Source organism: Castor canadensis, chromosome 4 (assembly GCF_047511655.1).
Source record: "Castor canadensis chromosome 4, mCasCan1.hap1v2, whole genome shotgun sequence".
Classification (NCBI taxonomy): Eukaryota; Metazoa; Chordata; class Mammalia; order Rodentia; family Castoridae; genus Castor; species Castor canadensis.
In genome coordinates this window covers 150,812,489-150,923,196 of record NC_133389.1, presented here as the reverse complement: position 1 = coordinate 150,923,196, position 110,708 = coordinate 150,812,489, and the positions used below count along the sequence as shown (strand labels likewise).

The following is a 110,708-nucleotide window of genomic DNA, read 5'->3' as shown; positions in this document are numbered from 1 at the left end:
ATTTTTTTAAACTACCCAGATCCTACAATACCCCTTTGGAAGGTATCAGATAGTTTAGGACTGTTGAAACAGCTCCTTAGTTCATTTTTTTTTTTTTTCTTTTTGGTGCTGGTACTGGGGTTTGAACTCAGGGCCTCACACTTGCAAGCCAAGCACTCTTCCACCTGAGCCACTGTGCCAACCTTTTTTGTGTTGGGTATTTTCGAGATAAGGTCTTGTGAACAATTTGCCTAGGGCTGGCTTTGAACCTCCTGATCTCTGCCTCCTGAGTAGCTAGGATTACAGGTGTGAGCCACTGGCGCCCGGCCTAGTCTTTGTATTACATCACATTAGTTTTTATGGTTCTGGGAACCTTGAAAGTTGAGCATGGAAATTAAACTAACAAGCTCCCAAATTTTGATTTATTTACTTTTTGGTTTAGAAAAACCAAAATGACACTGGTTTGGAAAACTGGATAAAATTTATATTCCAACAGTTTCTTTTACACAAGAAAAAAGAGACCAGAGAGGTGAGAAAAGGCCTAATTTAATTTGATACAGGCTCTGTTATTATAGTGGCTAAAAAAAGTTTGTCCTTAATTATTCACGTAATGTTATTTACACTCAGCTGGTCAAAGTTAAAACAAAGTTTTTATATATTCTCCCTGTGACAAAATTGCCTACTAGTTACATTAAATCAATAGATTGTATTTGCTGTAGGAGATGGAACTCACTCATTTAAATTTAATTATGTTGATGAAATTCACCACTGTATAAATTGTGCAGGTTCTTCTGACATAGAGAAAAACTGCAGACCTCTGTGTATGATTTTTTCCCTTGTTACCTGCATGTCAGCATTTAACTTAAAAAATATGTATTCCGTGACTCTTATACAATGAATAGCAAGCATATGTAAAAAATACAATTAGTAAGGAAGCCAGGATAATAAAGCAAGTTCAAGAAACTGAAAGTTGGAGTAAAATTGCAGACTTAGGAAAAATAAAACCCCAAACAACAAAACTGATTAATGGGAGGTCTTTAGGTCATTGGGTATGTGTCCTTGAAGGGGATTGTGGGACTCCAGTCCCTTCCTCGCCCCCTTTTGCTTGAGGTGAGTGGTTTTGCTTCAACATGCACTACCGTAATGTGCTGCCTCAGCACAGGCCTAAAGCAAATGGGGCCAACTGATCATGGGGAGCCTCCAAAATGGTAAGCCAAAATAAGCTTGTTTTCTTTATAAGATGATTATGTAAGGTATTTGGTTGTAGTTGTGGAAAGCTAACATACAGTGGTTACTATCAAGATGTCTATAGTCATGCCAAGCTGGAGCCTTACACCAGTTGAGTCTGTCACTCTACATCACTCTGACATTGCCTCTCCTGCCTCCCTCTTCCACAGTTAACGATTCTTGTGATTACACTGGGCCCCCTCAAATAATCCAGAACAATCTTTTTATTTTAAGGACAACTGATTAGCAAACCTAATTACATTTGCATCCTTAATTCCTCTTTGCCATATAACTTAACATTCATAGGTTCTTGGGATTAGGATGTAGATGGTTTTGTGGGGGTGGGGGGGACATCATTCTGCCTACTGTACAACCTAATTTTTCAGAGTCTGGGCCTTAATGAATAATAGATACAGAAAGGGACATCTTGCTAGGTCAATTCTATTCATACAGTTTCCAGGGGTGATGGATATTGTCTTTTCTGTGTTGTTCAATACGGTACCACTAGCTGCATGTGGCTGTTTTGTACTTAAAATGACAATGTGGTTAGGAGAGCTAGGGATGTAGCTCTGTGGTAGATAGCTTGCTTAGCATGTGTAAGGCCTTGTGTTCAATCATCAATGCCACAAAAAAAAAAAGTGACTAGGGCAACCTGGGTACTGAATTTCTTAATTAAAATTTAAGTCTGGCACTAATGGCTCATGCCTGTAATCCTAGCTACTTGGGAAGCTGAGATCAGGAGGACCATAGTTTGAGGCCAATCTGGGCAAATAGTTTGCAAGACCCCATCTCCAAAATAACTAGAGTAATTTGGACTGGAGGTGTAGCTCAAGCTGTAGAGGACCTGCTTTGCAAATTTAAATTTAAATAGCACATGTGCCTAGTGGTTGCCAAAAGGACATACTATGTAATGGGCTTATTAGACAGTGCTTAAATAGAACATTGAAAAGCCTTATTGCCAAGTTTTAGAAATTTTTTCTTAACACAAGTAAAATAAATGGCAGCTCTAGCATATTTAAATCTAATAACAGTGTGAAGCCTGGTCTCTTTGTCAGAGATGTATCACTTTTTTTTTTAATTAAAAAGAAATCTTCCCTGGCTCAAGTGCAGGTTGTCAAAGAGCACTTTCCTTGGCTCTCCTTTAATCAAACATGTCTTAGTTTGAGGTGAACCCTGTAGAAAAAAATGAGTAGAACACACTCCCTGTGGGTCTCAGTCTAGAAAGGAAGAATACACATGTAGGTAAATGGATGATTTGCTAGAGGAACCAGGTAGTATGGGGCATAAAGAAGAGAAGGTCACTTTCACCCAAAGACCGTATCTGTTAGCCCCAGCAAGGTTTATGGTATAGTGTATTGGATGTGTCCCTCAAATTCATGTCTCCCTGGAACCTCAGAATGTGATCTTACTTGGCAATATGGTTTTTGCAGATATTAATTAAAATGAGGTCATACTAGACTAGGGTGGACCCTAAATCCAATGACTGGTGTTTTTATGAGAAAGCAGAGGTAGAAGGCCCCATGTGGACAGAGATTAGAGTGATACATTGACAAGCCAAGGAATGCCAGGAGCCACTGGAAGAGGCAAGAAAGGATTCTTCCCATGGCCTGCTGACAGCTTGCTATCAGACTTCCAGCCTCTAGAGCTATGAGGGAATGAATGCTGAAGCCACCCCACCTGTGGTCATTTGTTACAGCAGCCAGCTGTAAGAAAGGAATATAAGCTCACAGAATTGAGGGTCATGCTGAAGAACCAAGTCTTGAGATGCACAGAAACTGGGAAGCTCTGAGGATCTCAGCAGCAGGAACTGTGGACTCTTCTTTTAACCAATGGTTTTTTTTTTTCTTTTATTATTCATATGTGCATACAAAGCTTGGTTCATTTCTCCCCCCTGCCCCCACCCCCTCCCTTACCACCCACTCCACCCCCTCCCTCTCCCCCCTACCCCCTCAATACCCAGCAGAAACTATTTTGCCCTTATCTCTAATTTTGTTGTAGAGAGAGTATAAGCAATAATAGGAAGGAACAAGGGTTTTTGCTGGTTGAGATAAGGATAGCTATACAGGGCATTGACTCACATTGATTTCCTGTGCGTGGGTATTACCTTCTAGGTTAATTCTTTTTGATCTAACCTTTTCTCTAGTTCCTGGCCTCCTTTTCCTATTGGCCTCAGTTGCTTTTAAGGTATCTGCTTTACTTTCTCTGCGTTGAGGGCAACAAATGCTAGCTAGTTTTTTAGGTGTCTTACCTATCCTCACCCCTCCCTTGTGTGCTCTCGCTTTTGTCATGTGCTCATAGTCCAATCCCCTTGTTGTGTTTGCCCTTGATCTAATGTCCACATATGAGGGAGAACATACGATTTTTGGTCTTTTGGGCCAGGCTAACCTCACTCAGAATGATGTTCTCCAATTCCATCCATTTACCAGCGAATGATAACATTTCGTTCTTCTTCATGGCTGCATAAAATTCCATTGTGTATAGATACCACATTTTCTTAATCCATTCGTCTGTGCTGGGGCATCTTGGCTGTTTCCATAACTTGGCTATTGTGAATAGTGCCACAATAAACATGGATGTGCAGGTGCCTCTGGAGTAACAGTCTTTTGGGTATATCCCCAAGAGTGGTATTGCTGGATCAAATGGTAGATCGATGTCCAGCTTTTTAAGTAGCCTCCAGATTTTTTTCCAGAGTGTTAACCAATGGTCTTTTAACCTTTTGTATCTGTATCAAGAGCCTAACTCTCAGGAGAGAGGCTGTGACCTGCCTGTCCTGTTCCTACCCCAGTAGGCTGACTGCAACTTGTAGAGTGGAGGGTGGATGGTTTCACAAATGAAAATATACTATTCTCTTTTGGGGAAAGGACTCGCCTTGGAGTGGCCATCATCATAGTGGCCACCATTTGTGTAGATGACTGCTACACAGATGACAAAAAAAACCCAGTGCCTTTTGGAAGAAGAAACTGTCCAGTTGACTGCTACTCTTTTACCCCGTGGCAGTGGGTAGTTACAGAACATTGAGAAAGATATCCTGGCAGCTATGTGCAGAGTTTTAGAGCAAGATCAGCTAGCCAGCCACGGACATCATGAAAATGTATAGTTAGAGGGAGCACAGGAGAACTTGTCCTGCTGTGGTTGCTCATGAAGGATAGAATGCTATTGTTACATAATTAGAGATAGCTTAACAATGATTTCGAGGTAATCATTTTGTGTGTTTCCAACTATTACTGCCTGATTTTTTTTTTATTCCTTTTGACAACTTAAGAGTTGGAAAGCATGTCTTTTGCTATTTGTCTACCCAATTATATAAGGCAGATTAGATGTTAATGTTTACTGTTCTGGAGTAGAGCTAGGAGCAGACTGGTTTATGCCAGAGAGAACCCAGGCTTAAAAAGACAATAGTACAAATATCTCCCATGCTTCCAGGATCCAGGGGCAGAGGAATCGGAAGACCCAGAGAGCCTATGATGAACATGAAGAATCTCAGCTCCCCCTTGCCTGTAATCCTAGCTACTTGGGAGGCTGAGATCAGGAGAATTGTGGTTCATGGCTAACCCTAGGCAAACAGTTTGTGAGAGCCCCATCTCCAAAATAACCAGAGTAAATTGGACTGAAGGTACAGCTCAAACAGTTGAGCATCTGCTTTGCAAGCATGAAGCCCTGAGTTCAGATACCAATAACACCAAAAAAAAAAAAAAAAGAAGAAGAAGAATCACAGTTTCTTACTAATGCAGGCACAGACTTCCATCAATGGTAGGAAGGAGGAGTAAAAGTGTCTAGACAGAGAAAAGGGGAACAGTAAATGAAGCAACAGGCAGGAACTAGGTACTTGTTATATTGCCTTAGATTTTTCCCTCAGATGGTGACATGTAGCCATGTGTCTCATGTATTTCTAGGGTCAACTGAGAGTAGCTCTAATCTTGTTCAATGTGTGTGTGTATTCTGAGACCAACTATTCCTGATGGGAAAAAAAAGTAAAAAGTAGCTAATGAAAGTGATTACACTGCATGTGTGAGAATTAGATGAATGCAGGTGGTATATGTCTTAAGTCAGTTTGGGCTGTTATAACAAAAATTCCATATACTGGGTGACTTATACTCAACAGAAATTTATTGCTCACAGTTCTGGAGGTTTGCCAAGTCCAAGATCAAGGCACCAGCAAATCTGTTATGTAGTGAAGGTTCCTTTTTTGGTTAATAAATGGTGCCATCTTGCTGTGTCCTCACATAGTGGAAAGGCTAGCCAGCTCTTTGGGGTCTCTTTTATAAAGGCACCAATCCCATTCATGAAGGCTCCATTCTCATGACCCAGTCGTCTCCCAAGAACCCCCATCTCTTACTAGCAACATCTTGGGGAGAGTTTAGGTTTTAAGACATGGATTTTGGGAGGACACAAACACTAAAGCCACAGCAGTATGAGAATAAGTCTTTGCTTCACTTTTTTGTACTTTTGAACTATGCCAATGTATTACTTATTTTTTAAAATTTAGTAAGTTTCACCTTTTAACAATACTTATCCAATCCATAGAATTGGTTTCAAATATGGGGCTTCAAATAAAACTTTTTTTAAAAAGTATTTTATTAGACTATTATAGAAGTACATTTTATTTATATATGAAAATAACACAATGAAACCCACCAAAAACTTAAAAAGGAGGGGGGAGGAGAGAGGGTGGTAAAGAAAGAGTAGTATAGGTGGGATGAATTTGATCAAAGTACATTATATATGTTGTAAATATCACAATGAACCCTTCATATGATTAATTTATGCTAATAAAATTATAAAGAAGAAAGTATTTTATTAATATTCATGCCATCCAGATTTTAATACAAGTCACAGGATTAATTTATATTCAAACCCCTCTTTTTTTTTTTTTTTTTCCTGGAAGTACTGGGGTTTAAACTCAGGGCCTCATGCTCTACCACTTGAGTCACTCTGCCGGCCCTTTTTTTTGTTGGGTATTTTTTTAGATAGGGTCTCACAAATTGTTTGCCCATGGCTGGCTTTGAACCACTATCCTCCTGATCTCTGCCTCCTGAGTAGCTGGGATTACAGTCATGAGCCACCAGCACCCGGCCAAGATCCATCTGTTCTTAACTTAGCAGATTTCACCCATGACAAAAAAAAAATTCCTAATAACAACCCTTAGCCCTAGTAGACCAAATGTTTTTTGGGAACAAAAAGACCCCAATACTTATTATTTAAAATGCTAAAAACAAATTCTTCACTTTTTTTTGCTACACTTTGGATTGAGTTCAGGGCCTCCTACCTGCTAAGCAAGTGCACTGCCACTTGAGCCACACCCCTTAATTCCTCACATTTTTATTAGATTGTACAGTTAAGCATTTTTATTTTCAAATGAACTTTAAAAATGTTTTTATTACTTTTAACTTATTTCACCCCAGCCACTCCCACTAAGCTTTTTTGTGCATCCATCTTGCATAATTTTCATCCTGCCTCTGACCCTTCTGTCTCCTTTCTCTTTGTGCTCCTGTCCTAATTCCTCCTTTGGGCTCCTGTGGGCCTAGGGGTACCTCTAAAGCCAGCAAATGGGCTTGGGGACAGCTGTGTCCTAGTCCCTTCAGGCCGTATTTATGGCCTTGAGTGCCCTGCAGCCTCCACCAGGCTCTACTGCCTGCCTCTTTGTGCACTTCCATTCACCCCACACGCAGCACTCAGCTCTCCTCACCTTCATTCCACTTCAGATGCCCCTGCAGGCCATGGCTGGGTGATTCTGATCAGGTGAATTCTGGCAAGTAGAATGTCAGTTTCCCCCTGACCTTCTGGTCAAATGAGACCTAACTTAAATACTGGTTTCTCCTTTCTCTGTAGGTCCCTGAAACTCAAATTAATGGAACTTGGTGGATTATTTTTTTATTTAGTGCTGGGGGTTGAATTCAGGACACTGAGCATGTTAGGCAAATCCTCTACCACTGAGCCACACCTCCAACCTCTCTGCATGTTTTAAACACAATGTAGGAGTGATTACAATTTATGATTCACTTGCTCTGTTGACCATCTTTAGTGTAAGGAAAACTAAGCCATGCAGTATTTCTGAAACTCTGATAGCAATCAAATTAGATCTTTTTTCTTGAGAACTCAAAAATATAAAAGCAAAGCATTTTGGCTGAAGAAATGTTTTACACTATTTTTTCCTTCCCCAAGAAATGCTGACTAGTTGAATAGTCAATTTAGAAGAGGGAAATGCTACTCCTTTGATGTCAAATGCACCTATACAGACCTATTGCCCATCCGTGGTAAGAACATAAACTTGCAGCACTCTCGCAGTATTGCTGCTCTGTGGCTAGAGAATCCCCTTCCCAGGAAAAGTCTTCATATGTTTATCTCCTGAGAAAGTCTTTCATTTAATGATTGTAACATACGTGACCCCATGCAGTTAAATTGGATGGACACAGAAAGGGAAAATTTCCTTTTGTCACAAAATTCACATGATCTTTTCAAAACAAATCAGCATTAAAGTTGCTTGCTTTGGATAGTGCAGTGCTTGTCTGGTGGTGCCTAAGCTGAGGAGTCTAAGTAAATAATTTGTAAATAATGATTCACCTTGCTAATCTAATTAGACTTGAGTAAGTTTCTAATAATGTCTTTCCCTCCCAACAGTTTGGAGTCCAGTTAGGATTAACAAGCCATCTTTTCATTTGCAAAATTGAAATATCTAGAAAAAAGAAAAGAGAATGGTTATAAATGAAGCTAGGCAGGTACTCTTAACACTTGCACCATGTCTCCAGTCTTCACAATGAATTTATATCTTAATTTTGTTTTGATTTCACATCAGGAACAAAATTCTGACACACAGAAATAGTGGTAAATGGTAAAATGGCAAGAGATTTTGTTTTTCATTTTTCCTATCTCTCCTCTCCTCCCCTCCCTTACCCTTCCCTTCCTTCTCCTCCCCTCCTTTTCTCTCCTTTCCTCACTCTTTTTTGTGGTCCTGGGGATTAAGCCTAGGGCCTTATGTTTAGGCAAGTGCTCTTTCCCTGGACTACATCCAACCCTATATTTTCTAAATTTGTCTTAAAATGTTAGGAATTCCTAATTTTAAAGATTACACAAAAACTTGACAACCTAGTTCATTCATTGGTGGTCTCTCTAAAAATTCGGTCTTTAGTATAGCATATGCACATGCATGTGTGTGTGTGCGTGTGTGTTCTTGTTTTATGTAGAAATTAGAGTGGATGTGTTATCATATCACATTTAACTTTGATACTTACAAAGCGAAAGAGAGATAGAAAGAATGATTAAAGAGACTAGGTAATTCTACCCTGTATTCCTTAGGTGCGTTTTAAAATTCCTATTTCATAAAAATGTAAGACATAATTTTAAGTATCGCCTACTTTGATTTTTGTTGTTATAAAGAAACAAATGTTCATTTATTTATTCTGATTTAGTAAAATTATCAATGCAAGTTATTCTCATGACAAAATATAGCAGAATTGAACATATATGTATTAATACTTGTGGGTTGTTTTAGATACTTAGCTGGAAAATTAGATAACAGTGAAAAAACTTTATTTTTTCTCTGAATTTATGATGTAGTTCTCTCTTCCAGAATGACTTCAGCTTTCTGTTGACTATTGAAAACTAAAGCATTAGTTTAATTTTCTAATAATGACAACATGTTTCCTCTTATCAGGGAATTTCTGTGGCTACTGTACAAAGCCTCCACTGCTCTGAATTTTGTTTTAGGCAGTGGCACAAAGCTGAAGCATTTGAACTCAGCGAATACAAATAGATAACTCTTCTAAATAGCGCTATTCGATTATAAATGCAGAAACCAATAGATGTCAGTTGGGTGGTGTCATTTAAGTTGCAAGTGATTCTCAAGCAAATTAGAGAATAGAATGTTTAAGATATCTTACTCTACCATATTATTTTTTATTCTAAAATAAAAACAAAAATTGCAATGTTGCCTACAATACCTTGACTTTCCACAGTTATTATCCAAAGCCATGCACATTTAGTATCAAATGCTTGAAATATTAGATAAAATGTATTGATTTGAACATTTTGTGTAATTCTAGGGTTCGATGGAACAGTTTGAAAACCACTGGATGGCTGACCTCCCACCTTCCCTTTGAGTTACTATCTTTTCATTTATTGATCTTACCTTTTAGGAAATGACAATAGGGTTATGCTATAGGTATGGACCAAGGTTTAAATGTCTTAGGATCATCTCTTGGGATCTAAGAGAGAAAGCAAACAAACACTTAATACATATTACCAGGAAAATTATATCAAATCTTTAGGTTTTGAAAAATTCTGATGGGAGAAAGCAGAGGTTTCCTGGTCCCTAGGAATGGGACTGTGTCATTACTTTCAAATGACAGGTTTTAGGGTTCTTTTTTGTGGTACTGGGGTTTGAACTCAGGGCCTCATGCTTGCTAGGCAATACGCTCTACTACTTGAGCCACTCTGCCAGCCCCCAAAGGATAATTCTTACAAGACAGTGGAAGGCTGGAGTCATGACTCAAGTGTGGAGCACTTGCTAGCAAGTACAGGCCCAGAGTTCAAACCTGTACAGCAAGAAAAAAGAAAAAAGACAATAGGCTAAAAAAGCCCAACAATAATAACAACAAAAAAGACAGTGGGTTAGCTGAGCATGGTGAGGCTAACTATAATCCCAGCACTCTGGAGGCTGAGGCAGGAGGATCATGATTTCAAGCCTAGCCTAGGCTACACAGTAAGCCCCTGTATCAAAAAAAAAAAAAAGACAGTGAATTGAGTGAATTGGTGTGATCTCTGCTACACTTAATGTTGCTAAGTAAAGGGACACTTCCATTACTTAGGTATCTTCTTTGCTTCTTAAGAATGAATCCCCAAAAGAATTATATATCCTATGAATATATTTGGGGGAGGGGTTCGAAGAGGGTTACATGGCTATGCTGGGAGGTATTGTTTACACTGACATTCTTTCCCTGGGGGACTGGGGTTTGAACTCAGGACTTTGAGCTTTCAAAGCAGGTGCTCTACTGCTTCAGCTACAAGTCCAGTCCATTTTGCTCTGGTTATTTTGGAGGTGGGGTCTCGTGAACTATTTGCCCAGGCTGATCTTGAACTTCAGTCCTCCCAATCTCATCCTTCTGGGTAGTTAGGATTACAGGCATGAGCCACTAGTGCTCCTGCCTTGTGTCCTGGTTGGCTCTTAAAAGCTATGATTAAAGCAAAATCGTTCTCTATACATGTCCAGACAAATTTCACTTTTAGTTAAAACTCAGACTCTGAAATAATATCTGGATCCAGTCTCTTTGGTTTCATGCCTCAGTATCATTTCTAGTTGCCATCAGTCTAGGATTCATCATCATCATTGTACAGTAGGTATTAACTCAGCAGACCTGGGTTGTCCGAACCTTACACATTCATTCCAAAGAAAGGTTTGGTTCTTGCAGCTCTTGGGAGATAACCCCTAAGCTTTTGGTAATATTATGTTTGTTAAGAATATCTTTGTTTAGCCAGGCGCAGTGGGTCAAGCTAACTCCAGAGGTGGAAATTGGAAGAACAGTGGTTAAAGGCCAGCCTAGACAAAAAGTCTGAGAGTCCTCCACCTCAACCAATGGCTAGACATGAAGGCACACACTGTCATCCCAGCTACTCAGGAAAGTACAAATAGGATTGCAATCCAGGTTGGCCAGGGTGTAAAATGAGACCCTATCTCAAAAAGAACACAAAAGGGTTGGAGACATAGCTCAAGTGATAGAGCGCCTGCCTAGTGAGCACCAGGCCCTGACTCTAGTGTAACAGTAACAGCAAAAGAAAAATATATGAATTTAACTGGGGCTTTGAGTCACTTAGTAACAATTTGACCTCTGGGCTAGTGACTAAGCAAGGTCAGCCATGAGGATGATTCCTTGTCTATGTAAGTGATTCCCAATTCAAACCTGGACACCAAGGCTTATAGGCTTGCCTGCTTGGCAATATTTCACCTATCTTTCACACATCATTGCTGGGAGAATTAACTGCTGTCTGATTTCATTGGGAGGGGAGAAATGGATGCTTGTATATGGTACTTCCTGGTCTCTGCCTTATGCACCATTTTCCTTGATTATATTTTTATTTTTTGGGACGGGTACTCATTACATTAGTCCTTGCTGGCCTTGAACTTATAATCCTCCTGCTTAGCTTCCTTAGTGTTAGAATTACAAGCATGTTCCACCATATAACAGGTACTTAGAAATTGCTTTTGCTAAAAAGCATGGACTCTTTACTTGGGTTTACAAATTATCTCAATGCAGGAGAAAAGGCTTCACATCCCTTTCTCCATTTTTATATTTGACCCTTTTACACTGAAATCACTTTGGGTTCAAGGAAGAATGGGACTGATCATAACTTCTTTATAACAAGGACATAGCCCCAAAGGAAAGGAGCACAACAGCCTCACAGGACAGACTCCCTCACCCCTCAAATAAGGACGATGACCTATAATGATGAGGCTACACCCTGGAGCAGGAGTAATCATCTCTCATCAAATGATGACAGTGATAACTTTTCAAACCCTCACAGAGCCAGAACGGAGGTAATGTTCAACCAGGTTTATGCGTACCTCTCTCTCCCTCCCCAACTTTTTCTCCATTTAAACCTAAGCTGAAGTGCTTACTTCGCCTCTTTCCCCAGCATGCCCATGTCACATTATAAATTTGCTTTCTCTGCCCTTCACCACTACTCACCTCTTTATTTGGCATATTGGGACAAGTGAGTGCACCTGATTCGTGGGAACCCCTGGAGTTGGGTCTCTGGTCAAAACTCCTGGTCACAACCATGCCAGGCTTGGCTAACATTAATCTGTAATCAACCACAGCCATGCATATAACAGGTTTTCTGACTTCTGTGAGTCCAAGAGAATCATTGGCTCTAAGGTTGGTCTTGGAGAGCCCTAACTCAAACATCTTCATTATCATTATTATCATAATATGTATTGGCCATTTATGTGTGACAGCTGCTATATGCTTTTTACATGTTACCTTAGTTAATTTTCTAGTGAAGTAGAACTACTCTCTCTACTGCCCTATACTCCACCCCATTTTATAAATAAGAAAACTGAATGACCAGAAAAATTAAGTACATCATCAAAGGGAGAGCTAGGATTCAAACCCAGGTTCCCATGACCCTGGGTCATGCCTTAACTACTAAGCTAGAGCAGCTCATTGAAACTCCTTTCCCTGACTAAATAAGATGGCTGTTGTTTTCTGTTTTACATTCTGCATGTCTTATTTCCTTTTTCTCTCTCCTTCTCCCCTTCCCACCTGGGGCAGAGTCTTGGAGTCTCACTATGTAGCCCAGACAGGCCTCAAACACTCTGTAGCTCAGGCTGTCCTTGAATTCATGATCCTCCTACCTCAGCTTTACAAGTGCTGGAATTACAGGTATGTACCACCATGCCCAGCTTCTTATTCCCTCTCTGAAAATGAGGAATGCCTCTAGCTTTCTCCCCTTTCCTTCAGGAGCTCTTCCTAGCTTTCCTCTGCTTCCCCACACCTGAAGAGTAATTTTCTAGCTGTCTGAGTGGCTTAAATGGTAGAGCACCTGCTTAGCAAGCCTGAGGCCCTGAGTTCAAACCCTGGTACTGCCAAAATAAATAATTTTCCAGAGAGTGGGTAGGAGAGTTTTAGATACAAAAATGTATATTAAATAACAATATCAGAGGACAGGGGGTGGAGCTTAGTGGTAGAGCAGCATGCCTAGCCTGTGTGAAGCCCTGCGTTCCATCCCTAGCACCACAAGCAAAACAAAACAATACAACAACAACAAAACAGCATGAGAGAAACCCCCCCTTCCCTAAGATTGCCCATGGTGTGAAGTGGGTGTGGTGTCACCAGGCATTTCAGGAAACAACTTTGTTCCCTGCATCCTGGGATAGCCATGTTTAAAGGGGAATCAGTTTTACAGGCTGCGTGCCAATGAAACCTCTTCCAAGACAGCAGGAGAGGCAGGAGGAAGAATGTGTTAAAGAACAAGTGCATGCTGTCTAAATGTGTGTGCATGTGCACATGTGTACGCATCTCATGGGAACAGGAAAATAGGTTCAGCTCTGAGGAAGACCCCATGGGAGACTCCATGCTGAGAAGTCTGTTCTGAGTCATGCAGTCTCCTGTGTTCCATCTCAGAATCTGTGTGTGACTGAGGCACATTTGTGCTGGTCTAATGCCCTGCCAGTTATCTGTGGCTTAGATTTTAGCTGAACACACTGGGGACTGCATGCTTCTAAGAATTGTGATCTATGACCCACGGAAAATACAGTGCAGTCCTATAGGATTCGTAGTATAGCTCCCCAGCTTATATACGAGGCTGAGTATAGGATGAGGGTTGAGCATGCTTTATCTTGAGGGACTAGTGTTTGGAGGTGAGACCGCCGAGATCCGTGTATAGAAACCAGACTTCCCACAGCATGTGACATGCTCACATGCCTCTCCTCCGTCACCTGCAGGGAGGGGCTCCCTTTACTGACCTAACCAGGTAGCACCTTTGGTGCTGCCTACTCTCACTGAATCTGAGCATCGGCAAAAGAAGCGGGGAAAGAAAATAAGGCATGGAGATGGTGAGAGCAAATGCTGAAGAGGCAGGAAAGTAGGTGAATGGAGGCCGTCTTAGGGGTCACAGGGGATGGGAAAGGCCTTTAGAAAGCTAGAGCAGACTTACAGACTAGCAGGTATAGGACAGGCCTGGCCATTTGGAATGGAGTACTGATCTGAGAATGGAAGAACTGTTCCCCACTAAGTTACTAAATTGGGCTTTAGCTGAACATCACACAGCCCTTGGGAGTGGCTGCAAGGGTTCCTCGTGAGTCAGTGTTACCATAAGGCTGCTGGGCAAAATGTGGTATGAGCTGAAACCTGTTTATAAACTTTTTCTAAGCTGTACTGACTGACTTTAGCTACTAGGAAATGGAAACTGAATTTTCTACTTGGTTCCACATGACTTCCCACTATGGTAGTCCACATATACAATGTTTTTGTTTTTCTCAGATGCTGGGGATTAAATGCAAGGCCTCATGCATGTTAGGCGAACATTCTACCACTGAGTTGCACCCAGAGCCTCACATGTACCACATTTTTTTATTCAATGAATACTTTTTTTTCTATTGATGATAACAAGTTTAACGAGGTTTTTGTTTGTTTTCATCTGTTCTATTACCAAGTTCTCCAAGGCAACATTTTTCTTTTTATTTTTTAGTGGTTGTTTGTTTGTTTGTTGGGACTGGGATATAACTCAGAGATTTGAGCCTGCAAAGCAGGGGCTCTACCACTTGAGCCACACCTCCTGCTCCATTTTTCTAATTTTTAGGTCATGAAATCCTTCATGACTCTTAATCTTGAAGACTTTTTTTTTTTTTTTACAAATGAAATCACTGTTTTTAAGGAGTCCTAATTTGAAAGTGCTACTTATGTTTCTTCTTGTATATCTTTAAGGGAAATTTACTTTCTTCCCCCTACCTCCCCCCACACTTAGGGAATTATAAATGACTGTAGTAAACACATTTCCCAAGAAATATTTTTTTCTTTCTCTCATTACCATAAAAGGAAATTACATAGAGATGATGTTTCTGGTCACATTTGCCTAAGCCATGTTGCCCTGGTGGGCTCATAGCAGAAATCCCAACCAATAACATGGTTCTCACTAGAAATTAACCCTGAAGGAAAGGACCTGTGTATAAAAAACATCAGTCAACAACTCATTCATCAGGTTGAACAAACCCAAACATGCAGAAAACAAAAGAAACCAAACCTTTTGATACAGTAAATGATCATTCAAATAGATTTTTTTTATATAACAAAAATGCCCTAAGCTGCTTTCTTACCAATCTGGCTTCTTGTTGAAGTCAACTTACCCACAAAATCAGACTTTTAGTTATGAGTTGTTATTTGTTCTGGCCTCAGCAGGTCAGCTTGATTTAATGTGGAAACACTTTTGCAGCCTTGTGGGAGAGGCATGTTTTGAAGAAGGTCACTAATAGCTATGGGTATTTAGGGAAAACCTTAGCTCTAATATTTACAGAGTGACTCATATTTACACAGTATTTTTACATGCATTATTTTATTTTATTCCAAGGGAAAAGCACTGAATGTTTTACCATCATTTCTGTTTAAGAAATAGATCTAGGGATGGGGGTATGGCTGAAGTGGTAAAGTGCCTGCCCAGAAATAGGTCTAGGCAGGCTGTCATTTACCTTATGTGCAGAAAAGAAGGAGAAGCTTATAAAAATAAGAAAATTTGAACTTTCCAAGACACAGACACCCTGACCTTCCTACTCATCAGAAGAAATTACAGTGTTTTTTTGTTTTTTGGGTAGGACGGGGTTTGAATTCAGGGCTTCACATTTGCAAAGCAGGTACTACTACTTGAGCCACACCTCCAGTCCCAAATTATGTTTTGACAATGGAATTCAAAGATTAAATACAATGAGTTAATATTTGTTTCTAAAAAATTTTTTCATTGTACAGCATCATGTGCCAGTTTGAGTCACCTATTTTGTTTTCTCCCCCGTGCTGGGGATTGAACACAGGACCTTGCATATGCTAGGTAAATGCTCTATCACATTTATCCTTATCACATGTAGATAAGGATAAGCTACATCCTTATCTCTGAATCATATATTTCAGTTTTTAAAAGCCATGTTTTAGTTGGATCAAAGATACCTGACATGGGCTCAGAACTGCTCCAAGATGCTTTAAAGAGATTGGTCTGTGTGAGCGAGCAGGCTAGGAGCTTGAGGAGGACTACCCTGGTCTTGGAAAGAGGGATGAATTTTACCTTGGAAAGATCTAAGATCTGACCATTAGCCCAGGACTTGGCATTTACAGTAATTATTACTCATTCTCCCTTGCTACCCTGGAGACTCCTTGAGAGGATGCATCTGTGAGTCTGAGATTCATCACGGTTCTCATGGTACCTTAATCTGTGCAGAAAAGAAGGTATCAAACTGATTTGTTGGATTTGGTAAAATATGAAAGATGAATAGGGATTAACTGACTGTGGAAAAGAAGATGGTTCCAAGTAGTCTGGCTGGGGTAGAGTTCACATGAGATGGAGAGATGATGTGTCTGGCCATGCTGAACTTTGGTTTGTAGGCTTGTAGAGCAAGTTAAGAAGTTTCACCTATCCTACAAGCAAGGGAAAGCTGTCTTTGTGCATATGCTAGAGGGATTCCTCCTCTTCCTCTTCCTCTTTTTTCTTTGATGCTGGGGATTGAATCCAGGGCCTTGAGCATGCCAGGTAAGTGCTTTACCACTGAGCTATACCCTCAGTCACTATTGTGTGAGAGTGTGTGTGTGTGTGTGTGTGTGTGTGTGTGTGTGTGTGTATTTTTGAGACAGGGTCTTTCTATATAGCTCAGTCTGGGCTTGAACTTGTGATCAGCCTCCCAAGTGCTGGGATTATAGTTATGTACCACCATGCCTACTGCTATGCTTCTATATGAATGGAGGTGTCTTACCATTTCCTGTAATAGGAAATAGCAGAAGATTCTATATTTTGTGTGTTTCTGGTCCTCTTTGTTAATAGGGTCAAGACTTCCTCTTTGCTTCCTTTGGACACCCCACTCAAGGCTGGCTTCTGGTTGTTTTCTCTTTGCTGATGAACAGCTGAGAAGAGGGTCTGGAGTCCAGAATAAAGTGTGATTCTTGGATCACTAAAGTCTTGTCAAAGATTTGAAGAAGCATGTATTCTTTACTCTTTCAAACATATGTGAAGTTAATAGAATGGCTAGGAATGTTACAGGTCAGGATAAACATAAAGTACTGCCCACATGGTCTGAGGGGGTCTTACTAACAAGGGGCTAATTATGGATTGGAGGTGAGCTCAAGTGGTAGAGGCCTGCTTTGCAAGCACACTTGCATAGCATGCATGAGGCCTTGAGTTCAAACCCCAGTTCTGCCAAAAAAAAAAAAATGTATGGGGCTTATTACTAGTGGTCAATATTTCTGCCCTGCCTCTGCTCACCAAATGCATTCCAGTGTTTATACATAAAGGTTATGAGTTTATAGGGTGAATTAATTTGCCAAGTATTTTCTTTTTGAGTTTAAGCACCTATTTTGTGAATGATTGTTCATGGGAAAAGTACCTTCTGAATACAGATTTCCTGAAAATGGAGACTCAAAGGAGTCATTCCCAATGATACTGCTTAAATATTTTCTTTTTTTAAAATTTTTATTTTATTCATATGTGCATACAATGTTTGGGTCATTTCTCCCCCCTTCCCCTACCCCTTCTCTTATCCCTCTACCCCCTCCCCTCCCCCCCAACCCCCTCGATACCTGGCAGAAACTATTTTGCCCTTATCTCTAATTTTGTTGAAGAGAGAGTATAAGCAATAATAGGAAGGAACAAGGGTTTTTGCTAGTTGAGATAAGGATAGCTATACAGGGAGTTGACTCGCATTGATTTCCTGTGCATGTGTGTTACCTTCTAAGTTAATTCTTCTTGATCTAACTTTTTCTCTAGTTCCTGGTCCCTTTCTCCTATTAGCCTCAGTTGCTTTAAAGTATCTGCTTTAGTTTCTCTGAGTTGAGGGCAACAAATGCTATCTAGTTTTTTAGGTGTCTTACCTATCCTCATACCTCCCTTGTGTGCACTCGCTTTATCATGTGATCAAAGTCCAGTCCCCTTGTGTTTGCCCTTGATCTAATGTCTGCATATGAGGGAGAACATACAATTTCTGGTCTTTTGTGCCAGGCTAACCTCACTCAGAATGATGTTCTCCAATTCCATCCATTTACCAGTGAAGGATAATATTTTGTTCTTCTTCGTGGCTGCATAAAATTCCATTGTGTATAAACACCACATTTTCTTAATACATTCGTCAGTAGTGGGGCATCTTGGCTATTTCCATAACTTGGCTATTGTGAATAGTGCTGCAATAAACATGGGTGTGCAGGTGCCTCTGGAGTACCCTGTGTCACAGTCTTTTGGGTATACTGCTTAAATATTTCAAGGATTTATGTCAGGGATATTCAATTTCATAAAATGAGTATACAAATAAAATATTTTTTACATAAATGAATTAAAGCATGATTCACAGTGTGTTTACACACACAAACATACAACCTAAAATGGTTATAGTTAGGTCTGGTTAGTGGAATTATGACTCATTTTAACTTCCATTTTATTCTTTTCAGTATTTTCTAATTTTGTCATAATTGACATGTATTATTTTATAAAGACAAAATGTAACATGTTATTAAAACAAGGTTTAAAATATCAAATGTAGATTATAATATGAGGTGATATTTAAGAACTGTGTGCTTATATTTTAGAAAATATGAAATGACCCTCACATTGATGTTAAGCATTTGATTGGCGGGTGTACAAATTAGTAGATGATTTATAGCTATGAAGACGTGTTCAGTTAGTCTTATCAAGGAACCATCAGACTTGGAAGAAAGTACAGTTTTGTCACATGTATCAGGAAGTAGAGAGGCTGACTCCCTAACAGTGAATGAGATCTAAGTGATTCACTTCTTGCCTTTGCATAGGAGGAGTTACTTTGCCAAACTGGTCTGTTTAAAACAGCTTGGAATGGTGAAGGAGTTCATTTTCCAGGTATCAGGGCATTGGAAGATTGAAAACATTAGATTCAGCTGTATAGCTATCCATATCTCAAACTAGCAAAAATGCTATGTCTTTCTTATTATCGCTTATGTCTTCTCTTCAACAAAATTGGAGAAGAGGGCAGAGCAGGTTCTGCCTGGAAGTGAGGGGGTGGGGAGGAAGAAATGGCCCAAACAATGTATGCACATATGAATAAATGAATAAAACATAGAAAAAAAAACATTAGATTCAGGTAAAGAGGGAAGATTAGGGATGTCTTTTTGTTGTGTTATTATTTTTAGTTTCCATAATCTGCCCCATTCCAGAAAAGGATATTTATTATTGCAAAATGTAGAACATTTTTTAAAGGTTGGAAGTGCTTATGCTTTTGGGTAGGTATGAGATGACATGATTCTACAGTTTCCATGTCATAAGAAAGATCAGGAATGAGTGGAAGATGGGCTTAGAGAGGTGTTTTTGAGTTCAGGGCATCAGTTCTCCAGTCCTACTCATTGCGAAGAGCCAGAGGCAGGAGACTGTCATTGTTGTGTTCAGTGAGATCAAGATGAATGTCAGGACTATTGACTGGGAGAAGACTTGGAGGGAATTTATGAGTGATTAGTATTACTAAGCAGTGTTGCTGGGTGAGATTTACAGTTGGAAAGAGGAGCAGGATCACTTAGAGGAACAAAATGAGTAAGCAGGGTACTTCCTTTTCAGCAAAATTCCTGTATTATTCTTTCACTCTATGGCTGACTGTTTTGAAGAGATCTGTTAAGTACTTGGGGTTCTTTTAATATGGATACAAAAACACACATTTCCTTTTGGGAAATAGGGAGTCAATTTTTTTCACTCTGGGAAGCATTGCACTTCCATAGAGCCAGCCAGCCTGAATCTTAGTCCTCACCTGCAAGCTGTGTGATCTTGGAGAAGTTACCACAACTCGCTTTCCTCAATAGTTAAATAAGGAAAATAGGAGTTATCTGATAGAGTTGTGATAATGACTAATGAGGGATATGCATACAGTGGTTAGTAGGTGCTCAGTCACTGCTAGCTGCTATTATTTAAATTAAGATGTTTTTAGGAGATCCACAAAGTGGGAAGTCAGTGACCTCTCCACAGCTGCTTATCGGGAAGCAGGCCATGTGTGTATCTGAGCAGGTAACTTCCTAGTCCTATCTCCTGGGCAAGGGCTATTGTGAAAGAGAGTGAAGTAGGAAGGGGATTGCATTATTTCTAATCCACAGAAAGACTCTGCGTACTCTCTGCATAAGGACATGCAAAGCGCCATTATTAAATATGCCTGTGTAACATAGGCTTATTTTTTGATTTGCTGAAGAGCAGGACAGAGTAGTAGGGATACTTATAGCAGTTTGGAGAAATCAGTCATTTGCTGCTTCCTAATATGTAAATATATATTAGGTTTTTTTTTTTTTTGAGACAGGGTCTTACTATGTAACCTTGGCTGGGCTTGAACTCTCAATCCTCCTGCCTTTGCCTCCCCAATGGTGGGATTACAGGTGTGTACCACCTCATGAGACTTACCTACCAGTTTGCAAAGCATGATAACTTATCTTGCGTCAGGGTTGCTGAGATAGTTAAAATAAATAATACATGGGGGAATGCTTCTTAAAATGTTAAAAATACGACATCTAATCAAGGTCTATTTGTGTGGTTTTTTAATCATTTTATTATTTAATTAGTTTAATTGACTAATTCTGTAATTAGACACAGATTATTAGATCATAAACTTACCCAAGAGATCGAAGAAGTGGGAAATAGAAAAATCACTTTTTAGGAAATAATAATTCCATACCATTTCTGTGAACCGATCTGCACAGGCCATTCGAACTCGTTCTGGTGTAGCTGGGCTCTTCACTGTGAAGTCCTCAGCTACTTTCCTTTCTCTGCGTGCTGCAGCCACTGCATCAGTGATGGCAAAGAACACAGATGACCCCAGGAACATCCCAGACTCCCCAAGGCCCTGCAAGAAAGCACATTTGTTTTAAAAACTTCTACACTAGACTATAGTCTACTAGAGGGCAGCAACCAAGTATTGTTCACCATTGTACCCTCAACCTTTGGCACAAAGTCTTATACAAATTGGTTCTCAATTAATTTTACTGACTGGTTTGTTGACTGAGTAAATCTTAAAAAACCCAGTATTACCTGAACTTTCCAGATATTTAATCTTGACTGGATTAAGACTTTGTTTTATAGGAAAGGTGTGTGTTTGTGTGTGTGTGTGTGTGTGTGTGTGTCTGTGCGCGCACGCACACATGAATGCTTTGTTGTCTTTCTGGGGTGAGGGTAACCTATTTAGTAAGGGATAGTCAGTGAAGGGGCTGGCAGAGTGGCTTAAGTGGTAGAGCACCTGCCACGTAGGCAAGTGTGAAAAGCCTTGAGTTTAAACTCCAATACTGAAATACACACACACACACACACACACACACACACACACACATACATATATATATATGTATATACATGTATTCAACATTCAATGAATATTCAATGAATTGAACTGGTCAACTTCATGAGCAGAGAAAAAATGCCTTATTATAACTCTAGAAGAGTACTCTAGAAGAAAGATTACAGACTTACAAAAGGTTGCAAACCTATGATGTGCAAGCAACTGGCAGATAATACAAATGAGTGATGTGGCAGATGAGGGCAATAAGGAGTAGTGGGGACAATGGTGAAATAGAGATGCCTCCATGTCCTATCTAAAGAGGACAGCTGTTCATTGGTTCTAGCCAACAATTGCCTTCCAAGAATGCAGCCAAAATTATCAGATCATACAATTTTACAAGAGACTTTAGATATTTTAATGTAAAACTCTATTTTGTTTTGTTTTCTCCTGACTTTTACAACCACTATGTAGGCCAAAAAGACATATCTTCAGGTAAGATTTGGTCAGTGGGCTACCAGTTTACAATCCCTGAGCTACAGACTAAATCTAAATCCTGGCCCAGAGTCCCTGTGTTTCTCTGAGTCTGAGGGATTAGCTGTCCGAGGCTCTGTTCCTCTGTGGTGGAATGCAGGCAGTTACAGGGTGTTGAGGATCAGGAAAACACAAAACACTTAATGCTGTGCTTGACAACTGTGGGTCCCTGTTATTACTACATAGTACACTTCACAGGGAACCTGCAAAACCTCGCTGTGTCTGAGGGTCCTCCTGTGAGTGCTAGCCACAACCACAGGGACTCAAGGGTCTTGGCTGCCCTGGTCTTATCACTGTACATCTGGAGGAAGTTCCTAGGCTGAAAGTGGGTTCCAGTTTGGAAATGATGAAATTCCTGCAGACAGATTTGTCCTCTTTTTTCTTTAAATTAACTTACTCTTAGCAAGGAACTACATCTCAAACCTAGTGAAGTTTCTATTCTGAGGGTGTTTTTCACATAATCTGTATAAAGCAATGCAAACAATGTTGACCTTTATTATAATTTGCAGTTTCATTACTTTAGCCATGAAAGGGTTGGCTGGTGTCTTTGCTTCCTGACATTATTGACATTTGGGGCTAGATGATCCTTTATTGTTTGTCTTGCATGTCATGTGGAAGGCTGTTTAACTGTGGACCTGACCTCTGCCCACTAGTAGTAAAATCCCTCCATCCCTGGTTGTGACAACCAGAGATCGCTGGACATTGTCAAATATTCTGTGGGGGGCAAGATCACCTGCCCTCACCCCAGGATGAGAGACCCAGTGTTGTGGATTCATTTCTGGGTGTGGCTGTGGACCCTAAGTCCCTGAGAGGTGAATTATTTAACCTGGATCACAGAGCAATGCTGAGGACTGGGACAAGAACCCATGTCTTCTGTCTGTACTGCCACTCCTTTCTAAGATTTCAGTAGCATCGTGCCTTCAATTCTCCTTAATATTGTATTCTTCAAGTTCTTATTGAAAATATTCTCTCAAGAAGTCAAAGATTTTGAATGAATTTTAGAGTTTTCAGTGAAAGAGGAAATTAATGAAATCACCGAGTGGCTCATTTATCTTTCCTGAATCTCAGTTTTCCTAGATGATTTCATCGCCAGGTGGTTTGGTCCTGATAATCATCAACATTTATTCTTTTGTTTTGCCGACAGACTTTCATTGACCATGCTCATTGACCATGCTCCTCAGTCTGTAACATTGTGCAGTGCCAGGTTTGGGTATTTACCTTGGATGAATAGATGGTTAGTGGGGTTTGAGATGACGGCAACAAGGAGACATTGAACTGCCCAGGGACATCAGCGATGGTTGGAATTTTGTACTCATCTGGACTCCGGGAGTACAGGACCCCTTCTGGGGAGTACTGCAGCTCTTCGGTGGTGTAAAGGCCCATGCCTTGAATAAATGCACCTTCTATCTGAAGGGGAACAATTTCAAGCTTTGTGACGTTGTATCTTTTTAAGAAGGCCTTTCTTTATCTACCCCACAACACTCTCAGGATGGAGCATCCTCCAAAGTGGGCAAGTACCTACCTGTCCAATATCAACGGCTGGGTTTAGGCTGCAGCATGCATCCATGACAATGTCCGTTCTGATTTTCTGCCCAAAATAAAAGTTACTACCTCATAAAAACTTGAATTAAAAATACTCATTTAAGCTTTATTGAAATAATCTCCAGCTATGCCAGAACTTTTGCACTGCACTGAACGACAGCAACTTTAGAGTTGGAAAGACATCTATTGAGAGCCAGGTCTGGCAGTGACCCTGGAAGATCTTTTGCATTCATGGTTTTGACTCCTGCTAAGTGAGTTCAAAGTCCACAGAATGTTGGTGTTTATGAGTGAGTCACCTGGTAAATAATTGAGCCTGGTTGTCAATCTGATTCTCAATCTGGCTTCATTGTTGTAATTCATGAGCTCATGTAGTCCCCATGACAGTCAGGTGCAGTTGGCATTATTGCTGCTCTTTTGCTAAGGAAATCATATAGCTATAATGGCATGTATGAGTTTGGGGATTTGCAAGACCTTGAAAGTGACAATGGCAAATGTTGACATCAACTTTGACTTTGCTATACTTCCTTCTCTAAGAAGCATCACACTAATCTGGTCCTTCTGTTGTGGTACAGGGTGTCTGCATGCGGGTTTTTAGGGAGCCAAGAAGGATCTTATGTGTCTTTGGGCTATCTCAGGAGTATCTCTGGATTTCCTTCTGCCCTCATTTCCCAGTGTTTATTCTGGTAACATCATTCTCTGTTTAGACGCAACACCGGGCTCCTACTTTCTATCTAGCCTTTTGGGTTTGGCAGTTCTCTCTCTCTCTCTCTCTCTTTAATTATTCATTTAGTCACATGTGCATACATTGTTTGGGTCGTTTCTCTCCCCTGCCCCCCTCTCCTACTCTCTCCTCCCATCTCCTCCTGAGTTCCAGGCAGGTCCTGTTCTGCCTTTATCACTAATTTTGTTGAGGAAAAGACACAAGCATAATAAGGAAGACAAAGTGTTTTTGCTAGTTAAGGATAGCTATACAGAAATATTCCTAGCATTGCTTTCGTGTGCACATGTGTTACAACCCATGTTGATTCATCTCTATTTGCAGTTCTCTTTTGAAGCAAACCCTGGCCTCTCAGGTACTTGGACCAGCCTTCTTTCTCAGCCTGGATAGGGAGGGAGACTGGTGACACCTCAGAGTGGGCTTTCAATTTACTTCCACCTTGAAACCTGGTGTGTTTTGTGTTGTGGGTATTGGACAGTGGAAAGAGATGGTGGCTGTGCTCCAAAGCTGAATTGATGACTGCTTTTGTTGAATAACCACAAACAGCCAGCAGCTGTTTGCCATTTAACGGGCAGCAATGAACCTGTCATTTAGGGTCTCTGATTTCTCCTTAATTAAAGGAAGTTTTGCCTCTTCAAAGAACAAATTATTTTAAGAGATCAAAGTTATACTGAAATTACTGAACCTTTAACTATGAATGTAAACTGGAAGGTACAAGGAAGACCAAATTTTAACTTTTCTGGCACCATAAGTTCTGGAAGATCCTCATGCTATTTGTTTCTTTGGGGTTTATTCCAAGACCTTAAGGTAGAATTGACATAAAATAAGTACATCTCAAATACTGCATATGATGTAGTTATACAAGAAAACTATTTGTTGTTAACTTAAGTGGCTTATATTTTTGTTTGCTAAATATGGCAACACAACTAATAGGGTCTGAAAACTAGTTTATCTCTAAAAACAGCTTTCCATCTGGGATAGAGGCTTGAATTCCAGAGATACACCTGGGCTTTGAGAGGACCTTGGTCAGGGCCTCCAGGCAAGTCACCTGTCACACTGTGCTGTGCAAATATCAGTATCTATGTGTGCCATGGTGTGAAAAATATTAGGCAATGCAGTTCTAAAGTAACCATATGATGCCAGGCGCCAGTGGCTCTTGCCTGTAATCCTAGCTATTCAGGAGGCAGAGAGCAATAGGATCATGGTTGGAAGCCAGCCTGGACAAATAGTTTGCAAGACCCTATCTCAAAAAAACCCCATCACAAAAAGGGGCTGGTGGAGTGGCTCAAAGTGTAGGCGCTGAGTTCAAGCCCCAGTACCGCCACAAAAAAAAAAAATCATATGAGCACTTTGGGATCACATGAGTTTGCTTTTTAAAAATGATATAGAATAAAAATTGAGACATAATATCAATATAACCTAAGGAGAAACTTGAACAAAATATGACAGCTACTGCTCTCCACATGTCCCTTTATTGACTCTTTAAAAAAGTGGTTAGGTTAACCAACAATGGGAAAACAAAAGGTATTTTGGTATGATTTACATGTTGGTATTTGCAAAACCCTGTACACAAATTGATCATTTGGCTAGGTGGCCAAAGGTAATATTGGATTATTAATTTCAGTATGGAGTTTAAATATGTTGTTGGGGTGTCACATAAGCTTCCCAACAATTTATTATACTTATGCTTATATTATATTTTATTTAAGCCTTCTGCAATCTCTGTTCCCAGAATGGTACCTGAGGTATATTCATGGTGTAAATTGTTAATTTTGGGTTAAATGGGACTCCCTGTCTCCAATAGGTAGTTTCTTGAATGCTCAAATAGCAAGCACAAAAATTACTTTCATACCCTCACCGAAGTCTATTTCTTTAGAGATCAGTAGTACCCTGGGTAGTTGGCTTTGGGAAACCATTAGCCCATTGCTATGTGCTTTCAAAACATTTCTTTCAAGACTATTTGCTAAATTACCTCTCCCTTCAGATTATTTCCTTTGGGAATAGAACCTTTTTCTGCATAAAACTTTGAAAAGTGATTTTGTTGTCTGAAATGGAATAAAAAATTTGATACAGTATTTAATTTTTTTGTTGGTACTGAGATTTGAACTCAGGGTTTCATGCTTGCTAGGCAGGCACCTTAACACTTGAGCCACTCCACCAGCCCTATTTTATGTTGGGTATTTTTGACATAGAGTCTCTTGAACTATTTCCCCAGGCTGGCTTTGAACCAAGATCCTCCTGATCTCTGCCTTCCAAGTAGGTAGGGTTACAGGTGTGAGCCTGGTGTTAATTAAACTTAGACTTATGAACAATTCATTTTTGATCATAACATCATCTTTTTTATCAGGGAATTCTGAGATAAGGCTGGATCTCCGGAAATCCCCATGAAATTGAAAGAATCTCATTCTTTTTTTGAATATTACCTAATGATGTTGGGTTACTTACTATATAATACGATTTTGTTTTTGTTGATTTAACTTGCAAGAGGAATGTTAGACTTGACTTACCTTGTGTGCACCTGTCAGGCAGTCAATCTCAACCTCAGAACAGGCAGCTCCATAGACATAGTAGGGAAATGGGTCTCCCTCCCCCTTCTCCCAATCCATAAAGGCTTTGTAGCCCCTAAGGCAAGAAATAAAGCCCTTTAGCTTGGGCCAGAAAGTAAAACAGTGTTGATTCATTTCTTTTTTAAATTACCAAAGTTTTATGATAGCATGTCATTTGATTCATGTTCATCTGAATTGACTTTTAACTCATTTCACTGCTGCCATGTATTTACGACCTAGCAGGTTATTTTTGGCTTCCATTTTAAAGAGGGTACTCCTTATGCTGTAGGAAAGATGTCAAAGAGGGAGAAGTTAATGGGCTCACAGTGTGTCTCTACATTGGTAGTCTGAGATCTGAACTTTAGTCCTGCCTGCCAACTGGGAAACTCAATTGATTCTGACCAATATTCCCAGAGGGACCCTACCTACCATGCTAACCAAAGTCACAGAGGACTAATAGAAAGGGCTGGTAAAAGGGGATCAGTAATTAAATACATTTATTAATACTGGAAGAAGTATCAGTGTTGAGGGCTGGAATGCTCTCTTCTGGGGTAAATAAATTCAGGCATTTGTTGCTCATTATGTATAGCACACTGGTTTGAGCTGTTACCTCCTTTTTTTTCTCTGTGAACATTTTCTTTTGTGTGTGCATGGGTAGTTTGGTGATTATTTACATTCTAAAAGTAATGCCATACACTTCTCGAATTTGACAATCAGCTCTTCTCTCTGCTTTATTTACTTAACAAGAATTTACTAAGACACCTCCCCTCCCAGTGACAGACACTACAAATGATGCTTAGTGATTATCACCTTGCTTATCTTCTGTTATGCAAGGAGCTTCAAAAGAGGAAGGTTTTCTGATTTAAAAAAAAAAAAAGGAGATTTGTAAAATTGGGTTGCAAATTATTTCTAATGAAGATCTCTTTTTATTACTCACAATAAAGATAATAAATGATTAGATAAGTCAGAGAGGTTTTTTAACCTAATATGAATATTGTTATTATTTACCATTTCCTTAGACATATGTGAAATCACAGGATTTGAAGCCTAGAAGCGATTGTATAATACAATCTTATTTACAAATGAGAGAACTGAAGGCCCAGAACTATTGGGTTACCTCCTGTTTTCCAGCTAAGTCAAGATATTGTTTTAATTTTTACCTGAAGTATCCAGTGGCTGAGAGACTGATCCTTTGTTCAAATGCTGCTTCTATCTGCAAAATGGGCACATTAACTCAAAATGAAATTACCATTTGATTGATCAAAATGAGAATATTTTATATATAATTTCATTGTTGCTGGTGCTTTGCTCACTCATCATAATAGATTTTTCCTCAGCTGGAACATTGACAGTTTTCTTTTGATTGGGTTTAGAGATCTGAATTGACTAAAATATACAACAGAATTCTGTTCTATACCCATGGTATAGGGGCTAAGTTCAAAAGTTAGATGGGGCTTCATTTCTAAGTGTTAAAACTCCAGTAAGAGTGTAAGTATGAGATAATTGCTCTAACGTAAAGATGTAGGATGTTGTAAAATTGGATTAAGTGAGTCATTTCCCTTGTGACATAGTCAAGAGCAAGTAGATCTTAGTTTTCCTCATCCTTACACAAAGCATTTGTATTTTTGTGTGGTTTAGGAAGGCTCAGTCTTTTCCTCTCCTTTACTCCTCAAACAGAGTGGGGGAAGTCTTCTGGGTATTCTTCATATGCTTCCTGCCCTCTTCCCAGTGACTGCTGTTTCCTGTGTGCTGTCTCCATACACACCCGGTATATATCCTGGAGTAACCTTTTCAACCTTTGGTAATCTTACCTGTCATAGAAATTGACTCAGTCGGAGAAGAGCTTTCCAAAGTTGGGGGAGAAGCATGCTGTATCATTGAGACAGAGTTAGAGAAACTCTCTCTATGTGGGGTGGCTGTGTACTGCTCTCTCAGCACTGGTTTGGATTGTTTTTTCCATTTGCAGTAACAAATGCAGAGGAACACTTACCCAGTCTTCCCATGTACCTTCTGGTTTTTTCTTAATGATGGGCTCAAGGCGTTTCAGAAGAATCTGGCAAGCATTCTTGAAGAAATAAAGAAGAGAATACATTAGAAAAAAGCCTAGTGGTTAGGATTCGTGTGAAAGAATATTCACTGATCGTAGGTCAGCAAGTGTTTACAGTGTGCCTGCTACTGACACTTTAGGAACACAGCGATAACACAGCCCCTGCCCTTGAGGATAGCATCAGTAATGGAAGGTTTTGTTTTTTCCTTCCTGGTTCACTTCTTAAAATGTCATTCATCTGAATTTCTACTCTCAGATACTCTTTCATAGAATATTCTGGCTCTTAACTCCTTCTTCCCTTTGTCTACCTCTTTGATGTGTACTTTCTTTTGTATTTTCTGGCCATGAAAATAAATGGAATAAACATCTTGTTTTCATTCAACTTTGTGCTTTCCTCATCTGTAACAATGGCACGCTAGTATTCTGTTGGGTCTGATACATTCAAGTCTCTGCCCATCCCCCCATCTGTTCATCCATTCACTATCAAACTACAATATCAAAGGTCTTGGCTTTGGTTTCATAATGAGAAATCAAGGAAATTTGCTTTATAATCACCTAGTTGTACAGAGTTTCTGATTCTTAAAACAGAAACCTGGAACTTGATAACCCAGAAAATGTACTAACACTTTAGAATGACAACTCCTGTATTCACTGAGCTGTGCCTCTTTTGTGTTTGGTCCTCCTCAAAGGGAGTCTCATGAATTTGAAGTTTTTTGCATATTTTTTCTGAGCAAAAAGAGCCTCTACTTATTGAACCCCTATGAGGTGTCCTCATACAGATTGATTTAAAAGCTGGGTGTGGTGGTGCACATCTATAATCCCAGTTACTCAGTAGGTTGAGGCAGGAGGCAAGTGGGCAAAGTTAATGCAACCTTATCTCAAAAACAAAATACAAACAAAAGGGTCAGCAGAAAAAATAAATAAAAACAAATAAAAGTAGTTCCTCTTCGCATCTGTGCAGTGTCCTGGGAGAATATGTCCCAGTGATAAAAGGGAATCATTTGTAACAGAAACATGACAAATGCAGTTTGAATTAAGGACTATGAAGTCATGATTCTATTCTGAGATAGTGAAAATTTAGTGCATCCATCACAAGTACAAAGGAGGGCTGGACAATACCACTCTTGGGGATATACCCAAAAGACTGTGACACAGGGTACTCCAGAGGCACCTGCACACCCATGTTTATTACAGCACTATTCACAATAGCCAAGTTATGGAAACAGCCAAGATGCCCCACTACTAATGAATGGATCAAGAAAATGTGGTATCTATACACAATGGAATTTTATGCAGCCATGAAGAAGAATGAAATGTTATCATTCGTTGGTAAATGGATGGAATTGGAGAACATCATTCTGAGTGAGGTTAGCCTGGCCCAAAAGACCAAAAATCGTATGTTCTCCCTCATATGTGGACATTAGATCAAGGGCAAACACAACAAGGGGATTGGACTTTGATCACATGATAAAAGCGAGTGCACACAAGGGAGATACGAGGATAGGTAAGACACCTAAAAAATTAGCTAGCATTTGTTGCCCTCAGCGCAGAGAAACTAAAGCAGATACCTTAAAAGCAACTGAGGCCAATAGGAGAAGGGGACCAGGAACTATATAAGGTTAGATCAAAAAGAATTAACCTAGAAGGTAACACACAGGCACAGGAAATTAATGTGAGTCAAACTCCCTGTATAGCTATCTTTACCTCAACTAGCAAAAACCCTTGTTCCTTCCTATTATTGCTTATACTCTCTCTTCAACAAAATTAGAGATAAGGGCAAAATAGTTTCTGCTGGGTATAGAGGGGGTGGGGGGGAGAGGGAGGGGGTGGAGTGGGTGGAAAGGGAGGGTGTGGGGGCAGGGGGAGAAATGACCCAATCATTGTATGCACATATGAATAATAAAAAAAATAAAAATTAAAAAAATAAAGGAGGGCTGGAGGTGTGGCTCAAGGGGTAGAGCACCTGCCTAGCAAGTGCGAGGCCCTGAGTTCAAACCTATTACTGCCAAGGAAAAAAAAAAAGAAAAGAAAAATAGAAAAGGAAAATAGGTTGTAGGGACGCTCTGAGTACTCTGGAAGAACTCCACTGATGGCAACACTAAACTTGCACCCTACCTGCTTGGCTGGGGTTTGGCCTGCTCACTCACAGGCGCTTGTTTGGGCCTGGTGAAACTGACATGGCTCTGCAATACTTGGTTGTGTTCTGAAATTTCCTCTATGTCTCCCAGGGATAGAGACTTCTTGTTCACCAATATCCACTCTCCTCTTCTTCCAGAGTAGCTGGGCACATGGTTTCTCACTAATCTACATTTCCTAACCCTCTTGTGACCAGCTCTGCTACTGGATTATAAGCAGAAGTGACTTGCATCGATTTCACTTCTGGGCTGGAATTTTCCTCCTGGGCCCCTTCGTGCTCATTGAAATGGCACTGCTCAGAGCTGCTTGAAAGCTACATGTTGAAGATGGTAGAACCACTATCATTTTGGGTGTCTTCCCTCTACACTCATACACAAAAGGGAATTTTGTTGTGTTGGATCTGTCACTTCAGTTTAGACTACTCCAATTAATGTTACTCTCCTGGCATCTTGGTTATCCTATGGTTTTTGTTTAGTGACAGATAACTTCTCTGAAGCCAACTACCGTGATTGTATCCAGCTAGGAAAACCAGAGCTGTGGATAAAGTCCACCAGGGAAAGAGTCACCTGCACAGCTCTGCCATTGACATCTGCACCGATGGACGCTGCCGTCGCGATTGTATTAGGCACTGTGGCTGTGCTTGTTTCACAGATGTGCATATACGACATGGGAATTTTTAATTCACGGCTGGCCACCTGTGGGAAAAGACATATTTTCAAGGCCAGTGAGGACATCTATGAAGATTTAAGTCGTTATTTTTCTGAATAACAAAACTACTTTAAAAATTGCATCCATGATATCCTTTAAAGCCTAAAATAATGTTTTATAGGCATCAAAACCACTTTTTAGTAGGGCTCCATGCTGTTTTTTAAGGCATCTTCTTGGTAACATTCCACAGTGGCTCTTTTCAAATTTATTGTATCTAGGATGTTAAGGATTTCCTTTTTTCTAAGTTTTACATGTATAGGGAGTAGGCTGAGTTGAAATATTCAGGCACTTATTTGCAGTGGTGGTAGCAGGGGTTGGGGTAGAGATGGGGGGCAGAGAGAGAGAGAGAGAGAGAGATGACCCTGTCTTCTTGCCCACATCTCATCTCAACTTTAACAACTTCCTCTTTTTCTTCTACTTGTTCCTACTGCTTATATTTCTTTAGTCTTTGCTGTTCATGTTTAAATTTTCCTGTTCCTTTTATCTCTCAGAAATTAAGGTGTCTAATAAAAAAGAAATAACAAATGAAAAGGAAAGAAATGAAAGAGAGAACTGGCAAGAATGAACAAAGTATTATTGTGGCTGCTATTGTCTTTTGCAAAATCTCAAGCTGTCTGTAGTATGTACCTGTTCTTGTTCCCAAATGCCAATCTTCTGATTAATACCCTTAAATATTAAGTTTTCCTGGAAAGGTACATTAAAAAAATAAGGACAATTTCATTGTTTCTTAGTGATGAAAATTTAAAGGTAATTTTTGGCTCATATACATGGGAAGGAAAATGTAGCTAGTGTCAGGTACATCTGTATTTAGGACCTTTCTGTTTTCATCAGGGTTCTCTCTTGGCCTCTTGCATTTGCTTTTTTTTCTACACCACCACCGTATTTTCAAGAGTAAACAGGCTTTGTCCATGGTATAGAATTGTCAGCAGCCCTAGCCTACAGCAATTTCTAAACAATCACTGGGGAATGATAATTCCTTTCTCCTAGTGTCTACACATCTGTTTCAGAAAAGGACATTGATTGGCCTTGTGTGAGTCATGTGTTTTCTTCCTGAAGCCAATAGGGTTCAGAATTGGTCAGGTCTGGATCTTAGGCCTATAGCTGTGGCAGGAATGGGAGCAAGGAGTGGGATGGGACTCAAAGGTACCTGAATTGAGGAGTGCTATAAAACCTTATGGAATGTGTGGGAGGTGCAATGTTCTAAAGCAGCTTAGGGGCCAGAGAGAGAAAAGCTATGGATGTGTACTATAACATCTAAAAATTATCATAAAGTTAAGTGTATTCAACTTAAAGGATTTTTTTTTTCCTTCTGAGATCTTAGTCTCCTTACTTTACATGTGTGTGTATGTTAAAATGTCCTTTAAAAACTACAGGACAATGACTATTGATGAAATACTTTCCCTTACATGTCAAAAGACCAGCAACCTAATATTATATCAAATCAAAATATTATACCTACTGGTCTCAAAATAGAAAAGGTGGGAAACACTCTTGGTTGGCCTGAATGGAACACCCACCATGGTGCTCCCTGGCTCATAAGTGGTGTCCTCACTAACAACTACCTCCATCCTTAAACCCTGGCCAAGCCCCAGGACTCCTTGTACAGGCATGAGATTTCCACCACCTCCATCATTGTATTTTATGTACAAGAAGCTTTTCAACTAAATAGTTCAGGTCTTTGAATTTGGATGTAGAGAGTCATAATTTACTGAGATTTGGGATGAGTCCCAAATCTCAGTCAGAAACAGAGAGAGGTTAGTGGTTTAATTTCATTGATCTCACCTGTAGCATTTTGGTGTGAATACCTTGTCCCAGTTCATTGCCTCCATGTGTGACCAGCACAGACCCATCTGTGTAGATATGCACAAGTGCAGCTGCCTGCAAGATAATCCGGAAGGCATAGCTCAGTGCAGTTGGCTTTTAGGGAAGTTCAGTATAAGAAATGAGGTAGTGAAACACTAGTCTCATGGAGCAGGGAGGGTCAACGAGGCAAGGTTTTTCTGGTAAGATCTTGAAACTTAGTTCTGCCTTGTGCAAAAAGTCACCTGTGAAGAACTTCCCTACTTAGGAACCAGTCTTCTGTAGAAGTCCCTTTGAATACCTCAGTGGTTGTGACTATTGGTTCCAACTATTTGAAAGCCAATCTCCTGTTTAAAATCACTGGCCGACTCAAGTAAATTAAACATGTTTCCAACTGTGCCCAGCTCTAGATGTAAAAAGATGCACAAGAAGTGGTTCTTCTACACGTAGGTCACAACACAGGAGACAGGCGGATCATCCAGAATTTGTCAGGCAGAATGATCAGGGAGGGTTTGGTGGCATGGCTCAGTGGTAGAGCTCATGCAGGCCCTGAATGGTCTGTGAATTGGCGACTTAATGGATATCAGCAGGGCCAAGCATCCTCTGAGGACTTCAGGGAATAAATTTGTTGTTTGGAGCCACTCAGTTTGTGGCTTCAGTAGTGTCCACAGTCTAATATATGAGGAAACAAGCCCTCTGAGAGTCAGCTCTGTGTCCTGTGGAGAACTCTGAACAGATCTGATTCACAGAGACACAATCTCAATGTTTGATATGTTAGATGAATTGTAAAGGTGGTATTTCTCCTCCCAGGAAGAGGAGGGATTAGGACTTCAGTCCATTCCTGTCTGGAAATGCCTGGAGGCCGCAGGGGGCTGGGGAGCAAGTTGTGTAGGAGCTAATAAGAGTGTTCACTCACTGTGGGCCTTGTGACTCCCTCAGGACAGTGAGTAGGTGTTCCAGCTGTATGAGTCATCGGCTGACCTGGAATAATCCCCTTCACTGCCTAGCCAAGTGGTTCTTGGGTGCATCAACTTAGAACTCTGTGAGGAAGCTGGAGGCCTTTCAAATGGAGACTTCAAGTCATTGATTGACTTGAGGATTTATTTATTTATTTATTTATTTATTTATTTATTTTTGGTGGTGAGATGAGAAGTTGGCTCTCTTGGATGACAGCAGAGAAGCTGTGGTGTAGATGAGATGAGGCCATGTACTCAAAAGGAGGTATAGAATTAAAAACACAAATATTTAGTCTTTGTCAGTGGTTCTTGGTACAGAGCTTCTAAAACCTTGGAATGTTCTACCTTTTGTCTGCTAATGAGACGACACACAGGAGCATAGATAGCTTTAGAATGAGGGGGTTGTGGGGTGTGTGGTGGGGAGTTTAGGGGAGGGAGAGACTGAGAGTACTGGCTGTCAGTGTCTGGGTACAAATGGAAGAATGCTTTTGATGGTATACACGTAGGAGACCTAATGTGTAAGATTTTCCCAGGGTTTTCTGCTTGTGGTGGACAGTAATGAGGAAGCAAGAACCATTTCCAGGGTTCTAAACAGCTTTACTGTCCACAGTCCATTGGGATTCATGGGAGACTGTCCCAGTCCTTGTACTATTGAAGGGACTCATCTACGTGCTACCCTTTCCCCCACTTCCCACTTAGGTCTGTGAATGACTGGCTTCTTCCTGGGAGAATTTCCAGGCCCCTTTCCCCCACCAGAATTGACACAGATTTCTGGAGAGGTGGCTTGAAATATAGCTGATTAGGGCAAATGACTTCTCTGCCTGAGGCTTAGCAGGTACACCAAGGAATGCCCAGGTGTCTGGGCCACAAACCAGAAGTTCTGTTTTTCCCTAAGTCCTGAGACACCATCACCCTCTGTAGAAAGGACAACATGGTAGCTCTTGTGGATTCCTGCTGCTTTCGAATAGTGGGAGTCAGTGGGGCCATTACCCTATTCCCACAGCCATGCCACTGCTGGTGGCACACCTACCATCTCTGTTTCCGTCATCTTGACTTTTGCCTACTGTAGAAGTGTTTGCAGATGGGGCTGCTCAGGAGAATTCTAGTCATTTTCCAGAAGGGGAGGGGCCCAGCCCTCTAGGAAGTGTGACATTCTGTGACGTCAGAACAAGCTGATTGGACTGGGAGATGTCTGACATGAGGGTCACTTCCCATATTCTCTGTGAGTTTTACCTGATGATAGCTTGTTGCAGCAAAGCCAACTGAAAATTTCATGGGGACAATCGCAATGCCTTTCTTCTTCCAATAATTCTTTTTATTGAACTCTTCCACTTGCATTCTTCTGCTGTGAAAGGAAGACTTGTCCAGACATTCGTTCCAACATCTTATCAGGGGCTCAGGGCTGAACGCTTGCTTGTAGATGGTCTTATCAATGGTTTTGTACATGTTTTTCTCCCTAATCTGTAATGAGCGTGAAATCCAATCAATACTTAGGGTAAGACCGAAGCTGACTGCTGAATAGAGGCTTCAAAACCCTTTCCTCTAAAGTACAAATGGTGGCTGTGCTATTGTAAAAATAATGGGAGTTACTTATGTCTTCATCAGTGCTCTCCTAAGTTCTCTGGTAGAAATGGACGGTGGGAGATAGTGACTAGTCTGCAAAAGGCAGTGGGATGGAGGGGCGCTGGGAGGCAGGCAGGCATCTCTCTTTTTTTTTTTTTTCCCTACAAGGTTCGGGGGATGAAGCAGAGTTTATAGATGGTATATATTAAAAATAGGAATTTTTTTTGGTGGTACTGGGGTTTGAACTCAAGGCCTCACACTTCCTAGGCAGGCACTCTACCACTTGATCCATGACCCCAGCTCTTTTTTGCTTTAGTTATTTTTCAAGTAGGATCTCATGTTTTTGCCTGGGGTCAGCCTCAGAAGGCGAGCCCCCTGCCTATGGCCCCCCATGTAGCTGAGATGACAGAAGTGGACCACCACATCCAGTGTGTTGGTTGAAATGGGGTTTTGATACCTTTTTTTTTTTTTTTGATGTTGCCTGGGCTTGACTTGAATCACATTTGTCCTGATCTCTGCCTCTGGAGTAACTAGAATTACAGGTGTGAGCCACTATGCCCTGCCTTAAGCCAGGATTTATTGTAAAAACTAAAGATTTGTTCTGCTACAGAGGAATAGCATTGCAGATGATGACAAATGGCAGATTTCTTCTACGCCTTCCAATTGCCTTTGGAATGTAGGGTTAAAAATTTATTTGAATAGGGTGTGTTTTATATCCTGGGAATTTACAGCCCTCATAGGCTGTTGAGAGGTGTTTGGGAATTTTTCATTATCCCATCACATCAAATAGCAATAGAAGAATTACTGTATTGTTATCAGCAGCAACACTGGAATAATATTATCCAGTTTATGAAAATTTTGTTTTTGTAGGGCTGGGGCTGGAACTCAGGGCTTTCTGCCTGCTGGGTGAACACTCTACATTGAGCTACATCCCCAGCTCTATGAAAATGAATCTTTTAATGAAAATTCATTTGGCTTTCAAGAACACTGTGAGGTTCCTGAAACTAAGAAACTAAGCCACAAAGACGTTGACTCTCTTTGCTCATGCTGTTCCACTTACCTAGATTACCTTTCCCCATTGCTCTTCAAGGCCTACGTCATCTTAATCAGAAAGTTCTTCCAGATTCCCCTCCCCTCTTGGCCATGCAATGTCCTCCTCCTTAGTACCCATGCAACACTGAACGTGACTTCTCTTGGGAAGATATCATTTTCCTGGCACAATATTAGTTGTTCTTTTACATGAAGGAAGTACCCTGACCATCACAAATCACAAATTTGGAGGTCTCTCCTGAATTTAGGGATAAAGAGATTCAAGGGACAGTGCGTAGAGAGTCCTGGTGGGAACAGAGAGTCTATGTTGGGGAAACAGGATAGAAATGGAAAAAGAAGACTGGGGTCAAATTGGAAATGTGTGAAGAGTAGAAGAATGTTAACAACAATTATCTCAACTGCTAGAGGCTGCCTGTCCATGGTCCGGCATCCTCTACATCCTGTGTGTCTTCTAGGATATTACACAAAATAATTGTTCGCAGGGTATTCTTTTTTGGAGGTATCTTTCAAAAGCTTTCGAGTGCATCAGCAATTCTGTATTAAGTTTATCCTATAGTTTATCCAAGGTTGATTCTTCATCAACCTTGGTCATGATGTTGACTGTAACCTTACCTTTTCTGGAGGAAGCCCACATTTGGCTGCCACAGCTGTGATGCAAGATTCTGTTACCAGGGTTCCTTGTGGAAAGCCAAACCCACGAAAAGCTGTGTTAGATGGTAAGTTTGTCATACATGCACGACCTCGGAACCTGAGGTTATGGATTTTGTATGCATTTTCCAACTTCAGTATAAGAAATTCTGTCACCTAAAGTAAAAAGGAGACATTCGCATATATTGGACACCACTCTCTCGCCATTTTCTCTGAAAGTCAAGTTGAGTCAAACTGCTTGTGGAATTTGACTACGTGAGGAAACATCATTCATGAGGACTCGTCTAGAAATTTTGCATTCTATTCATGATCAAGGACACTGCGACTTTCTGATGTACATACCAGCTCCGAGTCATCCCGCATGTATCCTCCATTGAGGTAGCACTCAATGTCTAGAGCTTTGATTCGTCCACTGTTCATGAATCCCACCTATCACCAAAGCATGACATTTTACTGATACATTCACAATTTACACACCAAGGGCAAGCCACAGCCCAGTTCCCCACTTGGTCGGGACCAAAGAGAGACTTCGCTCCTGTTTTGCTCTGTAGTGTACCCCTCTCCTGCTATTGGCTTGTTTTCAGTCTTGATTGCAGAAGACCTCTTTAGACCTGAGTTTTGCTGTGTCCTTTCCTTTCAACATGCAATTTTCTGGTTTCACCTCAGCATGGAATTCTCAAGTTCTTGCTCGTCTCCCAGTATGTAATTGCTACTCTCATCTTCCTTAGTCTTGGAAGATTCTCCTTCATGTTTTTACTGGCTTTCTTTCTGATTTAGTCTGTGGTTTTCTCCCTGTGGGAATGTCTCTGGGATTCCAGAATGCACAGGGATGAATCACAGTGTCTCTTGTTATAGAAAAGCCTCTGGATCTGAGGTCTGTGAGTTTATGTGCAGAAATAGCTGTGCTGATCTTACTAGGAGGTAAGGGGGCTTTGTAAATGGTCACAGGACCTAACAAATGTGAGCTAGTGCCATCAAGACTGTTAGGGAGGAATTTAACACAGCTCGCTGTTTTCCAATATTACATCTCCTTTTCTCTCCATCTAGACCGTCTTGTCTGTACAACATAGATTGAAAATAAAAATTCCTACCCCCTAGCATAGTTCTACCAAGAGATCTGGCCTTGTTCTCTTTGCTTTTCTGAAAAACAAGGATAAATGAAACTGAAGAAACTGTACAACTATATTGTTTCCACCGTTTACTGCAAGAGGCATATTGGAAAATAAGCCCTAGAAAAGTTAGGAAGTTTAGGAAAATCCACAGATTCAAATTTTATGGTAATCTTGACAAATGCTAGGCTGGTGTTTTCCTTTGCCTTTTCAGGAAGAAAAGATTTCTATGCCAAATAGTGCTATAAATAAGGGAGCAGAGAATTCATCTTCAACTATTTAGTATAAGCTAGTTCTTAAAAACTTTTCAAGAATTTGAGAAGAACCTGTTTACACATGTTTTGCAAATCTTAGATTCTGTTTACAAATCTTAGATTCTCCATCCATCCCACCCAGTAAGATCATCCATTATGCTAATTTACAAATAGTTTTGACTAACTAGGCAAAACTTTTCTGGCATGTTTAAGTGAGGCGATATATATAATATATATATATTGCATATATATTATTATATATGAAATTGTATTTCTTTGAAAATAAAATAACATTTGGGCTGGATGTGGCAGTTAATGCCTGTAATCCTAACATTTGGGAGGCAGAGGCCAGGAAGATTTTGTGTTCGAGGTCAGCCTGGGCTCCATAGCAAGACTCTGTTTCAAAACAACAACCAAAAAAAGAAAGAAAGAAAGAAAGAAAATATTGGAATTTTCCAAAACTCTTTTTCTCTCTTCTGTTTTTCATTTTTTAATTAATTTATTTATTATCATATTGTTGTACTGGGGGTACACATTGTAACAGTCACAAAAGTACTTATAAGAAAGATATCTTAGTTAAATTCACCACCTCCATCACACTTCTCTCTTTTTATTTATACTTTATATTGCAATAATTATCAAAATATTAGTAATTCATAATCTAGAACTTTCTTACTTTTTGTTTTGCTTTTTGGCAGTACTGGGTTTGAATTCAGGACTTCACACTTCATAGGCAGGCGCTCTACCACTTGAGCCACTCCTCTAGTCTAGAACCTTCTTAAGTGTTATTACTAAAACAATCTCATAACTAGGATAGGAAGCCAAAACCAAAGAACGCAACAACCACTATAATGACAGCAATGTCACAACCTAGCAGTGCCCCTCTGTGCTGCTCTTGGTCCTAGAAGATGATGATACTAGCTGGGAATGTTAATATCTGTGTACTCGAAGGCAAATAAAAAGTTGAATGGCCAAGTATTATCTTTCTCTCTAATTATAAAAATTACTAATGCTGGTTGTGCTGTGGTTTGGAAAGCTGTGGCTTTGGTAACACAGGTGATATAATAATTTAAATCTAAGGCAATGACAAAAGTCAGATAGGAAATCTGAATATGCATATGACAAGCAATTCCCAAATAAAGCAGATTTGAAAGTCTTTACATCTCAGGACAAGCGACTCCTTACAAATTTGAAAAGTAGTATTATGAACTAGATGGTACCAGATACTTTTAATAATGTTTATGGTATATTTGCAGAAAAATTTAGTGAATGTGGTTTGCTGCAATTTTAAGTTCTCTAGATAGTGAAGTCTTTTCCTATCTGCAAAGAGATTTTGTGGCATTTCACAACCACTTAGTAGAAACTTTTCAAAAAATTATTATACAGTTAAAATGGCCAAATTGTTTCCAAACATTTCTACTACAAAATAATATTGTTACAGTCCAGAAGTTTTGGTATAAAAATGTTTGTAGCTTCTTTTAGGTCCATTTTTTTCTAGTCCTTGAGGAACCACTAATATAACTCCTTGTTTTCTTCAAACTGTGTGTGTATGTGTGTGTGAGTGTGTATGTGAGTGTGTGTGCATGTGTGTATGTGTGTAAGTGTGTGTATGTGTGTGCATGTGCGTGCATGCATGTGTATGTGTGTGCATGCATGTGTGTGCATGTGCCTCAGTGTGTGTATGTGTGCATGTGTTTGTGTATGTGTGTGCATGCACGTGTGTGCGTGAGTGTGTGTGTATTTGTGTGCATGTGTGTATGTGTATATGTGCATGCATGCTAGTGTTATATATGTCTGTGTGCGCATGCGTGGGTGTGTGTATGTGTGTGCATGTGTGTATGTGTGTGCATGTATGTGTATGTGTGCATGTGTGTATGTGCGTGGGTGTGCATGTATGTGTATATGTGTGTATGTGTTTGTGCGTGCATATGCGTGCGTGTGTATATGTGTGTATGTGTGCGTACGTGTGTGCATGTGTAAGTGTGCGTGTGTGTATGTGTGTCTCTGTGTGTGCTTGTGTATGCGTGTGTATGTATGTGTGTATATGTATGTGTGCCTATGGGTGTATATGTGTGTGAGCACGTGTAAGCATGTATGTGCGTGTATGTATGTATCTGTATATTTGTGTGCGTGCATGTGTGTAAGTGTGTATGTGTATGTGTGTGCACGTGTGGGTGCGTGTATGTGTATGCATGTGTGTGTATTTGTGTATGTGAGTGTATGCGTGTATGTGTATGTGCATGTGTATGTGTGTGCGCATGTATCCATGTGTGTATGTATGTGTGAATATGTATATGTGTTTGTGTAGGTGTATGTATGCGTGTGTGCATGTGTGTATGCGTGTGCATGTATGCATATGTGTGTACATGTGTGTGCATGTGTGAGTGCGTATGTGTGCACATGTGTGTGTGTTTGTGTATGCATGTTTGTGTTTGTATGTGTGCATGTGTGTGTATTTGCCCGTATGTGTGTATGCATGTGTGAATGTGTGTATGTGTGTGCATATGTGTACATGTGTGTACACATATGTGTGTGTATGTGAATATGTGCATGTGTGTTAGTGTAAGTGTGTATGTGGGTGTGCATGTGTGTAAGTGTGTGTACGTGTGTATGTGTGTATGTGCATATGTGCGTGTGTGTACATGTGTGTATGTGTATGATTGTTTATGTGTGTATGTATGTGCGAATGTGTGTGCGTGTGTATGTGTCTGTGGGTGTATGTATGTGAGTATGTGTGTATGTGTGTGTTCATGTGTGAATGTATGTGCATGTGTGTATGTGTGTGCGTGTGTGTACATGTGTATGTTTATGTGTATGTGTGCACGCATGTGTGCGCATCTGTATGTGTGCATGGGTGTATGTGTCTGTGTGTATGTGTGTACGTGTGTTTGTGTGTGTATGTGTGTGCATGCATATGTGTGCATGTGTGCATATGTGTATGTGTGTGCGCGCGCGTGTGCATGTGCGCATGTGTGTATGTATGTGCATGTATGTGTATGTGTGCGTGTGCATGTGTGTATGCATGTGTATGTGTGTATGTATGTGTGTGCATGTGTGTATGTGTGTGTGTGTGCGTGCAAGTGTGTGTACGTGCATGTGCATGTTTGTGTGTGTATGTACTGGGGTTTGAACTCAGGGCCTCATGCTTGCTAGGCAGGTGCTCTACCACTTGATCCACTCCTCTATTCCTTTTCAATTTTGTTATTTTTAGATTCAGCTGGCCTGGACCGTGAGTTTCCTGCTTATGCCTCCTGCATAGCTGGGATGACAAGTGCACATGACTTTGCCTAGCTTTTTTGTTGAGGTGCGGGGTCTCCCTAATCCTTTGCCTGGACTGGCCACAAACCTCTATCCTTCCTGTGTGGCTGGGATTATAGCATGGGCTATCACGCGTGGTCAAATAGTATTTGATCTCAGGGGAGAGTGCGAACGCAGTCCCCCACTACCACAAATTATGCAGTCGTGTTTCCCGTATTTGGGGAAATCGCAAGAGTCAACACATCCAGAGTGCAAATGGATGAGCCTGACCCTGGGAAAACCACCTTTGTGATCATGGTATCTCCCCTGCCAGGTAAGTATACAGTGTTTTTTGTTTATTTTGTGGGTCTTTTTGGTGGGGCTGGGGTTTGAACTCAGGGCTTCATGCCTGCCACACTGCCAGTCCATTTTGCTCTAGTTACTTTGAAGATAGGGTCTTGTGAACTTTTTGCTCATGCTGTTTTTGAACCTCAATTCTCTGGATCTCAGCCTCCCAAGTAGCTAGAACTACAGGTGTGAACTACCAGCACCTGGCTACAGTGTTTTGTTTTTTTTTAATCACTATTTCAAATTGCATTTTCATCATTCAATTTCTTTGTAATTACATACTCAATTAAAAGTTCATCATAAAATGTCATGACTTCAAATACACACCATCCTCATTTAATACTTTAGATGTTAAGATTGGTTTTAGAATTTAGCAAAATAAAAATGAAAGAATAAGACAAAACCATTCAAATAAAATGAGTTATTTTAATAATTTTGTCTTTAGTACTCACTTTATATTTTCCAAATAATGGGTGCCTTCCCCCAGTTATTAACATATCATCTTCACGATCCAGAACAAGACGAATGGGATGACCAGTTCTAGGGAAAAAAAACCCTTAGATTCTCCATCCATCCTACCCATCTACACCCACTCATCTATTCTTCTATCCATCCACCCACCTATGTGATCCATTTACTTATTTAACTACCCATCCATCTAGCCATCTACTTACCCATTCATTCACATCTGCCCTCTCATCCCTTTATACCATTCATTCGACCATCCATCCATCCATCCCAAGTACATTTATTAATTGCGTACAATCTTCTAGGCACTGTGAGAATTAATGTATGGCTAAATTGCTATTGTCTCTGTGGTCTATAACACCATGATTAGAGATCTATCTAAAGTGATTAATGTCACATGCCAGTTAAATTGTATTCTTACGGTTTAAATTTGACCATCCAGAGCCAGCCAATCTGCACATCCCCATTACTAGCTACAAAGGATAACTTGGATAAATGCAAAGTTAACAGCACTACTAGGAAAATGTCAGTTGAGAGTACAGTTTCCAAGCCCGTCCCCTGGTAATTCTGATTCAGTGGGTTTGGGATTCAGGAGTTTCTTTTTAAAATTTTTAAAAATTTATGTATTTTTGAAATAGGAGTTTCTATGACCTCAGATGACTCTTACTTTCAGGAGGTCTGTGAATACTGCTCTGAGGTCACTTGATGCCAGACAGCTGTGTGCTAAGACAGGGTTGCCTCTTCAGGCACTGGTTCCCACACTTGGTTGCACAGTGGAATGACTGGGCACCTTTAAAATACACTGACACCAGGGTCAGTAATGGGCAGCATAGGCATGGGGGTTAAGGGCTTTGTATGACTCTACTATGCAGGCACATTGGAGATGGAGAAAGGTGAAAATACACGGATCATCCCTTAATCACCCGGGTCCCTGGTGTGTGTGACAGGAATTATTTATGGAAAGAACTGGACAGGAGATTCAGATTATGTTTTTCCCCTTCTCTCACTGCAGACTGAGATACATGTCTGGGTGCTCTGGGACCTTGCTCAGCTACACAGAGGCTGTCAAAGGAAGGAAGACCTGGGGACTTTGCAGACTGATTGGGGATGACAAAACAAAAAACAACAACAAAACCCAGTCATAGGAAATGAACAAGTAACAGAAAGAAAAGCCAGCACCAACTAAACACAAATACTGAAACACGAACAGCAAGGAAGTGAGCCTTCCATTGCGGTCACCCAGGGGGCTTTTGGAGGACGAGTCATTTGTCCACAGCGAAGGACACTTTTGAAGAAACAGAGGATGAAGAGCATTTGTTTCCTTACCCACCCTGCTCTGGGTCTGAAAGTAGGAAGGAAAGGCAGGGGGCACTGCACTTGGGCAGGGTCCTGTACCTACCCCTTAAATGGGCCACTTTCTCTAAAGCTCAGGAATGGGACAGTCCCAGCCCTGGAGGTATTCAACTAATAATCCCACTTTCTTTAAATTCTACTAGCTTATTCAAAGTCCTGTGTACAGCTGACTTTTGCAGCAAAAGGATGGGAGGGTAGAAGGTAAGTGTTGTCTACATTTTGTAAAGAAACAGAGGCCAGAGACTGAATTGCCCAGGTGGCTCTGACAGCAGCCAAAGTGATGGTCAGGCCTCTTATGTGCCTTCAGCTCTGCATTTCACACCTTTCCATCTCTTCAGCCATACTTACTTGGTAGCACCCACTGCAGCAATCGCCCCAAACGCTGCTGGCCTTCCCACTTTCCCGCCAAAACCTCCACCCACTCGTTTTACATGGCACGTGATCCTGTTGATAGGGATGTTTAAAGTAGAGGACACTGTTTTCTGTGAAAGTGAGATATTGGGAAGGTTTATAAGAGTGAAATGCAATGACACTTTTGTTTCCTGATACACAACCTCAAAGCAGAATTCGTCATCACATCGACCTTTCGTAAAAAACTGGAGATGTGTAAATCTGTCTCGTGGGGCTTTGTTTATTTCATAAATATCATTAATCTTCACAAAGCAGTACTTCCAGCAGAAAAAATGGTATTTACCCGAAGGGAAACTGTCAAAGTCCCAGAGTTTTGTTAGAAGCTGGACTCCTAGTTAAATACCCAGACCTACAGACCCAAGGTGGAGAAATTCAGAAATTCCTGACAGCTTAATAAATAAGCTGACATGTTTGCGGCTAAAAACTAGAGCACATCATGACTGGGGAAGTAAAAATGGGCTACAAAGTGATGCGGTGACTCCAAAGGCTATCTATAATGATTATATTAGAGAAAAGTCAAGTACAGGAATAATTTAGTGATGTCATCTGATCACAGAGCTCATGTAAGCCTGATGCAAATAAACTTACTCCTTCAGTCTAAAGTAAACATGGCTGTTCTTTTATTATTTGACAATATCAGAAAAAATGAAAAGGTTCTGGGATTTTAGCTGTTTTACGATGTTCAGCATTTGAATTCTAAATTTCTGTAGGTAAAATAGTTACCATCTGTGAAACAGTGGGGATTGACAGCCATGATGGAATTGAGGAGGTGGGGGAGGGGGTGTTCTTGGACCTTACCTGCACGTGGGCTGGATCCTGTGTGGACACATAAATGTCCAGTTCTTTGTCCTCTGTCTTTGGAATAACAAGCACTCTTTGTGTTTCCATGTAAAAATGTTCTTGTCCCCCAACATGGACCTCTCCTGTTAATCACAAGCAGAGGAAAACTCCTGGAGATACATGCTGGCTGGAAGCCACCATCTTGGGGAACTCAAAGCAAGTAAGATATGAACTGACTGGCCTGCATTTGTCCTGACCAAGGAACCAGGCATTTGTCTTGTGGCAACCAAGGGCAATCTGTTTCAGAGACTACAGTTCTGGAAGTTAGAAGTGCCAGGTTCTGTTCTTTCCTCTGCCCTTAACTAAACAAAATCTCAGCAATTTTTTTCCCCTTTTATTCTCCTCCTTACCCCCAAATACAACTCACATATACACAGTCTGAGAGAGGTATACATGTGGCACAACCCCAGGGCTTCAGAGGATGATCTTTCTGAGGGGATATCACATGCTGTAGATGTCTGGTTCAGAACAAAATCAGAATTAACTCTCCCAAGTGACTTACCTTCAACAATCTGATCCACCTTTTCAAATGCCTCCTCAATGTTTCCTTGCTCAAGCTTTTTTTCAGGGCACAAGAATGAATTGTGTTTTATGGCATCCTGAGTAATAGGGGAAAAACACAAAAGCCCGTTATTTCTACTTTTTCTCACACAGGCAGTTTTTTAAGAAAAACTAGTACACCTCCCCAAATCACTGTCTCCTGGGAAATATGAAAGGTGTCAAGTAATCAAGAGAGCACCAGAGACAAGACGTCAGAGGGAATGTCTTCTAGATTTGCAGAGAAAACAAGTAAGAAGGGTTAGGGAAAGGCTAAGAAGAAAGCTATGGTCAGAATTGAGGCCCAGGGACAGTAGGATAGTCCAGAATGATAAATGCTGACTTTTTATTTTCAGTGTAGATCTTCAGGATGGTCAGGTGCCCTGTGGGTGAGGCCCTCCCTTTTCACCTTCTCCTTGAGGAAAAACATACATGCAAGAACTTCTAAGTAGGCCTCTAGAAAGGGCAAGGCAGAAGACACAGGTACTTTCCCACCCTTGGAGCAAGAAGGCTCAGTGGATATACTGTAGGAAGTTTGGTCATTCCTTTGGGTATCTGGCATCTCACAAGGGCCTTTCAGCCCCCCTGTTTTTTTTTTTTTCTTCTGATGATAGCATGAACCGACTCCCACATGAAGACTGAGGTCCTTCTATTCTGCGCTTCTGTGGACTTGGCCTACTGATAGCTGAGCCTGGAGACTCAAGGCTCCCACACTTGAGAATGACAGCTGTCTCGTGCACTCACAGACTTGAGTCCACAGTGTTTCTTTCTTGCTAAGGGTGATGATGAGAGCAGCTAAAATTCATTGAATGGGTACTTTGTGGCATGCACTGTACAGTAGCTCATGTTAATTCTATTATTATCTCCATTTTCCACATGAAGGAACTGGGCTTCAAGAGAAGAAAATCACATTTTCAAAGTCGCACTGCAAGTAAATGATGGAGGCAGCATTCAAGCCCAGGTTTCCAGAAATATCTCTCCTAGGGCTGGGGGAGTTGCTCAGTGGTGGAGCACTTGTCTAGCACACCCAAGGCCCAGGTGCAAACAAAACCAAAATTAAAACACCCATCTTGCCTCATGATGAACATCTGATTTCTCCTCCAAGCAGAAGAAAGTAAACAATATAGTTGAAATTTTCATTTTATGCTATACTAAGATCTCAATCTGTCATGTTGGTGCAATGGAAGTATATTTATTGCCATATTGTAAATGTTTTATAAGACATAACATCTTATTATAACATGTACTATCTATGCTGAGTGCTAACTGTGAATCAGGTGCTGTTCTGTTTTACACATATTAACGCATGTAGTTTTATGATGCCTTGGTGAGATACCTATTACCTCACTTTTACTGATGAAGAATCTGTGGCACAGAGATGTTAAGTAACATGCCTAAGGTCACACAGTAAGTTGCACAGCTTCAAATCTGGAAGTTTGGTGCTAGCACCTATGCTTTTAACTACTGTCCTGCACTGCCTGTATACACATAGATAACATATATAGTATGTTCATATGAATATATGTTCATATAAGTAGGTAAATTAGTAGATGGGTGAATAGGTATTGTTATATGACTATTGTCTGCTGCTTTTGGCTACAGAATTATTTGCTGACTCTGGATAGTCCTATTTTGAGAGAACTCTGGATCTCTAAACATTCTGAGCTCCATATATGTTATGGAGAACCTCATTGTGCAACAGTAGTGTGTCTGACTCTAGAATGTGTCATGAGTATGTCCTCTGGGTGCCATTTCCCCCTTGAGGAAACTGGGTTCAAGTTGAAATTTCAAAAACCATGTTAGGATCCTAGTACAACTCAAGGAAGAGGAGTGAGCCAAGAAAAGTGCATGGACTTCTTGTAAACTTGGCAAATGGGAATTTGGAGCAGAGTTGATGTGGTTTAGAAAGATCAGGATACATGGTTTTTAAAATACTTTTAATATTGAGCAATCTGTACCTTTTAGGCACATTTAAACATGTTCAAAAGATTCACTAGGGCCTTTGAACACTTTTTATGGCCTCTCACAAGCACACAAACAAGTTAGCTTTTCTCAACCTGATTTCTCTGAATCCGTCGGTTTTTTTTTTTTTTAATGGTACTGGGGTTTGAACTCAGAGCTTCATGCTTGCTAAGCAGGAGCTGTACCATTTGACTTACTCTACCAGCCCCCTCTCAGTCTGTCTGTCATTGAATTAGAACCTGGCTATAGTTTGGATAGGCACTGTCCCTCAAAGGACCATGTGTTAGAGGCTTAGTCCCCAGCTTGGTGCTATTAGAAGTTGGTGGAAACATTTAGAGGTGGATCCTAGTGAATTTCAGTCATTGGGAGTTTGCCCTCAAAGGGGACTGTGGACCCTGACCTCTTCCTCTTGCTCTTTATCCTGTCCTAGCCCTGAGGTGAGCACTTTTGCTCTACCACGTGCTCCCACCATGATATGCTGCCTTGGCTCAGACTCAAAAGCAACAGGGTCAACTGACCATGAATTAAAGCCTCTAAAACTATGAGTCAAAACAAACCTTTCTAACTTGCTTATCTCAGGTACTTATTATAGTAATAGGAAGCTAGCTAACACACTGCTGAATTTTCTATTCTCATTCTGTTATCTTCCCTGGAAACATTTGAATGTCATCATTCAGACTCAGAAATGAGAGTGGAACTTTCTGTGGATTTCTACTATGAAATTCTCACTTTTGGGATCCACCCTGATGAGATTATTGTTCCCAACATCTACTCTCACCAACTTCCTCACATAATAGTTCCCAATATTTAGTGGATACATGGCCACCTGGAATGAAAACTGTATTTCTCATCTTCCCTTGCAGTTAGGTGTATCAGCTGACCAGATTCTAACCAATGAGATAAAGAAAGGCATGTGCATCATACAATGCAAGCCTCATTTTAGGGACTGGGAAGTGTCCTTAAATGGATGAGGTATGTCCTTCCTCATTCTCTCTGCTGTCAGGAATGTTGACTTTTTTTTCTTTGTTTGTTTTTGTTTTATGAGGCAGAGTCTCACTATGCAGCCCAGACTGGCCTTGAACTCCTGATCTTCCTGCTTCCTGAGTGCTAGGTTTACAGGCTTATACCACAATGCCCAGCTGGAATGTGAGTCTAATAGCCAGAGCTTCAGTAGCCATTTCAGACCAAGATGGGATGTGGAGAATGGAAACCATGCATGACAGAATAGCTAGATAGAAGGCTTGATCCCTGACACATAGAACCCATATGCTATGGTTTGATTATGTCCCCCAAAGTTCAGGTTGTTGGAAACTTAATCCCTAATGCAATAGTCTTAACAGGTAGGACCTTTAAGAGATGATTAGGGATTCCAAGATGGCGGCTAGAGGTAGGAAGCAGAAAGCCACCCTCCTATAGTGAAATCTTGGAGAGACGCTGGAGACACACTTTGCAGGCATAATCACCGAGAAAAGGCATAACTTTGACCCCTCCACATCTCCAGCCGGTGCAGAGAATCTCCACTTCACGTTAAACGGAGAACCGAGGAGGGCCCCAGGGGCCGCCAGTGGCCGGCGCCCATACGGCTTGGGAAGACATGGACCAGGTGAGCTTCGCAGTACCGCGGTACTCCCACAGACAAGCCTGGGCCAGAGCAGCATAGCCCCCTGGACAGACTGACCTCCACCCGGGAAAAAAAGAGAAACTGAGTAATAAGCAATAAGAACAGTTAAGACACGCTGGAAAGAGGGTGGGGCGCCCTGAGCGCTGAAGATTGGGGGAAGGGAATCCTTCCCGGGACTGTAAATAAACAAGCCAGGCGGGCTGGAGAGGCTCTGGCGGGAGCGGGGCGCGCACCCAGCAAACAGGAGCGGGGAAGCTTGTGAGAGTGGAGGAGGGAGAAAAACTCCACAGGAGAGGAGGGAAGACCCACTTCCCACATGAACTGTAAACAAACAGGCAGGCCTGACAACGCTGGGGCAGTGTCACCTTTCCCAGTGCTTGGAAAGGGGAAAGCCTGTAGCAGAGGCTCCCGCACAGGAGAACTCTGAGCAAACAAAGCCTGTGGGACCAGGTGAGTGCTAGCTCACCCAGAGATCTGCATAAATAACTCCGCCAGCTACAGGCTGAGAGCAGCAGGCAGGCAAGCCACAGTTGCAGATACCACTCTCAGAACTGTCTCCAGAGGCTTTTTTTTCTTTTTCTCCCTACCTTTGATGAGAGAACAACCGAATTACACCTGCAAGCTGAAAAACTTACTGAAACTGTATTGCATTTGAACTGGGGACACTTGGTGGAGCTTTTTGTGTGTGTGTGTGTGTGTGTGTGTGTGTGTGTGTGTGTGAGTGTGTAGTTTTGTTCTACTTTATGCATCCCCTTTGATGAAACTACAGAACAACATCTGAGGCAACAACTCCAGGTCTGGAGATTGAGACGGACACCCAAATTATTAAGACTGAAACTGCATTGCATATAAACTTGGAAGTTTTTTGGGTTTTTTTTTTTTTAAATTTTCTATTTTCCATTTTATTTTAATTCATTTTTATATATAGATATTACTTCCATTTACTTATTTTTTATTTTTTTATCTTTGATTTTCAATCCTCTCTCTGTCTCTCTAATGTCTGTTCAGCTTACTGTCAATTAGTACACTAACACTCCCTGTTTATACCTTTGACACTCTCTTGTCTGATACCTTGTTCTGCTTTCTCCCTCTTGTCTGTATATTTGTTTTCCCCTTTTCTTTAACTTCTTGCTTTCCATCTCAGCTCACTCTTCCATTCTAAATATTACCATTGTTATTATTACAAGCTAGAAAATACTTAATTACACACAGTACAGGGACAGTAACAACACCAAGGACAATGACGGGAAGACAGAAAAAACAGGGAAACCAGTTTCCCCACAGCAAAAAATTAGTACAGGAACCAGAGGGGAATGAAGAGAACAGAAACTCAGATCCAGACTCCAACAAAATGAAGATAAACTATGCCAAAGGACCCAATGAAGCCCACAAGAATAATTTAAAAGAAGACATACTACAAGTACTCAATGAGAATTTTATAGAGATGATACTGGATAGGGTCAACCAAAATGTACAGGAGACACTCAAGAAATTCCAAGACAATAAAAATAGAGAATTTGAAAAAGCAAAAGAAGAAATAAAGGAAACCATAGAAGCACTGTATAAACACCAAAGTGAAAGAGAGAACACAATGAATAAATGGATAAATGAACTCAGGACAAAAATAGACAACAATAAAGAAGAAAACAGCCAGGATATGGAAAACCTCAGAAAAAAGAACGAAACAGAACTGCAAAACAAAACGGAAGGCCAATCCAGCAGAATAGAACAAACAGAAGACAGAATCTCAGAACTTGAAGATGAAATGGTAATTAAAGGAAAAACCGAAGAACTATTAATTAAACAACTCAAGACCTGTGAAAAGAAAATGCAAGAACTCACTGACTCCATCAAAAGACCAAACTTGAGAATCATGGGCATCGAAGAAGGAGAAGAGGTGCAAGCGAAGGGAATGCGTAATATATTCAACAAAATAATAACGGAAAATTTCCCAAATCTAGAGAAAGATATTCCCATACAGATGCAAGAGGCCGCCAGGACACCAAACAGACCAGATCAAAATAGAACTACTCCACGACATATCATCATTAAAACAACAAGTTCAGAAACTAAGGAAAGAATATTGAAGGCTGTAAGAGAGAAAAAACAAGTAACATACAAAGGTAAACCCATCAAAATCACAGCAGACTTCTCAACAGAAACATTAAAAGCAAGAAGAGCGTGGGGTGAGATCTTCCGGGCACTGAATGAAAATAACTTCAACCCCAGGATACTCTACCCAGCAAAGCTATCATTCAAAATAGATGGAGCAATAAAAGTCTTCCATGATAAGCAGAAACTAAAACAATATGTGACCACAAAGCCACCATTACAAAAGATTCTGCAAGGGATCCTGCACACAGAAAGTGACACCCAACTTAACCATGAAAAGGCAGGCAGCACCAAACCACAGGATAAGAAAAAGCAAGACAGTAGAGAGTAACATCAAGTTAGGTACACACAATCAAACCTTCAAACAACTAAGACAACTAAATGGCAGGAATCACCACATACCTATCAGTACTAATGCTTAATGTTAACAGACTTAATTCACCCATCAAAAGACACCGTTTGACAAAATGGATTAAAAAAGAAGATCTGACAATTTGTTGCTTATAGGAGACTCATCTCACCGACAGAAATAAGCATATGCTTAGGATGAAAGGCTGGAAGAAGATTTACCAAGCCAATGGCCCCCGAAAACAAGCAGGAGTAGCAATACTTATCTCTGACAAAGTAGACTTCAAACCTACATTGATCAAATGAGATAAAGAAGGACATTCCATACTAATAAAAGGGGAAATAGACCAAAAGGAAATAATAATCATCAATCTGTATGCACCCAATGTCGACGCACCCAATTTCATCAAACATACCCTGAAAGACCTAAAAGCATATATAAACGCCAACACAGTGGTTGTGGGAGATTTTAACACTCCATTATCATCAATAGATAGGTCATCCAAACAAAAAATCAATAAAGAAATCCAAGATCTAAAATATGCAATAGATCAAGTGGACCTAGTAGATGTCTACAGAACATTTCATCCAACCTCTACACAATATACATTTTCTCAGCAGCCATGGAACCTTCTCCAAAATAGATCATATCCTAGGGCACAAAGCAAGCCTCAGCAAATATAAGAAAATAGAAATAATACCGTGCATACTATCTGACCACAATGCAGTAAAAGTAGAACTCAACAACAAAAGTAAAGACAAAAAACATGCAAACAGCTGGAAACTAAATAACTCATTACTTAATGAAGAGTGGATCATCAATGCAATAAAAGAGGAAATTAAAAAGTTCCTGGAAGTCAATGAAAATGAAAACACAACCTACCGGAACCTATGGGACACAGCTAAGGCAGTCCTGAGAGGAAAGTTTATAGCCATGAGTGCATATATTAAAAAGACTGAAAGATCCCAAATCAATGACCTAATGATACATCTCAAACTCCTAGGAAAACAAGAACAAGCAAATCCCAAAACAAATAGAAGGAGAGAAATAATAAAAATAAGAGCTGAAATCAATGAAATAGAAACCAAAAAAACCATACAAAGAATTAATGAAACAAAAAGTTGGTTCTTTGAAAAAATAAACAAGATTGATAGACCCCTGGCAAACTGACTAAAATGAGGAGAGAAAAAACCCAAATTAGTAGAATTAGGAATGCAAAAGGGGAGATAACAACAAACACCATGGAAGTCCAGGAAATCATCAGAGACTACTTTAAGAACCTATATTCAAATAAATTTGAAAATCTTAAAGAAATGGACAGATTTCTAGATACATATGATCATCCAAAACTGAACCAAGAGGAAATTAATCACCTGAATAGACCTATAACACAAAATGAAATTGAAGCAGCAATCAAGAGTCTACCCAAAAAGAAAAGTCCAGGACCTGATGGATTCTCTGCTGAATTCTATCAGACCTTTAAAGAAGAACTGATACCAACCCTCCTTAAACTGTTCCACAAAATAGAAAGGGAAGGAAAACTGCCGAACACATTTTATGAAGCCAGTATTACACTTATCCCAAAACCAGGCAAAGACACCTCCAAAAAGGAGAACTATAGGCCAATCTCCTTAATGAACATTGACACAAAAATCCTCAACAAAATAATGGCAAACTGAATTCAGCAACACATCAAAAAGATTATTCACCACGACCAAGTAGGCTTCATCCCAGGGATGCAGGGGTGGTTCAACATACGAAAATCAATAAACGTAATAAACCACATTAACAGAAGCAAAGACAAAAAACACTTGATCATCTCAATAGATGCAGAAAAAGCCTTTGATAAGATCCAACATCATTTCATGATAAAAGCTCTAAGAAAACTAGGAATAGAAGGAAAGTTCCTCAACATTATAAAAGCTATATATGACAAACCTACAGCCAGCATTATACTTAACGGAGAAAAATTAAAACCATTCCCTCTAAAATCAGGAACCAGACAAGGATGCCCACTATCTCCACTCCTATTCAACATAGTACTGGAATTCCTAGCCAGAGCAATTAGGCAAGAAGAAGGAATAAAAGGAATACAAATAGGTAAAGAAACTGTCAAAATATCCCTATTTGCAGACGACATGATCCTATACCTTAAAGACCCAAAAAACTCTACTCAGAAGCTTCTAGACATCATCAATAGCTATAGCAAGGTAGCAGGATATAAAATCAACATAGAAAAATCATTAGCATTTCTATACACTAACAATGAGCAAACGGAAAAAGAATGTATGAAAACAATTCCATTTACAATAGCCTCAAACAAAATCAAATACCTAGGTGTAAACCTAACAAAAGATGTGAAAGACCTCTACAAGGAAAACTATACACTTCTGAAGAAAGATTGAGGAAGACTATAGAAAGTGGAGAGATCTCCCATGCTCATGGATTGGTAGAATCAACATAGTAAAAATGTCAATACTCCCCAAAGTAATCTACATGTTTAATGCAATTCCCATCAGAATTCCAATGACATTCATTAAAGAGATTGAAAAATCTACTGTTAAATTTATATGGAAACACAAGAGGCCACGAATAGCCAAGGCAATACTCAGTCAAAAGAACAATGCAGGAGGTATCACAATACCTGACTTCAAACTATATTACAAAGCCATAACAATAAAAAACAGCATGGTTCTGGCACAAAAACAGACATGAAGACCAGTGGAACAGAATAGAGGATCCAGATACGAAGCCACACAACTATGAGCAACTTATCTTTGATAAAGGAGCTAAAAATATACGATGGAGAAATAGCAGCCTCTTCAACAAAAACTGCTGGGAAAACTGGTTAGCAGTCTGCAAAAAACTGAAACTAGATCCATGTATATCACCCTATACCAAGATTAACTCAAAATGGATCAAGGATCTTAATATCAGACCCCAAACTCTTAAGTCGATACAAGAAAGAGTAGGAAATACTCTGGAGTTAGTAGGTATAGGTAAGAACTTTCTCAACGAAACCCCAGCAGCACAGCAACTAAGAGATAGCATAGATAAATGGGACCTCATAAAACTAAAAAGCTTCTGTTCATCAAAAGAAATGGTCTCTAAACTGAAGAGAACACCCACAGAGTGGGAGAAAATATTTGCCAACTATACATCAGACAAAGGACTGATAACCAGAATATACAGGGAACTTAAAAAACTAAATTCTCCCAAAACTAATGAACCAATAAAGAAATGGGCAAGTGAACTAAACAGAACTTTCTCAAAAGAAGAAATTCAAATGGCCAAAAAACACATGAAAAAATGCTCACCATCTCTAGCAATAAAGGAAATGCAAATTAAAACCACGCTAAGATTCTACCTCACCCCTGTTAGAATAGCCATCATCAGCAACACCACTAACAACAGGTGTTGGCGAGGATGCGGGGAAAAAGGAACCCTCTTACACTGCTGGTGGGAATGTAGACTAGTACAACCACTCTGGAAAAAAATGTGGAGGCTACTTAAAAAGCTAGACATTGATCTACCATTGATCCAGCAATACCACTCTTGGGGATATACCCAAACAACAGCCAAGTTATGGAAACAGCCAAGATGCCCCACCACCGATGAATGGATTAAGAAAATGTGGTATCTCTACACAATGGAATTTTATGCAGCCATGAAGAAGAACGAAATGTTATCATTTGCTGGTAAATGGATGGAATTGGAGAACATCATTCTGAGTGAGGTTAGCCTGGCCCAAAAGATCAAAAATTGTATGTTCTCCCTCATATGTGGACATTAGATCAAGGGCAAACACAACAAGGGGACTGGACTTTGAGCACATGATAAAAGCAAGAGCACACAAGGGAGGGTTGAGGATAGGTAAGACACCTAAAAAATTAGCTAGCATTTGTTGCCCTTAACGCAGAGAAACTAAAGCAGATACCTTAAAAGCAACTGAGGCCAATAGGAAAAGGGGACCAGGAACTAGAGAAAAGGTGAGATCAAAAAGAATTAACCTAGAAGGTAACACACATGCACAGGAAATTAACGTGAGTCAACTCCCTGTATAGCTATCCTTATCTCAACCAGCAAAAACCCTTGTTCCTTCCTATTATTGCTTATACTCTCTCTACAACAAAATTAGAGATAAGGGCAAAATAGTTTCTGCTGGGTATTGAGGGGGGGAGCGGGAGGGGGTGGAGTGGGTGGTAAGGGAGAGGGTGGGGGCAGGGGGGAGAAATGAACCAAGCCTTGTATGCACATATGAATAATAAAAGAAAAAAGAAAAAAAAAAAGAAAAAAAAAAAAAACCCAATACAAAAAAAAAAAAAAAACTAAATTCTCCCAAAACTAATGAACCAATAAAGAAATGGGCACGTGAACTAAACAGAACTTTCTCAAAAGAAGAAATTCAAATGGCCAGAAAGTACATGAAAAAATGCTCACCATCTCTAGCAATAAAGGAAATGCAAATTAAAACCACACTAAGATTCCACCTCACCCCTGTTAGAATAGCCATCATCAGCAACACCACCAACAACAGGTGTTGGCGAGGATGCGGGGAAAAAGGAACCCTCTTACACTGTTGGTGGGAATGTAGACTAGTACAACCACTCTGGAAAAAAATTTGGAGGCTACTTAAAAAGCTGGACATCGATCTACCATTTGATCCAGCAATACCACTCTTGGGGATATACCCAAAAGACTGTTACTCCAGAGGCACCTGCACATCCATGTTTATTGCGGCACTATTCACAATAGCCAAGTTATGGAAACAGCCAAGATGCCCCAGCACTGACGAATGGATTAAGAAAATGTGGTATCTATACACAATGGAATTTTATGCAGCCATGAAGAAGAACGAAATGTTATCATTCGCTGGTAAATGGATGGAATTGGAGAACATCATTCTGAGTGAGGTTAGCCTGGCTCAAAAAACCAAAAATCATATGTTCTCCCTCATATGTGGACATTAGATCAAGGGCAAACACAACAAGGGGATTGGACTATGAGCACATGATAAAAGCGAGAGCACACAAGGGAGGGGTGAGGATAGGTAAGACACCTACAAAACTAGCTAGCGTTTGTTGCCCTTAACGCAGAGAAACTAAAGCAGATACCTTAAAGCAACTGAGGCCAATAGGAAAAGGGGAACAGGTACTAGAGAAAAGGTTAGATCAAAAAGAATTAACCTAGAAGGTAACACCCACGCACAGGAAATCAATGTGAGTCAATGCCCTGTATAGCTATCCTTATCTCAACCAGCAAAACCCCTTGTTCCTTCCTATTATTGCTTATACTCTCTCTACAACAAAATTAGAGATAAGGGCAAAATAGTTTCTGCTGGGTATTGAGGGGAGGGAGAGGGAGGGGGCGGAGTGGGTGGTAAGGGAGGGGGTGGGGGCAGGGGGGAGAAATGAACCAAGCCTTGTATATGAATAATAAAAGAAAAATGGAAAAAAAAAAGAGATGATTAGTTCATGGGGGCTTGGCTCTCTGGATGGGGTTAATATAGTTATAGGAGTAGTGTCATTATCAAGAGAGTGGGATTGCTATAAAAACAAATTTGACTCTGTCTTGCTCTGTCTCTATCTCTGACTCTCCTTCTCTCCCTCCCTCCCTTGAACACATGAGCACACACACTCTTTTGTCCTTATTCCACCTCATGACATGGACAGTAAAGCACAAGATGAATTCCTTCAATCTTGGACTCCTCAGACTCCAGAACCATGAAAAAAATATTTTACTCATTTTAAACTGCTTAGTCTCAGGAATTCTGTTATAGCAGCACAAAATATATTAAGGTACCATATAAGCCCTGGATTGACCACTTCTAAACTTTTTAATGTGAAAGAGATACTTGTATTTTTTTTCCCTATTCCTTGGAGCCAAAGATAATTTCAACTCATACAAGTAATATCTTCCATAAAAAGTTGATTTTTCCAGAGTAAGCCAATGCCAAGAAAAAAATGAGATCCTTGAATCAGTCTTTATATTTATAAAAGTATGTATGCCTCTACACCCATAGGGGTAGCCTGGCCACCCCTGCTTACCTCAATGGTGAAAATTACAGGTTTCAGATCCTGGTAGGTGATCTTTATCTTTTCAATTGCTCGTTTTGCCTGTACATCCGTCTCTGCAACCACAGCACAGATGACCTGGCCTACACAAAGTACCTGTGGAAAGAAAGTACATGTGTAAAGTGGATGGAACATTATGGATGGGAGTAGGCTTTGCTCAACCTCATTAGTAGTGTCTTAGATGTCATCATTGAGCAATAAAACCTCATTGTAGAGTGAACAGTGTAAAAAATGTGTACACATGCATGTAAATGCAAAAATGATACCTGTGGAAGCTATTCCTCAAATGGGGGAGAGGAGTTAAATGGAGAGGTGGAAGGGGTGATATAGCTGATACATTGTAAGAACTTTGTAAATGCCACAATGTACCCCCACCCAGGACAAAAAAAAAAAAAAAAAACCTCATTGTAGCACATTTAACTACATGTGCTTGGCTAAAAAAAAATTTTTTTGTTTTGTTTTCTGAGATAGGGTCTTGCTATGTAGCCCAAGCTGGCCCTGAACTCAAGAAATCCTCCTGCCTCAGTCTCCCAAGTTCTGGGATTACAGGCATATACCACCATGCCTGGCACTTAGAAAAAAGGTTGTTTTGGTTGTAATGGGGTTTGAACTGAGGGCCTTGCACTACATTTTTTTAATAAAAAAGTAATGTAAATAATACAGACAGTTCCATTGGCCATTTTACTCAGTGAGTGCAAGCGCCAGAATGGATGTGAGATTGGCTGCAATCTGCATCTGTCCTCTGTTGAGCTGGGTTCACATGTGTCACCTTTGTGGTTTCACTTTAAGAATAAGCAAAGTATATTTTGTACTACGTGGCTCCTTGTGGACTGAACTGTATTCCCCATACTCATATGTGGAAGCCCTAGTCTCCAATGTGATTAAATTTGGAGACAGGACATTTACAGAAGTCGTTAAGGTTGAATAATGTCATAAGGGTGGGGCCCTAGTGCAATATGACTGGTGACTTTATAAGAAGGGGAAGAGACACCAGGGATGTCTGTGAAGAGGAAAAAGGTCACACGAGGACACAATGAGAAGCAGCCATCTTTAAGCCAAGAAAAGAAGTCTTAGAAACCAAATCTACTGGCCAACACCTTGACCTTGGACTCAAGCTTCAGAACAGTGAGACAATAAATTGCTGTTGTTTAAGCCTCTCAGCCCATGGGTGTTTGTTTGTTTGTTTTCTTGATGGTACTGGGGTTTGATCTCAGGGCTTCACACTTGCTAGGCAGGTACTCGACCTCTTGAGCCACTCCTCCAGCCCTTTTTTGCAGTAATTATAGCATTTTGCTTTTTTCTCAGGCTTGCCTGGACTGTGATCCTACTACTTATGCTTCCCATTACAGCTGGGAAGACAGGTGCACACTACCACAACTCAGCTTTCTCCCATTGAGATGAGGTCTCATATTCCTCCTTCCCTTGCCTGAACTGTGATGCTCCCTATCTCAGCCTCCCGCATAGTTTGGGATTGCAGGGATTGCTCTGTTCCTAGTATTAACTGAGATAGAGTTTTGTGAACTTTTTGCCCTTGCTGATTTCTAACCTATATCCTCCCGAGTAGCTGAGATTACAGGTGTGAGTCACCAACACGTGGTGTCAGTCTGTGGTATTTTATTATGGCAGGCCAAGTAGACTAATACAGCTGCTAAATGACAGCCAACCTCTTCAGATGGAGGTGAACCAAAAGAACGATTTGCATCATGGCTAGAGGAGAAACTGTGGGGCTCACTGAGATGTGACAATAATAATACCTAGAACTTAGTGAAAGCCATTATGTGCCAACCACTGTCCAAAGCACTTTATGTGAATTTACTCATTTAAATCCTATAATGACACAATGACGTGGGTGCTGTGATTCTTTGTCTTTTACAGATGATGAAACCCAAGGCACACAGCTGGTGAATAGAAGAACTGGAACAGAAACCTACACAGTCTGGTCCCAAAGTCAGGGGCTCAATGAGTGATTGCTGAATTTCAGTTAAAAAGTCAGAGACTTTTTATTAAAAACGGAGTGTGTGAAAGAAGGAAGGACATGGGGCAAAGACTGGTTAAGGAAGGGAGGGAGTTCAGTGTAAATAAGAGGAACTGGGTTTTTTTGTACTCTCCTTTCAAGATCTTTTAAGTAGTCATTCTATCTTGATATGGATCAGTTCCTTGCATTTACTCCAGATGAAGGTAAATGAATCCAAGCGCACATGGTGGCTGAATTAGGACTGTGATGGTTTTCTTTGCACTATGTTAATGGTGGGGGTAGGGAGGAGCCAAATAGGCTTTCCACTTCTACCCCTCAGTGGTAGAAAGAACTGAGAGGTAGAAAGGGAGAGGTGGCTGAAGATGGTCCCTTGGTGATTATCTGCACCAAAATATTTGGGAGAACAGGTCCTATACGTACCTCATCTACAGCCAACAATTTGTCAGCTTCTGCACCATTAGTTCCTGGAATATCTTCAGCTGTTATCACATCAACCACCCCAGGTAGTTTAAGGGCCTCTGATGAATCAATTGATCTGCACAGAGAGATATTTAAGAAGTAGAAATGAGCAGGCTTTGAGGGAAGGATAGAGTATGGTTGGAAATAAAAATAGTTAACAATGAATCCAGCCTGACCAATGAAAATGGACCTCTCCTGGATAGGGTCCAGGAGACTGGCTGCTGGGCCAGAGGGTAGCACTGTTAATTGCTGGGGTAAAGGTGGGGGGAGCATATTGTTGGGGAAGGAGCATTCTTTGGAAGCTTGGGACACAGGTCCTTTACTATTCAATAATGAAGTGGTAGTTCAGTGTTTCATCACCAGCTGAATAGCACCCGGTATCAGTGTCTCCTTTGGTCTACACCTGCGGCTACAACAGGGAGATGAGGTTTTGTAGGGTTAGAAAGGAAACAAGAGCCCCATAACTGTGATTTTTAAATTCTCGCTTTCATGAAGGTTATTTCTTGATGCTGCTCTGCCTTCCTCCTTCCGGTTTGGCAAACTTTTCTTTATTCCTTTCATTTTAAGTTCAGGACATTGCAGGAGAAATGGGCACATTCCTAGGAGAGAATCCACAGGTGTGCCCTTAAAAGGCTTTTGACAACTTTTGGTTTACTTACATGATTTTTGCATGAGCCCTGGTACTGGTCACCAAAGCCATGGAAAGTTCTTTATCTACTTTGGGGATGTCATCACAAAATATGGCTTCACCTGTGGCATGTTTAAGACCTGACAGGTGCATGATAGGACGTCCAACTGGATCTTGGAGAGGCTGGTGAGAATCCACTCTCTGCAGAGGAAGACGAGAGTCGCCCTTAGAATCCTTTCATCTCCACGAGCAGGTGCCTGGCCAATCACCAGCACTCCTGACTCAGGATTGAGCAACAGGACACGGGCGGGGTGTGTGGGGTGTCACATAATGAGCATGACAATTTAATGAGGCAACTGGAATGGGAAATTGTCATTTCTGTTTTGTGGCAATGTCTCAGACAGGGCCAACCTATCGTCAAAATTGAAGTAGGTGAAGGGACACTGCTTTCTCCCTCTGTGGTGCCCCTGTAACAGCCACCCCCACCTCACCTTTTTTTTTGGCAATTTAGAGGGTCTCCCTGTCCTGCTGGCTCACCATTCCAATGATCGACCTGTGCCCACAAAAAGCATCTTTATGACGAGGGCTACAGGATATAGATTCCAACGACAATGGGCCAAAATCCGAGTGAGAAACCTGAGTATAAGCTCGATCAGGGCTTCTGGCAGAGAGTGGGGGATGGGAATTGAATTCTCCTGATCCAGATTAAGGTATCCTGGCCAGCCCCGTAAGTGGCACAAAATAGATCAACAGGTGTACAAGGAGATGGAGAGAGAGTTTGTTTTGGAGCGCTTCTCCAGAGAGGTCTGTGTATGTGTGTAGGGGCTGGGGGAGGAGCTGTGCTCTAGCAAGACTACATAATTTCTCAATTGTCCTCCCAAAAGGGTGAGCTCAGTCACTTGAAGGGCTCTTGTTTGCTGACTGGAGATCAAACATTTGCAATCAGGGCTGGAGGCTGAAGCTTTGGGCTCTTCTGAGTAAATATCAAACAAATGCCCAAAGAGTATCACTTTGAGGAGACTATAATTATTAATTTGTATATCAGTCAGATGGTTCAGCCTTGAGTAATCCAGGGCCAGCTCAGGCCTGACCTTGGACGAGGAACAACTAGACAGTCAGAACTAAAAATCGCAACTCTGAAAAGCTTACTCATTCGCTGAGCACAGCCCTAGCTTATCTCTTAACATCTAGGTTTCAGTGAAATTAAACTCACTGACCTGGTACGTTTGGACTCCCTGGGGTATTGTGACCGGGAAATCTTCCAGAGCATTTAGGAATGGGTCTGCAAGTTCAGGATAACAATGGCTGGCCTGAGATGATTCAGCACAATAGAGAGGCGCTCATTAGCCTGGATGAATTGGTCTTGGGGTTATGTGAAAATTAACCCCCCAGTGTGGACAACCAAAGTCCACACTACCTCCCAGCGCTTCTTCTTATGAAAGCCCTTCTACTCCTTGTCCTTTCCCACACTGGGAGGACCTGGACTGACTGGTTTGAATCTGATCCCCACGGCACCCTGGAGGGAGAGGCCTGCCAGTGAGCTGGGGGATGGGGGTGGGAACATCAGTAACTGGGCTGGATAAACCCATCCCAGAATAAAGCAGGGTCAAATCCTGAATGCTTCCTCAGGAACTCAGTTTTTCTGAGAGAGTAGTAGAACTGGGAAGGCTGCTTCTGGATGTTGACTCAGAAACCAAATGGCAGGTCTTCATGTGAGTCAATGAAATGCAGAAGTTTTAGGAACAGTGTACCCGGTGGGGTGAGAGTTGTAATCATGGTCAGAATGGAGGAGGAAAGAGAGAGAGAGAAAGAGAGAGAGTATCAGTTCTGGTCTTTTTGAAAAAAAAAAAAAATTGGTTTTTTTTTTGCATTTTGTTATGGTTTTGAATATGGAATATTCCCCACAGACTTATATTTTGAATGCTTAGTTCCCCAGCTGGTGGTGCTATTTTGGGAGGTTTTGGAAACTTTGGTAGGTGGTACTTAGCTAGAGAAAGTAGGTTAGTAAGGATGGTTTCTTGGGGATATCCTGTCCCTGTCCCCTTTCTCTCTCTGCCTCTATCTCTGTGTGTTTCTCTCTGCTTCTTAGCCTATGTGATATGAACTGCTCTGCTCCACCATGATGGACTAAACCCTGGAAACCATGAGCCAAAATAAATCTTTCCTTCTTTAAGTTGCTTTTCTTGGATAGTTGGTCCCAATGACGAAAAGTCTGACAAATTCATACTGGCTATAAAATTCTAGAAAAAACAAAAGGAATTTATAACATCACAAAGCAGATCAGTGGTTGCCTGGGCAAGGGTGGGTGGTGACATAGCAGGCACAGCGTGCTCACTCTTTGAGGTGACAGAAATGCTCCATATCTAGTACATTAAGGTGGTGGCTACACAGGTATTCAATTTGTCAAAAAATGCACTGAATTTAAATAGGTACAATTTCCTGACTTTAAATTATATTTCAGTAAAGTTAATTTTAAAAGAAAAAAAATCATACACTGGAGGCAGAGGCAACATGTTTCAGTGCTCAGCAGTGTGGGCTGAAGAGAGTTTGACACCTGGAGTTTCATGTAGACCTTTAGGGCTGAATCTCTGAGGAGGGCTGATGGGAACTAACAAGGCCTGACTCAACAGGTGACATAGGCTGCCCACAGACAGTTTGCAAAAGCAGTGGGAAAGCTGGGAACTTACAGACTGCAAAACCAGGTGTTATGAGTTGATTTGCATCCTCCCAAATTTCTATGAAGCCCTAACCCTGAATACCTCAGAATGTGACCTTATCAAAACAAGGTAGGATCTTTACTACAGAAGTAATTAAGTGAAATGAGGTCATTAGGATGGGCTGTAACCCAATATGGCTGGTGTCATTATAAGAAGGGAAAATTTGGAGACAGACTTGCATAAAGGGAGAATGTCATGTGAAGGCAGATATCAGGGTGACACTTCTACAGCTAAGATACCCCAGAGATTGCCAGAAAACCACTGGAAGTTAGGCAAGAGGCATGGAATAGAGAAAAACCAATCCTGCCGACACCTGATCAAGGACCTCTAGCCTCCAACACCGTGAGACAGTAACTGGTGTGACAGCAGCCCAAGCAATCTCATCCGTCACGCACTTACCTGCATAGAGAACAGCTTTACTTGTGCCTTCAGTTTCTGCAAAACCTCCAGGTAGAACCTGAAGAGGAAGCTCACTACCAGAGTCCTCTTGAACTCTACCTTGCCCCCGGGAGCTGAACCTGGGAGGGAGACCTCATCCAGAAGCAGCCTGCAAGCCTCGTCCAGCATCAGCTCATTCCAGCGCCTGGTAGGATTAGAGGCAGGAAGGAGCCAGTTAAAGGGCAGCCTTGATTGCATAGCATGTCACATTTTAGGGAGCCCAGAGTTTCATTTATTGAATTGGAAGGGAGCTTAGATATCACCTTATCAAGCCTTTCTGGAGCATCACGACCTGGGGAGACCCAAGAGCCACAGCAGGGTGAGGACAGGACCTCTTCCATTGCAACATAAATCAAGCATGCTCGAGAGTCAGTGCATACTAGAACCAAGTACTAAGTAAGCGGACCATTAACTACTGTGAATGAACAGGACCCCGAGTGCCGCCTTTATTCAGGAAGAAATGGAGTGCACCCCGCGGTGGAAGGGTTTGGTGCTGCATGGACTCTGCCCTGTGCACAGCACTGATCTGCAGAAGGGAATGAGGGCCAGCTGGGAAACACCACCTGCTGGCTGAAACTGAGGCCTGGGTTTTGTTGTGTTCCTCAATCCAAAGAAAGGCATAATTGAGGTCAACAAAGGTTTAGTTCATTCAGCAAAAGTACAGAAAGAGCAAGCGGTGATCTTACAAGGAGGAATTTCCATCTTTCCAGTACTTTCCCAGCACCTGCCAGAGCCAAATTCCCTCTTGGTTTTGCACTATCAAGTTTCGCCCTCAGGGTGCAGGGTTCATAGCTTACCTGCCCAGGAGCTGCAGGCAGGATTTGGGCGCACTGACTGTGGCAGCCCCCAGCCCTCCGTAGGAGATGCTCAGGTCCTCAATGGTGTCTGTGCCTTCTTTGAACAGGACTCGCATGCCAGCATTCACATCAGGCAAGGCATTTTGCTGGCACTGAGCCATTCGGAAGGCGGCCACAAATTCCCACTGTGGAGACAAAAACCATTGGGGTTATCTGATATATCAGAACAAAGAATATGGTTTCTGCTTCTTGGTGCCTCTAATTACTTAGAAGCACTCTAAAGGAGCAGAATGGACAGCAGAGGACACCCTGACTGCCTGCTTGTTTAAAGTAAGAATGGTGTCCTTCCAAAGGCCCGTTTCCAAGGCCCCGGACACCTTCAATGTGCACTTTCCTTCTGAGGCCAGGACTCTGTATGGAGTTCCTGTGGAGACCCTGCCTGGAACCACTGCTACGTGCTTGTGTTTTCAGGAGCCATTCCTGCTAGTTTTCACGTGGCTTTGTCCTCTGTGAAGATGGTGGAGTCCTCTGAACACAGGGGCTTTTAAAGTTCAAAGAACACCCACCCCATTTCTCAGTTTGTAGAAATGATCGCTTTTCTATTTGGTGAAACTCAAAAGGGAGCCACAGAAATTTTCAACACTGGACTAGAAAATCCTGTATCAGGATCAGGAGTTGGGGGCAATGGCTGCCTCAGTGGCCCCTTGGCACCCTGGTCTCTGGTGTGCCCAAGATGGGGCCAATGAAGATGGCCTGTGTCCCTTGATGCATTTCTCTGAGGGTGCTCAGGTTTGATCTGCCTGATTTTCTGTCTGCTGCCTTTACACATGCTTTTGAATGGGAATACATTTCAAAGTTTACATCCCAAAGGAAAAACTAATGAAGAACATTCATGGCTGAAACTAACAAAACAAGACTTCCTGCATGTGGGCTACCTCCTGGCTTTAAATTGCTGTGAGTCTCTCTCTTATTGCCTCTCTCAGGGAAGCCTGTCTTCTTGGATTCAGGCACAGGTTTGGAGCAAGGGACAAGGAACAAGGAGTGAGGGCAGAAGGCTACCTCTGTGGCCAGCTGGGTGGCCACATCAACCCCAGGGATCCCAGCCTAGCAAACATCTGGAGGCCCTGGACTCTTGTCTCCCTGTGGGCCAGGTATAGAAGCTCCATGCCACAGCCAGAGAACTTTCACCCGTGGAAACTCAGGGCGGGAAGCATGAGCACAGGCCCTCCTTAGGCTGCACCCCACAGCTGCAACAACACCCTGGAGTGGCATGCTTGTGGCTAGTCCAGGGCCTTGGTGTGGAACTAATTTGTACTGGGACAGGAAACAGGTTTTTAGGGCAGTTATTTTCCTTCCATCTGTTTTCATATTTCTAAAGATGACTGGACTCTGTTATGACAAGGGAAAGGCAACTTCAGAGCAACCAGCGGGATTCTTACCTTTTGAGAGTGAGGAATGTGAACAGATTCCAAAATCTCCTCTGGCTGGAGGTCTGTACTTGCCAACCTAGCTAGAAAATGTTCATTTAGAGGAATCTGTCGTGTACCCTCTGTGGAAGAAAATGGCATTTCTGCACAGTCACAACAAGAAAAGCAAGAACATCCTGTATGTTTAAATGCTGACTGTGAGAAAAGAAGGTACACTTGTGAACAGAATGATGCAGAGGTCTGAGTCCATGACACTGTTGCAGGAGGCCTGTCCCTCCACTGCTCATGTGCCATGTGCACTGAGGTCACCTCCACCTCACAGGCCTGCCAGGCTGATGGGTTTTCATCTTTCAGCAGATGCTGCTAGTTAAATAGAACCTGCTCAAGACTCAGGATTAAGGCACAGGTATAAACACTACTTCCACTATTGATAGAGTTCAGATTATTGGGTTTGTTTTTATATTTGCTGCTGTTCTGAGCTCCTATGCAACTCACACTTCTACAGCGAAGTGAACAGTTTACAACACCTTCCTGCTCAGCTGTCACCTCTTGGTGATCAGAGCTGTGCCCTCTGGCTTCAAAACGTAGTTTGTGTCCTGAAGAGGTCAAACTACATAGGAATGACCTAGGTTCCCTCCCTGACACCGTTAGCACTGTGCTGGTTGGAATGCAGTTGTAGATGTGAGGGCGTGGGGAATCCCAGGGAGCCCCTGCTGATCTTAGCCCACTGCCCTGCTGCTGATCAACTGATCAGCTGATCTGCCGTTCTCACTGGAGTGGGGACTGTGCTTTCTAGGGTAGAGATGGCTTTGGCCGAGCTAGGAAAGCAGAGACTATCAGCCAAAGGAACAGTGCCACTACCATTATAGTAGAAAGCCCTGGATGGGGATCAGGCTACCCTCACCACCCTGGGGCCCCCGAAGTCTTGGCTTCTTCTCTCTTGGTCTCTGGGGAGCCAGGTGGCAGGGGGAAGGGGTCATCCCAAATTGTAGGCCTGGAACACTCAGTGAAAAGTCCCTTGCCTCCTGGCTGGCTTCACGCAAAGCCCAGTAGGTAAGAGCTGTAGGGATGAATGCTTTCCCCAGCCCCCAAGCCTGTCCTCACCATGTCTGCACTCCCATCTGAGAGGGATGGGCTTGTGTTAGCCAACAAACACCTCAGGGAGGATGGCTTTCCTGGGCACATGCAGCCTGGAAGCCCACAGGTGCAGAACTGCAATTAGTTCTTTTGTACTCCTTGTGCCTGGGGCACACTGCCAATGGCTCATTGGAGGGGTGGGAGGGACAGAGGGAGTAGGTATTGGACTGGTTATGGGTGAGGAAGGCAGAGGGGCATTTTAGAGCTGGAGGCCTGGGGAGAGGACAGTATGACTTGGGGAGAAGGGGGAGCATACTCATTGGGAAATGGGACAGTTTGGGGCTCACAGCTAAGGTTTGAACATCCCCTCCAAAACTCATGTACTTTGTGAATTTAATTGCCATTAAATTTCAATATTGCAATATTAAAAGATGGGATCTTTGAGCTAGGGGTGTAGTTCAGTGGTAGAGTACTTGCCTACCATGTGCAAGGGTCAGGGATGGATCTCAATCATGGGGTTGAAGGGAGCAGAGAGATGCAACCCTTAAAAGGTGAATAGATCACATGGGCTCCAACCTCATGGGTTTGCTATGTGCCATTACAAAAGGATGAGTTTGCCTCCTTCTGCTCTCTCTTGTCTTTCTGCCTTCTATCATGGGATAAAACAGCAAGAAGACCCTCACCAGATGCCAGCACCTTGATCTTGGACTCTCTAGCCTCTAGAACTGTGAGAGATAAATTTCTGTGCTTTATAAATTATCCAGCCTCAGTATTTGGTTATAGCAGCACCAAACTAAGATAGCATCTGATCATTCTCTGGACAAGTGAGCCATGCTGGGAGTTACACTGGCTGGAGATGAAGTATGTGAAGTGTCCAGCACAGCTTGGCATGTAGTTGGCCTTCAGTCCAGGGTGTGTTAGCCTCTGCAGAGTGGTCAGAGGCAGTGTGAATGCACAAGCTGGAAGGGCAGTTTAGCAGGGAGCTACCCCAAGGGAATGTTCCAGCCAGCAATTAAAATGAATCACTACCTCCTTTCCCACCCAGGGGCTCACATGTTTGGATGTCTGCTGCAAGTCCTCCCCAGACTTATGGCTTCTTATGTAGCACTTGAGGAAGGCGAGGGGGGTTTAGAAGGTGCCTCAGGGGAGCTTCAGACGGTGTTGGTGGACGGAGGTCTGCCAGGAGGAGGGGGAAGGCAGGAGTGGTCCCTCAGGTCACAAGGAGGTGCTCACTGAAACCTTGCTCTCTCATTGGCCTCTGCGTACCACACCCAGTGTATGCGGCCCAGGCAAGAACACATGGGTTAACTGAGTGTGTGTGTGTGTGTGTGTGTGTGTGTGTTGCCAGAAGGAAGCATGATGGTCCCTGCTCAATGTGCCTTCCCCCATGACAGATGTTTCCCATGGTGAACCAATGATCTGAGCTGTGGCTTAAAGCAACTACGTAATCAAAAAAAAAATTAACAGAAAGTCAAAAAATCTTTACATGCTGTTCAGAGTGTTCTGGGGTACTTACCTTCTTTTTTCTTTTTTTGGAAGGGAGGGATTGGGGTTTGAGCTCAGGGTTTTGTGCTTGCAAAGCAGGCGCTCTACCTCTGGAGCCACACCTCCAGCCCTGAGGGACTTACCTGTGGATAGCAGATTGACAACAGCATTACCCACAGCGAGAACTGGGTTCAGATCTGAATAGCAGTGCCGGCTTATAATATGTCCTCCGAAGGACTAGGGACAGAGAGTGACAGCTCAGTCAGTCTCTCAGTTCTTCTGCCCCATAGGCGCCTGCTTATGGCCTTCTCAAACAACCCAGTGAGATGGAGGCCATTAGCCCTCTTTCATGGCTGAAGACAATGGGCACAGAGAAATAGTGAAACTTGACCAAGGTCCACCAGATAGGATGTGAGTTCAGTGGCCAATTCTGACAGGGCAGATGGCCAAGGGGCCAGCCACAGAAATGCTGTCCTGCTTTTATATACAGGATCTCAGCTTCTTCCTCATGGACTCCGAAATGGGCCACACCATGGTGTTGGCTATGCACACCATGGACAGATACCTTTAGTATCTCAGAACTGTTTTGTTTCCTTTCTTCTGTTTGAATAGTTCAGAGATATTTCTGTGAATGCAGCCTCTGACTAAACTAGGTTCTTTGACAGGCTTATTGTGAAATTAACAAAACCATCATGTCCCTTTCTCACCTGTGTTGCTGCTTAGTCACTGTGGATTTGATTTAAGAGTTCTCCTTTAAATATTTTATTAAATAACATTTGTCAACTTTAAACATTTATTTATTATGCCTGTTGCTTCAATCTGCTGAGATCTTTTATCATAGGATTCTGCCAGTGCTCTTATTTGATATTTCAGGGATATTAAGACCCAGGTGCCATGTGCCCTGTGATTGAAGCAGGGAACTTACTGCCATGTTCCGGATCTGCTGGCCTGCCAGGCTCCGCAGGTGCTTCAGGAGGGCCTGGTAGGTCTGAGTTTTCTCCTCCGGGAGCTCAGAGATGCTCTTAGCCAAGATGTCCTTCACCTGGGCCAGGCTGCAGCCAGCGCCAATGGTCAGTCCTGGAAAGCAAGTTGTTTTTGTTGGTGACATAGAGGAGCAGTAGAATTGTCATCATGGCACCACGGCCTTAGTGTTTGGCTATGACGGTGCTTTCTACGTTGGTTGTCAGATCACCGGGAACTCAAAACCATACAGAAGTCTGCCTCCACATTCACTAAGTTAGGGTCTATTGGCACGTGGTTTTGTAAAAGGCTCCCTACAGATCATCCTGGGCCATACTCTTCTTTGGACAGACACTAGAAAATTGAGGCTAGAGAGGAGGAACGACAGGTAGTAGACCCTTCTAGAGCCTTTCACGACTCCTCACCTGAGGAGGTTGCTAAGCTTATAAGAGGGATATGTGAAGTTGCTTTGTGATTAAGGGAGATAAATCTGATGGCGTTAGCCATCATAATGGCAAAAGTCATTCCATTCCGTGGGTCATAGTCAAAAATCAATAACGCTCTGACTGCAGGTTTTACCACCCTTCCAGGTGGGTGGATGCTCATCATCTTCAATGGCAGCTTATGAGGGACATTGGCCAGTCAGAGTGGACACAGCCCAAGCAAGCAGCTGCCTCGGGCATTCTGTTGGTGTTGCCGGGTGTGGGGAAGTTGGGGGTTTGGGCAGGGGAATAAGGGGAGCAATGAGAGAATGTTCAGAAGGACCAGGATAATATTTGCTAACTGGCCAGGAAGTAATTCAACATTTTGATAAATGTTTTAGCCAAATTTGTGAGGATTGAAACAATATTAGCAAGAACTTCAGAGTTTCTTTTCAGTAGGGATGGAAAGGTTCAAATTAATCTTCAAAAGTAAAGTGGGCCAGGAGCCAGTGATTTACATACATAATCCTAGCTACTAGGGAGGCTGTGGTGGGAGGTGGGGGAGAATTGCCATTTGAGATCAGCTGGGACAAAAAAGTTCTCAAGACTCCATCTCAACCAACAGCTGAGCATGGTGCTATGCACCTGTCAGCCCAAGCTCTGTAGGAGGTTGAGATTGGGAAGATTGTGGGTTCAGGCCAGCCTTGGCAAAAAAGTTCATGAGACCCCTATCTCAATGGAAAAAAGCTGGGCATGGTGGTGTGTGCCTGTCATTCTAGCAATGGCAGGAAGACTGAAATAGGAGGGTCACGGGCCAGACTGCCCTGGGCAAAAAAGAGACCCTATCTCTAAAGTAACCAGAGTCTGGAAGCATGGTTCGAGTGGTAGAACACCTGCCTAGCAAGAGCAAAGCCCTGAGTTCAAACCCCAGTACCACCAAAAAAAAAAAAAAAAAAAAAAGTGGTCACCCAGACCATCAGGAGGTGACTTAGTCAGTCTTTTAAAATTGATCCTTGACTTCCCTGGATTTTGCAGGATGAGATGCTACCATGCAGGGTCTGAGTTGATAGCACTAGTGGGGTTGGGTAATAATTGCAGTTGTTATTTTTAATCAGGTTTGATTTTTCCCCCTGGTTGACTAATCTTTGAGGATATCTCACCCTCCTCATACCTGTATTTTCTCAATATTAAAATATACTTGGTACAATATTTTCCCCTTCTCTGCCAGCATACGTTCACAGCACCCCCAGTTCTTCACTAACTTCAGCCAACTGAAGAGGTTTCAGAAAGGACTACCTGCTCCTTACTACCCATACGTTAAGCAAATATTGCCAAAAAGTAACTAAACTGTTCCCCTCACCACCAATGTCTCAGCCTGGAGTCCTTACCTTGTGCTTGTTCAGCATCTCATGAAAGGCACATTTGTAGAAGATGGGTTCTGTTCCCACACCAAACCCAGCAGAGATGGTGTATTGCTTCCTTATAACTGCAGTTTCTGTTGGAGCCTGGTCTTTAACTTCTGCAAAAATTCTGGCCTTTTCTTTGCAGGAGCCTAGGCAGGCCTTATTAGTAGGGAAATCTTATGTGTGTTATTATTAAGGTCAGAGGCTTCACACAGTCCAGCATAACTGCCTCTTTTTTTTTTAAAGCTGTACTGGGATTTGAACTCAGAGCCTGAGCTTGCCAGGCAAGCACTCTTTCACTTGAGTCATGCCTCCAGATTTTTTTTACTTTAGTTATTTTTCAGATAGGGTCTTGTGCTTTTGCCTGGGGCCAGCCTCAGACTGTAATCTTTCTATCCATGCCTCCTGTGTAGCTGGGATTATAGGCGTGAGCAACCCTGCTAGGCTCTCCTTTGGACAAAGGTAGAAGAGGACAGTTGAACTCTAGGAGGGAGTGAAATGTCAGCTGTCTATTCTATTGTCTCAGTTCTCATAAGATTTCAAGTTTAAGTTGAGGCCAGACAATTCATTTGGGATTTTTTGCTTGGTCATTTCCATTGTTTACATCGCGACTTCACTTTGTACTAGGCTATTCTATTTACTGAAGCTCTATTTATAGTTTACTCCACCTCTGGTCACAGAACCCAGTTTGCATGTCAGTGGAGTTGGAAAGAGCTTCAACTCTGATCCTCAGAAAGTGTTTTAACTCAATGTCTCCCGGCATTCATGGGCCCAAATAAATATACATCAACTCTCTGGAGCTCTTTATTCTGAAGATTTTAAGAAAAGAAGTATACTGCACCAAATTTGTGAGTGATATGGATGAACATGCAAAATTTATATAAGCATTTAAGTCAAAATTACTGCTGTCACAGAAATTTATTTCCTGAGGGGTGCTGTTGGAGGAACAGCTGCCTCCAGCTCACCCAGAAGTGTGCTCCTCTCATTCTTCTGGGCCACAGGATTTGCATGGAAATGCTCTTGACAGCCACTAGAGGGCACTCATGCTTTAATTTTAAGAGGCCAGAGGTAGGTCACATTGCTTATATTGGCTAAGAGGACCAAACTGAGAAGTTAACGCAAACAACCATTGGATCAGTTGTGGGGAGAGGATGGGAGGAGTAATGCCAGTAATTGTTCTGAATTAGAACCCAAACACCAGTCAGTCTGGGGTTCTTCGACAAGTCCATTTTTTTTTTTTTTAAATCTCAGTTTCTTCATCTAGAAAATGAAAGTTTGGGTTGTATTGAGGATTTTGAATAGTGCTCTGAAGGGCCCCTTGGGGACAGACACAGAGGGCTCTGAGACAGGGAGGGATAGGAAAAAGTCTTTCCTCTTCTTATTTTATTCAAGTCTCAAAGATAGGGCTGTATTTTTTTTTTTTTTTGAGCTCCTCCTGCTCAGCCTCCTGAGTGCTGGGATTACAGATGTGGCCTACTGTGCCTGGTGGGATTTCTTCCTCCCCTCACCCTTCTGCTCACACCAGTACACTATTTGAATTGTTTCAAGATGGAAGCTGGGTAAAACCCAAGAAGGGCTCCCTTTCCTTGCTAATGGGTGGCATCAGGCCAGGGAAGAGCAGCATCCCTGGTCTGTAATGCAATCTAAGTTTGGCTGATTATGGTTAGAGGCCAGGACTATAGCACTTCTGGTAGCCGTGATTGAGTTGTGGTAGATTCCTCCTGCTCTGCCCACCACCGATCCCCACAAACACACAGTGACCTACAACTCTTCTTTTGATTTTTTTTTTTTTTTGGTGGTATTGGGGTTTGAACTCAGGGCCTCAGGGCCTCACGCTTGCTAGGCAGATGCTGTACCACTTGAGCCACTCCACCAGTCTCCTATAAGTCATTTTTGATTAAAGCTTTCAGTTCTGTCAATCACCCTGCTGCCTAAGTTAAGGAAATCATCATTACCCTTGCATCCCATTACATTCATGTCTGGATGTACTCATTCATTTGGTTTTTTTCCCCTGCATTCATTTATCAGCCATTGACTGAGCACTTATGTGCATGCACACGAGCTCTTGGGGACAAAGAAAGGAAAAGAATAAGGTCCATTTGCTAAAGAGTTTGTCATGCATCTTGAATGTGAATTCTTGTGTATTTCTTCCTACTTTTGAGTTCTGTCTCACCTGATATATTCTACACTAATGGGTTCTTAAGAGTGCTGTAAGCAACTGGGGGTGCTTGCGTGTAGATTTTTAACCTCTTGTCATTGTTACCACAAGACAAGTAGCATCTGAATGCAGGACAATGCTTCTCCTACTTTTCCTCTGAAACGCCCTTCCGCCTGTTCTCTCTTGTATCCTCTTTTCAAAGTGACAGTGCAAATACTTTGTCTCTGGGACATCCTGGTATTTTATAGGCAAGAATCCTGCAAGTCAGTGCAAGGTCTTGAATGATATCATTTGGATAGTTCATATTCCCCCCCCCCCAAATTTAAATTTTTAATTAGCATACATTAATTATACAAGGGGGTTTCATTGTGATTCTTATATAATGTACTTTGATCACATTCACTCTGACTATATCACTGTTTCTTAATCTTCCTTTTTCCTCCACTTTCCCCAGAAAGGCTTTTGATGGTGAAGTTTCACCATGGGAACCCACTCTCACCTTAGAAAAATGATGAAGAGTTGGCCACACAAGATAAATGGACAAGGAGGTTCTGACTTATTTGGTAAGTATAAATTTAGTTCAGGAATCACTTTATTAATTTCTTACTAAAACACCAGGAGCTTACCATCACTTGTTTTAGTCACCATTCTCAGCTCAGAGATCCTAGCAGGAGAGAGGAGAATTGGGTAAAAGTGTCCTCGAGATTTCATTGCAGGACCTGAGGAGTAAATGTAGTTTTAGAGACAGGAAAGAGGAAGCCTCTTTTCTTTTGCATCGAAATTTTCTCATAAAAATATTCAGATACAAATTTTAAGCATTGGCAAAAAGCATGTATAGAAATGAAAACAATGACCATATACCCTGCCAGGTAAATTTATACAGCATGCGCCCTAATGTATGTACTCATTTATTTACTACAATTATATAAAAATAGGAAATGAAAGGGAGGAAGACTTTTAAAAAGGTCTTGCACAGAGGTACAAGGATATTTGTGGACTGGGTATGTAGCTCAGTGGTAGAGAGCTTGTCTAGTATGAACAAGGCCCTAGGTTTGATCCCTAGGACTGCAAAAACAAACAACCCCCCCCCCAAAAAAAGGATATGAAATAATATTTTCAATAGCCCATAGTTGGAAACAGCTGACCTTCCATAATAAAAGGGAGGGCAAATTGTTTCATGTTCATACAGTGGAATAAAACACAGCTACATGCATTGATAAAGGTGAACCTAAGGTCAAGAATGTTGAATGAACAAAGAAAATTGCAGAAGAGTAACAGTATCAGTCTATTTATGTGAAGTTTAAAAATGTGCAAAATGAAATGACATGTTGTTTAGGGATTCAAATATATGTGGTAAAATTATAAAAACAAGGAAGAGACTGAATGACAAAATCAGCCAAAGATCTGCCTTCAAGAGAGGAAGGGAAGAAAAGGAAAGTAGTTTGGGAGGGTCTATGGGGGCCTTCAAAATGCTTGGGAAAGTTCATGTTCTTTTTTTCTTGCAGTGCTGGGGTTTGAACTCAGGGCCTTCACCTTGAGCCACTCCACCAGCCTTTTTTTGTGATAGGTTTTTTTGAGATAGGGTCTTGGGAATTATTTGTCTGGGCTGGCTTTGAACCACGATCTTTGTGATCTCTGCTTCCTGAGTAGCTAGGATTCAGGTGTGAGCCACCGGTGCCCAGCTTAAAACTTTTTTTTTTTTGAGTGAATTTTTGAGACTTTTAATTTTTTTGGCAGTACTGGGGTTTGAATTTACTGCTTAGTTTAGTGCTTGGTAGGCAGGCACTCTACCACTTGAGCCACTCTGCCAGCAAAGTTCAAGTCTTTAAAATGGGTGTGGGTTGTCACTGGGTATACTTTGCATTGTTAATATATCCATAGATACTTTAATAAAATTTCATATGTCTACTCAGTATTTAACAAAACAAAGTGAAAAGGGGCAAGATGAATTAAATGATTTTTTAAAAAAACCCTCTCTTACTTTTACCCACATCTCAAAGGGTTACCCTGCATACTGCTAAGGTATATGTTCATCTAACTTTGGACACCACTGGCTTTATTTCATAGGGTGAAGTCTTTCATTCCTAAAAGGTAGAGCAAGAACAACCTGGCATTAACAGTGGAATTTGAACCATTAGAATCACTCACCAAGTGAGGTGTTGCCCAGGATAAGAGGAGCTGCAGGATGCTTTGCTTTCAGCTCTAAGAGATCCTGGAGGGTCCCAGGGGAGATCCATGTAACTCTTTCTCCATAAAAGGTCAGAGTTCGTTTTTCTGAGCTCTCAGCCATTCTCTAAGGGCAAGTAACAAGTATGTCCAGTTGTGTGCACAGCAGTCCTCCTGAGTCATACAGGTCCCAGGGTGAGCTATGTTCCTCTAGAAAGATTTTAGGGGTTCTGAAGGTCCACTTGCCCAGGAAGATACTACATCTGTTGGCTAATACCTGAATTCCTGTAATCAGATGACCTTTTGGGGACAAGTGACAATTATTAACTGACACCTGTCATTGGACCATTCAGGATGGTTAATTTAGTTTCATGACCTTAAAATCACAATTATCCTAATGATCCTAAATTAATATCTTCAGCCTGGACTTTTCCTCTGAAAGCCAAGTTATATTTGAATGAGTATTTACCGACTTAATGTCCCCTCGTAGATGTGAAATAAGCATCTCAAGTTTCAATCTTCCTAAACTGAGCTCCCCATAGCCAGCCCTTTTCTAAGGCCCTGAAGAGGAACTTCCAAAAGGAAAAATGACCCGCTCCTCTGGAGTTCTCCCTGATCTCTTTCAATAGCAACTGTTCCCTTCCAGTTGCCCAGAGCTCCAGGGTCAGCCTTAACTCCCCTCTCTCTCTTCCACAACCACATCGTACTCATCAGTAAGCTGGTTGGCTTTTCTTCCAAAATATACCCAGAATCCACTTGCTCATCACCACCTCCACCAGCAGCCTGGTCTAGCCACCACCCTCAGGGTGGCATTAGTCCCTTGATGGGGCTACATTTCCTTCCCTTGTCCCTCTGCAACCATTCTCAGCCCAGCAATGGAAATGGTCCCATTATGACATCAGCAATCTGCCCAGTCTCCCTAATAGCTTCTCTTCTCGTGCAGAGTAAAAGTAAAGCAGCACTAAGTCCAACAAATCTGCCCTGAAGGCGTCTGACCTTTGTGCTCACTCTGCTTCAGCCAGGCTGGTTTCCACTCTGTCCCCTGATCAGGCCAGTGTTCTCTTGCCCTTAGGACCTGTGTGCTTGCTGTTCCCTCTTCCTGGATTACTCTTCTCCACATATCTTTGTGACTGGCTCCCTTTCTTCCTTCCAGACTTTCCTCATGTGTTTCCTTCTCAAAAAAAGTCTTCTCTGGCTAGTATATTTAAAATTGTAACCACCTGCATCTCGTCCTCACGCTCTGCTTTATTTGTGTTCTCCTTACTACTCTCACTTGCTAACAGATGATATCTTTTTTTTTCCAGCAAATGGCATAAGTTTATTACACATGATATCTTTTATCTATTATTTTGCTTATTAGCAATCTTTCTTACTGGGCTACAAACTCCTGTAGGGCATGACTTTTTGTTAGTTTTGTTCCCTTTTGTAGATCCAGTGCCTTGAACACTGCTGGCATATTGTTGAATGAATACATATTTTTGAATTAACGAATAAACACATCAGAACCCCCTTGAAAAAGGTACTTCATACAATGGGATACTGGATGTCAGAAGGGGGATGGAGATGCTGATAGGAGAAAGGGTGAGGAGTCAGGGTGCTTCTGGAATGTTCCTTGGGGTCAATGCACTGGAGTTGCTGAAAAGACCTAGTAGGTGGTTAGCAAAATTGAATTGCCCAGACATTTGATAGGGACATATTCCAGATGATAATGATGACAGTAAAGGTAAAATCATTTAAAAAAAACAACCCAGCTGTGGCTTAGGGCATGTGTCCCAGGGATCAGCCAAGGCTTGGTGAGCTGGGAGGAGGCAGGCATCTTGATCTTAGCAAATATTTCCCCAATTCAACATGTCCCAGGAAGGAAGTGGGTGGATTTAGAAAACTGGGTTTACAACCAATGATATTTAAACAAGCACGTAACCCAAACCATCTTACCAAGAGTTCTGGGGGAAATATGAGCTCCTGGGTCGGGTCCAAGGGCTGGAACTCCTCTCTCGCAAATAACCCTGTGCAAATCTTTATAGAAGGAAGAAGCAGATGGTCTTGTCAGGCCAGCTCAGCTGGAAACAGTATAGTACTGGCTCTCCTAGTTCTCCTAGTTCAAGTCAAATAACTTAAAACAAGAATCTTATTGTAAGGAAGAGATTAATTTGCCACAAACATGATGCTAAAGGAAAGCGTCCTATGAAATATTCTAAAGAGTATTCTGGGAAATGCCAGGACATTCTATGAAAAATGAATAGACTTTAAAGAAGTTTAAGAAATCCTCTCCTCTATGCCCCAACTGCTATCCTCAACTTGAATCCTGAGATTCAAATTGCTAAGGTTCTGAGAAGTTCTGTAGTTTAAGTAAAAATGACTCTAAACATATAAGCCCATGCATAAATACACACACAAACTCCAAATCATAATAATAGCGCTTATCGAGTGCTTTGACATGCAGTAATAATTTACCTAATCTTTATGATAATTATATAAGGAAATTAAATTATTATCCTTTTTGTACATCAGAAAATTAAGCACAGTGAAATTTACCTTCACTTGCCTGACTCAGCTCTGCTTTGGTTTTGGAAGACACTGTTGCTAGGAAACATTCCTGAAGAGGTAGGGAAAATGGGGAGAGGATGGTGGGAAGTGGGGTGGAGGCAGGTGCCATGGAGGAGAGGATCCACAGGCATCAGAGGTAGGCAGGTCTGGTTCACTCTCAGCTCATCTCTCTGACCTTTCCACTGGAAAGGTACTTAACCTTTCTAAAGGTTAAATGGAAATAATGCTTATTTTGAAGGGTAATTGTAATAATTAGATGAAATGGCCTGACATTTGTCCTACTCTCCCTACCCCTTTTCTATCTCTCTGAGGCTTTCCTAGTTTCTGGAAGGAAACTTCCAAAAAAAAAGGAACTTGTAATCGTTCCTTGCAAAAGTTCTTCATGGGCCTACAGATTGAGGCACGCTGGGCCAGCATCCAAGTGATCAGTTTTTGTGTTACACGTAGAAGTCTAGGCAGTAAGTACTTGGGTGTGATAAAGTAGTGTATCTCTAAAACCCAGAAGTAAGATTGTGTCTGAGAAGTAAAACACAATGAGCCAAAGCTGAGAAATAAAAAGTTCTCCTCATAGGTTCTAGGCCAAGAGTTAATGATTACCCAAATGGAGGATGATAACAGCTTCAGGAGAAGGCAGAGTAGCAGGGCAGACACCTGGGCCACTCTGATTAAGATGGTGCTACTACTCTGTGTCCTCACTGAATTGAGAATTTAGTGTCCTATGCATGTGTTTCTGTAGGGAAAGGATGTGTGGCTCATTGACACAAATTCCACTTTATAACACGGTACGTTCTGGTTTTGATATCATGTCCTTTCTCATTTGACTAATGTAAATCAAGTGGTCCCTATAGCCCAACCAGTCCCCAAAGTGAATTCCCAAGACTAAAATTGAATATTGACTTTAGAATGTATGAACCCTACCAGGCACTGATGCTCTGTGAAGTGGTCATGGGGGATACAGCCCACCTCCTAAGGGAACCACCCCTTTGTTCCACCACCCTCTTTCTTTAGACTAAAATGAGCTGTGATTGGGAGGCAAGAATGGGAAGAAACTAGGTCTGAAGGAGAGAAATGGATAGAGGAGGGGATAATGGACACACTTTTGTCTAAGGCCTGCTCTGGGCTGTTTGTTTCCTTATACAGGAAGCCAGCCCTCTTGTTATCCTGCACGTTAACTTCTCTATGTAATTTCCTTAAGAACTTAGCAGTGGGAATAAATATCTCTCAGAGAGCAATGCCAGAGGCTGGAATGCTTCAGGCTGGACTTCCTAGGTTTGGGGAATGCCCTATTTCTACAAAAGAGGAAGCACAGTGACAGAGAATGGCTCTGTGTGAGCAGGGGCAGCTTTGGAAATCCATTTCCACCTGAGGATGTGACTGATCTACAGTGGCTTTTGTTTTCCTTTTGTTCTAGCCTTCTGGACCAGGAAGAGGAAAATCAGACTTTGGCCTTTGTGTCACTGCTCTACCCAACTCCTAAATGAAAAAACTGCTTATTTGTGCATGCTTTTGGGACAGTCATAAGTAGAGTGGAGAATGACACTTAAAACTCACAAGCCCAGTTTCAAAACTGGGCCAGCATTAAGGAATACTAACAGTGAGAGTACAAAACAAACAAAGGAACTCACATCACTTTTGCTGCCAAGACAGGAGGGATCATTTTCTGTTGGATCCAAACAGCACTGTCTTGCTCCTTTCTGCTGGCAGCCGTCTGACTCCTAAGAAGGTGAAATGCCTTACATTAAACATTTTTTTATAGGTAAATGTGTATATGCCCAGAAGGGTTTGGCAATTTATGTGAGACTCAGACTTTCAAAGCCACTTTTGGTAGTTTCAATTGGGACACAAGAACTTTCTTCTTTTGCTTTATTTTTTAACAAAATGTTATACACAGAATATATATAGTAGACACAAAATATGAAATAAATGATAAAAATAACATAGACTATATGGAAGTATAAAAGAGGTAAACTATATTGCCCTATTCCACTGTTGATATTGTGACATGATATACTATTTGGGATTGTATTATGTTTATATAGTACATATTTATATAGAATTCAGTATATGAGCATTTTTTTGTTCATTGCAAGTACAGCTTTGAGTGCATCTATGAATTTTTTGAGGCTAACTCCTAATGGTAAAATTAATTTTTAGGATGTTTTTAGAACAGTAATTTATCTACTCTCTAGCATACAGAAGATTCAAAACATTGTTCTTTATAATTCATGCAAAATCCTGAAGCAAAAGAAAAAAGAGATAAAAGAAAATCACTCTGGTAGTGAGATCTCCCAGACATTTGGAATCTGTCTAGAGATGGCTGGGAGTGAATTGTCGAGGAAATTTAAAGCAGCTCTTTCATTTCCATTTCTCTCAAACTTTACTCCTGTATCTTCTTCTGATATTTTTTCCTAAGTGGCTAGCAAAATACTTTCTCCCAGACACTTCAGTTCACTGTTTGCCCAAGTGTCTCAAGTTGTCATCCTCCCAGTTGTGCCGAAGAAGTAAACACACCTGGGTCAAGCAAGCAGTGCTTCCCCTCTTACTCAAAGGTCTGAGGGCTCCCTTGATGGACTGTGACACAATGACAATGGAAGAAGAGCCAGTATTTATTTATTTATTTATTTTGGCACAGTAGATACAAGCTTGTATTGCTTTCAACCACTAAAGTCCCTTAAGACCTGTTGGTGGCAGGATGGGGAGTCTGACTACATTTTTGCCTTTATCCCCAGAGTCTGTGGATAACATCCACACCCATAGGGAAAGAAGTTTCCTTTAATTTCCTTTATTTGTATTTCACAAGTCCTCAACTTTGGCTCCCCCATGTGGCAGTAGAAGCCTGTAACATACGTGTACAGGACACTTGCATGGCTTTGGGGTGTGGGGTACACCTGTTGGTTCACTTCCAGGCCCACCTCTACTGTTTGTGGAGCTGAGGTAAGAATATAAACAGAGGCCCCAAGGCTGTGGCCTGCTGCCCTTCTCTTCCCCCATGGCTCTGTCCCATACTCTGGCCTCAAACACTGGTGAATACCCAGCCTGAGTGTCCAAACTCTGTCCACCCACTCCACAAACAGCTGCTTCTTGGCCACCCCCTTGACCTTGGGTGCAGGCTGCAAGCCCTGGATGTTCGGATCTGTCCTTGGATGGCTCAGGAAAGTGGCTTGTGTCTGGCCTGAGTGAAGTCAAGACTATGTAAGGAGAATGATCTAGAAAAGGAGTAAAGGCTCCAGGTGAGCACATCACCTTGGCCCCAGGGACTCCTGAGAATAGCTGGAGAAAGCCCAGAGAGGGCCCCCTACAGTGTGCAGTCCCCACTGTTTGGGTACAAGGATGTGCTGTTCACATCCATCTTTCCCTCAGCAGAGGGCCCTCAGATGTGCCTGTCAAATGCTATTCATAGCGTCAACAACACTCTCAATAATGGTAGCGACTATTTGTAGAGGTCTTACTAAGTGCCAAACAAGACTCACTTGATTTTCAGAGTAGCCCAGTGGATCACCCCCATTTTGTAGAAGAAAACTCCTGTATTCAGGAAGTGGATTTTGGATTCCACACTTCTTTGCTGACACCATCCCAGCTGGTTAGAATTTTGGAAGGAACCTTGCCTCACCAAAGCAATCTCTATCCCCTTGCTTGTCTCCTTGGGTTTGGGTTTGCTGGGAACCTCTTACCTGTCCTGTTAGGGGCCTTGCTTAACTGAGGGAAAATGTCTGGGCGCTGGTTAGATCACCTGACTTCTCTCTGTGCTTTTGGGTAACACCCGATCCTTACGGAACAAGTCAAACTCCAATGAGTCAGTTGGAGTCAACTCACTTTATCTGTTGTGGTAGTCTAAAAAGTCCCCTCAATTTCTGCATTCCCAGCTTTGCCCAGCTGTCCCTGCCATTCTTACTCTGTAGGGTGTCCCCACAGTCACTACTCACCATGCAGAAGGTCATTCCACTCTGGAGAATTGGTCGATACCCAGTGCAACGGCATAGATTACCTGATCAGAGGAGAAGCAGGGTTGTCATTTGTCTTTGTTTCTATCGGCTTCTTTTAAAAGTGTTTACAATACAGCTTAGTTAAATTCACTCCCTCCATCATTCTCCTTTATCCCCCCTAAAAAGAGGACTTTTATAGCTGCCAAACTGTTGTTTAATGTTTTCTATTTCTCCTCTATTCTTTTGTTCCTTCGTTCCTTTGTTCCTTCATTCCTTCACAGTGCTTGCAATAGAACGCTGGTGAGGAAAACACTCTACTACTGAGCTATATCCTACTCCCATCTGTGCCTATTGACAACAAGTGTATTTCTGACTATGTAAGACAGAAAATACAGACAATTCCCAAGGCAGTAGACGAGTGAAGCACCATGCCTTGGGTGGTTTTCAGGGGTGTTCCTCAGCAGCCTTTAGGTTATTGCATCAGAACGACATGAGCCATTTGTTAAAAATGCAGCATCCTGACTCTGCTCCACTTTTCTGGAGCCAGATGTTTGGAGCTGGGCCCAGGAATCTGCATTTAGGAGCTCTGCAAGTCTTTCTATTGCAGAGTAAAGCTTGAAGGCCCCAGGTTGCTGAGGCCTGGGGTGGGGTGGGGAGGATCTGTGTAGATGAGAGTTTGTCTGGGAAGATTGGCTTAGCAGCCTGAACTGGAGGGGTGAGCACCATACAGGATGGTGGGGAGTGACAGAGCTCTCAGACCAGCATGAGCCAGGGGCAGAGGAGGAAACCTGAAGAGGGCAGAGGACCCAGGCCTGCAGGGAGTCAAGAAGAGGGGAGGAAGCATGAGTTAGTGAGGCCAGTTCCTAGACTGTCTGAGGGAGGTTGAACCTGGGTACAAAATAGTGCTGAGGGGCTGCTGAAGGACTCGATAGGAGAGGGACCCAGGGAAGGTGGGGATTTTATTTTTAATTATTATTTTTTTGGTGGTACTAGGGCTTGAACTCAGGGCCTTGTTAGGCAAGCACTCCACCATTTGAGCCACGAACCCAGACATTTTGCTTTAGGTTATTTTTCAGATAGGGTCTTTCTTTTTGCTCAGGTTGGCTGGGACTGTGCTCCTCCTATCTACGCCTCCTGTGCAGCTGGGGTTACAGGTGCATGCTACCATGCCCAGCTTATTTATTGAGATGGGGGGGTCTCACTAACTTTTTTTTGCCTGGGATAGCCTTGAACCATGATTCTACTGACCTCTGCCTCTCGAGTACCTGGGATTACAGACGTGAGCCATTATACTTGGCCAGAAGGTGGAGAATTTAGAAGAGTTAGTCTGAGTTTCTGCATTGGGAGAGGGAGGCCAGGAGGGAGGGAGGAAGGGAGGGGGAGAGGGAGAGAGAGAGAGAGAGAGAGAGAGAGAGAGAGAGAGAGAAAATCTAGCAGTAGCTGGTGTTGGTCTGTCAGTCCTCAAGACAAGAATTCTAAGAATTGATAAGTTGTTTAGGAATTATTGATGCTTAAAGATGCTTTTTACTGATTCTATTAAAGGGATAGGTTTATGAACTCCTCCTGCTTAGTAATCCGAACTGTTGCAAATTTTAAAAGATTCTTTCATTATATGAAGAGTCTTGTTATGGATTGAATTGCGTTGCCCCACCCCGCCCAAGGATAGTTTAAGTCCTAACCCTTGGGATCTGTGAACATAACCATATTTGTTTTTTTTTTTCCATAACCATATTTGGAACTAAAATCCCTGCCCGTGTAATTAAGTTCAGATGACATCGTCCTCATTAGGATGGGCCTTAATCCAATGATGGGTGTCCTAACAAGAAAGAGAGATTTGGACATAGATATACAGGGAGAAGGATGTGAAGATAGAGGCACAGATTGAAGTGATGCAGCTACAAATTGAAAAATGCTACCTGGATACTGGTGGCTCATGCCTGTTATTCTAGCTACTTGGGAGGCTGAGATTGGGAGGATTGTGGGTCAAGGCCAGCTCCAGGTGTGAGACTCCATGTCAATGGAAAAAAAGCTGTGTGTGGTGGAACTTGACTGTCATTCCAGCTAGGGTGGAAAGTGTAAAAGAGGAGAATCTTGGTCTAAGCTGGCCTGGACAAAAAGCAAGACTTATCTTCAAAATAACCAGAGCAAGAAGGGCTGTAGGCATGGTTCAAATGGTAGAGTGCCTGTCTAGCAAGCATGGATTCCTGAGTTCAAACTCCAATATCATCAAAGAGAAAAAAAGGAACGAAAAGAAAAACAAATGGCAAGGAATGACTGTCTATCATCAGAAGCTAGGAGGAGCCAAGGAAGGACCCTCCTTAGAGCCTTCAGATAGAGCACTGCCTGTCGACACCTCAATTTCAGACTCAAGACCTCTAGAACTGTGAGAGAATGAATTAAGCCAGCCAGTTTTGGGAAGCTGAATGGCTGGATAGAGAAGGGTTGTGGTCCATGAACTGGATGCTGGTTCTGTGCAGATTGTTCCATGGATGTGCTCTGATAAGCAGAGGATGGCTTGGCATCCTTCTCTGCTCCTGGGTGAATTGTAGCTACATTAGAAACAACTGAAGTGGGTACCTGAACAAGGCTGGAATGATGCTGAGGGTAGTGTGAAGCAGCCAGAATCCCACTTCCCACCTAATCTTGGGTGTCTGGCCTACCTCCCAGGGCTTCCATGAGCTGCTCCTCCGAGGGCTGTGGGTGGTTCCTGAGTAGTGCATACATGGACATCACCATCCCAGGGGTGCAGAATCCACACTGGGTGCCATGGCTCTTGGCAATTCTCTCCTGGAAGCACACATGCATGGTCACAGCCCTGTCTTCCTGTGCCATAGTTCTCACCAGGGTCCACAACCTGCATCTCTCTTGCTGTGGTGGAACCCACTCTCTGAGCAAATGTGCCCCATCCTCTCATCCTGTCAATCAGTCTTTGCACCCTTTTCCAGAGGTAGTGATTATCTACCTATCATTATAATCACTTCTCAAGGTCAAATGCTCAAACCCTTCTAATGAGGAACTAGCAGGCTGCAGCCTGCACCCCTACCAAGAATTCTCCAGGAATCAATACGTTTAAGAGAGTATAAATTTTAAAAAGTCTCCTTGAATATCTACACATCTTATGTACCTCAGTACTGACTGGGGTCTGTCTTTCTTTGATTGAGTTGGAGACCTTCTTCTCCTGCTTCCTCTCTCCTCCCTCCTCTGTCTTCCCTCCTCCCTCTTCCTCTTCCTCCCCCTCCTTCTTCTTTCTTATACTTCTCTTCTTCTTCCTCCTCCCCTTCTTCTTCTTTTCCCTCCCTTTAATCCCTCCCCACCCCTCCTCTTCTTTTTCTGAGATAGAGTCTGGCTATGTAGCCCAGGGCTGGTTTGAATTAGCAATCCTCCTACAGCAGCATAAATTCTGGGATTACAGATGTGTACCACCATACTTAGCCCCTCTTTCTTCTTTATATTTTCTGTGTTGGCTCAAAGGTAGCTCTAGTTTCAAAGGTTTAAGATTTTGGCCTAAGATATTTAAAGTATAGTTCATGGTTTAGTAGTACTGGTTTCATTTAGTAGCTGGTAGGAAGTGTAGGACCTGGGGCCCCTACTCCAAGCCTCCTGACACAGAATCCACATTTTTAACAAACTTCTGGTGAGTCTTGGGAACATTAAAGCTTGGGATGCTCTACTGTAGATTTTAGGATGTAACAGAATGCCAGGATCACCCTGTCTGACTTCCTAGTAGACTCTGCTGGACCCTTCATCTTTGCTGACCACTTTGGAATTGATTCTCACATGGTTAAACCCAGAAGACTGCGGGCTCTTCCCAGCCAGAAGGACTAGTGTTGGCTGATCTAGTCTTGTGACTCCCCCAAACTAACATGACAATGACAGAGGAATTGTGTTCTCTGCCACATATTATTCTTAAATCTAAACTCTTTGCTCCAGCTTCAGGTTAAGGATGGAAGAAGTGGTTGTCCTTATTCTCTAGGGAAGTTACTTTCCACCTCTCCCTAAATCTGATTTTACTCCCAATACCTCCATGCTGTAGGGGATAATCTTGAATTCTGTGTGCAACACCTTGTATACAGTATCTATTCTAGATCAATAGTCCAATAGGCATTTGTCAATGTTTTTATAATCCTGATATCATTCAAGTAGAAAAAGTAACAAAAAAGATGACCATCTAATAAAATGTTGATGGATTTCCAGCTGTCTTTTAAATCACTGAACAGATGTTACTACCATGATCAATGTGCATTCAGAGCTTCCACTTACCTGGCCATAATGTGGACAGCTCAGGCAGTACAGACAACCCAGTATTTGCTAAAATGATCATTTAGAGGCAAAAAAATTAGGATATGCTGTTACCTGCACGGGGTGAAGCCTGGTTTTGATGCTCCCAACACCTTCCACAGTGGTGACAGCGGCTCCATACAGAGAGCAGATGGGCACCAGGCATGCAGTGACGGAGAAGTGTCTTTGCATGAGAAACATAAAGAAGATCAAGGGGAGTAATACGGTCCTGCCTCCTAGGTAAACCTGGAACCAAGAAGGGCAGCAGAAAACCCCAAAGCCTATTGCTCAGCCTAGGGGCTGAGGACTGGAAGAGTAACAAGGAGGAGCAAGTCAGCATCTGCTGAGTCTGTGCTCTCTTCAGGAACTGGGGATCCTTAAGGTGAGTATGGGTATCCTGAACTTCAGAGAAGTTCCAAAGCCCACCTGGAAGCAATGGGAATGAATTGTGTCCCACTAGTAGTGGGACATTGACCTCATAGCAACCAAAAACTATACCCAAGTCTTTTACCTCTGTCTACACATTTGGGAATTCTTTTGCTTATTAATTTGAACTCTTTGGGCAAGGTCACTCAACAGTATGAGATGATCTGTGTTCTAAAGCCATGTCCTGATTTGGGTCAATGGATTTGGATGAAGCCCAAATTCTAGAATTTGGCCCTTAATTAAAGGGTGACCCAAGTTCTTGCTCCACAAAGTTGGACAAGTCTAAGAGTAGAAAGAACATTACTTGCAGGGTCAGAAAACATGGGTTCAAGTCCTTATTCTACAGGTTACTAGTTATATGACCTTGAGCAAGTCACTTCATGTTTTTGAGCCTTAATTTCCTCATTGGTAAAATAAATTCTTGGCCTAAATTGAGGTTTCCTAATCTGAGGTTCACAAGTGCACCTTGAGAGTTTCACAGTCTCTCTGAAATTATATATAAAATTAAATATAACATATATTATATGCATTATCTGAGTAGAGGACTCACAGTATACATGGGATTTTTCAGAGGGGTCTAAGATCCAGAAATAGCAAGAATCAAAAAGTCTGTCTCAGTTGTGAGATGAGAATACAGGCCAAGCAAAGAAGCAGAGCCCTCCCCTGGCTACTGGGCCTCTGAGTGGGCTACCTTATCTTTTTGGATGCTGGGTCATATTTAGACACCATCACAGTGCAGGCACCACAGCCTCCTCTTCCGCAGGCATACTTGGTTCCTGTGAGGCATACTGGAAGGAGTGGTCAAGGAAAAGATGCAAGGTGGATATTTTATTTCCAGTATAGCAGCTTCCCTGGGGTGTCACTAGTGAGGAAGGTCTTCTTTGTAGGGCGAGATACAGGTCTGAGAAGTCAGACCAGATCTTAATAAAGGCCACTCCATCTCTTATTAGCTGCAGAACCTTCTTGTATGTTACTTTCTCCCTGCCTGTTTTCTCATCTGCAAAGAGGGAGGAGTAAAACCCACTTTATCATCACAGGCTTATTATAAGCCTTGTGTAAATCTTATTTCGTTATAGGGTACTCATATGTCCTCCTCTGGGTTCCAATCATGTAATTGGAAGAGAAGGACTATATTTTTAGGAACTCAATGTATAATGAGTTTTGCCCAGTAATAAGCCAGGCAAAGAAGCAGAGCCCTCCGCTGGCTTGTATTGCATTTGAAGGCAAGATGGTGAGTCTTTGGAGGAATCCCTTGTTCTTATTTTCAGATCCCACCTGAGCATCTCTCTGCTCTGATTGGTCTAGGTCCAACCCCAAATCTAGACTCAGGATCAGTGCCTTCTCTTTTTTCATCATTCTCCCTCACTCTGGTCTGTTTCCACACAATTTATGAGATTGGATTGAGTTAACTAGATTGCCTACAATGACTTAGGAATCACCGACTCTTTAGTTTTGTTCTAATGATAGGGCTCATTCATCTGAACTAAGCCATAGCCTCAAATGCTTATCAGAAAGGTCATGTAAATGAACGGTAGGCAGGGTGAAACTGAGAGCCTGGGCCTCATCTTAGAGATGGGACCAGGGACAGTCCCCATTCAGCTCTCTATGCAAGACTGCTATCATGTAGAACTGGCTGCCTTCCCATTTGTTATGAGAAGCTAAAAAAAATGTTGATTTTTTTTTTTTTTGCTGTTCCCTCTTGATTTTTTTTTAAACATAAAATTTCCTAATTTTCATATATTGACAGCTAATTAGAAATCATTTAGGCTTTTAAACAAAACTTGTCCAGAAGACAATTTCATCAATTTGTAGTTTCTGCCATTTATTTATTTATTTATTTTGGCTTCTCTGAAAGAGCCATCAGATTTGCTAATTAAATAAAAAAGTGTTTGCTGTTATGACAACCTATATACCAGAATGTAAAATGGTGGTAGTGGTGAGGAATCTGGTGTGAGAAAACAGATGTAGGGAAACAGAAGCTTTCCCACTGACTCATGCTTTCACAGAACCTGGAGGATCTGGTTTCACAAACGGGCAGGGCACAGGCAACAAAAGCTTCTGTTACATAACACGCAGGTGAGAGCAGCAGAGCCCTCCAGGGAACACTTGGTGCTGAAGCAAAGAGCTTAGTTTCTATTTCATGCTATTAAATCAGATAAAGGCAACTCTGGGAAAACTTCCTCCTCTGCAAACTAATCCAATGAACCCGATGTTCTTAAAACCACCACCAAAAGCAAACAGCAAGGGCCATGGGACTGCCTGTTTGGGTGGAGAGTGATCAGTTCTTATAATTTTAAGAACTTTAAGGCAAGCACAGACATGGCTAGGACTTTGATTTTTTGAAAAAAGGGTTCAATTCTTTCGTAGAAAGGCCAGCAGAGTCACTTCTGGGTCCACATTCCTCTCTGTCACCTGCATTGGAAAGAGGAGAGATTGTCATGGGATTGAGGCAGTGACCCAGTGGAATATCTGTTGTGGCCTGTTTGATCTGTTTGACTTAGGGATTGGGGATAATATCAGATCTGGTTTCATCTGTACCTGCTCTTTGGTGCTCGGAGGGCAAATGGCTTGCATGCACATTTATAGGACAGGAATCAAGCGTCGCAATGCTGCTCTTCTGTGTGACAAGAGCTGGGACTACTGTTATATAAAGATGTCTTTGGACTTGTATTCTTCACCTTTGCCTCACTATCCACTCTTGTGGCCCCTTCCAACTCAGTCTTTTGTACTCTTGAAATACTTAAAATCTGGGAAGGACTTGGATTGTGTGTGCAATCCTTTGGGGATTAAAGGATCTTTTTAGGGGAGAAGTCTAGGTGAAAAGAATTCCTGGCACCTCTGAGACATCTGGTGGGAAAAATATTTGATGACATCAGGGTCTTCGGAGTTTGTAGCAGAAAAGGGAGTGGGGAGAATTATCATCCTGAGGGGCTCTGGAGCCTGCCAGTCCCCTAGATGGTGAACCTTAATGCCCCTGCTCAGGACCTAGGGTGACTCTGGTGGGACATGAATTCCTCCATCCCTCCCCTTGGAATGTGGGAGAGCTCACACTCAAAAGTCACGAGGGAACCTTCTTTGCTACCTCTTTCCCATTTATATATTTTGGCGTATTCCCTTTGCCTTTCTCTTGGGGCGTCCTGCAAGCACCTCTAGCCATTCTGTTGCATTAGAGGAAAAGAAGATCCAGTCAGCCATCAATGTTAGCTTCTTCCTTTCTCCCCAGAAAGAGGGAGATTCCTTTTATAATCTCAAGGAATAAAGAACTGTAGGAAGATGCTTCTAAGTTATTAAAATTCAGCTGCTTTCTGGTTCTCTAAGGGTCATCTCATCAATGAAAAAAAGACATATTTGTTATCGTCTAATGAACTGACACCATGCAGACTTATATTTCCTCTAACCCTTGACTTACACTCTGTTTTGACAGCAGCCCTGTGACTCTGGGACTAATGACTCAGAAAGGACATGGAACCAAAAGTAGAGTAAGGAGCCTCTTCTGGCTTTTGAGTCTCCAAAGCCTAGGCCAGTGGAACAAGCAAAGTAGGGTCTCAGCTCATGAATGATGCTTTTGAAAGAACATGGTGGTAGTTGGCTGGGGAGACTGGATACAGTAAACAAATGAAGAGACCTTACAGGCTCTATGTTCAATCTGCCTTCCTGGGCCAAGTCCTGAAGTGGGGGATGGGTATGACCAAACTCCAGTTGGGTTTGTGGAATAGGAAGGCTGAGGGTCTCTGGAGGAGAAATGGCAAGATCCACAAGAGCTCCCTTCAAGCCAGGGGCTTCCTGCTGTCTCTTCAAGTCACAGTAGGAACACCCCACACTTACCTTCCTCCCATTAACAAAGAAAACCAGCTCATCTGATTCCTGTGATGGGTAAGGCATGGCACCTGTGGATAAGCTTCGTCTTCCAGCTCGAGGTGGGAATGCTCTCTGGCACCAGCCACAGACGTGAGCAGAAAGGATTTATGTTCAAGCAACTGGACTTGGTGCCTGAGTGGAAACAGGCAGCCGTGAGCCTCACAGAGGAGGGCAGGAGATGGAGACTTCCTTGCTTCATGGCCTTTTAAGTCTAGGGCCTCATGCGGTCAGCCTGTAATCTTGTGTCTCACTCCCACTAATCCTGGTTGCAAGCTGGCTTGGGGCTCAGCCCACACCTCTACTTCCTTCCTCTGAAGTTTAAGGGCATCCATGTGAAATCTAAAAACAACAATCTAAGCTTAAATTCACTTTGCACACCACCTCAGACCCAGGAACTTATCCTGGATAGATTTCATTCTTCTCAAAGAGAGTTAACGTGGGCCTCCTGAGCCCTTACATTTCCCCAACTTCTTTCTTTTTCTAGCTGTGGAAGTGTCCCCTGGTAGGAAAGCATATGGACCAGTACAGTCTGTGCCCGAGTTGAGGCAAGGTGTGGGGAGCCACATGCACTCAGCTCTCCACACTCTATTTCCTCCACATGATCATTCTGTAGGAAAATAGTGATCATGCCTGAACATTTCCAATTAGATATCCACAGATAAAAACAAACAGTCCTTATTCTGTCAGCTAAAGTAATGTCTTTGCATATGGATGAAGCAAGCAGCTGCTTCTGTTGCCTGGTTTTAGGAGAGTTGGAAAGACCTCTCTGTACCCCAGCACTTCCTTCATGAGTTAGTGGAGGCCTGGCATTATCGTCAGAGCAAACACTTTATGTCAGGGCAAATGCACTGTGAAACAAACACCCAGCATCTTCTGATCTCGCTAAGTGAGAATTTTCTTAGTTGGTCCAGATGTGGCTTCTGCGTCTTTTCTACCACGCACCAATTTCAGAAAATACTCCCAATCAAATGAAGCTGTGGCTTTCAAATTTCCTTCCAACTTTAAAGTCCAGGTCCTCAGGCATACAGTCTTTGTCACCCGTGGAGATGAATGCATATGTATTTGAGTGTGTATGTAGGTGATTCACATGTGTTAAGAGGTTGCTGTGTAAACCACCATGAGAGAAGTTGGAGATCACTCTGTGAATTAGGTAGGATCTTCAGGTCAGTTTTTTTTGATCAGATACTTCCCGCTAAAAACTGTGTAATAACTCTCTGGGCCCTGGAACATAAGGTCTAAATTTGACCCAGTGTGTAAAACCCTCCACAGTCTGTCTTTGTTTCTGGTCTCAGATGTTCTTGCTCTGGGAAAAAAAAAATGTCTTCTGCTCCAAACTACTCTTCTCCGAGTCCCTTTTCTCTTAATCTTGGCATTTCTGTACTTATAACCTTCCAGTTGCTTCCCACTGCACTTAGCAAACCCCACATGCCTGCTGCAGAGGCTCCATCCACCTCTGAGTGTGTCTTCAACCACTCTCTCCCTTGTTCATATGTTCTGCCACATCTGCCTGCTTCCTGCTTCTGCAATGTGCTAAACTCTTTCTTGTCCCAGGACCTTGGTACATTATTTACTTCGCCTCAGCTTCTCTTTTCTCAGACTTTGGCATAGCTGGTACCATCTTGTTATTTGGGATTTAGCTCTTCCCTGAGCAGCCAGTCTCAAGTAGCAACCCTGTCACTCTGTATTCGTCTTTCTGTTTCATTTTCTCCATAGCACCCGTTATTTCCTGACATGTGTACTTGTTTATTTTGGTATTAGCTTTGTACCCAGTTTCAGGAGGTCTAGGATACGTCTTTCAGCTCACCACTGTATCCCCAAGGCCCAGAATGGTACCTCCCATGGAGTAAATGTCTAATAAGTATTTGTTGGATACCTGGTGAAGGTTCTCCCACATCTGCAGTGATACTAACCGTGTCCCTTTCCTACTGTAATTGCCCCTCCCCACTTTCTCCTCTGTCTAGAGGGAAGAGGCTCCAAACCTTCGTTCTCTCCTCTCTCTGAATTCCTGCAGATCCAACCAATTGGATCTTTACTTTTCATTTAATAAACCAAAAACAAGGTCTCCAACTTACCACAAATTAGCTGATTATATTTTCAACCTCTGTGTCTCATTTTCTAGGTGATAAACTACTGGAGGTTAGATAGCTAGTTCTACCCCAGTAGTCAGCATCAATGACAATGTGTTTGTTGCAGGGATTAATAAATGCTAGACTAGTGACACTCATGACTCATTCATTTATTCATTTGATATTGAGTGAGAAATTTGCACCAGGTTGTATGCTAAGTGGTTGGGTAAAGTGGCAAAAACATCTACAAGTTTTCTTTCTCCCAGGTGTTTTTTTTTTTTGGGTGGGACTGGAATTTGAACTCAGGACTTTGTACTTGCAAAACAGGCTCTTTTACCACTTGAGCCACACTTCCAGCCCTCTCCAGGGTGTTAAAGACAACATGCAGTTAAACATGTATACTTTTGACAAGCATAGAACAGAGAAAGTAGCATTGTTTGGGAGACAAAGATCAGGGAAGAACTCCTGAGAAAGAGACACTTAGCCCTGAAATATGAATGAGAGTCGATTCCCTGAGAATTGAGACTGGAGGGGGAGGAGGAGGAAGGCATCCCATTGCCGGGGAGCAGGGCAACAACACAGAACCTGTTCTCTTCCCTTTAAAACAAGGCAACTTGTACACACAGAGTACACAATTACTATTTATAGATGCATGGATGCTGCCAGTGACTGAAATGCATGAATGGTGGTGTTTTAAAAATATTTATTGGAATAAATCCTTCGGTATCAGCATGAAGTACAAGAATTTAAAGTAGGAAAACTAGAGACCTAAAATCGGATTATGGAATTAGATTTGGGTGATATAAAAGAAGTATTTTGGATTAGGAAACTAAATACATTAATTGCTGAGAAACTGAGAAACAACTTGAATTGTTTTAGAGAAGTGTTTTTCAAATTTGCTTGAGCTAAGGAAACCTTTGAATGAAATCTTGGGCTGTGCAAAAAAAAATTATGCAAAAAGATGCAGTCCCAGCCACGAGACTGGGTGCTAGGTCACAAATCCTCTGCTTTCTCTTCTTCAAGAACCCCCAGGGCTCTGGGGAGCGCAGTTTGGAAAACACCCACTGCAGAGTGAGCAAAAAGCTGTCACAGTGGGAGGGTGGGATGCAGTTTCTGAAAACTTTTTCTCACACTTAGGTCTTATTTAAAACAGTGGGGAAAAGCAACCACTTTTCTTTTTTTTTTTTCTTTAATGAAAAAGGAAGACTTAAATTTTTTTACTTTTTTTTTTTTTTTGTATTGGGTATTGAACCCAGGACCTTACACATGCTAGGCAAGCGTTTTTACCACTGAGCCACAACCCAGACTGAAATTTCTCTGTTTTTAAATGGATCATTCTAGTGGGTAAGAGAAACTTCACACATGTTGATTCAGGTGCTAGAATTTTGCTATATAAAAACTATTATGATTTATATGAAAGAATCTTGTGTTACGATTTGGCTATGAACTGTACCCCCACAGGCTTGTGTGTTGAAATCTTGGTCCTCAGCTGGTAGCATCATTGAGAACTGATTGTATCAGGAGAGTGCTGCCTTCATCAATGGATTGATCCATTATGGTTCAAAGGTGAATGGGCTATTAGGAGGTGGGCCTAGTTGGAGGAAGTAGGTCACTGGTAGCATGCCTTTGAAAGGTGTATCTTGTGGCTTTTGTCCCCCATCCCCTTGCCTGCCCTACTTCTCACCTGCCATGAAGTGAGTGGTTTGCTGTAGTGTGCACTCCTTACCACGATGTTCAGCCTTACCGCAGTCAGAAACAACCAAGAGTGAAACCTCTAAAACCATGAACTGAAATAAATCTTCAAGTTGATTTTCTCAGGTATTTTGTCCCAGTATCAGAAAGCTGACTAGCCTACCCTGTTAATCAATGAAAGAATTGATATTGGAAATAACAATGCCCTTCCCCCAATTCCAATGAAACTTTCTAGAGAAAAAAAAGTAACACATTGTGCTCACTGATATAATGGAAAAGTACTGGCTTTAATGTCACTGGAGTACAGCTGTTTTCTTTAAAACCCTGAGTAGCCAGCAAGCAGACTAATAACGGGTGCTTTTTAGGACCCTGAGAGCCTGGATGGATCATTAACATCCATGTTTCAGAACCACATTTTTGACTATGAAGTCCCTTCTCTTCTTCCTCCCCACTCCAACTGTTACATGTCCGTTTGAGGTGTTGCAGGCTGGTGTCCAGGGTTCTTGCCTTCACAGGCCAGAGAACTGGCTCATGAGGCAGCTGACTGACTTTTGAGCCAAGGCCAGTACACGAAGTAAGATTTATTAGAGAGAAAGGAAAGGCAACAGCTAGAGCAGTGCAGCGGAGCCTGGGAACTGGTAGCTTGCTGCTCAGGTGAAGGCTGGGGTTTTTATGGACATTTTAACTCTGGGTTTGGGTAATGGTTAGGAGGGCTCTTTTCATTGACTGTGGATTCACCGGCTTTCTTAGGTGAACTGGTTTGTTTGCCCCTTATTGGGGGAGGGGAAACCCTCTTGAGAGCATTTTGCTCATCTGCCCTGTGGCAGATATACGAGACCCTGCATCTCCTCCTCAAGGTACAGGAATGCAGGTTTGCAACTCCTTCTCAGGGTGCAGGAATCACAGTGCTCTCCAAGGGGGGATGGGCTACTCACTCATCTGCCTTAAGTCTCCAGACCCAACACAAACTTTCTGCCTCTGTTGAGCCAGGTGGGCCTGTGGGAAGATGGGTGTCAGTGAATCTATAAGAGAGGGATTAGAGATCAGCACTCTGAAGACCCTGGATCTGGAGAAGAGCTTGGTCATTGGGGTGGAAGAGCATGGAGAAAAAGTTTGAGATTGGTGTGAATAGAAGGTTAGCAGTGCCAAAAGGGTTGCAAGCCCTTCCTGACTCTGAGTCCGGGTGAGGATGAGGAGTCAGGAGAGCTGTGCTTGGGAGACCTCTTCTACTAGAGGCAGCAGGGCCCAAAACAGTGTTCCTGCTGGAGGATGAGGATGGATTAGGACAACTTTTCCTTCTTCAGCCTGTGGCTGATGCCTCTTAGGGTATTCCAGTATCTAGACTGGAGCCTGGTGAGCTGACAGATTAAAAAAATAATAAGGGGGCTTGTTGTAGGTTGAACTGTGTTTCCAATGTGATTTTATTTGGGAATTGGGTTTTTGTAGATCTAACCAAGTTAAGATGAGGTTTTATGGGATTAGGATGGCCCCTAAATCCAATGACTAGTGTTATGTAAGGAGAGGAAGATTTGGAGGCAGACAGACACATATGGAGGGATTATGACTATGTGAAGATGGAGGAGATGGGAGCAATATGTCTAAAAGTGAAGGAATACCAAGGATTGCTGGCAACTACCACAAGGTAGGAAGATACAAGGAAAGATTCTGTCCTAGAGTCTTCAGAAGAAGCACGACCTTGCTGTCATTTTGTTTCAGACTTCTAACCCCATAACTGTGAGAGAATCAATTCTATTGTTTTAAACTATGCAATATATGGTACTTTGTTAGGGCATCCCTAGGAAACTAATACAGACCCAAGAACGAGACAGGATCATTCAAAATAGACAGAACACACCCCCAGCAAAAGAAAGTTGTTGGAGAAGACAACTGTCAATTTGAATATAAACTAGAATATTAAACTGCATTCCCCCCCCCCCAAATAAATGCTTCCTGTAGAAAAACAGATCAGCTAAAGAACAATTCAGTAGATGAGGATGGTCATGGTTGAAACCCAAATGAGTGACCAGGAAAACGATGTGCAAGAAATACAGCTCTGCACAGAGCAGAAACAGAGAAGCGGAAATCATCAAAGGAAGAATTAGAGTCTTGGATCCTACATGCAAGACGCCTCCTGAATGAAGGAGAAACAGGGACAGATGGAGGAGAAATGCTCATTAAATGCTAAGAAACTTCCTCTGAGCCGAAGAGTGATCTGTCTAGAGACTGGAATGCTACTTAATTTCCGGGCTGGATTGGAGATAAAGGACACCCATGTGGCATCACCTGACATCGCTTTTGAATTCCAAGGACAAATGGGCAAATGGGTAATGTCATAAGTATAAAGCAGAAAGATTATATTTTCTATGAAGGAAATAGAATCTTCTCGGCCACCACAGTGAACACTAGAGGGCAGTAGACCAACATCCGCAGGTGCTGAGAGGCAAAACAGGGCAGTTGTAATGGAGCAAAGCACTGGGGAAATGGCTTCTCCATATGAGGGGGGAAAATCAAACAAAAAGCAACTCAGATAAGAAAAGTGAAGAGGAGAATTCCAAGATGGCGGCTAGAGGTAGGAAGCAGAAAGCGACCCTCCTATAGTGAAATCTTGGAGAGACGCTGGAGACACACTTTGCAGGCATAATCACCGAGAAAAGGCATAACTTTGACTCCTCCACATCTCCAGCCGGCGCAGAGAATCTCCACTTCACGTCAAACGGAGAACCGAGGAGGCCCCGGGCCGCCAGTGGCCGGCGCCCATACGGCTTGGGAAGACGCAGACCAGGTGAGCTTCGCGGTACCGTGGTTCCCCCACAGACAAGCCTGGGCCAGAGCAGCATAGCCCCCTGGACAGACTGACCTCCACCCGGGAAAAAAAGAGAAACTGAGTACTAAGCAATAAGAACAGTTAAGACACGCTGGAAAGAGGGTGGGGCGCCCTGAGCGCTGAAGATTGGGGGAAGGGACTCCTTCCTGGGACTGTAAATAAACGAGCCGGGCAGGCCGGAGAGGCTCTAGCGGGAGCGGGGCGCGCCCAGCAACCAGGAGCGGGGAAGCTTGTGAGAGGAGGGAAGACCCACTTCCCACGTGAACTGTAAATAAACACGCAGGCCTGACAACGCGGGGCAGTGTCGCCTTTCCCAGTGCTTGGAAAGGGAAAAGCCTGTAGCAGAGGCCCCCCCCCCCCCCCCCCCCCCCCGCACAGGAGAACTCTGAGCAAACAAAGCCTGTGGGACCAGGTGAGTGCTCAGCTCACCCCAGAGATCTGCATAAATAACGCCGCCAGCTACAGGCTGAGAGCAGCAGGCAGGCAAGCCACAGTTGCAGATACCACTCTCAGAACTGTCTCCAGACGCTTTTTTTTTCTTTTTCTCCCTACCTTTGATGAGAGAACAACCGAATTACACCTGCAAGCCGAAAAACTTACTGAAACTGTATTGCATTTGAACTGGGGACACTTGGTGGGGCTTTTTTTTTTCTTCTGTGTGTGTGTGAGTGTAGTTTTGTTCTACTTTATGCATCCCCTTTGATGAGACAACTACAGAACAACATCTGAGGCACCAACTCCAGGACTGGAGATTGAGACGGACATCCAAATTATTAAGACTGAAATTGCATTGCATATAAACTTGGAAGTTTTTTGGTTTTTTGGTTTTTTTTGTTTTTTTTTAATTTTCTATTTTCCATTTTATTTTAATTCATTTTTACAAATAGATATTACTTTCATATACTTATTTATTTTTTTTATCTTTGATTTTCAATCCTCTCTCTGTCACTCTATTGTCTGTTCAGCTTACTGTCCATTAGTACACTAACACTCCCTGTTTATACCTTTGAAACTCTCTTGTCTGATACCTTGTTCTGCTTTCTCCCTCTTGTCTGTATATTTGTTTTCCCCTTTTCTTTAACTTCTTGCTTTCCATCTCAGCTCACTCTTCCATTCTCAATATTACCATTGTTATTATTACAAGCTAGAAAATACTTAATTACACACAGTACAGGGACAGTAACAACACCAAGGACAATGACAGGAAGACAGAAAAAACAAGAAAACCAGTTTCCCCACAGCAAAAAATTAGTACAGGAACCAGAGGGGAATGAAGAGAACAGAAACTCAGAGCCAGACTCCAACAAAATGAAGATAAACTATGCCAAAGGACCCAATGAAGCCTACAAGAATAATTTAAAAGAAGACATACTACAAGTACTCAATGAGAATTTTATAGAGATGATACTGGATAGGGTCAACCAAAATGTACAGGAGACACTCAAGAAATTCCAAGACAATAAAAATAGAGAATTTGAAAAAGCAAAAGAAGAAATAAAGGAAACCATAGAAGCACTGTATAAACACCAAAGTGAAAGAGAGAACACAATGAATAAATGGATAAATGAACTCAGGACAAAAATAGACAACAATAAAGAAGAAAACAGCCAGGATATGGAAAACCTCAGAAAAAAGAACAAAACAGAACTGCAAAACAAAACGGAAGGCCAATCCAGCAGAATAGAACAAACAGAAGACAGAATCTCAGAACTTGAAGATGAAATGGTAATTAAAGGAAAAACTGAAGAACTACTAATTAAACAACTCAAGACCTGTGAAAAGAAAATGCAAGAACTCACCGACTCCATCAAAAGACCAAACTTGAGAATCATGGGCATCGAAGAAGGAGAAGAGGTGCAAGCGAAGGGAATGCGTAATATATTCAACAAAATAATAACGGAAAATTTCCCAAATCTAGAGAAAGATATTCCCATACAAATGCAAGAGGCCTCCAGGACACCAAACAGACCAGATCAAAATAGAACTACTCCACGACATATCATCATTAAAACAACAAGTTCAGAAACTAAGGAAAGAATATTGAAGGCTGCAAGAGAGAAAAAACAAGTAATATACAAAGGTAAACCCATCAAAATCACAGCAGACTTCTCAACAGAAACATTAAAAGCAAGAAGAGCGTGGGGTGAGATCTTCCGGGCACTGAATGAAAATAACTTCAACCCCAGGATACTCTACCCAGCAAAGCTATCATTCAAAATAGATGGAGCAATAAAAGTCTTCCATGATAAGCAGAAACTAAAACAATATGTGACCACAAAGCCACCATTACAAAAGATTCTGCAAGGGATCCTGCACACAGAAAGTGACACCCAACTTAACCATGAAAAGGCAGGCAGCACCAAACCACAGGATAAGAAAAAGCAAGACAGTAGAGAGTAACATCAAGTTAGGTACACACAATCAAACCTTCAAACAACTAAGATAACTAAATGGCAGGAATCACCACATACCTATCAGTACTAACACTTAATGTTAATGGACTTAATTCACCCATCAAAAGACACCGTTTGACAAAATGGATTAAAAAAGAAGATCCAACAATTTGTTGCTTACAGGAGACTCATCTCACCGACAGAAATAAGCATATGCTTAGGATGAAAGGCTGGAAGAAGATTTACCAAGCCAATGGCCCCCGAAAACAAGCAGGAGTAGCAATACTTATCTCTGACAAAGTAGACTTCAAACCTACATTGATCAAACGAGATAAAGAAGGACATTCCATACTAATAAAAGGGGAAATAGACCAAAAGGAAATAATAATCATCAATCTGTACGCACCCAATGTCAACGCACCCAATTTCATCAAACATACCCTGAAAGACCTAAAAGCATATATAAACGCCAACACAGTGGTTGTGGGAGACTTTAACACTCCATTATCATCAATAGATAGGTCATCCAAACAAAAACTCAATAAAGAAATCCAAGATCTAAAATATGCAATAGATCAAGTGGACCTAGTAGATGTCTACAGAACATTTCATCCAACCTCTACACAATATACATTCTTCTCAGCAGCCCATGGAACCTTCTCCAAAATAGATCATATCCTAGGGCACAAAGCAAGCCTCAGCAAATATAAGAAAATAGAAATAATACCATGCATACTATCTGACCACAATGCAGTAAAAGTAGAACTCAACAACAAAAGTAAAGACAAAAAACATGCAAACAGCTGGAAACTAAATAACTCATTACTTAATGAAGAATGGATCATCGATGCAATAAAAGAGGAAATTAAAAAGTTCCTAGAAGTCAATGAAAATGAAAACACAACCTACCAGAACCTATGGGACACAGCTAAGGCAGTCTTGAGAGGAAAGTTTATAGCCATGAGTGCATATATTAAAAAGATTGAAAGATCCCAAATCAATGACCTAATGATACATCTCAAACTCCTAGAAAAACAAGAACAAGCAAATCCCAAAACAAATAGAAGGAGAGAAATAATAAAAATAAGAGCTGAAATCAACGAAATAGAAACCAAAAAAACCATACAAAGAATTAATGAAACAAAAAGTTGGTTCTTTGAAAAAATAAACAAGATCGATAGACCCCTGGCAAACCTGACTAAAATGAGGAGAGAAAAAACCCAAATTAGTAGAATCAGGAATGCAAAAGGGGAGATAACAACAAACACCATGGAAGTCCAGGAAATCATCAGAGACTACTTTGAGAACCTATATTCAAATAAATTTGAAAATCTAAAAGAAATGGACAGATTTCTAGATATATATGATCATCCAAAACTGAACCAAGAGGAAATTAATCACCTGAATAGACCTATAACACAAAATGAAATTGAAGCAGCAATCAAGAGTCTCCCCAAAAAGAAAAGTCCAGGACCTGATGGATTCTCTGCTGAATTCTATCAGAACTTTAAAGAAGAACTGATACCAACCCTCCTTGAACTGTTCCATGAAATAGAAAGGGAAGGAAAACTGCCAAACACATTTTATGAAGCCAGTATTACACTTATCCCAAAATCAGGCAAAGACACCTCCAAAAAGGAGAACTATAGGCCAATCTCCTTAATGAACATTGATGCAAAAATCCTCAACAAAATAATGGCAAATCGAATTCAGCAACACATCAAAAAGATTATTCACCACGACCAAGTAGGCTTCATCCCAGGGATGCAGGGGTGGTTCAACATACGAAAATCAATAAACATAATAAACCACATTAACAGAAGCAAAGACAAAAACCACTTGATCATCTCAATAGATGCAGAAAAAGCCTTTGATAAGATCCAACATCATTTCATGATAAAAGCTCTAAGAAAACTAGGAATAGAAGGAAAGTTCCTCAACATTATAAAAGCTATATATGACAAACCTACAGCCAGCATTATACTTAACAGAGAAAAATTAAAACCATTCCCTCTAAAATCAGGAACCAGACAAGGATGCCCACTATCTCCACTCCTATTCAACATAGTACTGGAATTCCTAGCCAGAGCAATTAGGCAAGAAGAAGGAATAAAAGGAATACAAATAGGTAAAGAAACTGTCAAAATATCCCTATTTGCAGACGACATGATCCTATACCTTAAAGACCCAAAAAACTCTACTCAGAAGCTTCTAGACATCATCAATAGCTATAGCAAGGTAGCAGGATATAAAATCAACATAGAAAAATCATTAGCATTTCTATACACTAACAATGAGCAAACGGAAAAAGAATGTATGAAAACAATTCCATTTACAATAGCCTCAAAAAAATCAAATACCTAGGTGTAAACCTAACAAAAGATGTGAAAGACCTCTACAAGGAAAACTATACACTTCTGAAGAAAGAGATTGAGGAAGACTATAGAAAGTGGAGAGATCTCCCATGCTCATGGATTGGTAGAATCAACATAGTAAAAATGTCGATACTCCCTGAAGTAATCTACATGTTTAATGCAATTCCCATCAAAATTCCAATGACATTCATCAAAGAGATTGAAAAATCTACTGTTAAATTTATATGGAAACACAAGAGGCCACGAATAGCCAAGGCAATACTCAGTCAAAAGAACAATGCAGGAGGTATCACAATACCTGACTTCAAACTATATTACAAAGCAATAATAATAAAAACAGCATGGTACTGGCACAAAAACAGACATGAAGACCAGTGGAACAGAATAGAGGATCCAGATATGAAGCCACACAACTATAAGCAACTTATCTTTGACAAAGGAGCTAAAAATATACGATGGAGAAATAGCAGCCTCTTCAACAAAAACTGCTGGGAAAACTGGTTAGCAGTCTGCAAAAAACTGAAACTAGATCCATGTATATCACCCTATACCAAGATTAACTCAAAATGGATCAAGGATCTTAATATCAGACCCCAAACTCTTAAGTTGATACAAGAAAGAGTAGGAAATACTCTGGAGTTAGTAGGTATAGGTAAGAACTTTCTCAATGAAACCCCAGCAGCACAGCAACTAAGAGATAGCATAGATAAATGGGACCTCATAAAACTAAAAAGCTTCTGTTCATCAAAAGAAATGGTCTCTAAACTGAAGAGAACACCCACAGAGTGGGAGAAAATATTTGCCAATTATACATCAGACAAAGGACTGATAACCAGAATATACAGGGAACTTAAAAAACTAAATTCTCCCAAAACTAATGAACCAATAAAGAAATGGGCATGTGAACTAAACAGAACTTTCTCAAAAGAAGAAATTCAAATGGCCAGAAAACACATGAAAAAATGCTCACCATCTCTAGCAATAAAGGAAATGCAAATTAAAACCACACTAAGATTCCACCTCACCCCTGTTAGAATAGCCATCATCAGCAACACCACCAACAACAGGTGTTGGCGAGGATGCGGGGAAAAAGGAACCCTCTTACACTGTTGGTGGGAATGTAGACTAGTACAACCACTCTGGAAAAAAATTTGGAGGCTACTTAAAAAGCTGGACATCGATCTACCATTTGATCCAGCAATACCACTCTTGGGGATATACCCAAAAGACTGTTACTCCAGAGGCACCTGCACATCCATGTTTATTGCGGCACTATTCACAATAGCCAAGTTATGGAAACAGCCAAGATGCCCCAGCACTGACGAATGGATTAAGAAAATGTGGTATCTATACACAATGGAATTTTATGCAGCCATGAAGAAGAACGAAATGTTATCATTTGCTGGTAAATGGATGGAATTGGAGAACATCATTCTGAGTGAGGTTAGCCTGGCTCAAAAGACCAAAAATCGTATGTTCTCCCTCATATGTGGACATTAGATCAAGGGCAAACACAACAAGGGGATTGGACTATGAGCACATGATAAAAGCGAGAGCACACAAGGGAGGGGTGAGGATAGGTAAGACACCTAAAAAACTAGCTAGCATTTGTTGCCCTTAACGCAGAGAAACTAAAGCAGATACCTTAAAGCAACTGAGGCCAATAGGAAAAGGGGACCAGGAACTAGAGAAAAGGTTAGATCAAAAAGAATTAACCTAGAAGGTAACACCCACGCACAGGAAATCAATGTGAGTCAATGCCCTGTACAGCTATCCTTATCTCAACCAGCAAAACCCCTTGTTCCTTCCTATTATTGCTTATACTCTCTCTACAACAAAATTAGAGATAAGGGCAAAATAGTTTCTGCTGGGTATTGAGGGGGGGAGCGGGAGGGGGTGGAGTGGGTGGTAAGGGAGGGGGTGGGGGCAGGGGGGAGAAATGAACCAAGCCTTGTATGCACATATGAATAATAAAAGAAAAATGAAAAAAAAAAAAAAAAGAAAAGTGAAGAGGAGAGTAAGTCTAAATGGACAGGAATTGCATATGTGTAGTATAAATTCTACAGAGTCATATGGCTAGGGGAATTCAGTTAACAGTCTAAAAGGAAGATACACAACTGCCGTTTAAAGACTCGAGGCTCTTAGGGGTTAGGGAAAGGTAAAAATATAGGAACAGGAAGAAGTAACTTTTTTGGGGTGGTATTGGGATTTGAACTCAGGTTTATCATGCTTGGGAGGCAGGGCTCTATCACTTGAGACATACCTCTAGCCCTTGAGATAGATCTTGCTCCCCCCCACAACTCCCCCCAAAACCTGGCCTTGAACTGAGTCACTGACACCTAGCAGGAAAAGTAACTGTTTGTGGGGGCAGATGTTTAGTGTCTTGTTTGCAAATATCCATACAGAAATATGTGTTCATTTGTAGGTAAATGGCAATGATGGTGCAGTTGAATTTCCAAATTAGCATAAGAAGAAACGGAGTTACTTATAGCATGAACAAACCAGCAAAAATAATGAAAGGGAAAAAGTGAAACCACAGAGTAAAATATATAGTCTATATTATATCTAGTTTTAGTTATATATTATATTATAAAATAAATATAGGTATATGAAGAAAAGTGCTGAAAACTTAATCATTATAAGAAAGGTGAGTGAAATTAATTCTGCCACTTAAAAGCAATGATTGAACTAGGAAAAAAAACCCCAAACCTAAGTACATGCTACTTACAAGAAAAACATTTGAAGTAATATATGGAAGGATGGAAAATATAAGTGGGTGAAAAAGATAACCCACCAATGTGAACAATGAGATAGTTTACTATGCAAGAGAATGGAAAAGATTAAAACTCTATGGTTGATTGGAGGTGTGGCCCAAGTGGTAAACTGCCTGCCTAGCAAGTGCAAGTCCCTGGGTTCAAACCCCAGTACTACCAAAAAACCAAACTAAACCAAAGCTCTATGATTGAACAAAGAATCAGGAACAAATACATTTATAGATGTATTTAATGTAATCATCAAGTTAAGGGCAACATTATTTAAACTGTCTGTGGCATATACATGGAAATTCTGCCCAATTTGTCTTGCAAACCTAATAAAAATTTAATGCCAAATCCCACCACAGATAGTGAAAAGTTGTAGGAGAGATCTGCTTATGAATATAGATATAAAAATTCGAAGCAAAGCAGAGTAGATGGGACCCAGCAATTTATCGAGGGATAACTACCATGGAAGGATTATTTCAGGGACACAAGGATAGTTCAACATCAGAAATCTAGCCCATTATTAAATCTAACTTAGTTTATTCCATTAAGAAATAAACAAGAAAAGATAAAGCTCTTGTTAAGTTACCTGACAAAATCCAGCAGCTGTGCCTATGAAACATTAGAAATCAGAGAACAGGAGGAAACTAATGAAGTAAGACTGCTTAGAAAATCTGATAACTAACATTATTCTTAAAGGCAAAGTAAAAAAAAAAATTCAATTAAAATTTGGCATTAGATAGGGATGCCCTTTCTACCATTATTGAGGAACATTGTCTTGGAGGTGCAATACAATGAAAGGCAGTGATTAGTAAAATATGAAAAGTGAAATAGCTAGTATAAATTGTTATAAACATCGGTGGAGAAGGAAACCTCATCTAGTGATTGCATATAATATAAATATTAAAAATTAATAGCTTTTCTATTATCAAATAAGCACTTAAAAATAAAAGTGGAAAAAAAATAAAAATAGAAGTGGAAAAATCCAATTCACAGTAGCTTCAAAACACAGAGTATTTAAAAACAAATTCAACTCCGCCAACCCTCCCAATCCAAAAAGGTATAGGCTCTACTTAATGAAACAGAATCTACAAAGTGGACAGACTTTGTTCTTAGATGCAAAGTTAATATAAAAAGTCATGTCTCTTAAAATTGATGTACAAATTTAATATAATTCTAATTAAAATAGTACCTAATTAAAATACTACCTATAGGGGAAATTGTATAAAATGATTTTGGGGGCATGAATTCAAACAGCTAGGAGGAATTTGAAAAATAAGAATACCAGGGAGAACTTACCATGGTACTCACATTGGTACAGTAATGGTCTAAGGACAGATAAAGAAATCAGCTGAGCCGAAGGACTCTAAAAACAGATTCTAGGGTGTATATGAATTTAATAATGGTAAAGGGAAGTGGCTTATAGAATATTCCCTAGCAAGTAAATCAAATAATTGGCCTCATAACCAAAGTTCTTTGACTATAATTTTTGAGAAATATTAGCTATTAAATAACTATTGACATTAGGATTAACATTGAGGTATTCCCATGACGTTTTGGGATAAGTTTATTTCTTTCTTGAGACAGGATCTCGATGTGTAGTCCAGACTGGCCTTGACCTCTTGTTGCTCCTATTCTGACAGAGTGCACATCTCCTGAGTGCTGGGATTGCAGATGAACCCCACCACTCCCAGCTAATTTATGTCTTCTTCTAATGCTTCCAAACTTATTTCGGTCAACTCAGGGCTTGGAGCTGTAGTGCTCTGCAGAACATCCTCTTCGACATTTCCACATGGTCACTTATTTATTCGAGAGAGTTGGAGTTTTTTGAGAGAGTCAATTTCAGATAATGAAATTCAGGAAAGAGACGTTTCTCTGAGGTTTTGTATTGTAATTCATAACAGCATCTGCACATATAGTGTGCTGATAACTGAATTTAACCAATTGTGTTTGCAAGAGTAAGGAAAGCATACAGTGAACCTATGGCACAGAATTTCTGGAGCAAGTACTGACTTAAAATAGCAAAATGCTACAAACTTATGTAAATTGTTTATTTCTTTGAATGCAATAATTTTTTTCTATAAAACTGATCCATTCATTGCATAATTAAATGAAATCTACTACCTATACCTATGTAATAAACTCACAAATCAGGAAGGGTAACTGATAGATCTGTGTGGTAGACATGAAAGTGAGCCACCCAGATCCCCCTGGGGGAAGGACATGTGCTAGGAGGTGTGTGTGGGGGGTTGTTGGGGGAAGCAAAATACACCTCCAGCTGTCAGCTGCTTCAGGGGTTGCCTCAGGGCAGAGCCTCCTTGCTCAAGGGTCATGCCTTCCCTGTGTCCTTGACAGAGTCATATGCTTACATCGTAGCCTGCAACTCTGCAAGTCTCCTCCTGGGCTCCCTGCAGTTTAACTTCTCCCTCTACCCAGTGCTGCTTCTTCAGACTTCCTTTCCTGGGTGTGGATCCCTAAAAAACATCCTGATCCCCAAACTCAGCCTCAGCCTCTGAAGAGCTCAACCTGTAATGTTGTATAATTGGGTAGCTACACCACTGAAAGTATCATGATCCCAAGAGTTCAAGATTTTTCCTTAAAAGAAACAACATGGGTCTCCTGATCTCCTACTCCAGCCACCCTCTTTTTGACCATTTCCCCAACGAGTGCATGCAAGCGTTTGCAGATTCAAGATAATAAACAGAAATCAAATCCCCCCTTACTTCCATTCACTCAGATCCCCAGGTTTTGTAAGGTGATATAAAACTATTTCATTGTAAACTTTTGATTCAGAAGTAGGACATCCTTGGCCCCAGGTATTTCCTTTTTTTTTTGGTGGTATTGAGGTTTGAACTCAGGACTTTGTGAGGTGCTCTACCACTTGAGTTTAGGTATGCCTCCTGCCCTTTTCATTTTAGTTATTTTTCAAATAGGTCTTGCATTTATGCCTGGGCTGGGCTGGACTGCGTCCTCCTGTTTATGCTTCCTGTGTAGCTGGGATAACAGGGATGCACCACCATGCCCAGCTTTTAGCTTTATTGGTTGAGATTAGGTCTTGAGAACATTTTTGCCCAGGCTACCCTCCAATTGTGATTCTCCCAACCCCCATCTCCTTAGTAGCTGGGATTACAAGCATGAGCCACTGTACCTGGTCTGGGTCCAGGTATTTTAAATTGAGGGCAGCACAGCAAGCGTAGCAATTGCTGCGTGTTATTTCTCTTTTGACAAACGTTTATGGAACCCACAACTTAGCAAGAGGAATGGTGGGTTTCTCCCACTATGTGGTAGCAGTTTTGCCCAGAGTTTAAGGTCACATGCTTTTATTTATTTATTTATTTTTGAAACAGGTCTTGATAGATAGCCCAGGCTGGCCCCACACTCATGGTCCTCCTGCCTCAGTCTCCCCAGTGCTGGAAGTACAGGTGTGCCTCCACATGCCCTGCTTGGATGTTGTGCTTTTTTTCTTTGAAAGGAACCTTGATCATTTACTGAATCCACTGGCTAAAAAGATTGAATTTTACAATTTTAGTCTAACCATCACTGCAATAGCATTTTATTTTAGTACTTTTGTACTTGTTCACTTTGCAGTGCTGAGTATCAAACCCAGAGCCTTCAGCATGCAGACAAGCATTCAACTACTAAATTAAATTTATCAATTTAATTTTAAAGGTATTAGAATATTAATCCTGTGTTGAAACTTGCTATCTTTTAAAATGCACTATTTTTGTAAACACTTCCCACATCCCGATTCTTCCACTTAATTAAGTATTGCTTGAATGATCAGAATTATTATTGTAAAAATGCAATTTGTGTGTTACCAGAGGTCTTGTCCCCACAGTCTATGAAGTATAAAACTTTATAATTATATTTTGGCAAATGTACATTCCTATTTTACTGCTAAAAGACCTATCAGTGAGGCTTTTCACTAACCTGTCTGACACAGGTTTCTGTGGGTTAGGTTCCTGGCAATCTAGATTATTGAATTTAAATACACACTTAAAGGTATATGTACACACACACACACACACACTCTTAGAATAAGAGAAATTGACTGGTGAGCCTTTTCTTTTAAAGAAGTCTTCCCCCACCCCAGCCTTTTCTTCTTCTTCTTCTTTTTTTTATTGTTGTACTGGGTGTTCATTGTGGCATTTACAAAATATGAATTTACCCCCTCCACCATTCTGCTTTATCCTCCCTTCTCTTTTCTAATCTGTCTCACAAACACATAAATGACTGCTGCTCATTTATTCCTCCACCACAAAGCTACCTCAATAAATTAATATATGCAGAGCTCAAATAAACACAGAGCTCTAAGACCTAGCACATGGATCCCTGATAAGTGATATTGTTTATTTATGTTTTCAACCTCACAGGAATCTGAATGAATATCTTCTCTGGCATAAGACTACATTTCTGCAGGAAAATGCCAGGAAAAGAAAATGCAGAAAAAGAGCCAGAAAACAACCCCCCCCCAAAAAAAAGGAGCCTTGAGGGTTTTGTACCATTTTGATATTAGAAGGAAGGTGCTTATGATTTCTTTCACCTTTTAGTTGCTAAAATAAGGAACTCAAGAATTATTTGAGATGTTGTTTGCTTGGTGTGGTTTTTCAGTGAGGAAGCTATTGTACCATGTACGTGGCTTATAGTGAAAGGTGTGGATGGTATCTTACCCTGTTTTGTGTTGCTTTCAGAAAATACCTGAAACTGGGTACTTTAGAAAAGAAGGAGGTTTATATTGGCTCATAGTTCTAGAGGCTAGCACAGTTGGTGGCAACTATTGGGGTCTTTGCTGTGTCATACATGGTGGATGGTATCACACACTGGAAGTCATGCAAGAGATCACATAGCCAGAGAGGAAGCAAGAAAGGAGTAGGGACCAGGCTTGCTCTTTTGTGACAGCCTGCTCTTGTGGGAACTGGCCTACTCCTGCAAGACCCAATCTATTCCTCAAGAGCAGTGTCAGTCCCCTCACAAGGGTGGACATGACCACATCACCTCCTACTAGGCCCCACCTTTTAAAGATCCCACCACATCAACACTGACAACTGGGGACCGAACTTGCAGCACATGAGCCTTTGGGGATAAACCACATTCAAACCCCACAGATGCTTACATCCTGAAGCCCTTCTACATGGTTTCTGGAGGAGTCTTGAGGTTGTGGTGGACCTGCAGTGCCAGAGAAGCTCTTACAGAGTTGACTGTGGGCATCTCTTTCCAACAAAATCCAAATCAGAATCCTCAAAGTCATGGTTTGGAATTTGCCAAGGTGGGAGTATTTATACCATGAGGTGAACCAGTTATCATGAGCACATCATTGGCTTTGGGAGAATCCAATACTGACAGTTTTGGGAGTGGACAATTTTACTGGATTTGGAGCAGAT

The 110,708-nt window shown here is 41.6% G+C and overlaps 1 protein-coding gene and 1 non-coding gene across 2 annotated transcripts; both read right to left on the bottom strand.

Annotated features, from left to right (window-relative positions):
- Window positions 1-5,739: 5,739 nt before the first annotated feature.
- LOC109688486 (aldehyde oxidase 2-like) lies at window positions 5,740-91,242 on the bottom strand. Its single transcript, XM_074072309.1, is given in 36 exon segments — window positions 5,740-7,879; window positions 9,332-9,407; window positions 20,558-20,725; window positions 22,904-23,092; window positions 23,208-23,273; window positions 26,453-26,567; window positions 27,652-27,704; window positions 28,482-28,556; window positions 31,241-31,369; window positions 33,165-33,260; window positions 35,372-35,599; window positions 37,364-37,555; window positions 37,742-37,828; window positions 42,800-42,887; window positions 44,517-44,650; window positions 45,378-45,502; window positions 45,922-46,018; window positions 58,048-58,170; window positions 60,470-60,584; window positions 61,168-61,337; window positions 62,354-62,446; window positions 64,253-64,436; window positions 65,089-65,273; window positions 66,528-66,637; window positions 69,221-69,314; window positions 70,003-70,154; window positions 74,647-74,739; window positions 76,169-76,313; window positions 78,122-78,202; window positions 80,359-80,448; window positions 82,657-82,718; window positions 85,317-85,443; window positions 87,010-87,118; window positions 88,052-88,148; window positions 89,691-89,772; window positions 91,186-91,242. Coding segments are annotated over 35 exon segments (4,065 nt in total). The 3' UTR covers window positions 5,740-7,879; window positions 9,332-9,353.
- On the bottom strand, window positions 42,177-42,341 carry LOC141422732 (U1 spliceosomal RNA). Its single transcript, XR_012447479.1, has one exon. It is a non-coding gene; the product is annotated as a U1 spliceosomal RNA (small nuclear RNA).
- Window positions 91,243-110,708: the final 19,466 nt, after the last annotated feature.